The 121320-nt window shown below is 35.5% G+C and overlaps 5 protein-coding genes and 1 long non-coding RNA gene across 10 annotated transcripts; 4 read left to right on the top strand and 2 right to left on the bottom strand.

Moving 5' to 3' along the window:
- Positions 1 to 206: 206 nt before the first annotated feature.
- Positions 207 to 27607, bottom strand: LOC135838228 (uncharacterized). Its single transcript, XM_065353853.1, has 7 exons — positions 27485 to 27607; positions 27160 to 27322; positions 26505 to 26575; positions 26361 to 26399; positions 26127 to 26253; positions 25912 to 25963; positions 207 to 470 (listed from the first exon to the last, which is right to left on the bottom strand). The coding sequence occupies exons 2-7, from the start codon at positions 27311 to 27313 to the stop codon at positions 299 to 301; spliced, it is 615 nt and encodes a 204-aa protein (XP_065209925.1). The 5' UTR covers positions 27314 to 27322; positions 27485 to 27607; the 3' UTR covers positions 207 to 298.
- LOC135834468 (uncharacterized) lies at positions 18177 to 21912 on the bottom strand. 4 transcript variants are annotated; one of them, XR_010556679.1, is made up of 6 exons: positions 20392 to 21912; positions 20122 to 20256; positions 19417 to 20031; positions 19143 to 19343; positions 18871 to 19037; positions 18177 to 18699 (listed from the first exon to the last, which is right to left on the bottom strand). It is a non-coding gene; the product is annotated as an uncharacterized LOC135834468 (long non-coding RNA). The 4 variants fall into 4 exon arrangements; XR_010556680.1 differs by having other exon boundaries at positions 19417 to 19509; positions 19605 to 20031; positions 20122 to 21907; XR_010556678.1 differs by having other exon boundaries at positions 19417 to 19759; positions 19852 to 20031; positions 20122 to 21907.
- Positions 27608 to 49292: 21685 nt separating the features above from the next.
- On the top strand, positions 49293 to 49877 carry LOC135833638 (uncharacterized). Its single transcript, XM_065347408.1, has one exon. The coding sequence runs from the start codon at positions 49293 to 49295 to the stop codon at positions 49875 to 49877; it is 585 nt and encodes a 194-aa protein (XP_065203480.1).
- A 16618-nt stretch (positions 49878 to 66495) lies between these two features.
- Positions 66496 to 88457, top strand: LOC135834465 (farnesyl pyrophosphate synthase-like). Its single transcript, XM_065348346.1, has 9 exons — positions 66496 to 66760; positions 78197 to 78411; positions 78503 to 78680; positions 78846 to 78986; positions 84552 to 84755; positions 87145 to 87312; positions 87405 to 87482; positions 87967 to 88104; positions 88176 to 88457. The coding sequence occupies exons 2-9, from the start codon at positions 78251 to 78253 to the stop codon at positions 88374 to 88376; spliced, it is 1269 nt and encodes a 422-aa protein (XP_065204418.1). The 5' UTR covers positions 66496 to 66760; positions 78197 to 78250; the 3' UTR covers positions 88377 to 88457.
- A 17440-nt stretch (positions 88458 to 105897) lies between these two features.
- On the top strand, positions 105898 to 108880 carry LOC135834464 (chymotrypsinogen B-like). Of its 2 annotated transcripts, none has more exons than XM_065348344.1 (8): positions 105898 to 106240; positions 106554 to 106642; positions 106723 to 106786; positions 106863 to 107032; positions 107132 to 107247; positions 107346 to 107608; positions 107698 to 107867; positions 108596 to 108880. In XM_065348344.1, exons 1-8 carry the CDS (start codon positions 106180 to 106182, stop codon positions 108764 to 108766), a joined length of 1104 nt encoding a protein of 367 aa, XP_065204416.1. In that variant the 5' UTR covers positions 105898 to 106179; the 3' UTR covers positions 108767 to 108880. The 2 variants fall into 2 exon arrangements, with proteins under 2 accessions (XP_065204416.1, XP_065204417.1); XM_065348345.1 differs by having other exon boundaries at positions 105902 to 106240; positions 106878 to 107032.
- A 7092-nt stretch (positions 108881 to 115972) lies between these two features.
- LOC135834461 (serine protease snake-like) lies at positions 115973 to 118831 on the top strand. The gene is made up of 8 exons (XM_065348341.1): positions 115973 to 116275; positions 116652 to 116743; positions 116823 to 116886; positions 116974 to 117128; positions 117224 to 117339; positions 117433 to 117695; positions 117779 to 117945; positions 118550 to 118831. The coding sequence occupies exons 1-8, from the start codon at positions 116215 to 116217 to the stop codon at positions 118718 to 118720; spliced, it is 1089 nt and encodes a 362-aa protein (XP_065204413.1). The 5' UTR covers positions 115973 to 116214; the 3' UTR covers positions 118721 to 118831.
- Positions 118832 to 121320: the final 2489 nt, after the last annotated feature.

Below are 121320 nucleotides of genomic sequence, written 5' to 3'. Positions count from 1 at the left end.
AGAACAAGTTACATTTTATTCCATTGTGCGAAAGCTACTGAGACAATCGCGCTCAAATTTTTACCATAGGTTAAGAACCCTTATGGGAACCTACATACCAAATTTCAGCCATATTGGTTCATTAGTACTAGAGTAAGAGCTGATCAAAGTTGAAATTGTGAAAAAACGTTCCTGACTTCCCCCCAGTGCACCTTACATAAAACACTAGATAGGTACCTACTTCGGTACATAAGTATATGATTCGATTACGATATGATAATATAAAGAATGTCTTCAATGAGCACAGTTTTGAAATTTATTATTTTAAAATTGTAAGATCGAAGAATAACTCAGTATTTGTTAATGCTCTTTTCAGGGACGTCTCTAATTCTTCCGGTTCGCCTTTGCCATCCGAAACTTCGTTCAGAACTCTTTCTATGGCGCCGGCATCTGCGTGAAAATCAGCATCCAAAGTAGACATCATTACAGCACTGAAAAGAATGAAAATAAATATACATAGTTAATTGAATGGTGATGTGAAAAACGCTTGCATCCACCTAGGTATAAATATGTAAGTATATGTAAAAGGGAATATTTTTTGCATGATAAAAAAGGGCATCATCATGTAAAGGGAGGAATTGCGCCATTTTCCGTCGATTAGGTGAGGGAAAATTGTTCTCCTTCTACCTTTCGCTCAATTCTCTTACGTAACCACGCTATCTAGCGGTTTAGTTCGCGTTAGTGAAGTGTTTCACGTTATCCGATCACAACTTCAGTCAACCACGGACTCACTAAGCGAGAGCTTAGTTTCCATTCGATAGATAGGTCGAGGTGCGGAGCCCTATCAGTACGTTCGACGTATGGAGCACGTACTTTCCACCTTATAATTACTGGGATATGAAATATCTTTTACGTAATGGACTATCGGATTGGATCGTGGTTACTCAAGAGATGAACTGCAGCATCTCTAAATTCTCTTCTTAGAGTCATTCATACTGGACCTGCCCTATCCGGCATGAATGCCCTTGTCCCTGGGTGGTGTTTTTAACACGCATTTGCGACTACATGTACTCGCTTCCTTTAAATCAAATCGTAATTCTATTTACGTAATATAATCAGACTATGTACATATAATGCTTAATAACCAATAAAGCTAATGTAACGTTATAGTCGTCCGAGTATTCATTTTATTCATATTATTCTATGTGTATCATCATCTCATATTTATCTCCGAAGAGTAGGTATACGAGGCGGTAAATCGCCAGTGCCTATCTGTGCATAGCACTAGGTATAGGTCTAACTAGGTCGTTAGAGTGAAGTTAGACCATGTAAGGCATTAGCACCGCAGGTGCAAATAAAAAGTAAATACAGTCTTTACATTTGGCGCCCAACGTGGGGCACGAGTGCCATAAATGCCATAAAATTTCCATAGGAATCACGAAGATCCAAGGACCAAATACCATCAACCAAGGTCAACTTCAACACCCACACCTACTTTTCACATGTGTGTGTTTAGTTCATAAGATGTTATTCAATAAGATTCTTGGACCATAAATCACCATAAAGAAGTCATTTACGTAAGGATTTGATCCAGCAGTCAATGGATGGAAATATGGTATCATTTATGGTCCGCATTTATTTCATATGTATTTTTACGTAATGGAAAATGAACCAGTTATTTCATCAGTTCGAGAAAAGTTCATGTTTCGAGAAGATAGGAATGCGAGTTCATTACCTATTTATCAAGCAGTGATATGGCAGTAAAATACAAGTTTCATATTTGCACTTTACTGCACGAACATTTTCGACCTATAAATAGATGGGAATTTTGACATTACATTATTTTAATGTGTTCAACAACGCGAAGTAGGTACCTACCTACGAGTCGGCGATTACATTCGAGCATTCAGCATTGTTACAACGGAATTACGTTCAAACATGTTACCATGATAACGGAGGAACGTGATTTTTGCTGAATTTTATACAATGGAAAATTGTGTTCAAGTTTTTATGGGAAAATACTAATTCTACAGGCATTGTACTCTGGCCTATATTCCCCACCTCCGAGATAATTTATCTCTCACTTTCAACGGAGCTCCGAGCAATCGATACGATATTCGAATCATTATGTCTATTTCTCTCGTATGAAGAAGTTCTCAATATCGTTTCACTTTGCGTAACTTAGCATTTGCTTTCGTTATACTTCCAAACTTACGTTTTTCGTTAGTTTTGTTACAGATACATTGTGTCTCTTGCGTAATTAATTGCGTTCCAGTTCAATTCCAGTTCCAGTCAAACGGTTCAATTATTGAAATGGATTCCAACCAATCTAATAACGTGGGAAATGTCAGCGGACAATCCAATGGTCAAAACCAAGGTAACGTTCCAGTCAATCCAAACCAGTCTGGATACTATGTTCAACCTCAAGTTCTCAATCCAAACGTGACTCAGTGGCCTCATCCTCAATACTTTGCGAGTTCCACTCAGATTATGCCTCCGAATGGTCAACCTCCGATACCATATGGAACTCCCGGTTTCTACTTTCCAAATCAATCTATGGTTTATGGTCCACCTCAACCGATCCAATATATGGCTCCTCCTCAAGGTAATCCTCAGTCGGTCCAGCCAGCTCGAGGCACTGTTCAATCTAATCCTCCAAGCCAAACTCCGAGTCAAGCCAATAATTCGATTCACTCAAATAGCAACCAAACTGGCAATACTACTGTGATTCCGAACCCAGTTGTTTCTCAACCTGGTACCTCAACTCAAAATATACAAACGAGTTCGAGTACTCAGGGGCAGAATACAAGTACCGTCCAAGCCACTCAACCTCAACCAACCCCTCAACGTATAGTGGATGGTCAGGGCCATCGCTTTCATCCTAAATCACGTAACTTTACTAAGTATCGAGAAGATCTGAAAGCCGTCAATCAAACTATAGATCTTCCAGTTACGAAAGCATGTGCGAGGTTTGTATCAGCTCGAGGGTATAAAATAGGAAAAAACGTTTCTAAAGTTCTAAACTTACGTAATAATGAAGAACAATCTCGTACCAGTCGTGCACATAATAGTTTACTAGAAGAGTTACACGAATCTATGAATAGACGCCCACAGAGTCAACCTCCTCAATACCAACCTCCTCAGCAGCAACACACTGCTACACCACCTAATATTTCCGATCAAGAGGAAAGAGAAGAAAGTGCTTTTACACTTGAGCAAACTCTGCAGTGGTGTGATTTTGACAATAGGGCTGCGTGTGAAAACATAGGCAAGGATGTCTCCAACAAAAATTTATCAATAGCTGCTATTTTAGATCCTCCTAGAAGAGAAGGCCAGGCAGTACGTCGAGTTTATAATTTTGATGCTCTTGATCATTCAATGGGATTTGATGGCGTTGAAATAACGGTTCCGACTCCAACCGAGAATACTGAGCTACAAGATCATATCAAATGGTCATTAGAATGCAACGATGATCGTATCAAATCCACTGAGGATATGCAGTTACGGATACGTTCTCTTGAAAAGGAATTGTCAGACACTAGAGAGGATATTAAAGATGTGTATAAGAGACTATCTACCCAAATCGAAAGAGGATTTCTATACTTTCGCGAAGCCATGATCAAAGATACCCGTACAATAAAGAATTTATTTCACGAATCATATAAACAAACACAACACATTAACCATGTATCATTAAGTGGTATGAGATTGGGCCTTGCTGCTACGGACGAAATGGCAGAAATCAGACCTATGTGCGAAGATTTGTTAGATGCTGCAGCTGACACTTATGAGGTCCTACAACCCATGATTAGACGTTTCAATGAGATTAGTCCAGTCCCATTATTTACTTCAAATGGTATACCTAATCCACCGCCGTCCACTCCACAACCTCAAACTACCAATCCCACAATTCCAGCAATCATGTACCCACAACCGCCACCAGTATACAATAATACGATTCCATCAAACGCTACAACATCTAACGTTACGTCAAGTGTTATACCAACTGCTACGAATGTATCAACTCCTAATAACGTTAACACCGTCAACAATGTGGTTGATTTAACTCAAGATCAAACTCCACCAGGTATTGAAATTCTTAAGGAAAGTGGAAGGTTAGCTCAGACCAAGGAAGTTATGGAAAGTATGATTAATAATTCGGGATTAATTTATAAAAAATCGAATGGAGAAGAACAAATTGTGGAATTCCAACTTGGAACGAATCATCTTATGAAGACACCTGATGCTAATCCCAGGCAACGGCAATTAAGTTATAATTTAGACATTGCAGAGAAAAATAATTACAAATTGAAATCAAAGAATATTTTCGACAACAGACATAGGTTGACCAACACCAACTTATTTGAAGTAATTTCCTTCGTCCTCAAATTTGAACAACAAATGTGTAATAAAGGTGCATCCAACTCTCAATATATTGAATTTTTCAACGAACTTTTAATTAGTGAGGCTGCCATCAACTGGAAAGATTCACTCAAAAGATCATTTGCTTTTTATTATAATCATCGTACGTCATTCATTCTAACTATGTGGAATCAACAACAACACGAATGTGCAAAAGCACACTTCCGTACAATCAATTTAGCTACCGATTCAACTAAAAGCTGGGCTCTAGATTTCCTAAAATGGTACACTATCCTGGGAGATACTAATATGACCGATGACGACCTTATTTCCACCTTACACTCAGTTGTACCTAACAATATGCAACATCATTTCGGTCTTGAAATTACATGTAATAGAGTGGCATTTGAAAAACGCATCCGAGATCTAACTATTCGACAGTTACCTACATCGTTACGACAACCCAATTCGTTACTATACCAATCTACCCCAATTCTGCCTGTTAAGAAAAACAAGAAATTCAATAAATTCGGCAAAGGTTTACAATCCAACTCCAAACCTAATCAGAACACCACTGGGGCATCCAATCAGCCAGCGGCAGGAAATTCTGGTGCTCAACCGTTTCGAACACAAGTTAATCACACGGAAATCTCCCAGCCGTCATCCTCTCAAACACAAAATGACGGAGACGATTTTCAACAACACAATGATGAAAGTTCAAAAAACGGGGAAGACTCCGATTCCTCCGACGCAGAGGAGGGGACGGGGAACAACGATCAAGAATAAATAATACATTACGTAAGAAAAAAGAATTCCCATTTTCAGAATACGAGTTTTTCGGGGATTCCTTAGCTCAAAAATTGTCTGAAATAGCCGAATGCGATGTTACGTCTTCTTCAACTTTACGTAATGACATTGCACTTCGCGATTTACTACACCAAATCAAGAACAACAAATATAATAAAAAACACGCCATTATTTCATTTGGTCAACGCGAATTAAATAGCAAATTCGTGGATTTCAGTCAATTTGCTAAACTCTCAGATCAATTAATGGCTACTCTCATCGATAAGAAATTCCAAGATATTATTGTTCTATTTCCATTAGTTTTACCACCAAAGAACAACTTGCATCAAGTACAAACCACACGATGGCATGCATTTCAGAAGTTATTTTCTGCTTTATCAAAGTTACGTAATGTACGGGTCATTTTCGAAACTTCATTAATTTTCACATCTGTTAATCCAGATCCCTACATTGATGGCAATTATATCGTTGATGAAGATATGCATGGTAACGTAAAGCCTGATATCACAAAATTCTTCAAAAACAATGCCGGTATATTCTATCCAATACAGCAACTGAACGAGAAATTGAAAGAAGTTTTCACAGATGTAGCTTCTGATTCCAGTCCGGTGATTATTCGTCCCAAATCCACGAATACCTCTGAAAAAGACAGAACCATCTACAATGAGTTATTTGAAGCCAATAGACTTAAGGAGTACGATTATTCAAAACCTAATAATTACGATCCAACGTTTGATTTACCAGTAAACGCTTTCACTATTGATTTCCGGCCACCTATACCAGAACCCGAGTATGAATCTGATTACATTATCAATGCAACACGTGAACAATTAGCAATTTGGTACCACACGTATAAAACAGCTCATCTTAACGCAAAACGAATCCATAACAAGATCATAAACACTGATGAAGATAATATCGAAAAATTAGTCGACATTGATGATCTGGAAATTGGTATCTACGATAACTCCGACGGTTTCTTCAAACACGTACCATCTTCTAACGTAATCGACCACAAATACAAGCACGACGGGAAACGTTTCATTAAATCGAAAGATCTTGAAGATAACAAACGAGTACCAGCTTCTGAAACATTAATCGTAACGAAAGAGTCAAGAGTTTTAAGTGATTATGACCTGTATCTTAAGTGTAAAAATATCAATATCAACGACTTTGAATTACCTTACACTAAATTAGTTCAAGGAGTAGCAGGTTGTGGCAAAACGACGTACATATTGAGCAAAATACTCCACGATGGATCCGACTTAGTACTATTTCCAACTAAAGAAGCTGCTATCGATTTCCGTAACCGATTAGCTAAGAAATGGGGACTATCAATAGATGATGTCGAACTTTTACGTAATTATCGAACTATTGACTCATATTTAATGCATGGGAATGATTATCAATACAAACGTATCTTCATAGATGAAGCTTTACTAGTTCATTACGGTGCAGTTTTATTCGCTATGATGAAGTCACGAGCTAAACGCGCGGTGTTGATAGGAGATGATCGTCAAATTAAATACATTAACCGTTCACCTTTGAGGAAAACACAGTACCAATTAATACCCAATCAATTAATTGATGAAAAAGAACATCTATCAACATCTTACCGATGTACACTTACTACAGCTAAATTACTCACCGATTTATACGATGGCGGCATGTATTCAACATCTGTGGTTCATTCTGAGATGGAAATCTTCGATTACTACTCAGTAGACACTATTCCACGGGTCTCTGGGGCACAATATCTTGTTTTTACGCAACACGAAAAATCTATATTGGAAAATAGAAAGTTCAAAGTCAATACGATACACGAGTATCAAGGTAAACAAAATGATCACGTTATTATCGTACGCCTCAATAAACAACGCAATCCTGTTTATGAAAGTTTATCCCACGTAATAGTAGCCCTAAGCAGACATCGTAAAAAATTGGATTACCATACCGTTGATTCTAAAGATCTGTTATCATCATTCATTCAACGAACGAGTAACTTTACAATTCACGACTATCGCAGCGTTAGAAAAGGTGATGGAGAAATTCCATGGAAAAATCATAATGAATACACGTTAGATTACCGCAATTCGAACATCAATTATATTCTAAATATTACCCAAAAAGGTGCTCAAAATGATCAATCCGTGTTATCTCAACTGGACCGAACTGAAGTAGAGATCAAAACAACAGTAGTCAGTGTAGGCATTGGGAAAGGTAGTTATCCCGCACAGCTCGACACTGGGGCAACCCCTAACGTAATCTCTGAAGAAACGGCTAAGTATTTGATGGAAAATCACTCCGAAGATATGGATTACATTCCATTATCTGAACCAGTGAGTTGTGTATTAGCCAATGAACAAATCGTAGAAACTGCTCATTACGCATTGGTACCAACCATACGATTTGGCAAACACACCTTGAAAATTCCCTTTTACGTGATGAAAAATTGTAATCAAGTATTCTTAATTGGAATGCAAACGATGATTCAACTCGGGATTGATCCTAGAATACACGAAGGAGTAGCTTACTGCCAGCCTACACCAAAACATGATATTGATTCAATACCTTTTCTAAAACCAGAAGAATACGTTACGAAATTGAAATTAAATCATGTATCAATCCAACAATCTTATCTTCCAGATACTTACATGCTATTGAATCGAGCCAATACGTTACGAAAATATTATAAGCTGCCTGAGGGTGTTACTGATACAGGTCCAGAAATTTATCTCAATCGATTACGAGCTGACTTAGATGAAGCTGTATCTGAGAACCGAATCACTCTTCAACAAGCGGATCATGCGTACAATATTTTAGCTCCATTTAAAGACATTTTCAGCAAATTTCCAGGTCGTTTCAAAGGAAAAAAGGAAAAATTGGAATTTAACATACCCGAAAAAGAAATCATTTATAAATGTGGAAAATACAATCCCTCGAAAAAAATGATGGAAGCTGTTAAACGGGAGATTCAAATTATGCTAGCAATTGACGTAATAGAACCTTCCAACTCGAGATATATTAACCCTATCGTAATCAATATCAAAAAGAACGGTGAAATGAGGATTTGTTTAAATCCGGTGGATCTTAACCCAATTTTAAATGAAAATTACAACGAAGCAGGTCTTTTGGATCGTATTATAACGGAATATGCGGAAGCCAAATTTTTCAGCACATTAGATTTTGTTGCTGGATTTTGGCAAATAGTACTTGAGGAACATTTTCGTAAATACTGCGCATTCCAAATCGATGGTAGAGTATATCAATTCATAAGACTCCCATACGGCCTAAAAATATCTTCTGCATTGTTCGTAAATCTCGTTAATGATATCATTCCAGACAGAAAGGGTATAACCAAGTACGTCGACGATATCTTACTTCGTGCAGATACCTTCGAGGAGATGTTGGAATTAATGGTTGAAGTCTTTGAAATATTACGTAAGAATGGACTCAAACTAAATGCCACCAAATCCAGATTTTTCAGAAGAACAACGGATCATCTAGGATTTGATTTGGAACCAGGCATCATCAAGAAACAATCGAAGAAAATATTGAAATTTTTAGAGTATGTCGAAAAACATACAAACAAAAAAACCGGTAAATTTGAGTTGAAAAATGCCAACGAAGTACTAGAACTAATTGGATTAACAGGACTCTACAGGCGTTTCATTCCTTGCTATCAGCAAATTTTACGTAATCTTTACAAACTAACCGAAAAAGGGGAAGTATTCGTCTGGGGACCTGATCAAGAAGAAGCTTTTGAAAAATTGAGAGCAGAATACATCAAGGACTTTGTTTTAATTTCACCTCGAAAAGGATACGATCTATACCTAGACACTTACACGTCATCTGATGCGATGAATGCAGTATTATACCAAACTGTAGAAGGTCAAGACGAGATCGTTATGTTTACAAGCTTCAGCTTTAAGGAACACCAAAAATCGTATACGTTAATCGAACGTGAGATGTATAATTTAACAAAAACAATTCGCAAACTCCAACTGTGGCTACATGGAAGAACAATCCATGTAAGAAGTGACTTAAAATCAATCGTAGCCAATTTTGAAGTAATGGCCGAAATACACCGAAAAGCGGCCATTTGGATTACACAACTAAACTGTTACAATTTGATTTACGACTTACGTAAGAAACATAAACGCTGGTTTGGAATTCAAGCTCCGGAAATTACGTTAAATTACTGCAACTTTGCCAATTTAGTATCCATCGAACAAAATGTTGGAGATAAAATCAGAGAACGTCTCATATCAAGCTTACGTAAAATTGATCAATTCCAAAAGAAGGACAAAACTTGCAAAGGAATAACGTATCGATTAAAAGTCCCTGATGAGAGATTAAACCAACGTGATTTAGAAGCTAAGAAAAGATTAGCTATGCGATTCTCAATACATACTCAAAACGGCAAAGAAATCTTGATGTTCAATAACAAAGATGAAACAGTAGTTCCAGTTCTCCCTGATGAACTTTTCACTGATACGATGACACATCTACACGAAGTATTTGGACATGTAGGTGCGAATAAACTGGACACTTTATTCCGACGAATGTACTATTCTGCGAACTCAAAACATTACGTACGTTACCTTACTAGTGCATGTTTATACTGTAAAGCAAATAAGAATTACGGTATGAAGAAACCAATTGAATTTGCTTACGTTAACGCATATCGACTAGCAGACGTCTTATCAGTTGATTTATTAGGTCCTATTGCCAACGAGTCAGATGAACCAAAATACGTATTCGTAGCCAAGGATGTTTTCTCTGGAAAAATATGGCTACGATTACTAATTAGTATTAAACAAAAAGCAGTAGCCGATACGATGGAAGAAGTTATTAAAGAAATCATTACGTTAGGACATAAAATACGAAAAGTAAACACTGATAATGCAGTACAGTTCAAGAACAATATCTGGAAGAAGTTACTCAAACGTTATCGTATTCAAAATGGAAAATCAACTCCATACAATCCTCAATCGAATATTGTAGAAAGAACGATGAGATTAATTGGAGAACATCTTCGAGTAAAAATCAACCTTGATAGTGATGGAGCTTACACCCACCATGGTTGGCATCAGCATATCAAAACCATCGAAAATGAAATTAATCATCGTCCAAATGAAGTTGAAATAATCCCAGATGAATTGTGGCAATTACCAGGATTTGAAACCGGCCTACCTGTAAATTATATACCTATCAATGCCAAATTTGAATTAAAAGCTACCAGACGTAAAATTAAGGAAAAGATTTTACCTTCGGTAACCAGTGCTGAGCTTATGGAAACACCATTAGATATGCTAAATGATGTATACATTGCCAGCGATGGATATGTGTGGATTTTTGTAGATGGAGCCTGCGCTGATAACGGAAGCGAAGACGCAGTAGCCGGCATCGGAATCTGCTGGCATCCAGAAGGTACTAAAAACGTATCTGAAAGAATCAATCACGAAAAATACATCAACACGAATAACTTAGCCGAATTAATAGCACTGAAAACTGCTATGGAAATAATGTTACGTAATAAAGTCACCAAATTATTGATATTTTCGGATTCGCAATACCTTACTACTGCAATCAACACAGAATACAATAAATGGAAAGCTAATCAATGGAAAAATTCGTCAAACAAACCTGTGTATCATAAAGAATTATTTGAAGAAATCGTAGCATTAAAGATACAATTTGAACATTTCCAACTCCATCACACGTATGCAAGACAGACCGACTACGGAAATTGCATAGCTGATCAGTTGGCTCGTAAAGCTGTATATACAGATGATTTTGACGATTCAAGGATTGATGAGATGACAGATCATCAAGCACTAATCAATCTAAACGCAGAAAAACGTAAATTAAAACGACAACAAGAAGAACAAAAGTTCAATGATAAACGAGGAGATTTACGATTACACCAACCTGGTGAACTTGTAATGATCACGAATCACAAGCAATCTTCATCGGATAAAGGAACAACTGAAAAGTTATACACGAAACGTTCCGGTCCATACCTTATAGTTGTACGAGCTGGAAAGAATTGTTATGAACTAGTGCATATCAAATTTAGTGAAGATAAAAAACTGATAAGCGTTAGACAAATTATATCATACCTGACATTACACCAACAGGAAATGCTGCGTAAAGAGCCTAAACTCCGTTCGAAGTTCAATAACAGAACGCTGGAGCAAAAAATGCTGGAATTCACGAACCAAAAGGAACTACTAGAGGAATTTGTTGCTAAATCTTCAACCAAACAAGCCAAAGATAACAACGATGAATTCAAAATGATAAAACGAAGCTTACCTAATAATCTGTCGACTGATAAGCAATCTGAATTTGACTCAATCCTGAAAGAAGTTGTCAAAAACGACACAGAACGAAACTTGATCAAGTCCACTGCTAACCAAAGATACAACCTACGAAAACGGAATAAAAAACTAAATTATGATGAGAGTATTGCGCATGTTTCAACCAAACAATACAGAAAGAGGTTTCTAGCTATCAATTATCTCGTTGTTAAAATCCTCTCTGACACTCAACGTACTAACTTCATCAAGTTATATTCGTCTGTGCGAAAACCTGAGTGAATTTTTCAAAATTGATTTTGTTTTGGTGTTCACTTACGTAATACCGATTGAACGTGTTGAATTTCACTTGCGAAAAATTCTTCCAGTTTCCAGTTCGTTATTATTTACGTAAATTGTTCCAGCAATATCAAGGTAACGTAATCTCATATACATATAATTAACATCGTTACAATTACGTTATGGAAGTTTGACCGCATGTGTAAATCCACAGATGGCTGACAACTCGACGAATGATTATTCCATCTCGCTTCCAACATGTGGCATTTGTAAGTTTGCCCTCCTGCCAACTCAAGCACTCGTGAGGACTTCATCATGTTCTCATGTGCTTCATGAACGTTGCCGTAAGGAAATAATCTATGACTTCGGACCTGAATTCCGCATTCCTACGCCTTGTATGGTGCCTATGTGCACTGGGCAGTTGGATGATCGAACCATTTATCCAGTGACTTTTACGGTGCAACGGTTTCCTCTATTGATCGACGAATCGGAGTACCTAGAAAGCATGATAGATCTCGAGCGACAGCTGTCTGAACTACATGTTGAGCATACAAACATCCGCAGAGAGAGAAGTCAACTAATGATAGAGCTTCACGAAGCTAATCATCGAAACTTACTTACTGAACGTAGAGAAGCTAATACGATTAACGAATTGCGACTACAGATTGAGCAATTATCAATAGAAGCACCAAGAACACAACGTAACGAAAACAGACCCTGTGACAATCGGAACGTACTTGCCGAATGCCATCATTTCTTACCAAGGACTTTACGTAATGTAATGGAAGTAATCCGGGAACTAGATTTACATATCTGTACAAAAATACCTCAGACGTTAATGGATTCCAACTCATTCGAACGAGATCACGATTACGCTTACGTTACGAGATACTTAGCAAATTCGCCATCTGGCAGCACTACGACTTACTTCCTAAACGGCGTCATGTGCATGGGCGATGGCCTAGTACACGACTTAGTGGATTTAGCGATTACCAATAATCAAGAAAGAAGAAAAAGATGGAGGACTAACTCATTATCCAGAGCCGGAATCACAAGAAAAACATTAATCGAAAACATCGACAAATATTTGATCAGAATACCGCGATCGATTCTAATTTCTTTCGGCGAAGCGCAAATCGACGATGCGGCAAGAAAGCATGAAACCTACGACGACATCAAGGCGATAATAAAACATCTTATCTACCGCGGCGTTAATCAAATATTCCTAACACCTATACCGAACAGAAGAGTTGGATCAATTAATCACCGTGCAAGAAATTGCTACAGGGCATTTCTACAAAATCAAGCAGATGGTGTTATCGTACACTACCTACGAGGGCTGGAAGAAATCATTGATGAGCAAATTCCAGATTACGTTATCGGGTCCCAATCTCTAGTATTGTCACCAGAAACACATCTACAGATAGCTTTATTCTTAATCGAACGATTTGTTGCACACGCAGACTAAAGAAATCTCTCATCACTTTCACGTAATAAATTTAGTTCAATAATCAATCTAGAAATAGAAATATCATTATTCTTTATGTTATAATTACCAACTGTTTACTCTACGTTTTATTTACTTTGTAAAATGGATGATAAGAAGACAACGGGAAAATATCGATTCACATTACGTAAGATAAACCTGTAATAAGAAGAAATATATCAATTTTAGTTATTAGTTATAATCTATATCAAGAAGAAGAATAAAATTATCATTTTCCTTACCTGTGTCGAATTATTTTGATAACATACGTGTTCAACTTATAACCTGAGTAAAGATGACAAAAGTCGAATATCATTCTCAAATTAAGGAGAAGTAAATTTTAATTCATCACTGCAAATTTCAACAACCACTCGTAAAACAAAAATTACAACATACAAAAACATTCAAAGTAGTTATCAGCTGAGAAACCATTTTTCAAAACACATGAAAGACAGTGGTGGGGATCTTTTCCGTAAACCAATCAGAAATGTCTTCTAACACATTTCAAAAGTAAACAACTAGTTGAATGTGTTTTGTCCGAATTTGAGTAACTGTTGTTTCACCAAAGTAAATTAAAAACTTATTAAAACACTGTGTTAAACCATAACTGGAGTATTCTAACCGGTAACATCGTTTATAGTGGCGATTTTAATATCGTGTCGAAATGAACAGAGACAAAGAAATGGATCGAGAAGGTAAGCTTCAACAATCACTAAGATACCAAAGTAAATGATCAATAAACCAACATTAAACACGTGAAAATGTTCAACAGACGTAAAGCCGAAAGTATACCGCGAATTAATGTCAGCAGCCGAACCAATTCAAAATCTAATGACCGAATATGGTAGAAGAAATATCGAACTAGAAAAATCAATCGCAATGAAGAATGATAAAATCGCGACATTGGAAAAAGACCTAACCCGAATGGAAAAACGGTTCCACCTAAACGATCAAGAGCTACGTAGTACAGAAAAAGGTTACAAGATTTTAGCAGACGATTTCCGAAAAGAAAAAATGTTCCAAGAGAATTACCGTCAACAATTGGAGAAGAAGCTAAAAGACAGAGACGAACGATTACGTTATGAAGAAGGGGAGAAAATCAAACTCGAAAAGCGAATTGCATACCTAGAATCAAAGTTGAAAGAAACCGAACGCGAATGTAATCAATTAAGACAAAAATTCAACGATGAGTATACAGAATCACGTAATACAAATCGAGAAAAGTACTCACAAGAAATCACGTCATCGTCGAAACAGCATCATGAATCCAGTAGGAAAAGAAAGATACATAGCGACGAAGAATCCAGCCGTGAAAACCATAAACGCAAAAGCGAAGAAAATCGAGAAAAGCCACGATTACGTTATATTAACTACAACCCGGTGATGTACTACGAAGGAATACTCTTCCATGGCAGTAAAGTAAAGACGCAGATGCCTATCGAAATCGACGTATTTTCTTTAATGAAAGACTGCAAAAAGCGAGGCTTCCAGTTTAATCAGTCATTATTACGTAACGAAGTAGAAGACTTCCATTTCGAATGTCAATGGGATTACGTATCTACGTATCTACACAAAGGTCCAAAAGGAAACATCATACGTTTATTTTACATCAACAACTACCTCACAATTGGCGACAGTTTTTTGTATGCCACAGTACGTCAAGGTTTACACAAGAACAAAGTTATGCAATCAATTTACGTCGGTAGCGAACTAGGAGGAGGAACTCTGTCTCCAGGACAAATTAAAAGACAATTAGCAGAAAACTTACGTTATATTACAAGCAAAGTGATGATATCATTCGGCCTACACGACATCGACACTGAAATTTACCAAAATGCATTGAATAACACTCGACAAACATTGGATCTAATTATCAAAATGGGAGCGAAACAAATCATTGCATTCCCGCCAATCGAACCATTTCAAGATGAAGAAATGCAGAAAAAAATTACGTGGTTCAAAGACTGGTGGAGAAATATTGGAAAAGAATATCCAGATGTAAAAATTGAATATCTTGAAATAGTAGAAGAACTTAACATCAAATATCCAAGACCGACTTTCATAGACTCTCGCCGAAACGTGTTTATTATGCCGCAGGCGTATTTCGAAGCTGTAAAATACCTCGCACCAAAGATTCATATGTAACTAACGTAATAAAAAGGGTCGAAGTTTACTATACGATGAATATATCCAAATGGCTCGTTAAACCAAAATTCAACATACGACCTGTTAGGTTATCTCTGTACTAATGGGAGAATCAAAATTTACGTTACAAAAATCACTTCATCAAGAAAAATCATTACTCGAAGAAATTCGGATATTCTACTTACAGAAGTCGATTGTAAAATAAATATTTTTTAGCCGAAGAAGAGGCATTTCATGTAATGTTTACTACATATGATTTAGTTGTAAGAATTTGTTACCACATTTGTTCATTTCTTGTCAAACCGAAGATGTATTCTTGTTATTACGTTAGAATTTATTTTGTTTGTGAATCATTTAACCATTTATTTACCAAACATAAAATAATCAAGAAGATCAACAAAATTCAAATTATTTCATCGGCACCACACCCACCAAACATAGGCAAATGAGATATTCGCCACAACATCACCTCTCTAGATGAAATAGATAATAAACAAAACATTGAAACACATTGTGTAATCAACCGTAAAGAAAATAAGTAAGACATAATGTGCTTTGTGATGACATTTAATTAATTCAACGTGAAATTTTAATGATATCTGACAACAATAACAAAGAAGAACGACAGAAGGTGAGCACCACGCCATTACAAGTTTACTAAGTAGAAATTGATTAACTAATTACTGACCACTGTATAATTTCCAATAGTGTGACCGAAGAAAAAGCTGATAATCCAAGAATTTAATTCGATACGAATACGACAAAATTTTCCAATCTACAGAATAAGAATGGCGAGCAAAATGATAGACGATTCGTTAGACCTAACCGAATATGAAGCGAGCGTCAAAATGCCGATATGTGCAATATGCTTACTACTGATACTGGACGATGAATACTCAAAAGGCATAGCAGTCCTCGATCGGTGTCGACACATTGCACATCAACGATGCGTTAACCTGATGACCTGTGTAATCATCAGCTGTGAGGAAAAAGAAAATCCAGGGAGATGCCAGATCCCTAAATGCAAAGAAATCTTCGAAGTGGAGAAAACTCGTGCAATTAGGATAGCAACCGACGATATGGCAAGCGTCATTGCTCGATATGTAAATTACAATCGTAACCTGAAACTCCAACTTAATGAATTAGAACAAACAGTTGAGGACCTACAGCAGACGATTAACACCCAAGGCAATGATTTAGACCAGAGAGATTTTCGGATACGAAACATGGAAGAAGATTTAGAAGGATTTAGAAAGCTTTTGTTCGACAAGGAAATGAAACGCGTTTACGAAGAAATGAAAAAAGAAGACGGAGTCAAGCTAGGAGATGAGTTGAAATTCGAAGAAGATCAATTCGGACACAATCCTCACCTACGAGACGTGATGAAAACCGAAATTATGACTATAACGTTGGAAAACCCTCAACCATCAGCGTCAGGATTAAATAACGTAACGCAATCAACTTCGGAACGCTTGCATCAGTCCATTTTGCACCCAAACAACGTAATAACAATTGAAAACGACATCGAACCCATCTATATCGAACCATATCAACATTGGAAAAACTTAAAGGACAACAACAATTTTTATTACGTAACGTTCAAAGATCCGATTGAAATAAGACCGATGGTGATGCACAACAGAAAAACCTACGACATACCGATCGAATACAACATCAACGAATTACGAAGAGAATACTTCAGGAAAGGATTTTATTTCAACAGTGACGTAACAACACGATATTCTGAACGATTTACCGACAAAATTCAAACCGATTTTATCACCCAATATACGTACAAACACCCTCGCGGATATAACGTTAAATGCTATTTCATGGGAAACTATATGATGGTCGGCGACGGGGCACTCTGCGCCATGGCTTGGGAAGGCCTATACGAAAACAAGCCTCTACGGACAACTATGATGAATTCATTACTACTGACAGGCACGCTATCCCCGAAGAAACTAAAAAACCATCTCATACATGCTATTAGACAATTGCCTCCCATGTTAGCAGTCTCCATCGGAAACCACGACGTCAGAAAAGAAATCTATCGTAACGTAATAAAAAACACGAAGCAACTACTACACCTAATGATCAGCAAAGGTGCCAAGAGGATTCTACTGATACCCATGATCTATTCCTATGCAGCCATGGAGAAATATGCGCTAAAAGCAGAGCAGTTTAATAAATGGTTAAAGGAAGAGGCGGTGAAAATAAAAGGCGCAGATCTTATTTATATGGAGCAGTTCGAAGAATTATACCAGAAGCACCCGATCCCATATTTTATAGATCGTCAAGAAAATATCTTCCCAACATATACGGCGAACTATGAAATGGTTTCTTTAATAGCAACAGATATACACGATGAAAGCGAATTATTCCTGACTCAAGTACCCGAACAACCTGATACGATAACAGAAGAAAGATACAGAGAATACGAAGAACGCATCGGTATCGAGACATTACGTAATGCATAATTAGCGTAATAAAGTATATCCAAAACGAGAATATATCGTGTAAACCTATACGAGAATGTGTATATGCTATAAGACTAACGTAACAGCTAAGCAATTCCAGCAGTCGTGGAATAAGCTATGCGATTTACATTTAAAGGATATCCTGCATGTATACTATTAATATAGTAATTATTAAGATAACGTAACGCATCTAATAATTCCAGCAGTCGTGGAAATTTCAATGATGTTCCTTATTAATGTCTTAAGTATTCGTCGAAGGTTCCTTTATGTTTTTACTCGTTACTTATTTTATAGGAAATAAAATAAAAATTATCATCGTGAGAGCAAATTTCATTTATTTAAAGAGCAATCTCATTCGTTAGCACAACTCTAACAACACACAGCAAAATCGTACAAAGTGTTCGAACAAAATAAAAAAACCAAACATGAAATAACGTGAAAAATAAAACCACAGTTAAAGAAGTTACAGTGAGACATTGAGACAACAAATGGTATTTTATTTCGTAAAGGTACAACAGTTTAGTAAAGTTCAAAAGTTTAATGCTACCAAGAAGTTATTACAAATAACACATCGAAAATAATCCACCAAGACAACAGTTACACGTAAGTACAAAACAATACATCAATAAAATATGTATAAAGTACATTGGATTACAATATAAAACGTCCAACAGACTCTCAGACACGTGTAGCAAATCATCGTGATTGGCCAAAGAAAAACTTTCATCTTACGTAATCCGAATTCGATTATTTCCAAGCGTATCCAGTTCCGTTCAATCCTGGGCTCCAGATTTCATCTTCGTAACGTAATTCATGGAAGAAAAGCCGTATTCTGAACCAACTAGGAAGAAAATGGAAGCAATACGAGTAAACATCATTACTTGTTCAAGCTGCAACAAATCACTTGGGCAAGGCCCAGACCAAGACCGGACAAATACGAAATTAAAGCTAACTTCGTGTAGACATATCTATCACGAAAAATGTCTAACCAATCTGTATATGGCTTATGCACCCGGGACTGAAAAATGCGTATTCTCTAACTGCAATACATCACTGATTCTTGCATCTGACGTCGAGATACAAGCAAATAACATCCAAATTACGACCGTAAAAGATGATTCAACGTCACCGGCGACTTTAGTAGAACAACTATGGAAGTTACGCAAAGAGAACCAAGAGCTGAAAATAGAAAATAACGATTATATGAACGAAGTCGCTAAATTAAACTCTGACGTAGAACATCTAAATGATCGAGTAAAAGCATCAGTAGAAAAAATCATATACCTGAAAAAATGTGAACCAATCGATAACGTAACACCGGAACACAAGTATGACAATCCGATCGATGAATTTATACAACCTTTAAGCGATGAAGAACAGAACCCGGCAGAATCAACATCTAACGAAAAAGAAATCGATGAATCGCAATTCGAACCGAAATACGAAGACACATCGGACGAGGATACGAATTGGAAACATGAACATCTACAAAAAGAAAAAACAGATGAATTCAAAATCCCGCTGGTTAAATCAACTATTACGAAAACAGCAATATTACCTGCTAAATCTTCACCGAAGAAATCATCACCGAAAAAACTATCATCGCCAACCAAAACCAGCAAAACTATGATTCAAATACGCCGCAAGTCTCCTGAAAGAAAACCGATTAATACAAAAAATCTAAAAGTAATACTTAAGCCATCAGGTTCACGATATGTACCAAGAACGCCTTTACGTAATACTCACCGACGAAATGCTATCAATCGATATAGAACGAAATATGAACAGAATAAGTTCGAGTCCATTATAGATAACAACCAAACTCGTAGCCCTCTCAAGCCAGGACATTTTGGAGCGATTCGTGACGTAAAAAATTACCGAAATCGACTAACAATCTCGACCTATGACAAAAAAGAACAAGTAGTTCATTTACCGGTAACCAGAAAGATTTTTCAAGAAGAAATCAGAAGAATGACACTAAAAACATCCATACCTGATGAATTCGGTTCGACGTGTAGAAAGTTTCGATATAACCTATACACAACCGGAGCTACACTTACGTTACGAAATAAAGGAACGGAGACTATTTTCTTTTTGCAGCAGTACTGGATGCTGGGCGATGGCCTGGTACATCAAATGGTCCATTTTGCGATAGCCGGTGATCAAGCTTATACTGAAAAATTAGAATATAACGATTACGTAAATGGTTTTATATCAACAACAGATCTAAATAGATCAATTTCAAAAAACGTAACAAAATTACCTAAAAAGGTGCTGATATCGATAGGTCATAAAGATCTTCATGAAAACGCCAACGAAGAAAAATTGAGAGACGATTTTAATGCGCTGATCAAGACGTTGAGTACTTCAGGCGTAAAGAAAATCTATGTCATACCACCTATAAAACACACGGTACATAGTGATAAAACGAAGAAATTTAGAAATTGGCTAGAAGCTATCAGCATTTCGAAGAAAGATACACATAACACAAACTATATAAAACAGCTTGAAAGCATACTAGATCGAACGTTACCGGAAAAGATAGTCGATAAGTGTCCTTTTCTTGATCACCGTATCATTCTGGAGGCTGTTTTGGGTTTACTACCTCTTCTTGCTGAGTAAACATCTGTAAATACGAAATCACGTTACAAAGTATCGAAAATCTAGAACCTTATCAACCTTACGTAATTCATACTTCCCGGAATGAAACAGACATTGCAACATGAAATCGAACTACAGCTCATCACATGGAACCTGAAACAATAAATAAATTCATGTTAGTCATAGAATAGAATAACGTAATAATGTACGAAATTCATACATACTGTAATAGTCAATAGTTTTCACCACTAATGTATGTCCATTAAGCACTTTTGATTTGCCTTCGGTACTTTGATTCATACGATGCAATGTGACTTTTCTTTATTTTATACAGATATACTGTTTAGACATTATTTCACTTTATTTTACGTTTATAATCTTTAATTTTTCCAGAAGTTGGATACATTTTTTTTTATCTTCTTCTTCTACATTTTTTTTTTATTATTACTGCTTTTTACTGTATCACAGTTGATAAGAAGATGTTTATTTTATTATTTTGTTTATTTTATTTATTTCAATAGCAACATGTAAACACCCGGGGCAAAGGATAGGGCACATAGGACATTCTCCCTTTTTAGTTGTTAGAGTGGTTACATATTCCTATAAGTAATCACTCGGGGCAATGTAAAGGGAGGAATTGCGCCATTTTCCGTCGATTAGGTGAGGGAAAATTGTTCTCCTTCTACCTTTCGCTCAATTCTCTTACGTAACCACGCTATCTAGCGGTTTAGTTCGCGTTAGTGAAGTGTTTCACGTTATCCGATCACAACTTCAGTCAACCACGGACTCACTAAGCGAGAGCTTAGTTTCCATTCGATAGATAGGTCGAGGTGCGGAGCCCTATCAGTACGTTCGACGTATGGAGCACGTACTTTCCACCTTATAATTACTGGGATATGAAATATCTTTTACGTAATGGACTATCGGATTGGATCGTGGTTACTCAAGAGATGAACTGCAGCATCTCTAAATTCTCTTCTTAGAGTCATTCATACTGGACCTGCCCTATCCGGCATGAATGCCCTTGTCCCTGGGTGGTGTTTTTAACACGCATTTGCGACTACATGTACTCGCTTCCTTTAAATCAAATCGTAATTCTATTTACGTAATATAATCAGACTATGTACATATAATGCTTAATAACCAATAAAGCTAATGTAACGTTATAGTCGTCCGAGTATTCATTTTATTCATATTATTCTATGTGTATCATCATCTCATATTTATCTCCGAAGAGTAGGTATACGAGGCGGTAAATCGCCAGTGCCTATCTGTGCATAGCACTAGGTATAGGTCTAACTAGGTCGTTAGAGTGAAGTTAGACCATGTAAGGCATTAGCACCGCAGGTGCAAATAAAAAGTAAATACAGTCTTTACAATCATTACGACAACCGACAAGCATTGTTTCGTTCATAAAAGATGAATGAACGACAAAAAGTGATTAAGTTCCAGGTGCCCAGTTTTTTTTTGAAGAAACTATATCTTTCTCGAACCACATAATGGCTCCTGGAGAAATCCAAAAATTGTGCCAGAGGTTCCGAAATGGCCAGAAATTCTGATTTTGAAAAGTTTTTTCATAACACATAAAAATTTTAAAATTAAACTAGTATCTTGCTTTAATTTAATAAAAAATTACTAGGGAACCTCTTGAGGTGTCCGCCTCCGATTTGAATGGGACCGCGATTTTTGAAAAGAGCATGTTCTAAAACCCCCAAATCCAAATTTTCAGCTGCCCAAGTTCATTTTTCGAGTTTTGGCGAATTTTTGAAAATCCAAAATTGACTACCTACTACTTACGTACTTTAGTGATTTATGCTTTTCTTAAAAAAGTACGTACATGATCAGTAAAAATGTTCAAAATAAATAAGTCCTAAAACTGATATTATCCCCCCAATTCCAAATTTCGCCATTTCCAGCCATTCTGGAGCCTCCAGTGCAATTTTTCAATTTCTCCAGAATTTTCAGTTTGCTCCAGAAGGCTTGAATATGAAGTTGGGCAGCTAAAAATCGAGTTGTGTGTTATACTCGAGCTGTTTAACGAATTTATTCACATTTGAGCCAATTCTGGGGGGGGGACACCTCAAGAGTCAAGAGTGGGTTTTTGACCAACTCTCTTCATAATAAAAATATCCAACAATTAAAGGGAGGCCCAAGAAAGGCTGGAAATGGCGAAATTTGCTCTCGTGTGGTTAATTAATGACAAAATACAGCGATTCACGCAAATTTCAAAAATTTTCTCACAAACGAGGAATTTTTGGTTTTCGGATACCTGTTTTTATTTTGAAAAAATGCTGGTCAAAAAACCACTTTTGAGGTGTCCGCTCCAGAATCGGCTCAAATGTGGATAAATTCGTTAAACAGGTCGAGTATAACATACAACTCGATTTTTAGCTGCCCAACTTCATATCCACGCCTTCTGGAGCATATTGAAAATTCTGGAGAAATTGAAAAATCGCGCTAGAGCCTCCAGAATAGCTGGAAATGGCGAAATTCGCCCTCGTGGGCTTAGTTCACGACAAAATACTGCGATTCGCGTAAATTTCAAAAATTTTCTCGCAAACGGGAAATTTTTGATTTTTGAATATTTTTATTTTGAAAAAAAGCTGGTCAAAAAACCACTCTTGAGGTGTCCGCTCCAGAATCGGCTCAAATGTGGATAAATTCGTTAAACAGTTCGAGTATAACACACAACTCGATTTTTAGCTGCCTAACTTCATATTATTCAAGCCTTCTGGAGCAAATTGAAAATTCTGGAGAAATTGAAAAATCGCACTGGAGGCTCTAGAATGGCTGGAAATTACGAAATTTGGATTTGGGGGATTAATATCAGTTTTAGGACTTATTTTGAACATTTTTACTGATCATGTACGTACTTTTTTTAAAAAAGCATAAATCACCAAAATAGTCAATTTTGGATTTTCAAAAATTCGCCAAAAATCGAAAAATGAACTCGGGCAGCTGAAAATTTGGATTCGGGGGTTTTAGAACATGCTCTTTCCAAAAATCGTGGTCCCGTTCAAATCGGAGGCAGACACCTCAAGAGGTTCCCTGGTAAGTTTTTATTAAATTGAATCAAGATATACGAGTACCTACCTAGTTTAATTTTAAAATTTCTATGTGTTATGAAAAAACTTTTCAAAATCAGAATTTCTGGCCATTTCGGAACCTTTGGCACAATTTTTGGATTTCTCCAGGAGCCATTATGTGGTTTGAGAAAGATATAGTTTCTTCAAAGAAAAAAAACTGTTTTTTTTTTGGCTTTAAAAAATCCATTAATTTGCTTAATAGAGCGGGAAAATAACGTAAAAAAGCGAGGGCGAAAAGGAAAAAATTGGCACATCAATTTTTTCTTCGAGAATGTGTTCAGATGGACCCCCTTAACTATCAAAAAAAAAACCGACCCTCCTACCCCTGGAGCTAATTTTTTTAGGGAGCTAAAACCGGTTGCGATTCACGTTTTTTACGTTTTACTCCGTAAATATTAGGTTTACGATAAAAACTACCATGACAAAAAATGTTCCCCTTCAAATTCTCGATAATTTGATACTACTCTCGATACCCATCCCTCAAGGGGGGAGCCTAAAAAAGGGGTGGAAAGAGTAGGTGTTTCAAAAAAATGTAAGTCCAGTAAATTAATCAAAATTACCACTTAATATTATTCGTTTGCGCTCAATTTTTTTTTACAAAGTCTACACACCCAACTACTAATCAAACCACCATTGATTGGTCTTCAACCCTCCCCGGGGGTTGGTGGGGGGGGGGGGGGTTGCTTGATTTTTCAAGTAACACTCAACTGAATCATGTATTCGAAAAACGAATGTGGACGTGCGATATATCGAAGAGTATGTTTTCGCGGTCGCTGAATACGAATATGAACTTATTTTCTGGGTCTATTCCCTCAAAGCCCCTCTGTGCCGCAAAAAGTGGGTCAAAATTGTGAAAAATCGCGAAAAGTCGAGTGATATATCGAATGGTATGTTTTCGAGGTCGCTGAATACGAATATGAACTTATTTTTTGGGTCCAACCCCTCGAAGCCCCCCTGTGCCCCAAAAAGAGGGTCAACATTTTGAAAAATCGTGATAAGTCGAGTGATATATCGAATTGGTAGCCTACTCACTTGTTCTGTTTTTAAATCAGAAGCTTTGCGGGGTTGGGGGCAAAAAATAATACCATATTCGTACTCAACGACTTTGAAAACATATCATTCGATACATATATCACTCGACTTAATCGCGATTTTTCAAAATGTTGACCCTCTTTTTGGGGCACAGGGGGGCTTCGAGGGGTTGGACCCAAAAAATAAGTTCATATTCGTACTCAGCGACCTCGAAAACATACTCTTCGATATATCGCACGTCCAGATTCGTTTTTCGAATACATGATTCAGTTGTGTGTTACTTGAAAAATCAAGCACCCCCCCCCCCCCACCAACCCCCGGGGAGGGTTGAAGACCAATCAATGGTGGTTTGATTAGTAGTTGGGTGTGTAGACTTTGTAAAAAAAAATTGAGCGCAAACGAATAATATTAAGTGGTAATTTTTATTAATTTACTGGACTTACATTTTTTTGAAACACCTACTCTTTCCACCCCTTTTTTTAGGCACCCCCTTTGAGGGATGGGTATCGAGAGTAGTATCAAATTATTGAGAATTTGAAGGGGAACATTTTTTGTCATGGTAGTTTTTATCGTAAACCTAATATTTACGGAGTAAAAAACGTGAATCGCAACCGGTTTTAGCTCCCTAAAAAAATTAGCTCCAGGGGTAGGAGGGTCGGTTTTTTTTTGGTAGTTCAGGGGGTCCATCTGAACACATTCCCGAAGAAAAAATTGATGTGCCAATTTTTTCCTTTTTAAAACTGCTATTTGCCCGGTCTATACCTAATAAGTATTAAGTATTATTGAAGTAGTATATAGGTATGCATTAATGAAAAGATATCTGCATAAATCAATTAGCAACACAAGCTTGCAAGCAAATGAATCAATTTAATGACCTACAACACATGTGGTACTGGTAGCGATAGGGTTAGGCATAGGGTATTAGAAGCAAAGAGGTCTCAGATTCGAATCCCAAATAGGAGTAGGAATTTTAGTTACGTATCTTAGGCAGGAAAAATCCGAAAAAATGAGCAAACCCCATATCTGAAGAGAAAATGTACAAATGTGCACATCTTCCCCTCTTTTTTGATTTTTAAAATACAAATTTTCAAATGGTAACCGTTATTTAATTCAAATACGTTGGTCGCGTATGAAACAGCGTAATAATAATATGCTAAAGCAGAAAAAAGGGCAGAAATATGTGCGCGAACGCCAGTGTAAGTTGGTCGCGGATGCGACGGCATGAGCAGAAAAGTAAAGGCGGAAAGTGCCGGAATTCTGCTTGCGTTTTTATTGGCGGATTGGCAGATTTTTCCCCACTTGGGTCAAGGTATAAAGTTCATTCAAGTACTCACTCAGAAAATCGAATATATGCTGCTAAAGACTTCTCACATTTTTCATCCATATCTGTAACATAGAATGGATTTCTTTTGTGAAATTATAAATTCATAACTAGGTACAATAATTTATATACTCGTATGTCTAGTAATGTAAATTATGTAATTGTTTCATAACAAATTATTTTTTCAGACTGATTATTTACTTATATAAGTCTGTATAAAACTCTTACTTTTGGTCATTCGGTAAGTTTGGAATAGGTGAATTAAAAGAAATTGCCTGTTAGGTTTAAATTCAGGAAGTTTTTCAAGCAGGAATTCGTAAATTTTGCGAACTTGTATTGTACCGTCAGCATCAAACTAAACACAGAGAAACGAAAATTTTTTCGGCTATCTGAATTTTTCATATAGGTACCTACCTACTTCTGTCTAGACATATTTCAAGACCAATCAAGGAAAATACTCACGAATCCAAGTTTCTCCAGATTACAGTTCAGATTACACCACTAAAATTGATTACATAAATAAATATGATTTTCATTTTCTCGAATATTTAAAAATAATTAGAGTGAATAAATGCAAGTTATAGACTATCTGAGTAAGATACCTACTTCTTTTGCATGGATATCTTCTGGAACGGTTTCTCCTTTGATGGTCATTCTTGCTACTCTTAATCGCGAATCTGAAATAGCATGGTTAATGATCAACCTTTTGTGGAAGTAAGTAATTGTATTTTCTGGTAATTTTCGGAATTTTTCATATCGAAAATACAAAAATAGTCACCTCAGTTTTTTGATTCGTTAATCAGCACAAAAAGTTACACTTGGGGTAATTTTTTCAGAATTTTTGGGCGTGGACGTGCCATGGAGAAATATCATTTTGAAAAATTTTCAGCCAATTTTCGGCGCTCAGAAAAGAAGCAACACTAGATTTTCAACCCAAAAAAAAAACTACTTGAAAATTTCAAACGTGCACCATTTGTAGTTTTCAAGTTAACCCCTCTCAAATCTACAATATCGCCATACATTTTCCTTAAAACTTTGGGTACCCCTGTCTCCCCAGCAAATATTAACATTGAAAATATTTTTTTAAATCACCGATCCCAAGTGCAAAAAGATCGGCGTTTGGACATAGAATGGGCCCATTAATTAGTGACATCACAATATCTTAATTTATTTCTCCATGACTTGATCAACTTTTCAAAAAATTTCCACATCAAGCCATAATATGGACTATTAAAACATAAGTATTTAACAAAGAAATTACCTTCAGAGACTGGATACAGCCTGTTACAATATTCGGCGACTTCTTCTTCTTTCTTTTCTACTTTTTTGTGAATTTCAACCTGTTCTGAATCTAGCTGCCCTAGCACAAATACTAAGGCAGAACTGAACACCGCTGCGAATACGATTGATTTCATGGCGAATTTCTATTCGGAAAAAAAATCGACGATAAGGTTTAATACTTTAGAGCCATTGCCTATGTATTGTAAAAAAAAAAAAAAGGACTAAAGAAATATGTAAACTCATTTTCTAAAAATGAAAAAAAAAAAAAAAAAATATTACATAAAAATCAAACCATGTACATTTACCTTTGCAAAAAATACTCTTTAAAAAATGAACAATTTTTTTAAATTAAATTATTATAACTTTTAAAACAAAAATTAGCACCTATGAATTATTAAAAGATATAACAAGACAAGAGACTTTCACGATGAGTGTTTTCGCAAAGTAGATGGGTTGGCCTTAAATATGAAGTAGTATATCTGAATCTCAACTCTTTCTTCCTCTTCAACTCCCTTTCCTTACCCAACCAGACAAACCTACGACTGCCTTCGTAGGTACACACAGGGCCGTATAGCTAGCGGGGAAAGAGGGCAATGGGAGGCAGCCTCCCCCGCCACAACTCGCTAAAAGTTCAAGTGATGAGTTGGGAGAACGGGAACGCGAGCCTTGAGTTGGAAAATTGCGATTTTTTGTTAAATATTATACTTAAAACTTTTTGATGATCGGTGAATTTTCAATCTCTGTTGGTAAACTACGAAGTATACGAATAAAAACAAGTTGGCAAAGACACTTATTTGCCAACTTTTTAGGAACTAAAATTACATGTGTATTTTTGAAAGCTGTTGCCTATTTCCGGTGTCAGATTGTCGTCACGCACGATGCTTCCTTCTACTGAGAATTTGTCATTTCTTGGACTCAAAATGAGCTAGGAAAAAGTTGTCGAATTTTGCATTCTTAATGACGTTTTCTGACTAATTTCAGGTCGCTGAATCCAAAAATGACGTTCGTTTTGCGATCAGACTGGTACGTATACTGTGAAATAGCGAACAAAAATTGTTCTATACGCTAAATTTCCCATCAGCATGACCAGTCCAGCTTTTCCCAAAATGGTGATTTCACCTTGAAATAAAATTATTCTAAGCCAAATTTCCTATAAGGATGGCCAGTTCAGTTGAAATATAATTTTTTGAAATCAAAATTTTACCAAATTGAGCTGTAAAGCTGAAATTTGGGACATACCTTATTTTCGACCTGCTAAATCGATTGGTAAACAATTTCAAACCGTTTTGAGCAGTTCTGGAGCCTCCAAAACATTTTTGAAACTTGAAATTTCCACAATATTTCATCAAATTGAAGTTGGAATGTGGGAATTCACGCTGCAATCCAATTTAAACACGCTATTAAGTCAACTGCCGATGGGTTTGAGTCATTTTGTGGCCACCAGAGACTTTTTGAAAATTCTTGGAGCCTCCAGTAGATTTTTGAAACTTGAAATTTCTATAAAATTTCATTAACAACAGTTAGAAAGCTAAAATTTATTCTGTAAACTAATTTCAATATGCTAGGGAGTCGACTGCAAGTATATTTCAAGTCGTTTTGGAGACTTCAGCGAGTTTTTATAAATTACGGGAGCCTCTAGTAAATTTTTGAAACGTGTAATTTCTGCAAAACTTCATAAAAAGGAATAGATTTTGTAGCATTTTTTGAAAAACAGAAGTTTCTAAAAATCTGCTGTAGACTCTAAAACGGATTGAAACTGCCTGCGATCCACATCAGAATAATGTCAAAAATAGGTGTCTCTGTTTGGTGAAATTTTATGGAAATTTGAAACATTGAAATATCTGCCGGAGGCTCCGGTAATTTCTAAAAAGTCGCTGGAGGCTTCAAAACATCTTGAAATCTACCGGTAGTCAACTTCATAGCATACTGAAATTAGTTTATGGAGTGAATTTTTGCTTTCCAACTGCCTTTAATGAAATTTTAAGTTTCTAAAATCTGTTGGAGGCTCTAGTAATTTTTAAAAGGTCGCTTGAGGCTCCAAAATGACTTGAACCAACTTGCAGTCGACTTGATAGCGTGTTGAAATTGGAGTACACAGTCAATTTTGGATTTCCAACTCTGTTTGGTAAATTTATATGGAAATTTCGAGCATTGAAATATCTGCTGGGGGCTCCAGTAATTTCCAAAAAGTCGCTGGATGCTCCGAAACGACTTGAAATGTACTTACAGTCGACTACCTAGCGTATTATATTAGTTTACAGAATAAATTTTAGCTTTATAACTGTTGTTAATGAAATTTTATGGAAATTTCAAGTTTCAAGAATCTACTGGAGGCTCCAAGAATTTTCAAAAAGTGCCTGGGGGCCACAAAATGACTCAAACCCACCGGCAGTTGACTTAATAGCGTGTTTAAATTGGATTGCAGCGTGAATTTCCGCATTCCAACTTCAATTTGATGAAATTTTATGGAAATTTCAAGTTTCAAAAATGTTTTGGAGGCTCCAGAACTGCTCAAAACGGTTTGAAATTGTTTACCAATCGATTTGGCAGGTCGAAAATAAGGCATGTCCCAAATTTCAGCATTATAGCCCAATTTGGTAAAATTTTGATTTTTTTTCTCATTTTTGGTCTAAATTTGATTTTTAAAAATTCACGAAAAATAATATATTTCAACTGAACTAGCCATCCTTATAGGAAATTTGACGTAGAATAATTTTAGTTCAATCATTTTTTTTCCCTCCGACCCTTCATTTCCGCGATACAGCCGAAAAACGTAGATTGACAAAGGTTAATGACCTTTTGCGGGGATAGCAGACAAGTTGCAGTTTGCAACTTTGGTCAAAATATTTTTGAGTCTACCGTGAATCGAGTTCACGTTTTAAATTCCCGATTTTCATTTTTTAAAACAATTTTTATAAAATTGACAATTTCATCCCCTCCTCAGTAAGGGTGAAATTACCATTTTGGGAAAAGCTGGAATAGTCATGCTGATGGGAAATTTAGCGTAGAACAATTTTTGTTAGAACATTTTTCCTCTCGGACCCTTCATTTTGGCGATACAGCCGAAAAACCTGTATCGGCAAAGTTTAATGACCTCTCGCGGGGGTAGCCGGCAAGTTGGGGGGGTGCAACTTTTGATGGGTTGTTTTTGAGACCAATCTGAACAAATAATGTGAAATTCAGCTTGCCCCCAATGTTTTCGAGGTTCGACTAAAAATTTTGCTAAAATGACTGGACTAAAAACAGAGTGCAGCCTAATTTTTATATTTCATAATTTTTATCAAATTTTGTGATTTCAAAAAAAAAAAAAAAAAAAAAAAAAATACCTAGATACAATTTGATTTTTTTGCCAGAAATGGACAAATTCAAAATTGCCAGACAACTGGTAAAAAGTGCTCTAAATGTACAGTAGATGCTTTGGATTTTGTAGTTGCACAACATGGAGATGGGTCCTAAAAAGGTGCAATTTTCAAAGTGAATTAGACCCTGAAATTTTCTTACAGGTTAGTACCGGACCTTTCCTATCAACTTTTTCATGAAATACGTCAGAAAGACGTCAAAATAAGACAACTGAATAAATTTTTCAATGTTTGGAATTGAAAATAAAATTTATTCGAATTTCGATTTTTTTGTGATGAGCTTATTTCATCGAGTGAAATGGGATTCTCAACTTTTTCAACGGATACGTAAAAATAGGCGTCAAATGGGTCAACTTCACCAATCAAAACTTTTTTTCATGTTTTAAATTTAAAAAATCGCATTTTTTCGAAAACTTTCAATTTTTTTTAAATCGACTTTACGAAATAAAGCCATCCCAATTTTTTAATATGTTGTTCAGCATGAAAAGTTGTCCATAATATATTTTTTTTTAGAATTTTTGAGAGTAGTAACGATATGAAAACTACGTTTTGAAACTTTTCTAGCAAATTTTTCATACAAAAAAAAGTTGCAACACTGATTTTTATGATACCACCAAAAATCCTTTCGGAACCCTCAACTATTGGAAAAAGTTCCATTTTGGTAGGTACTTATCACGGTTATCGAGTTATCCACTGCTGAAATGGATGATATTTTAAGTTCACTGAAAACTTTGACACCCCCTAGCAGCCTTTAAAAAAGGGCTAGAGGGCTGCGATTTGCACCATTGGTCATCCCTTTGGAAGATCTTTCCACGGGAAATATTTCAAAATTATCGCCGCCCCCCTTACCACTTTTTGGTCGAATTTACGTGGGATGACCCAAGTAATAATGAACTGTTGTAAAATTATTCAAAAGTGATCTTGAAACCTATCAAAGTTTTTTCAGAAATCCAGATAATTCAACAAAACTGTTTTTACAGCATTTTTGAAGAACTTTCAGCTCAAAAATGTATAACGATTCTTGGGATTTTTGAAAATACAGTCATTCGATCTACATATAAAAATGTGTTAAAATTTCGGGAAAAATTTAATATTTCAATCAAAATTCTTTTTTTGAGTACCCACTCTTGCAGAATTTCAAGTTCAAAATTGGATCATGATATTTGGGATACAAAGATTTTGAAAATATGTGCCTAAGTTGATCGCAAAAGTCACAAAGATGGTAAATCTGAGTTTATAACTGATGAAGTTCATTTTCACCCTACTATCGTGTTTTCCCAAAAAACTGGAGAATCCTCGGGAGGTTGAAAATGTAAGGTACAAACCAAATTTCAGCTTTTTACGAGTAACCAGGTATGTCAATTCGATTAATTTTTTTCGTAAGAAATGGAGCCGGTTTGAATTTTTCATTTCGAAAATTCATCAAAAATTGGAAAATTGATTTCATCACATGTAATGGGTTTATGTGTAAATTATACGAATGCGTTTCTTCTTGAAACACCAGATCTGCACTTAAAATTTTCTTCAGTGGACGCATTCAATTTATATGCGACTAAAAATGTGGTTTTCCAGCCTATAAGTCTGAATGCACGTTCAATTTTTTTCTAGTTTATGCCATTTTTGGAGAATTTTTGAAAATTTAACAGCCTTTAAAACTCTTTATTGTCTGTTTGAGACACTGAAATGTTTTTTCAGAGTTACCTCAAAGTTCGCTGGTAGGTACTTTGGTGAATAAAATGTGCAAGATCGATGACTGAAGAGTAGAGAGATACCAGCTTGTTAGATTGTTTTCGTACCATGAAGATCGTAGTTTCTTGGAAAAATTATGATAAGTAATAAAAATAAGAAAATAAAAATTTGAAGAAAAAAATGATAAATTCATCTATTCGGTACAAAAAATAATTGGGTAAAGAGATTCGTAGATACCTATTACATAATTTGGAACTATTTCAATTTATCATCTATAATATGCCCATTGACTTTGATCAATAAGGTACTGTATAAGTACCAATTTCAATTTCTGCGAACATGTAGGTATATTTTTTGAAGATTAAAACAATCAAGCAAATGCTAAACACATGATCTTGCGATTTCCTTGCCGAAATAATACAGATAAGGCACTACACGTAGGTATATATGTAGTTCATATTGAACGCATGTGTTAGATTAAAATCAATACCAGAATTATTTTTCAAAACGACATGTAGGAGATAACATACTCGTACAATGTTTTCTGTTGCAATATTGCACATTCCTGAAATTGGTGATTGGTATGAATACCTATAATTTCTTGCTTAGGTACCATAATACTGATTTGATCATATGGATTCAAGGTCAGACTTAGGCCCAGTGATTGTAAACAGATTAGTTGATTTTACTAATCTGAACTAGGCATCGTTTCCAGAGAGGAATCGTATTAACTGTCGAAACTGTGTCTACATACCTATAACGAAAATTTATCAAGATATTCGAAGTATGTACGAAAATGCTGAGATTCAGCCAAAGTTCCTAAAGAACGTAGAGTATGCAATTTCTTTATCACGAGTCTCCTTCCAATCTATTACATGAAAAATATCACAAGAAGCAGAAATGTTTTGACTGAACAAAATGAATTAAAAAAACAAAATAATTTCTGACCTGTGACCGTTGTTCTTTTTGGTAGTAGTGTAATACTTAACTACCACTTTTTTTTGCAAAAATCCTCATAATTCATCGTATATTATAACCCCCTTGAAGCTTTTTTCGAAATTCCGAGGGCAAGTTGAAAAAAAATGGTAGTTAAGTTCATCCAGAAATACACCTTTTTCTCTATTTTGACGAACTTAACTACCATTTTTTTTCAACTTGCCCTCGGAATTTCGAAAAAAGCTTCGAGTGGGTAATAATATACGATGAGTTATGAGGATTTTTGCAGAAAAAAGTGGTAGTTAAGTTTTAATAAAAATAAAACTTAACTACCATTTTTTTAGCCAAATTTTTGTAAAAAATGATGGCTATTGCGGTAGGCCCAACTTTGGATAAAAAGGTCAGGGATGAAAAATGTTGATAGTTCTCGATGTTTTAAGCTCAAACTAGACGATTCCCGGTGTGTCAGTTTTTATATATATATAGGTATTAGTAACCAGACTTGTCAACTAATGAATGGGTTAATTTTACTATACAAGTGGACTGACCAACTTGTCAACTATAGTTGACAAGTCATGGGTTAATTTTACTATACAAGTCAACTATGAGTTTTCAGAAACTTCCAGCAGAGCGCGCATGGCTTAGAAATCAAGGCGCGAGGACGAACGCAGGGTCTACAGTCGATTTGTAGTGAGTAGAATGTGATGCGCTGGTGGAGATGTATATAAATACATCAAACCTGAGTGTACACGACAACAAATTTGACCTGAAATTTTTCAGTATTTTATTGACCCATGGAAAAATTAAAAACATCAAAAATTTTTATGCTGTTCAAGCTTTCTTATGGTGTCTTAACTTTCTTAAAATTCAAATTATTTCGACTCCATTTTCGGAATTTTTCTTCAAAATTTAGCCTAAAAATCTGATCATTTTTTCCAACACATGGATTTTTTTAATATTAAATTGAATCTGCAAATAAAATTTTGATAGGTGATTTAGAACAGAAATTATGCCAATTTTAAAATTTTGTTCACTTTTCAGCATATATGCCAAGCATAGTTGACATGTCTGGTCGCAAGCAAATATATATATAAATATTCTAGGGGGTAAACTCATAACTTTTTTATAGATTAACCAGCAAACTCATAACGTTTTGGCAAACTCGTAACCTTTTTAGGACGTGACTTTTCGATGAGGTGCCATATGAATCTAGAAGGTGTGGGGAATCTACTGGCAAAGTTTGAGCAGGGACGTGAGATTGCTGTTTATACACTTTCTCTTTTGACTCAATTTTCAAATGAGTGCATAGCCTAATTATTATGTATGTACTAGGACATGAGGAAAAGGTGTTTATTGCCAAGAATGCCAATAATCATTTTTTAAGTTCTGATTGGTGATTCTGGTGGTTGAAGGTCTCATCTTTCACGTCGCGTGGTCAAAAATCACCTAAAATGATTTTTTGACTGCTCAATTTTAATTTAGAGCTGATTATACAGGTCCGAATTTTCGTGTTTTTCAACATTAACATTGATTTTACAGGGAAAGTATGCATCCTAAGAAAAAAATGCACTGAAGGAAATTGTAGAGCATAAAATTTCCTTTCTGCTCAGAGCTGGTTATTTTTTTGTAGGATGCTTTGTTAAAAAGCTATTTGCGAAAAACAGAGACGTATGGGACTTTTAAAAAAAAGCTTTTTGAAAAATTGATGTTTCGGCAATGAGATATCTCTCCACAGGTCACCCAAAAATCAAGTTAATGAATATAACGCGGCCTAACATCGAGTACTATCAGGTCTATGGGGTGACGCGTCGAGCGCATGCACAGCAACGAAGTTACAGGTGGGACGTGAGTTTGTATTTTATACAAAACGTTATGAGTTTACCTGTATGCGGCTATATATATAGGTATAGAAGTTTCACCAAAACTTGATTTTTACATTTTATGACCTGGAACCAGTTCTAATTGATCAAATAAGGTCAAACTTATGAAATAGGGTTCATTTAGGACCTAGAATTGACCCTCGAAGTTTCAAGGGTCAAAGTTGAAAATTACAGAAAGGTCATTTTTTTGGAGGGGCATAAAAAGGCCCCAAATGAACGAAAAGAGTCCAAAATCATACCATAGGTCACTACCTCCATTGTGATCAACATATCCAAATTTCAGCTTCCTAGGTCATCCCCACTCTATTTTAATTGGGAAAAACCACATTTTACCCCTATTTTTGACCCCCTCACCCCTAAAATTGAGCTAGGGGGTCCAAATTCCCAGCATACATTAGGAGGGTGCCCCTTGAATGCTTTTTGCAGGATTCAACCTGCCAACTCTATTTGACCCTTCTCCAGGGTCAAAAAAGTGGATTTTTGCGTGTTTTTTGACGTTTAGTCAGACCTACAGCCCCTTCAAATTGACCTAGAGGGTCCAAATTTTCACAGTACATTGGGAGGGTGTACCCGAAGTGCCTTTTGCAGGTTTCAACCTTCCAACCCCATTTGACCCCTCTCCAGGGTCAAAAAAGTGGATTTTTTCATCAATTTTACGTGTTTTTTTGAAAATTTCGAGATTTAGCCAAGCCTACAGCCCCTCCAAATTGACCTAGAGGGTCCTAATTTTCACAGTACATTGGGACGATGTACCCGAAGTGCCTTTTGCATGTTTCAACCTTCCAACCTCATTTTTACAGAAAGGTAATTTTTTGGAGGGGCATAATATGACCCCAAATGGATGAAAAAGGTCCAAAATCATACCATTGGTCAGTATCCCCATTGTAATCAACATATCCAAATTTCAGCTTCCTAGGTCATTCCCACCTTGATTAAGGTGGGAAAAACCACATTTGACCCCACTTTTTGACCCCCTCACCCCTAAAATTGATCTGGAGGGTCCAAATTTCCAGCATACAATGGGAGGGTGCCTCTCGAGTGCTTTTTGCAGGATTCAACCTTCCAACCCAATTTGACCCCTCTCTAAGGTCAAAAAAGTGGATTTTTGCATAGAAAACCTAATTTAATCTTTTTTTTTTGCTTTTGAACAATGAATAATGAATTTTTGTGCAAACTAATAATTATTAAAAATGATTTCAATTGAAAATGAAAAATGAACTGGTCTCATTCGAATTTTCATGAAATTTTACATAAGAATCAAAAAAAAAAAAAAAAAAATTCACCCAAGTTACCCTGAAAGAAAAATAAAATTTGATCAAAACCCTAAAATTCCATTTTTTTTTTAAATTTATTTTTCGACTTTACTCACTTAAAACGCGTGTATATCGCTCTAAAAGCACTCTACAGGTCTGGGACCGGTCCCATTCGAATTTTGATGAAATTTTATATCAGAATCAAAAAAAAAAAAAAATTTGCCAAAGATACCCTTAGGTCCCTTTTACTAGACGTGGGCACCATACGTACAACTTGCTTCACTGGCGATGCATTTTTCATTACCTTACTACAAGAATTTAGAAAACCCAATAAGTACATCTGCTACAAATCATTGAACACGGTTTCTCACAATTCCTGGTTAATCCCTCTCAGTTTTAAAAATATTTAATGCGTGATTAGAATCTTTTATCATAATAAATATATGTACGCAGATCACCTAATTTTAATAACATCAAAAAGCAGAATAATGACATAATAATTCTTATGTGCCCATTTAGATGCAATGAAAAATTTTTCCAGTGCGACTATGGAGGTTGTATACGTCAAGAATATCTATGCGACGGCTTGAAAAAATGCGTTGATGGATCTGACGAGTCACCACAGATATGCAACGTTACCAGCGACGAAATTAGAAGAAAACGAACAGCAAAGTAAGTTTGTTCAATCAAAATATCAAGAATGTACAAACACAACATTTTTATATCTATACAAGGGAGATATCTAAAAAAAAATGGAAAATTTTTTAAACAGGACAAAACTAAATCAAAACAGTTTTTCGATTCTTGATGGATTTTTGAACATTTTCGGGCCAAAAATGGGAAAAAATCAAAATTTTACAGAATTGCCCCAGAAAGCTGAAATTTGTAGAGTACCTCATTTTCGTACCTCGGAGTCGATTGGAAATAGATTGGAACAATTTTGAACAATTCTAGGCGCATGTTTCGATTTTTGATGAATTTTTGAAAATTTTAGGGCCAAAAATATGAAAAAAAAAATCTAAATTTTACAGAATTGCTCCCAAAAAGTTGAAACTTTATGATTAATAGCCTATTTTTGTCCCTCAGAATAGATTGGAAATGGGTTTTAACCACTTTGAACAGTTCTAACATCATTTTTGGATTTTTAATGCATTGTTGAACATCTTTGAGGCTAAAATTGAAAAAAATCAAAATTTTACAGAACTACCCCAGAAAGCTGAAATTTGATGAGTAGCCTATTTTCGTCCCCTGGAATTAATTAGAAATGGGTTTGAACCACTCTGAACAGATTTAGGTGCGTTTTTCAATTTTTAATAAATTTTTGAAAATTTTTGGGCCAAAAATGGGAAAAATCAAAATTTGACAGAATTGCCCCAAAACGTTGAAATTTGATGAGTAGCCTATTTTCGTCCTCTGGAATTAATTAATAATGAGTTTGAATCACTTTGAACAGATTTAGGTGCATTTTTGATTTTTAACAAGTTTTTGAACATTTTTGGGCCAAAAATGGGAAAAATCAAAATTTGACAGAATTGCCCCAAAAAGCTGAAATTTGATGAGTAGCCTATTTTCGTCCTCTGGAATTAATTAAAAATGGGTTTCAACTACTTTGAACAATTCTGGAGTCTCCAGCACATTTTTGAAAGTTGAAATTTCCGCAAAACTTTATCAAATGAAGTTGTAAAGTTAAAATTCACTTTACACTCCCAATTCTAAAATTCCCAAGTCAATTAAAGTTGGTTCCAGGCAGTTATGGAAACTGTAGCTGTATTTTGGAAATTCCAGAACCTTCAAAAACCAGCCGGAGGCTCCAGAACTGCTCAAAACAGTTCAAAACAATTTCCAATTGATTTGATGGGTCGAAAGTAGGGTACATGCCAAATTACAGCTTTCTGGGACACTTCAGTAAAATTTTGATTTTTTTCCATTTTTGTTCCAAACTTGGTTTTTGAAAAAATTATCAAAAAACGAAAAATTCGCTATTTTTTCATGCTATTTTGAATTAGCTTCTTTCGGCTCAAAAACAGAACCATACAAATTTTTCAAAGTACCTACTATGGTTTCCAATCGGTAAAACCCGATATTTGGACATTTTCTACGGCACGTTTTAGAAATTTGGAATTACCAAAATATGGCTGGAGGCTGCAGACAGGACCGCCGAGGGGAGCAAAGGGGACAGTTTGCTCCAAGGGCCTGTGATAAATGAGAAACAATATTTTTTATTTCTCGAAACACAAATTTAAAAAAAAAGATGGAAATTTCTAAAAAAATCAAGTTTCATCAAAGCTAAAAAATAAACTCCTCGCACCAAAAAAAATCGTTATTATTGTCCCTCTCGAAACACAAAATTTTCAAGAGCTTTCGCCCTCGCTTGAGCCTGTTCTGTTTTCGTTTTCAAAATCAACTTCTTTCAAAAAAGCACCTTTTTTTCTTCAAAATCAACTTCCTAAAAAAACACCATTCAAATTCTAAAATGTTAAAAACCTAGAAATAAACTTCTCGCCTTTAAACAAGAAACTCGTTTTTATTCATTTCGAATTACAAATTTTTGAAAACTCTCGCCTTTGCTTCATCTGTGGCTATTTTATTTTTTTTTGTTTTAGAATAAACGAATTTTACATTTTTCGAGGACTCCAAAAATCCAAAAAATAAAATAAAAAGTTTCAAAAGTCATTTGAATACCTAATAAGAGTTTTCAAAAATTTGTAATTCGAGATGAATAAAAACGAGTTTTTTGTTTAAAGGCGAGAAGTTTATTTCTAGGCTTTTAACATTTTAGAATTTGAATGGTGTTTTTTTAGGAAGTTGATTTTGAAGAAAAAAAAGGTGCTTTTTTGAAAGAAGTTGATTTTGAAAACGAAAACAGAACAGGCTCAAGCGAGGGCGAAAGCTCTTGAAAATTTTGTATTTCGAGAGGGACAATACTAATTTTACAAGAAAAACTGGACATAAGTCCGACAGTTTTGCCTGCTTGTGTGGATTGGGCAGGCTTAAGAACCAACCGATATCCTCCTGAAAACACTCCAGCAATAGTGAGCATTCTTAACGAACTTATTTTACGATTACTCCTGTTCTTTGACTTCACGAGGAGGTCTGATCGGGTCAGATTGAAGTTTCGATTGGATTACATTTGATCTGAATTCACTGGAGAAAACTTAGATTGAATCTGACCAGATCTAAATACATTTGATCAAATCTGGCTTAATCAGATCTAATAATTTTCTTATGGGTCATCACTAAAGAATGCATTTTGTTTGTCACTTTTAGGTAGTAGGATGGGGAAAGAATGAGCACGGAAAATTAAGTGAAAAGCTTATGACAGTCGACCTTCCCTTTATCAGTCGAGAAAGATGTTTGAACAATGTGCCAGATGAATTTAAAGCATTCATAACGTTCGACAAATTCTGCGCAGGATCAGAAGATGGTAAGACTATTAGATAGTAATTTCATAGAAACTGAGATAGTAATCGAATCAGAAAATTTTTCTTCACGCAGAATAGAGTAAAATCGTTATTGCGAATAAGTGCTCAAAAAAATTAATTCGACTCATTTTCGAAAACTCATGATTCGTGATCGATGACTGTGAATTAAAATGATTTTTCAGAAATGAATAGTTTTTAAACATTTTGTTTAAAAAAAATAATGCAAAAAATGCAAAAAAAAACAGAAATAAGAAACGATAACATCTGAAGACAAGCAGAATCAAAATTTCGAAAAAAAAAAAAAACTAAAATTAGCATACAAACCACTAAAATTTGCCAAAAATTGGTGGAATATTAGAAAACAACCAAATGTTTAAAAATTTGGGTGAGATTGTGCAAAAATTGCTAATCGAAAGTTGACTCAGGGTGTCTCACAAAATTTCAAAATGAAAAAGCAGGACATTGGCAGGACTCTTCGCAGGGCAATTTTTCAAACACTTGGGATTTTTTAAGAGGGCCGAAGGGTGAGGCAAAATATAATATTCATATTTTTCGCTTTTCCAGTGTCTTTATAAACATCTCGAGGTTTTTTTCCAAGCAAGCGGATGTCGAAAATATAATTTCATCTTTTCAATTTTTGATTTTATTTTCACCTTTAAGGTTCTTGCTAATGGAATGAAATTGGGCGAATAAAAAACTTTTTTCAACATAACAAATTTTTAAAAATGTAAAAAAAATTGATGGGAAATTTGAACGAGATTTTAAAAAAAAATATACCTACCAATTTTTCGAAATACAGATATGCACTTATGGCGAGTTTTAAAATAAAATAAGTATGTAAGAGATGGAAGAACAATTTTGTCATTTGATTTTGGTATAATTTTCTCCTTCAAATTAAGAATTTTTTAACAACTCAAAAGAGAACAAACTGGTCCTGGCGAAGCGAGGGCAAAAGCTTTCGAGAACCAGTATTTCAAGCAGGATAAAAAACGATGTTTTTTTGTGTGATGAGTTAGTTATAAAAAAATTATTATTTCGCTTCAAAATACGTATCTTACTTTGAAAAAATCCATACAGAAAAACTAAAACAAACAGGTCCGAGCGAAGCGATTGCAAAAATTCTCGAAAATCAGTGTTTCGATAGGCATAAAGACGTTTTTTGTTTGTGATTGGTTAGTTGAAAAAAATTTGTTATTTTGCTTCAAAATTTTGCGATTCGAATGATGATTTTTGAAAAATTCAAAATTGAAAAAGAAAAGGAAACCCCAGTGAAATGAAATCAAAAGCGTTGAAAAATCATGTTTTGAGAAGTAAAAAAAAAGGTTTTCAGGAAGGGAGGGGTGTATTTTGCCCATTCAAACTTTGAGCATTTCTTAAATGTGAACAATCTTTTCTATTTGAAAAAAGAAATTTGATAATTTGATGTCTGATTGGAAAAAAAACAAAAATTTTTGATAAAACGTGAAAAAACGAGACTTTGACAGGACTTGCAGGAACGTTGGACACCTTGATTGTTAAAAAATAATGAAAATATTAATTTCCAAGATGGAATGATAATTTGTTACACATTAAATGAACCAAGTACAATAAAAATTCTTAAATTGACTTACTATAGTTACCTACTTAGTAATTACTGAAAATTAACATAAATTGATAAAAAAAAAAGTCAGCATAATTGAGGAAAGTTTTGAGAGAATCGCTTGAAAATTTGTTAAAATTTAATAAAAACTGATAAAATTGTCTGAAAATTACCTATCGCAAGACATACTAAAGTGAAATAATTATTCGTTGCAGTCTCTGGCAGGCAGCCCTTTGCAGATTGCAACAGGGAACGAAACATGTCCTTGGATACTACTCGGCGTTAAATCATTTGGAGTATCTTGCGGAGTACGAGAGAATGCTCAACCTGATGTATTTACCAAAATATCGCATAATTTGAGCTGGGTTCAGAATTTACTCAGTTGGACTTTCTAACAATGTCTTCAGTCAAGATGAACGTAGCAGTTTAAAAGATTTCAAATCTGATTTGAACGTTGCTCTGCTCTGCGTCTGCGACAAACCATATTTAATTGTGTGAAGGATTTCATTCTCATACTCTCTAAATTTGAAACAGTCAATTTCACTGCTTAGCAGTCACGACATTTTGCCTTTTTAAAGCAGTAGTTTTTTTTTTACTGCAAAACAGTGAAAAATTACTGAATTGGTCAGTAAAAAATCATTTTGACTGACCAATTCAGTAATTTTTCACTGTTTTGCAGTAAAAAAAACTACTGCTTTAAAAAGGCAAAATTTCGTGACTGCTAAGCAGTGAAATTGACTGTTTCAAATTTAGAGAGTATAAAAGAATGAAAATAAATAGGTACATTTTTTTTTCATTGCCATACATAATTTGTTTGGGCATGTCAAAAGACCATTCTTGTTCTTTGAAAGGTGATGTAGTTCACTGACAAAATGTATTTTTTGGGTGATAAACGGCAAATTATGATAAAGCTTTGAAATTTGGTATGGTGAACAAGGACACCAAAAGAAAATTTTTAAGCCTGGAAGGCAGTCGCCAAGTCCCATAGGAGGGAAATGGGGTGATTTGGGGGGAGGGTTCAACCCCCCCCCCCCCATTTTTCCAAATGGGGCTAACGGAGCGATATTGGTGTCAATTCCACATGATTGAACCCCACTGAGTTCGAAAATATGTACCATTACTTTCAAAATCTGAGGAAGAGGCATGCCTCAATGAGCCAAGAATTTGGGCGGACAGATCCCTCAAATAAGTTTAATAATTTAACTTAACCCTGGAGTCTGGAAGATTTGTCAACGCCCAAATTTTTGGCTCATTAGCCGTTTCATAGTTTGTCTCATACCATCTGGTGAAGTGGTAGGTGATTTTTCTTAGGGGCGGATTCCACGTGATATCATAACATTTTCTCACTGAAATTTTTACCTCTTGTTCATGGAGTAAGTTCATTAGGAATCGGGGAGAGGGCGGGGTGTAATTCTTTTTTGAAGAGTTTTTTTTGGAGGATTTGAGATTTTCTGAGTAAAGTTTTTGCATTTTTTTCAAAAATACCCCAAAATTACAGTTTTTCAACCCTAGACGACACGCCGACCTTCCATCGACATTTTTATGGTCATTTTCGGATTCTGCGGGTCAATTACAATTAGAATCGACCATTAATACTTTCGCATACTTCTACCGTGGGTGTACAGAGGGGTCTAAACGGGTTAAAAAATGGCGTTTTTTCGGTATTTTCTTGCAAAAATCTGAGTTTTTGAACTGTGCACCAGATACAATTTGCTGGAGAAGGTTCTAATGTCGATTTTCGAATGCTACGAAGCAAATTCTATCGAATTAGACTCGGAGGCACTTTTTACACCCCTCCTGGGAGGTAGTAGAGGGGGTCAAATTTGACCCTTGTCTTGCTTATGTATGTTGAATCAATTTTAGAAATGTAATCAACGTAAGAGTACATTTTCTTGCTACCGAGATAATTATGTTTGTATCAATGTTTTTCGTACCGTAGAACCCAAATTTTCAATAATTTTTTCGATTCCAAGATGGGGATGGTGAGACCATATGGGAGAGTAGGTCTATTTTTCACAAAATTAGAATTTAAAATGTCAAAATTTTAAAAATTTTAATTTTGAAAATGAAACCCAAACAAACCTGAGTAAAGCGAAACGTTATTCCTAGAAGTAGAAAAAAACAATGTTTTTTTTTCAGGTAAAAAGTCAAAGTGTAATAACTTGTTTGTTTTAAATATTTTTAAAAAATTTGAGTAATGGAATTTTTTTAACGTTCTGTTTGAAAAAAACAAAAACGAAAATTTGTCCTATTTTAAGAAGTGAAAAACAACGTTTTTTTTAATGATTAGTCGTTTTTTGTGACTTCACAATTTATTCTTTGGAATCAAACATGGAAAATAGAATCAAAATTGTCTTAAAAAAATCAACTCAGAAAAAAAAAATTTGGTTCCAGTGGGATTCGAACCCGAGACTACTGCGTGGTAATCCGCAGCTTAAATCATGCAGCCAACTAGGCTGCTTTACAGCTGGCGCATTTCAACTGCATACAAGGCAGGTTGTAATGCCAACACGTGTTGTTTACGTATTCGTAGGTATTCGTAGTATTTTTTGTAGTTTTTTATGTTTGGGTTTTAGTTGGTTAGTTGGTAGGTATTTCCGCTATCCGGTTCTGCAGTGGTGGTATGAGATTTTACTCCCTGCAATCTGATTGGTTGAGGGTGGAAATACGTTTCTATGTATCTAGTTTAGTTTTTATGTACAGTATCGAATGTTTTTGTAAATGTTGTGAAATACAGTCCACTTGTAAATCTGTGTACAGAAAAGTCGTGTTGCTTTTTTCGTCTTCGTTGTTGTCGTAATTTTCGAATCAATGCGTTGAATTTTTCATCTTACGTGTATGAGAACATTTTGGTCCTCCGAGCCGGATACATTATTCCGGCATAGATTCGTGATTTTTTAATGAATTTTTGCGATGTCTTTTTGAATTTTTTATCGATTATTCGTCGTGTGCGCCTAATTTTTGGCGAAGTGCGATGTTTTTTGAAGTATGATGATGTTTTATGTTTGTAAATTTGCGCCTATCTGTTCGTAGTACCTATGTCGCCTATGATGTCTTTGTTTTCGTCTGATTATGCAATGCTTCGTTGTGTGGGAATTATCTCCCATTAAGTTTAATGATTTTCGATTTTCGTTTCGTGAATGATGTTCGTTTTCGATTTTGTATGTTAATAAATTCGTAATGGGTGAAACTTCCGAGCAACGCCTAGCGCGCGAGCAAGAGGCACGCGAGGCGAAGGCAAAGGCTGCGCGTGAAGCGCGTAAGGAAAATTTAAATCGTGATGTACGTACGTTTTCGCGTAATTGCGCTAATGATCAAGCCGCGGTGCAAGTGCTCTTAGAAAAGCATCAATCGGTGGAAAATAATCACCAAATCGCGGCCCATCTTGATTCGTGGAAAGAAGCTCTGAAAGAATTGGCGAAAGCTAATAATGGTTTAATGGACTATATTGATGCGTCGTTGGATGCTGCCATAATTGCCGAGCAGGAAAAGGAAATCACCAAGGATCATGACGCCTCCAAAGCGATGTTCAACCGTTACACTGGTACCTATAAAATGCTTGTTGAAAGTTTGCGTCCTACTGAATCGTCTAAAAGTGGATCTAGAAATGGGCATTCGTTGGTTGATTCGTTTGATGGGCCATTATTAGATCCCTTTGTTCGTTTGAAAGATGTTCCCCTACCCATATTTGATGGCACTTTTAAAAATTTTCCGGATTGGTATAGTGAATTTTGTGGTATGGTGGATAAAAGTGCGAGATACAATACTCACCAAAAGATGTATCTACTAAAAAGAGCTATGGGCAAAGGTGCCGAGCACCTTGTCGAAGATATTGAGGATGATGAAGATGGATGCGCCTATAAACTGACGTTGGAAAGTTTATATGATTCGTTTTTTAATCGCCGTAGAATTATTGTCGAACACTTCATAACAATAGCAGATCTTCCTACAGTGAAGAATACGTCAATCCGTGAGAGTGTCCATAAGGTTAAACGCGCCCTTCGAGGTTTAAAGGTTTCGGGCATAAATGTTGAAGAAATGTCGCCATTCGTGTCGTTTTTGATTTCGAGAAAATTGCCTGATAAATTACGTGGAGATTGGGATGATAGTCATAGGGACAACAGTGTATATCCGTCATTCGAGTCATTGGCTTCGTTTTTGATCAATAAATGCTTCACCTATGAAACTGCATCGATAAAAGGAGCTCCGTCATCTAATGAAAAGTCAAATGCGTCGGCAGCTCCAAATAAAGGCCAAGTAAAGCAGTCCAGGCAAATAATTGAGAAAAAATCACTCGTTGCTGCTACTGATACTCAGAGAACACCGCAATCCTCGTCGTCCTTCCCGCTGTGCTGTGTAGTTTGTCAACAAAGCCACTACCTGGATCAATGCCCAACGTTTCTGTCAAAAACTCCGAAGCAGAGGTTCGATGTGGTAAAAAGTAATCGATTATGTATTAAATGTTTTAAAAATAATCATACCGTTTCAAAATGTACGAATAAGTATAATTGTGCTACTTGTCATGGACCTCATCATAAATTACTTCATATTAATCGTGAAGAGGTTCCCCTTACAAATACGAACAATACTAATGAGCTGCCAGTTTCGCCTGTCTTGCCAGATGTTAAAAATGTCAATTTTGTTAATGATAGTTCGAATGCTAATCGTTTTTGTGCCCTGTCTTCGCATAAAACTGTGTTTTTATCTACGGCAGTGGTTAAGGTACAAGGAACCGCGAATACGGAACTAGGTAGAGTTTTATTTGATCAAGGGTCAGAGAGTACTTTGATTACGCGTGATTTTTGCGAAAGATTAAAGTTGAAAATGTATGAGGCCAATAACCCCACTGTGTTAGTAGGTATTAATGACAAATCAGTGGAATTGAAAAAGTTTGTTCGTTGTGTTTTAAAGTCAAGGTATACTGATTTTCAAATTGCTATTGAGGCTGTTGTTATTGATCGAATTCCTTATCGAGTATGTCGAAATGAGTTGAAAGAAATTGCAACGAATTTCAATTATAATTTGGCCGAATATTTTGATTTACCTTATGATCACGTCGATCTGTTGTTGGGTAATGAATTTGTCGAATTTTGCTTGTTGGAAAAACGTTATTTTCTCGAAGGTATTTGTCTTAGGGATTCGCATTTTGGGTTTGTAATTTCAGGATCGAGAAAATCGCCATATGTAATTCAAACAACCGAATTTTGCGGTTTATCCAATCTTGAATTATCGAATCAATTTCACAAGTTTTATGCTCTCGATGATATACCCGAAAATAAGCTTGAAAAATCATTGCAGCATGAATTAATTGAAGGTCATTTCGAAAGTACTTACCATATTGATGAAAATACTGGTAAATTTGTCATTCGCCTTCCTACAAAGGAGTCAATTTTGTCTTTAAAAGGGTCATTTGAAAAGGCGCGAGCTTTGTTGGTTAATAGTGAACGTCGTAGGTCTGAAAGGAAACATGAATCGTATGTGAGAATTTTTGATGAATATTTAAAGCTTGGCCATATGAGTGAAATTGATTCGACACCTGATCCTTCAGCCTATTATATTCCGCATCACATTGTTTCTAAAGAGACCCCTAGTGGTCCCAGTGATCGGATAGTGTTTAATGCGTCATTTGTAGATAACTCAGGTACCTCCTTAAATGACCATTTGTTAGAAGGTCCTGTTTTGCAGCCAAATTTGGCTCAAAATATCGTAAGATTTCGCCAACATCTCATTGCTTTTGTGGCTGACATTTATCGAATGTATCGTTGCATATTAATTGATAAAAAGGATCGCAAATATCAAAGGATTTTATTTCGATTTATTTTGAATTCCTTGATAAAAATATTTGAGCTCAATACTTTGACCAATGGAGTAGGCCCTGCATCTTATCTGGCTACAAAATGTCTCGAAATAATCGGTAAAGCATTGTTAGTTGATGATCCAGAGGTGGCCAGGGCAATTTTAGAAGATTTCTACATGGATAACTTAATGAGCGGTGCTGCAAATATAGACGCTGCGGTTCGCCTGCAAAAATCAATACACGCAGCACTTGGAAAATATGGATTTCCACTTCTAAAATACCAAAGTAATTCGTTGGAATTTTTGTCGAATATTGAACCCTCGTTGATTGAACCCTTAAATAATCGTTGTTTAGGTGGTAATGAATTCGTCATGTTATTAGGGTTAATTTGGTACCCACAGTCAGACACCTTGAGTGTCAAAATTTGTCTAGATTCGTTGCCAGAAGTAATAACTAAGCGAGTTGTACTTTCTGAAGTTTCAAAAATATTTGATGTCCTCGGAATGTTGGCACCTACTACAGTTATTGCTAAAATTATGCTTCAAGAACTTTGGAAAGAGGGAAGAGGCTGGGACGAACCAGTTTCAAATGAATTATCAACTTCGTTTCAAGAATATCGTAATGATTTAGTTCAATTGTCCTCGTTTTCGATTAAAAGGTGCTATTTTTCCTCGAATAAGATCGCTTCTCGTCAGCTGATTGGTTATTGTGACGCCTCAACGCGTGCATATTGTGCTGTGGTATATTTGCGTTCTGTAGATTGTGATGGTAAAGTGAACGTGTCATTTATTTGTGCAAAAAATCGAATTGCGCCAATCAAAACTGTTCACATTCATAGATTAGAATTGATGTCCGCGGAGTTATTATCGCGCATGATAGCTGAATTACGTAAGGATTTAGGGATAACGGAATATTTTTGCTTTTCAGATTCGATGGTAGGCCTGAGTTGGATCAACCTCGATCCTCTTAAGCTAAAGGTATTCGTTTCAAACAGAGTTACAAATATTTTAGCCTTAACATGTAAAGAAAGGTGGTTTCATATAGATGGTAAAATGAATCCCGCAGACCTCGGTACTAGAGGAATTTCTTCGAATTCTCTTTTAAAATCTGTTTTATGGTTGGCTGGTCCACCCTGGCTGCAGGATAATTTTGTATCTTTTGTTTCCTCCAAGTTTAAACCCTCTATTGATGTACCCGAAATGAAAGAAGAAAGTACCGTTTTGTCTATTTTAGCAGAGACTCGAAAACCTTTCTCAGAAATTGTCTTTCGAAACTCGTCGATTTTTAAAATGGTATCTGTTGCTGCTCTTTGTCTTCGGTTTGTAACCATTTTACGATGGCGAGTCTGGATGCGTCGAGCTATTGCCGAGGGTGAACAAGTGACAATGGAAACATTTCATTCTGTTAAACCTTGTGCAATCGTTTCATCACTGTCCATACAGGAACGTGATTATGCATATTGGTCTTTAATGCGTTTTGTACAGATGGAATTTTTTGAAAAAGAATATCTTTGTTTGTTGAAAGGACATCCGATTCCTAGAAAAAGTCGTCTGTTGTCCTTAAATGTTTTTATTGCTCATGATGGACTGATGCGCGCAGGGGGTCGTCTTGCCGCTTCTAACTTCTCCTACGATACCAAGTTTCCGGTGATAATAGCCGCCAAGTCGTTATACCTAGAAAGGTTCATCGAATACACTCATCGAAAATACTACCATTGTACAAAATCGTTTATTTATAATTTTGTTCGAGCTCGGTTTTTTGTCATTGGTAACTTGGCGGCAATCATTAAGAAAGTCGTCCGTCGATGTATTGTGTGTACACGATTCGATGCGCATTTCGTTGAACAATTGATGGGTGATTTACCCAAAGAGAGAGTGACGATATCGCGGCCTTTTGCCACAGCTGGTGTGGATTTAACAGGCGCAATAAGTATTAAATGCACGAACCATCGAGTAGGTAAAGTTGTAAAGGTCTATGCTTGTTTTTTTGTATGTTTTTTGACTCGTGCGGTTCACATTGAAATTGTAGAGGATCTCACGAGCGAAGCGTTTTTAAATGCGCTTGAAAGGTTTGCAAGTCGGCGCGGATTCCCGAGCCTAATTTATTCTGATAACGGGACTAACTTTGTTGGTGCTCGAAATATATTAATGCAAAGTAGGCTTGATAAATATTTAGTCGAAAATCGAATCGAATGGAAAATGATCGCGCCTCGCAGCCCACATCAAGGTGGCCTATGGGAGTCCGCGGTAAAGGCTGGAAAATCGTTATTAATGAAGTCCATTGGGACTCAAATACTTTCGTTGATGGAATTGTCAACCATCTTATGTAAAATCGAAGCGATACTTAATTCGCGTCCGTTGTCATATAGATTGACTAATGAATTTGTTGAACCTGTAACTCCAGGTCATTTCCTAGTTGGGTCGGCGTTGTTGGAAACGCCAGTGCTGGACAATGGCTCAGTCACCTTAAAGCAACGTTATATGCTGTGGCGAAGGATTGTAGATTCTTTCTGGGTGTCCTGGAGACACGATTATCTAAACCAGCTACAGCAGCGTGGTAAATGGAAAGAGCGTATGGAAAATGTGTCGAAAGGTGACGTTGTGTTGGTGTCTAGTCCGAATGATAGAGTGATGAATTGGCCGATGGGTAGAATCGTTGATGTGTATCCCGATAAAAAGGGTATTGTTCGAAACGTGAGCGTGAGGTTAGGGAATGGTACAGTGCGTCGTACGTCTGTACAAAAATTGGTAGCTTTGCCAGTAGATGTTTCAAAGGATGATTAGTCGTCTATTTTGACACCCTGATTAGCGTTTCGATAATGTAATTAAAATTTCTCGAATTTGTGATGTATAGTTTGTAGAATAATTTACCTAGATTTTATTTTTTGGGTTGTTGATTTTATTCTAGATTATTTGTACATGAATTATCAAAATTTTGCCGTGCTATTGGATGGTGATTGTTTGTTTTATTGAATAGGCCTAGAATGTATGTACTTAAAGTTAATTGATTATGTAATTTTTTATGTATTTTTTCGTCGATCTTCTTTGGAAGGAGGGATTTACCCTCCTTCGGGGGGAGTTTGTTTACGTATTCGTAGGTATTCGTAGTATTTTTTGTAGTTTTTTATGTTTGGGTTTTAGTTGGTTAGTTGGTAGGTATTTCCGCTATCCGGTTCTGCAGTGGTGGTATGAGATTTTACTCCCTGCAATCTGATTGGTTGAGGGTGGAAATACGTTTCTATGTATCTAGTTTAGTTTTTATGTACAGTATCGAATGTTTTTGTAAATGTTGTGAAATACAGTCCACTTGTAAATCTGTGTACAGAAAAGTCGTGTTGCTTTTTTCGTCTTCGTTGTCGTCGTAATTTTCGAATCAATGCGTTGAATTTTTCATCTTACGTGTATGAGAACACGTGTTGTACTTCAAATCTAATGGTCATTTTGATATTGAGCGCAATAAACCAAAGCTCCAATTAGTTTAAAAATATTAAAAGGCACTTCTCCGATGTTCAAAATATATTTGAACAAAAATTTCAGCGTTATACTTATTGGTTCCCTATTCGAAGCTGTAGCTTTGTCTAAAGAATCAAAATGGCGAAAATTAGTATTATAAATTAACTGTTTCTTTAGACAAAGCTACAGCTTCGAATAGGGCACAAATCACGCTGAAATTTTGTTCAAATATACTTTGAACATCGTAGAAGTGCCTTTTGATATACATACATCGATCCTGGCTTTGGTTTGGTTGCGTACTTTGAATAAGTATATTCCTCATTTTTTCAAAATTTGTAATTTTTCAGCATCTTTAGACTCAGCTCAAGCTTGATGTAATTGAGCTACAAAGCTCAATTTTTGCATGGATATCAAGTTTGTGCTGGAGAAGTGCCTTTTGATAGTTTGAGTCAATTTTGAAAATTTTTGGGGCCCAAAAAGGGGGGGTGCAGGGTCAATTTTGAGAAAATTTACAATTTTTTTATCTTAGTCAGTAGTAGTCAACAAATCAAAGCTGTATTCCAAATTTCATCAAAATTGGTTCGGCCAATCCTTCAAACTTTGAGTGAGTGTTGAACAAGAATTTCGCCAAAATGACAAAAACCCTGGTACTTGAAACTTCGCGAATTTTCATCGTACGAAAATGATTCTTATATATTCAGAAAGGTCTTTGAAAAATAAGAAAAAAAGTATTCTTGCGTTTTTTTGAATAAACTCATAGTTTTTGAGAAAATTGTGTTTGAACCTCGGGAAATCGCATTACGAAATAGTTACAGAATATAACTCCGTGCGCGTTTGGAACCATGGGAGGGCGGGGTGGCAACGCTACCGCGTCGCCTGAAATTTGAGGCATGCCTCTTTCTCAGATTTTGAAAGTAATGGTATTTTCAAACTCAGTGGGGTTCAATCATGTGGAATTGACACCGATATCGCTCCGTTAGCCCCATTTAGAAAAATGGGGGGTTGAATCCTCCCCCAAATCACCCCCATTTCCCTCCTATGGGACTTGGCCATGGCGACTGCCTCCCGCCCTAGTGACAATGACTGACAAAATATGAGAGCGTTTCCGCTAGCGACTTTTTAGGACCACTTCGCTATAGCGTTTCCGCTAGCAGATAGCGAAAACGCTCTACAAGGTATGCTATTCACTGTAGGGGGTAATGTGTAGCTGGAACATGTAACCAAACAAAAGAAAAAGATTTCTTTTGTGACAAAACTACAACCACAATTAACAGAAATACGAATGTGTAGGCTAGGCGCCTAGGTAGTATGTTGTAGTTGCACAGAAAAGTCATTATCTCCCCCTTGCACTCCAACTGATGAGTGATGGAACCTGTTTTCTTCTCTACTTTCTCTGGGATGTTTAGTTTGGTTCTTGCTGATCTCCTCCTACCCCGGGTATCTGGTACTGATGTAGGGATGTTTGTCAACTTCATTTACAGGCGTACACCACTGGTGCAGGTTTAGAAATTGGTATTAGATTAAGCATACATGGCAATCGATCCTTGTTCAGGTAGGTAATTTTTTTTGATCAATTTCGAGAAATTTATCCACCCAAACATATGTATGTGTAGCCAATAATTTTTCAAATTTTTTGAGATGTGTTTTGAACAGTATGTGATATGTTTATGATAGTGAAATATTTTTTTAAAAAAGAAATTGATCATTTGTGAAACATTTCCAGCAAAAAGAAAAACATACTGCTTTTCATGGGTTTCTGAAACTGAAAGTGCTTCACACTAAAAAAAAGATATGTACTTACTTAATCGCATACCTAAGCACATATATCCACACAATCATTAAGAGGAAAAGACAAGCGATTTGGGGTACATAGCAGTCAAAATTTTCAGGTGTTTTTGAGTCAAAAACAATCTTCAAATTTTAGTCCCAAACAATTGTAATAAATGGACAACAGTTTCACTTGAATTTAAAGGCACACAAAATCCTCACAAAAAAAGGATAGAGCTTTGAAATTCGCATTATCGGCTAATTCGTAATTCCTTGGATTTTTTAGTCAGAAAACTGTAATTTTATTTTCATCCAAAACTAAAGACTCAATAAATAAAATTTTTCAGGGAGGGAGATGGAAATAAATGAAATTTTTCAACTCTGTTGAATGAAGCATCAAAATAAATATTTTTCAACCTTCTAAATTTAAATCCATTTTAGAATTAATTATTTAATTCAAGTTCCTTTTCGCGAAAAATTCAACAGCAAAACGTCAAAAGATGTTTTCGTAGCTAAACTATTCCAAATGGTAAGGGTAAAGTGCCCTATTGCCGACCAGGTGCCTAAATCCGACCACCAGCATATCTCGTCCAATAATGCCTCGATTATCCGGGAGAAAATGTTTTCTTATGTATTTTTCACAGATAAAACGATTAAAACCAAAATCACAACCCAAAACTCAAAACTCGCGAAATTATTGACAAAAAACGAAATTCAGAAAGTGAAAATTAACTTTTCCGGCAACTTCAATCGCCTGTTGCGTAAATGTGTGATTCTTCCTAAAAAAAGCTCCGATTAATTTTAAAAGTTCATAGTTTTATGAATAAAAGGTGATAATTAATTTTTGGATCAATTAAAGGTAAGTTGCATAAATTTTCCATCAAATTTTTTTTCATAGCGTGCCCTAATCCCGACCACCAATGATTTGGCTACATACTTGAAATTTATAATTTCCTGGATTTTCGAAAAAAACGCCAAAATGTAAAAAATGGTGTGCTGATGCAATGAACAAAGCTGTAAAAGCTGTAAGAAAACGAGAATGTGGGTATCTAATGTTGTCTAAACAATTTCCAAGTGTTTCAAATGGGGACATATAATTTGTGATGAGGGGTCAGAAAAATGTAAAAAAAAATTGAATAGTTGTTCCCCTTTGCTTAAATAATTATTTGCTTTTCTATTTGTGTCATTTCAATTAATAAACAAGGATGTTGACATATTATTTACCTTCTTTTTTCAATTTTTTTGAGGTGGTCGGAATTAGGACACCATTTTTGCAATTTTCGATTTTCTCTGTTTTTGGAAAAAACGGCATAAAAAATTTGTGGGGGGGTTTTAGGTTTAGTGGCTTTATGGCATTAAACTAGAGGTATGTGGCTATCATTTAAGCCATTGTGCGCGCAGCTACGTCAATTACAGGTCTCATAATTCCAAAAATAAACTAGGTGGTCGACAATAGGGCACTTTACCCTTAACATGCATGACAAAAACACCAGCAAAAAAGCGAAATGCTGAAGTAAATTAATACCTGAAATAGCGTTTTCGCTTTTCGCCCACAAAAATGCTCTGTGATAAAAACTGGCAGTAGCGTTTTCGCTATCCGCTGTCATTTCCGCCATGTGAAAAGAACTCCAGATAGCGTTTTTAATGGCGAAAAGCGAAAACGCTAGCGACTTTTTAGGACAAACTAGCTATCCGCCAGCGTTTTCGCTAGCGGATCGCGTTTTTCGTTGTCAATTGGGCGGGCTTGAAAATTTTCTTTTGGTGTCTTTGTTCAATGTTCACCATACTTACCAAATTTCAAAGCTTTATCATAATTTGCCGTTTACTTATGGTTTGCCACTGAACTACATATGAGGAGCTTGGTTACAAAATTAGACAAACGCCACAGGGTTGATTTTGAGAAAATCCATGTTTTTTGTTACAAAAATATACAGCATTGTAATGGCGAGGGATACTTGACAAATTGTAGTGATGATACTGAGTAACAAAAATACAAAAAATATCCTTCCACCATCACCCCCCACTACTAATAAAAAGAACCTGAAAATGCACTTGTCTGATTTTGAAACTAAGATGAAGATAATTTGAAAGTGAAGCTGTCTAGATCAGTTAGGTTTTGATACTTATACGATTTTTAACCATCTTTCCATTTCTGAGGTCCCTTAGTTTCAAAACAGTACATAAAAGGTCAAAAAACGCGATCAAAGTTGCGCCTCAGTTTCAAACACAGACATGTGAACTTTATCTTAGTTTCAAAATGAGACATATCCTATCATCTTAGTTTCAAAAACAGACATATCCTGGATATGTCTGTTTTTGAAACTAAGACGATTTGCACATGTCTGTATTTGAAACTAAGGCAAAACTTTGAGCGCGTTTTTTACCCTTTTACCTACTATATTGAAAATAACAGACCTCGGCAATGAAAAGATCGTTAAAAATCCTATAAGAATCAATATATAACTCGATTTTTTTAGAAGTGGTGTTTGTCTAACTTTGTAACCAACCTCCTCATATTAATGATGGAATTTGTGAATTGAATTTTTTTTCATTAGCAAAAGGATTTTTTGAGAAGATGTTTCTCGAAGATTACATATCCGCAAAAAAATCTTTGAGAAAGAATTCTAACCCCCCCCCCTGTCCTCTCTCTAAGGAAAGTTATTATAATTATGAAAATAGAGGTTGGAATTGAGAAATTATTTTAAAATAAAATTGATAATAACAACAGTATCAAAATTTATTGATATAAATAGAATAATATATCCCCGCCATTCAATACATTACTCAATAATTTAAGTATGAATGTACATTTTGACAATGTGGTTTGGTTCAAAAACAATTGTAAAAATGGTCCATAACTGTTAATGGAGGTAAGAAATAAAAAATTATTGAAAAAAATAATGATAATTAAATTAACAAAATTTAATGATATAGATAGAGTAAATCCCCGCCATTCAAAACATTACTCAACAATTTGAGTAGGAAACCATGATTTTGAAAATTAAGTTTGACAAAAATGAAATATTTTATATAATTTAAATGAGAAATGTATATGATTGAAAATGGTAATGCTTCAAGAAATTTGCAAATTTCGGTAGTCAACCTGATGAAAATTCATCAAAATACGCTTCTGCGGTCATGTTAAGTTCAAGATCTGAGGTGCATTTCCCCAGCCCCCCCACAAGGTGTCCTCATTTTCTTGGGAAGGGGCGAAGCACAAACGACGGGACTTGAAGCACAAACAAGCACTAACGAAGCACAAACGATTGACACCATTTTCAACCCAATTGGCCGTGGTGGGGGGGCTCACGTTTCCCCAGCCCCCCCACAAACTTTTCTCGATATCTCCGAAAGGGTTAAAGCACAAACGACCGGACTTGAAGCACAAACAAGCACTAACGAAGCACAAACGAATGACCTTACTTGGACCCTTTTTGGCGGTGGTGGGGGGCTGGGGAAATGCACCTCAAGATCTGCCTGTGTTTAAAAATGACAAATTATCTCACTTATTTATTAAAACGTGTGGAATGATTTTATTTTATTTTTTCATAGAATAGAACATATACAATTTACGAAGTGGTGTTCTATTTATTCGAATTAATTTGACGTCATCGCCGAGATGTAGGTACGTAAAATGGCGCAGGTGCGAAAAATAAAAAAATAGACTTGAGAAAAAAATCAGCAAAAAAGGGAGAAGGAAAAAAAATAAAAGTAATCCCGAATACCTATTAGTATTTTGAAGGGTATGAAAACGATGTTTTCTTGTACTAAAATATGTATGAAGAAGTTTACTATTTTTGTTTCAAAATTTTAAAATCCAAATGATTATTTAAAAAAAAAAAAATCAAACTTGAAAAATTCAATCATGTTTTGAGAAGTAAAAATGAAAGGTTTCTTTAATATGGAGAGAGGAGTTTATTTTTATGATTCAAACTTCGAACATTTCTTGAATCTGAACAATAAGTTTTCTATGTGAGAAAATGTGATGCAAATAGCCCGAGCAAACCGAGAGTAAAACCTTTCCAAAGTGTGTACGAGGTAATTCAAAATCTAAAAAAGTCGACAAATGAGCCCTTTTCTACAAAAGTCTATAGGTGGATAAGTATGGTGAATTTGCCACGGAAAGCTTCAGGGTTGATATTTGCATGGAAGGTGGGTACACTTGAGCACCTTCCGTCAAAAAAGTTCCAGACCACCGAACCCCCCTCCCCCGTTTTTGAGAAACCCCGCCCATTTTTCTGAAATTACAATAAAACATTTTTTCTCAGGCCCGCAAGAACTGATTTTTTAAATTTTTTGGTATGTTGTAAACATCCATAAGAGATATCCCCACAAAAATTTTCACCCCCCCTCCCACCATATTTTACCCTCGAAATGACTTTTTTTTAGCTTTGTTCACCTGTATTAGCGATGATCATGATTCGGCACAAAAATGGGAATAGCATTTTTAAGTGTATTTTTGACCCTTAAAAAACATATTATTTTCAAAAAAAAAAAAAATGTTGGTGGGTCTTTCCACATGAATCGAACCTCCCGAACACGAATAATTATGACGTCCAATTTTATGCTACTCTCATCCACACAAATTTTTGTCAAAGTTATTTAATTTTGTCGAAAAATACATTTTCTTCTGAATATTTTTTGTAAAAATGAACAAAAAAACCTGTTTGTTGGCCAAAATTTCAAAAATACCAATTTTTTGCCAAACTTTTCCAAAAATCTCGACTTTTTGTCACAATGGTTAGCAAAATATTGTTGTTAGTCAAAATACATGTACATTGAAAGTACAGCGTTTGAAACAATTTTCAAGTAGTCCTAACGTTTGTCAGAATTTGTCTCAAATGTGCTGATTTTTCCATTTTTAAAATCAATCATCTGACCAATTCAGTAGATTTTCTACTGTTCAACGAAAAAAACACTAATATGTAATTTGAAAAAAAAACCTCGGAAAAATTGGAAAATCTACATTCTCAAATTAGATGGGTATTTGCGTATCTAATAAATTCGAACTTGAAAAAAGAGGGAAAAATATAATGAGAAAATCACTTTAGTTTTCGAAGTATGGCGACTATGTAAGAGAAAAAAACGTAAAAATCACCTAAAAAACGTAAAAATCACCTAACTACCTACTTCAAAAATAAAATAAAATAAAATGCTTTGTAAAAACCACTTTCAGTTTTGAAGTAGGTAAGTTTCTACACAATTTATTTAGGAGGGGAAAAACATAAAAATCATGACGTAGACGAGTATATTTTCTCAAGGATTCCTACATAATAATTTTGGAATCTCAAACTGCTGACGTCAATTTTTATTCTAATCAAGATAACGAGTTGTGGTTTGCGCTATCGTCTTCGTCGTGAATTTCTGTATCGAAAACGTCTGAGAAAAAAATTTTCGTTAGTTGGTTTAGACCTATTAAAACAGCTCGTAAAACCAATGAAAAAAATCATAAATTAATTTCTTGGAATTTTCTCTAGCTTTTTTTTCAAATCTTGTAACTGCTCTCAATTTTCGAGCGTTGACCTATCTTCGACGTTCCAAATAGGTAAAACTCCAATTTCAACTATGCCGGAGCCTCCAGCAATTTTTTTTTATTCATTGAGAAATTTAAAATTCCATATAAGGGGCTGTATATACCTAACGACTTTTGCACAATTCATTTTTGCTCATTAATAATGCATGTGGAAAAATTTTTGAGTGAGTAAAAATCATGGACAACTTGAAATGGTTAAAGGCAACCCACATAGGCCCTAAATAAAGTTATTTGTGCTAAAGTTGATTTTTAATAGCCATTCTACATGCAATTTCAAGTTTCAGGAGAAACGATAAAAAATCGCTGGAGGCTCCAGAACGGTCGAAATGGGGGTTTTACTTATTCGGAACGTCGAAAATAGGTCGTAGTTCGATTTCGGATAGGTAGCATCGCAATACGTGGAATATATGTACTATATACATATAAAAGGCTATAGGTGGATAAGTATGGCGAATTTGCCCCCGAGAGCTTCAGGGTTGATATTTGCATGGAAGGTGGGTGCCCTTGAGCACTTTCCGTCACGGAAGTTTCAGACCCCCAGACCCCCCCTGTTTTTGAGAAACCCCCTCTTTTCTGAAATTACAATAGAAATTTTTTTCTCAGCCCTGTGTGAACAGATTTTTTCAATTTTTTGGTATATTGTAAACATCCATAAGAGGTATCCCCACAAAAATTTTCACCCCCCCTCCCCCATATTTCTCTCCCAAAATGACGTTTTTTAGCTTTGTTTGCCCGTTTTACCAATGATCATGATTCTGAACAAAAATGAGAATACCATTTTTAAATGTGTTTTCGACCCCCAAAAAACATATATTTTTTTCAAAAAAAAATTTTTGGTGGGTCGTGGTCAAAAATTGAAAACACTAACCCCGGGTAAAAATGAATTCTGGTGTAAATTATTGTTTTTGGTAAACGAGGTGTCGTTTCCATATGAATCGAACCCCCCGAACACGAATATGACGTGCAATTTAATGATACCCTCAACCACACCCCTCCGTTTCTCTGCCCCCACCTCAATTTTTACTATTATATTAAAAATTGAGCTATATAATAATATTGGTGTCGTTCTCATTCACACCCATACAGTGCCTCTGTCCCCACCTAAATAATAATTTTTTTAGCTAACTCCGATCAATCCTCGACCAATAATTACTTCAAATCAAATCAATTACTATTAAAGGTATGTTTCGCGAAGGTTGAAAACCCAACGACACCGCAAGGGTCAAACTTTAACATTCTCGTGGAGCTGGCTGTAGCCTGGAAGGGAATAGATGCGGGTAGACCTAAATTGGACTTGATATTCATGTTAGGGGTGTTTGATAGAGGCACTGGAGGAGTGTGGTTATGGGTAGCATTATAAATAGGACGTCATATTCGTGTTCGGGGTATTCGAGTCATATGAAAATGACACCAACATTATGAAATTAGCTCAACCTTTAATACAGTAAAAATTGAGGTGGGGCAGAGGCACCGGAGGGGTGTGGATGAAGGTAGCATAAAATTTGACTTCATATTCGTGTTCGGAGGATTAGATTCAAATGGAAACGACACTAATATTATGAAAATAGCTCAACTTTTAATACAGTATTCGACGTCATATTCGTGTTCGGGGGGATTCGATTCATATGGAAACGACACCTCGTTTACTAAAAACAATAATTTTACGCCAGAATTCCTTTTTACCCCCTCTGTTAGTTTTTTAAATTTTTGACCACGACCCACCAAAAAAATTTTTTTGAAAAAATGTATGTTTTTCGGGAGTTGAAAACACATTTAAAAATGGCATTCTCATTTTTGTTCAGAATCATGATCATTGCTAAAACGGGCAAACAAAGCTAAAAAACGTGGGGTAGGGGGATGAAAATTTTTGTGGGGATACCTCTCATGGATGTTTACAACATACCAAAATATTGAAAAGATCGGTTCACATGGGGCTGAGAAAAAAATTTCTATTGTAATTTCAGAAAAGGGGGGGTTCTCAAAAACGGGGGGGGGGTCTGGGGGTCTGAAACTTTCGTGATGGAAAGTGCTCATGGGTACCCACCTTCCATGCAAATATCAATCCTGAATTTCTCGGGGGCAAATTCGCCATACTTAAATTTCATCATTTCCAGCCATTCTGGAGCCTCCAGCGCGATTTTTCAATTTCTCCAGAATTTTGAATTTGCTCCAGAAGGCGTGAATATGAAGTTATGCAGCTAAAAATCGAGTTGTGTGTTATACTCAATCTGTTTACCAAGTTAATCCACGTTTGAGTCGGTTTTGGGAGGGACACCTCAAGAGTGGTTTTTTGACCACTTTTTTTTTCAAATAAAAATCAAAAAAAATCAAAAGTTTCCTGTTTGCGAAGAAATTTTCGAAATTTTCGCTAATCGCTGTATTTCGTCCACAACTAACCTTACGAGACCAAATTCCGTCATTTCCAACCGATCTGAAGCCTCCAGCGCGATTTTTACATTTCTCCAGCATTTTAAATTTGCTCCAGAAGGCGTGAATATGAAGTTGGACAGCTAAAAATCTAGTTGTGTGTTATACTCAATCTGATTAACGAGTTTGTCCACATTTGAGTAGGAGAAATTTAAAAATCGCGCTGGAGGCTTCGGAAGGGTGGGAAATGGCGTAACTCGGCCTCAGGTGGTTTGTTGTGTTCAAAATACAGCGATTCGCGCAAATTTCAAAAATTTCCTCACAAACGGTAAAATTTTGATTTTTTTTGATTTCTTATTATGAAAAAAGCTGGTCAAAAAACCACACTTGAGGTGTCCCTTCCGAAACCGACTCAAACGTGGATACACTCGTTATATCCAGTCAAATTAGCTCATATGAGAACTCAACCTGGAATAAATTGGGGGAAAATTTTTTTTGTGCCAAAATGCTCAGGATGGTGTCCTAAATGACATACTAAAACCCACCCTAAATCCGCCTGGAGCTTCTCCCCCCAGACCCACATTTGTGCCCCCAGCACAGTTTTTTGAGATTTTCTCGCGAGCAGTTGATTTTACGTCGAAAATAATTTTATTTTTGTGTTCTACGTCAAATTTCCGATCTAGTGATGTATCAACTGCCCTTCTACTCCCAAGGGGGGGCGGGGCTGGAACCATTCAAAAAACGGGGGTTTCCTGAAAAATACATAAAGGCTATAGGCGCCTAAGAGGGGTGAAATGGTCCCCGAAAGTGTTCGAGTTGATATCAGCATGGAAGGTGGGTACGATGGAGAAACTTGCGCGTGGAAAATTTCAGACCCACATCCCCTCCCCTTTTTGGTGACCCCCCCCCCTTTTTTTGAAATTTCAATAACACTTTTCTCAGCCCCATTTTACCCGATTTTGAAAATTTTTCTGGGAGTTATGTATATCCTTAGTAGGTACCCCCACAAAAATTTTCAACCCCCACCCCTCATACTTACCCCTTTAAACGGTGTTTTTTTCATTTTTTTATGCCTATTAACAATCCCAAACATCATGTAGTTCTTTAAAAAATTTTGCTTTAGTGCGTCGTGCTGAAAAGTTGAAAAAATGTGTCTTAGGGGGAGTGGGGGTGATTTTGAAATTTTGAGAAACATGAATATCAATGAGTAGGGTGTCGTTTTCTTATGATTCAATACCACTGAGCACGAATATGACCTCAGATTTTCTGCTACACTCACCTACCCCTCTCCAGAGCCCCTCAGCCCCCTCAATTATGACGATTCCCTCATAGAAAATCACTACTAGTGACTTCAAAAAATTACTAGCGTTTCTGAAAAAGTTACTAGTGATACCGAAAACGTTACTAGCGCTTGTACTGACGCTACTCGCGACCAACTTGACACTACTAGCGACCAACTCGTCACTACTAGCGACCAGCTCAACACTACTAGCGACCAGCTCGACGCTACTAACGACTGACTTGACGCTACTAGCGATCAGCTCAACGCTACTAGCGATCAGTTTGGCGATACTAGCGACTGTCTCAACGTTACTAGTGAATGATTTAACGCTACTAATGACCGAGCCGACACTAGTAACGAGTGAAAATTAAAGAATTGCCAAAAACCATAATTTTGAAAATTTTCCGCTTGGGCCAGATCATTTTCCTTTTTCTTTCTCCGACCAAAATTAGATAGTAGCAAAATTGACTTCTCACATCACAAATAATGCGATGTTTTTACTTGGATTTTTTTAAAAAAAAGATCCTCCGCTGCATTTCAGTCAAACTACCAGAAATCCTCAATCTAAAACTCCCTTTTTTTCGCCGAATATCTGGAATAGTATATTACACCATAAGGGGCGAAAGTGAGCGTTTTAACGACGAGTATTGTTCACTGAGCGAGCCGAAGGCAAGCGAAGTGGACGAGTTTACTGAACGAACCGAAGGTGAGGGAAGTAAATGCTACCGAACGAGCGAAGCGAGTGAGGTAGCTAAGTTTGCTGAATGAGCCGAAGGCGAGTGAAGCAAAATTCACTCGTCGTGAAAAGCTCACTCTCACTCCTTATAATGTAAGATATTTTACATTACGAATTATAAGAAAGTACACGCATTCGTCGCTGCTATGTGGGGACCTTACCTAGTGGTATTCAGTTGAATCTCTGCAGATTCAAAGTAATTTATGCAAATTATTAATTTTAATTAAGTACATTGGTATAGATAATGAAATACGCAAGATAAATTGTTATTCAAACAAAATTCGAACAAACACAATAAGAACAAACCCAGTATATTAGCACAGGACGAACGAACTGACCATAACACACACTTCTGACTTCACAACAAAATAATTCAATGCTTGAGATGATAGCGAAATCCAGAAAAATCTCATAACAATGCATTACTCATGCATTCGTTATCTGTTCGATAGGTTTCGGCTTGTGTTTGGTTAGTGCGGGTGGAAAACTTGATGTACATGTTTAGTTGACGCGGGTCGAAAGTGCCGGGATGAAAAGACTGGTTTTCGCCCCGCATAGTAGGGGCGAAAGTGTGTACTTTCTTATCATGAGTAATGTAAATAATCATTTAACATTTCAATTTTTTGCCAAATTGGTTATTTGTGAAAATATAGAAATTATATCCTGAAAAAAATGAAGAATTGTCAATTGTCAAGAACTTTTGTTGTGGCTTGCTCAGTTGCTCGGGCCCCATTTATATTTTTAATATTCAGAGGGGGAGGGGAGGGGAGAGGAACGGAAAAAAATTCATGAATTTTGCGAATAAAGCCTAAATTCCAGTCGAAAAATTTAAAAAAATCGAGGTATCAGTCCCCTCGGGGGGCGAGAGGAGGGGAGAGGAATGGAACAAAGTCCATTTTTGCGAATAAAGCCGAAATTGCGGTCGAAAAATGAAAAAAAAAATTTCGAGGTACCAGCCCCCTCGGAGGGGGGAACGTGGGGAAGGGGATAAGGAAGGGTCCACTTTCGCAAAGAAATATCGAATACAAGTGTATGATACCCATTTAATTTTTATCTAGAAATATTAACACACCAAAAACTCAGTTTTAATTTTGTAAAAAATCATCAAACTTGAAATTTTTTAAAGTCCAGAGTGCTAAAAAGTGCATATTAATGTTTCAAACACCTTAACTTCCAACTTCCTCAGTGGCCTAGTTGGTTAGGCAGGTGACTAGAGAGTGAGGGATTGCAGGTTCGAACCCCACCCCAGGCATAACATTTTTTTTGATTTTCAAAATTTTTTTGGAAAGAATTCGTTGTTCTAGGAGGGTCTACGAGTAAATAGCTGCCATTAACATGTTTTTTGCAATGATTTTCAGTGCAAAATGCGCAAATTTGCGCGTGTCACTACTATTGACAAACGTTACTAGTCATTAGTAACGTCTGTCAGTAGTAGTGACGCTACTTGCCGAAAAAGTTACTAGTGTTTTTTTTTAGTAATGACGCTAGTAGTGATTTTCTATGAGGGTTTTCGAAATAGACGGTATTTCGATGACATTGGTGTCGTTTTCATATGATTCGATACCGCTGAGCACGAATATGACGTCAGATTTTGTTTTACATCCACACAGCCCCTCCGGACCCCTCAGTCTCCCCCTCAATTTTTAAGATTCTTAAAATAAACTTACTTTGATGATTTTCGTGTCGTTTTCTTACGATTCGATACTGCTGAGCACGAATATTACCTCAGATTTTCTGCCACACTCGCACATTCAACTGCCTCCGTTGGATGCTAGGGCTGGCCAATTAACCCCCCCCCCGCCCAAGAAAAATAAATTGGAAAAAAATCGTGCTCAGCAGGATCGAATCGTAAGAAAACGACACGAAAATCATCAAAGTAAGTTTATTTTGAAAATCTTAAAAATTGAGGGGTCCGGAGGGGCTGTGTGGGTGTAAAACAAAATCAAACGTCATGTTCGTGCTCAGCAGTATCGAATCGTAAGAAAACGACACGAAAATCATCAAAGTAAGTTTATTTTAAAAATCTTAAAAATTGAGGGGTGAGCCTGAGGGGTCCGGAGAGGCTGTGTGGGTGTAAAACAAAATCTGACATCATATTCGTGCTCAGCGGTATCGAATCATATGGAAACGACACCAATGTCATCGAAATACCTCTATTTCGAAAATCGTCATAATTGAGGGGGCTGAGGGGCTCTGGAGAGAGGTAGGTGAGTGTAGCAGAAAATCTGAGGTCACATTCGTGCTCAGTGGTATTGAATCATAAGAAAACGACACCCTACTCATTGATATTCATGTTTCTCAAAATTTCAAAATCACCCCCAACCCCCTAAGACACATTTTTTCAACTTTTCAGCACGGCGCACCAAAGCAAAAATTTTGAAAGAACTACATGATGTTTGGTGGTCAAAAATACATCCAAAAAACGTGTTTATAAAATTGTACCTCGCAATCTTGATTGTTAATAGGCATAAAAAATGAAAAAAACGCCGTTTAGAGGGGTAAGTATGAGGGGAGGGGGTTGAAAATTTTTGTGGGGGTACCTACTAAGGATATACATAACTCCCAGAAAAATTTTCAAAATCGGGTAAAATGGGGCTGAGAAAAGTGTTATTGAAATTTCAGAAAAGGGGGGGGGGTCACCAAAACGGGGAGGGGATGTGGATCTGAAATTTTCCACGCGCAAGTTTCTCCATCGTACCCACCTTCCATGCCGATATCAACTCGAACACTTTCGGGAACCATTTAACCCCTCTTGGGCGCCTATAGCCTTTATGTATTTTTCAGGAAACCCCCCTTTTTTGAATGATTCCAGCCCCGCCCCCCTTGGCGGTAGAAGGACAGTTGATATATCACTAGATCGGAAATTTGACGTAGAACACAAAAATAAAATTATTTTCGACGTAAAATCAACTGCTCGCGAGAAAATCGCAAAAAACGGTGCTGGGGGGCACAAATGTGGGTCTGGGGGGGGGGAGAAGCTCCAGGCGGATTAAGGGTGGGTTTTAGTATGTCATTTAGGACACCATCCTGAGCATTTTGGCGCAAAAAAAATTTTCCCCCAATTTATTCCAGGCGAAATCCCTATTTGACTGTATTATTAAACAGATCGAGTATAACACACAACTCGATTTTTAGCTGCATAACTTCATATTCACGCCTTCTGGAGCAAATTCAAAATTCTGGAGGAATTGAAAAATCGCGCTGGAGGCTCCAGAATGGCTGGAAATGGTGAAATTTGGATTTGAGTGATTATTGTTAGTTTTCGCACTTATTTTTGCCATTTTCAATGATCAAGTACGTACTTACTTCTTTTTTTTTTTAATTGCCAAAAACAGTCAATTTTGAATTTTCAAAAATTCGCCAAAATTCGAAAAATGAACTTGGGCAGCTGATAATTTGTATTCGGGGTTTTAGAACATGCTCTTTCCAAAAATCGCGATCCCGTTCAAATCGGAGGCGGACACATCTAGAGGTTCCCTTGTTAGTTGTATAGGTACCTGATCATACGCGAAAACATAATAAAAGAGATGTCTTAAGAATCATTTACGATTTCAACATAATTATATTTTCAAATGTATTTTCATAAAAATTCGAAATCTAAGGGCTTCGTTTGGGTCTTATCGAATAAATGAATCGATTTTCAAAATCGGCATGGTTGAAACCCCCATGAACGATGTATCGTTCATTCCATTTACTATCAAATAGAATTTCAGAATCATGTTTCCGATTTACGTAAATATAAACCTAATTTAAGGATTTTATGCACGAAAAATAACCCCATTTTTGGATTTAGTGTTGTAGAAAACATTACAATCGACATGTCACACTCGCATATTTTCATTTTTCAAAATACCCCAAATTTGAAGGCTTTACTGAACACCCGTCGTCAATAAAAAAAAATCGTACGTATTAATTCACACGACACGAGAAACGTTTCCCCCTCTCAATCAAACCTCCACTTTCAGTTTCAGCCTGCAAGCCTCAATCTACTACATTTACGTATATGCAACGTAAATCGTAAACGCGACACTAGCGCTTACCTAGTGTCGATTTTAAAAACTAATCCTTACAATGTACAGGGTGCCCAGAAATATCGAGTACCCCTAAAAAAGTTTTTCATTAAAAATATAGGTTGGCAACGTGAAATAGATCCATATGATGGAAGAAAACTTTTTTAGGGGTACTCGATATTTCTGGGCACCCTGTAAATACAAAGTATAACTAAGTACTTAGTACCTACTTACAAAGTTGAATCTGACGTGTTTTCAGTTACATATTTGAATCCATAAACGATAGTGTGCAGTGGTATGTAGACAAGAGGTACTTCAGGTAGGTAATAAACTTCAAGCTAGACGTTTTCGCCATAAAATAACTAATTGAGTACCTATCGAGTGATTAAAAACTTTAAGGTTTTGTGAGTCTTTCCGCGTAATTATAGCATTCACGGACCTACAAATCAAAAGTTTTTCCTAACTACGAAGAAGGAAGTTCCGAGGTTAGACCGGCGACGATTCTTACTCTCTGACTAAGTAAGACCCCCGTGAATATATTTATTAATTTGTGTTTTAATATACTCGTAGGTTTGAAATGTAAGGCCTAGCTTGACTTTTCGGACAATTTTAGCTTTAGTTTAAGTGTAAAAAGGTTTTACCTAGGTACATAATTTTACGTTTTATTTTCGGTTAAAAATGTAATTCGAGCTAGGTATTAAAATTCGAATCCTTTAAAGAGAAAATTTTTTGGGACTACAGTAGGCGCCGGTAAATGTGATCAGGTTGGGACCGAGTGGTCGCTATTCTATTAACCGAATTATTTCAATAAACGGAAAATTAAAAAAGATGATTTTTATTGGCAAAAAATCATACTTTTCAGCAATTTCGGGAAAATAAGCGAGGCTTTTGATAATTTGTGAAAATTTTTTTAAAAAGCAAAAATGTGGCAATTTTGGGAATTATTGGCAAAGTACATATAATGACACTTTTTCGCAATTTTTTTTCGAAACGTGAGAATTTTTTTGCATTTTTTAGGTAAAACAACGATATTTTTTTCAATTTTTGGCTACCTATGTACTTTCAAATTAAAAAAAAAAAAAACTAAAAAGATGGATTTTTTTAATAATTTTTGGCAAAATGCTAGATCCTTGAACAATTTTTGGAAAAAAGTGGGCTTTGTTGGAACTTTTTACAAAAAGCCGAAAATTTTGACAATCTTAGCAAAAAACAAGATTTTTTTTTGCAATAATTGGCAGGAAATTAGTTACTTTTTTGCAATCTTCGTTGAAAATGAGAGATTTTTTCCAATTTTTCGATTAAAAAACGAGACTTTTTGGTTTTTTTTTCGACATCTTAGTCCAGGAAAAATAGCATTCCATTGGGAAAAGTGAGGTAGAAAGCTGAATTTTGGTATACTGGTCCATTTTTTTGTGCTGAACACGAATCTGATGAGTCCCCGGTGGTCAATGGTGAGCGTTCTCCCCTATTGTGGATCTAAGCCCCCCAAAACCAGTTTTTTGCAATTTTCTCCCCCGCATTGCATTTGTAGCGAAAAATGAGGTTAGATACAAGAATCTACGTCAAATTTCCGATCTAGTGATATATCAACTTTCCTTCTACCCCCAAGGGGGGTGGAACCACAACCATTCAAAAACGGGGGGTTCCCTGAAAAATACATAAAGGCTATAGGCGCCTAAGAGGGGTGAAATGGTCCCCGAAAGCATTCGAGTTGATATTAGCATGAAAGGTGGGTACCATAGAGAAACCTTCGCGCAAAAAATTTCAGATTCACACCCCTCCCCTTTTTGCGGAACCCCCCTTTTTTGAAATTTCGGTAACACTTTTCTCAGCCCCATTTCAACCGATTTTGAAAATTTTTCTGGAAGTTATGTACATCCTTGATAGGTATCCCCACAAAAATTTTCAACCCCCTCCCCTCATATTTACCCCTCAAAATGGCGTTTTTTTTTTCATTTTTTTATGCCTATTAACAATCAAGATTGCGAGGTACAATTTTGTAAACACGTTTTTTGGATGTATTTGTGGCCCCCAAACATCATATACTATTATTAGAAATTTTTGCTTTGGTGCGCCGTGGTGAAAACTTGGAATAATGTATCGTAGGGGGGTGGGGGGTGAAATGGGAATTTTGAAAAAAATAACTATCAATGAGTAGGGTATCGTTTTCATATGATTCGATACCGCTGAGCACGAATATGACCTCAGATTTTCTGTCACACTCACCTACCCCTCTCCAGAGCCCCTCAGCCCCCCTCAATTTTCACGATTTTCGAAATATAGTTATTTTGATGACATTGGTGTCGTTTTCATATGATTCGATACCGCTGAGCATGAATACGACCTCCGATTTTCTGCTACACTCACCGACCCCTCTCCAGAAGAGGGTAGTTGGTGGAGGGAAAGAACTAGCCAAAGGACGAAGTGCACTACTACCAGGGGCGAAGCGAAGGGGGGATGGGGGGTGCAGCCTGGCCCCCAGTGTTCCGCGAAAGTTGGGAAAAGTTGGGAAATTGTGAGAAATACAAGAAAGTTGGGAAATGGTCATTCAAAATGCTCCTTTAAGAAATTTTAAGAATATGAAAACTAAACAGAAAAATTCCAGAAGTACTCAAAATATTCCAAGCTTATAAAAAAATTCAAAATTTTTCATTTCTTTGAGAACAGAACCACTAGCTTTTCAAAATTTTTTAATACCAGACTATTCAGAACGTTGAAATTTTGATTATAGTCGGCAAAGTTACATTTTCTGGCTACAAAATGTCGTGATACAATCCCCTCACTACTTGTAATTTAAATACCTCTTTTTTCTTCCAACATGGGAATTTTCAGTCGAATAAGTTGGGAATTTTCAGTCAAATTAGTTGGGGATCTTAGGATCTTTGCCCCCCCCCAGGAAAACCACTTCGTTATGTCCCTTACTACTGCAAACCAGTTTCGATTGCAGTGAATCGATGAATATATTCTTTGTTAACAAAAGGGTCCTGTGTCGTGTCAAATATTACAATGTTCCTGTATCCATTCCAACACGTTCTGTGAAATAAATACGCCACATATACTCCGCATACCTATACAGTCCAGTACACATACAGATTTGTTACGTTTTCTGGGTGGAAAAAAATTGAAGGGTCCACCCCCCTCGGGGTGGAGCCATGCGCTGTAGCTTATTCTACGAGAAATTTTATGTACAATAACAATGAACTTATGTAATTTTTCCATAGCAATTAAACCAACATCATCAAAATAACTTACTATATCTCGAAAGTCGTAAAAATTGAGGGGGGCTCAGGGGCTCTGGAGAGAACTAGGTGATTGTAGCAGAAAATCTGAGGTTATATTCGTGCTCAGCGGTATCGAATCGTGTGAAAACGACACCAATGTCATCAAAATAACTTTATTTCGAAAATTCAAAAAAATTTAGGGGGGGCTGAGGGGCTCCGGAGAGGGGTCGGTGAGTGTAGCAGAAAATCTGAGGTCGTATTCGTGCTCAGCGGTATCGAATCATATGATAACGACACCAACATCATCAAAATAACTATATCTCGAAAATCGTGAAAATTGAGGGGGGCTGAGGGGCTCTGGAGAGGGGTAGGTGAGTGTGACAGAAAATCTGAGGTCATATTCGTGCTCAGCGGTATCGAATCATATGAAAACGATACCCTACTCATTGATAGTTATTTTTTTCAAAATTCCCATCTCACCCCGCACACCCCTACGATACATTATTCCAAGTTTTCACCACGGCGCACCAAAGCAAAAATTTCTAATAATAGTATATGATGTTTGGGGGCCACAAATACATCCAAAAAACGTGTTTACAAAATTGTACCTCGCAATCTTGATTGTTAATATAGGCATAAAAAAATGAAAAAAAAAACGCCATTTTGAGGGGTAAATATGAGGGGAGGGGGTTGAAAATTTTTGTGGGGATACCTATCAAGGATGTACATAACTTCCAGAAAAATTTTCCAAATCTGTTGAAATGGGGCTGAGAAAATTTCAAAAAAGGGGGGTTCCGCAAAAAGGGGAGGGGGTGTGAATCTGAAATTTTTTGCGCGAAGATTTCTCTATGGTACCCACCTTTCATGCTAATATCAACTCGAATGCTTTCGGGGACCATTTCACCCCTCTTAGGCGCCTATAGCCTTTATGTATTTTTCAGGGAACCCCCCGTTTTTGAATGGTTGTGGTTCCACCCCCCTTGGGGGTAGAAGGAAAGTTGATATATCACTAGATCGGAAATTTGACGTAGATTCTTGTATCTAACCTCATTTTTCGCTACAAATGCAATGCGGGGGAGAAAATTGCAAAAAACTGGTTTTGGGGGGCTTAGATCCACAATAGGGGAGAACGCTCACCAGTGACGACCGGGGACTCATCGGATTCGTGTTCAGCACAAAAAAATGGACCAGTATACCAAAATTCAGCTTTCTACCTCACTTTTCCCACTGACCCTTTTTTTCATCTAATTTTCCTGGACTATCTTTACTGATTTTTGTTGCTTTTTGAAAAATTTCCAATTCTATTAACCGACTTCATTCACCTTTGTATACCACATTAAGCGAAATTCTTTCAATGCAAAAAGGTACAACCGTTCCGTCCCAACAACTTTCCATTCTATTAAGCGAATTATTCTAATAACCGCCATGATAATAACCGGCACCCACTGTATTTGCAGTGTTCTACGTGTTTGGATTGTAAAAATTTCGAGCAGTCTTGAGCAAATTGTTCATACGGCGTATGCATTGTGACGTTTTCATGTTGCATCTCTCTCTATTACAAAGACAATTGAACGTGTCACTTGAAAAATACTTATGTCAATATCGCGTTTGAAGTACCTATTCAGCGCAATTTTTTTCATATTTACGTTGGAAATTCAGCCGAAAACGTTCTGTATTCTAAGAATTTCATCTTTTCACTACAAGAAAACATCTCGCCCATCAAACAGGGGTGCTGTGATCTCCCTGAACATTTGATGAGCACCCCCCCCCCATATTCTTAGTAAAACTTTACCCCCTATCCTTCCACAAACATTTTTCCAACTAATTCGCCAGAGATTGTTCGAACCATTTTTTAAAAACGGAACTTGGAAACAAAAATATTGAACAGGTACCTAATTATTTATGTGTAATAGAAATTTTTCATTAATGGAGCAGATACGAAAGTTTTTAAATTATCTTTGGTTCCTTTTTCCATTCTAAGAAAAAATCGACCCGAGCGAAGCGCGGGCAAAAGCTGTGAAAAATTGATAATTCAAAATGTAAGGTGCGCCGGGGAAGTCAGAACGGTTTTCCGCTATTTCAACTTTGATCAGCTGTTACTCTCGTACTAATGAACCAGTATGGTTTAAATTTGTTATGTAGGTTCCCATAAGGGTTCTTTACCTATGGTAAAAATTTGAGCGCGATTGTCACAGTAGCTTTCACATAATGGAATAAAATGTAACATTTGCAAGACAGTGTCCCCTTTTTAGTCGTAAGTACTCGTATCCGCGTGTGATTATTTTCTAAGGTTATTTAGTTCAGTGGCAAACTGTAAGTAAGCGGCAAATCATGATAAAGCTATGAAATTTGGTATGATGAACAAGGACACCAAAAGGAAATTTTTGAGCCCGGGAGCCCATCGCCAAGTCCCATAGGAAGGGAAGGAGGGTGATTTGGGGGGGGGGGTCGAACCTCAATTTTTCAAAATGGGGCTATCGGCGCGATATTGGTATCAATTCCATATGATTGAACCCCGCTGAGTTCGAAAATACCATTACTTTCAAAATCTGAGGAAGAGGCATGCCTCAAATTTGAGATTTTCTGAGTAAAGTTTTTGCATTTTTCTCAGAAATACCCCAAAATTACAGATTTTCAACCATAGACGACACGCTGACCTTCCATCGGCGTTTTTATGGTCATTTTCGGATTCTACAGGTCAATTACAATGCGAATCGATCATCAATACTTTCGCATACCTCTACCGCGAGTGCACAGAGGGGTCAAAAGGGGTTAAAAATTGACAGTTTTTCGGCATTTTCTTGCAAAAATTACGGTTTTTGAACTGTGCACCGGATACAATTGGCGGAAGAAGGTTCTAATGGTGATTTTCGAATTCTACAGATCAAATACTATCGAATAAGGCTCAGAGGCACTTTTTACACCCCTCCTGGACGATAGTAGAGGGGGTCAAATTTGACTCTCATCTTGCTAATGTTGAATTAATTTTAGAAATAGTATACATTATTGCTTACCATCGTGATAATAATGTTTGTATCGATGTTTTTCGTACCGCCGAACCCAAATTTTCAATTGTTTTTTCGATTCCAGCCACGGAAGGGGGGGCACCATATGAGGGGTGGGTCCATTTTTAACGAAAAATCGACATGTATATCAAAATGTAGGTTTTTGAGGGCGCTGATTTCAAAAATGCTATCGATTTTTCATTTTGGTGCAATCCAAGGGGATGATACTGCGTTCAAGGGGTGGGGATGAAATTTTTCACAAAAAATCGACTTGTATATCAAAATGTAAGTTTTGGAGGACGCTGATTTCAAAAATACTATCGATTTTTCATTTGGGTTCAAGCCAAGGGGATGATACTGCGTTCAAGGGGTGGGGGATGAAATTTTTCACAAAAAGTCGACTTGTATATCAAAATGTAGGTTTTCGAGAACGAACATATTAAAAAATTGGGATGGCATTATGTTGTAAGTCGATTTAAAAAAATTGAAAGTTTGTGAAAAATGCGATTTTTTGATCTGAAACATAAAAAAAAGTCTTGACTGGTGAAGTTGACCTATTTGACCTTTATTTCTACGTATTCCGTGAATAAGTTGATAAAAATCACACTCATAGCAAAAAATTAAAATTCGTTTATTTTTTCAATTCACTCGAAGAATTTTGATTTTTTTGGGATGAGTTTATTTCATGGAGTGAAGAGGGGGTTTCAACTTTTTCAACGGATATGTAAAAATAGTGGTCAAATGGGTCAACTTCACCAGTCAAAACTTTTATTCATGGCTAGATCTTTATAGTAAGTTTTTGAAGGTGGTTGTTCAGAATCTTCCTTGGCTCTCGGAACCAATAAAAAATCAATAGCATTCTTGAAATCAGCGCCTTCGAAAACCTACATTTTGATATACAAGTCGATTTTTTGTGAAAAATTTCATCCCCCACCCCTTGAACGCAGTATCATCCCCTTGGTTTGGACCCAAATGAAAAATCGATAGAATTTTTGAAATCAGCATCCTCGAAAACTTACATTTTGATATACAAGTCGATTTTTTGTGAAAAATTTCATCCCCCACCCCTTGAACGCAGTATCATCCCCTTGGTTTGGACCCAAATGAAAAATCGATAGAATTTTTGAAATCAGCATCCTCGAAAACTTACATTTTGATATACAAGTCGATTTTTTGTGAAAAATTTCATCCCCCACCCCTTGAACGCAGTATCATCCCCTTGGTTTGGACCCAAATAAAAAATCGATAGCATTTTTGAAATCAGCGCCCTCAAAAACCTACATTTTGATATACATGTCGATTTTTCGTTAAAAATGGACCCACCCCTCATATGGTGCCCCCCCTTCCGTGGCTGGAATCGAAAAAACAATTGAAAATTTGGGTTCGGCGGTACGAAAAACATCGATACAAACATTATTATCACGATGGTAAGCAAATGTATACTTATATTAATTACATTATTTCTAAAATTAATTCAACATTAGCAAGATGAGAGTCAAATTTGATTTGACCCCCTCTACTATCGTCCAGGAGGGGTGTAAAAAGTGCCTCTGAGCCTTATTCGATAGTATTTGATCTGTAGAATTCGAAAATCACCATTAGAACCTTCTTCCGCCAATTGTATCCGGTGCACAGTTCAAAAACCGTAATTTTTGTAAGAAAATGCCGAAAAACTGTCAATTTTTAACCCCTTTTGACCCTTCTGTGCACTCGCGGTAGAGGTATGCTGATGGAACCTCATACACGGCCCCCAGCACCTCCCCAAAGGGGAGTAAAAGTACAAAAAAGTGTTTTGTTCGTACGACACATGGAATAATATGTTTTTGGTGATGCTGAACACGAATATTACGCCACATTTCTGATTGGACCTCATCCACGGCCCCCAACAATTTTTTTGGACTTTCACCTATTGGGAGACGTTCTGGGGGCCATGGGTGAGGTCGATTTAAAAAACTATGGCTATATTCGTGTTTAGCGATATCGAAAACATACTATTTCATGTGTCACACGAATGTTACCATTTTTTGGTGGGTCACCCCCTTTGGGGAGGTGTAGGGGGCCGTGGACGGGTCCAATCAAAAATCTGGACATTCGGGACACAGCTGAAAAGTGATAAGTTAATCGTAAAGAATTGAAGCATTTTCAGTCAAAAAACATTGGTATTTGTAGAATTTTTTTTTTTTAATACAAAAAATCACAAAAATTACTTTTTCAGCCAAAAATCATTGGTAGATGATCTTCCGCTCACGGATGAGCAAATCCATAAGTATATAAAAAATGCTAAAATGTTCCCTATAAATATTTCCAAAAAAACGTGAAATATGTTAAAATATTCCCTAAAAACCCGAAATATGCAAAAAAATTCCCTTACAATATGGGTATCATTTGAAAGAGAATTTCATTCCCTCTTTCATTTTGTTGATATTATGTGATATTTTAGATAAATGAATAAGAAATTATATCATTTCCATCAAAATTAACATAATTTTTGATTTTTTAGAAAACAAATTTTTCATTTTTCAAATTTCAATTTTTTGATTAAAAAATTTTTTTGCGTTTTTTTTTTTTTGAGTTTTAAAATTTTGCCTGCTTTGTGAGGTTTTCTTAAAATATTCTCCAAAAACAGTGAAAATTGCTGAATATTGCCAAATATTCAAATATTCTCTAACAAATGGGGCTCAATCGACTCGAAATTTTATGAAACGTAAAACTATGTTGGATATACCTTATCAAGTATACTACAAAAAAATACGATATAAAATATTTTTCTCAGCCCTACTAATAACGTTCAATCAGGTACTGTAAAATTGTGAATACGTTTATATTATTACACTACTTCGATTCCATAACTAATGCATTTTTACTGTTATCATTGATACTTTGCTGAGTATACATCAATTTAAAGGAAATTTTATCACGGATTCAGTAATCACATGTTCAATTACAAAAAATTTTGAAATGAATAAAATTTTTTGGTACAAAGATGAAAAACGATAAGTTGTTAGTTGTCAAAAAAGGGAATATTGTTAGTTGTCAATGAGATAGTTTACCAAAATATGCATCAAAGTGGGAAAATATTTTTAGAAAATTATCTATGGTAAAGTGGGGTAATTCCGATGGCAAAATTCAAAATTTTAGCAATTTCTCATTTTTTGGATTTCCTGTACATTTTGGGGCAAAAATGATGTAACAACTTTATTCCTGCGTCCTTCAGCTACACATTGACTATATTGAAGAGTGATTTGTGTGAAGGCTTCATACATACATATAATTGAAAAAACATTTTGGAAGGTTGAGTTATCAGAATTACCCAAAAAATGGGGTAATTCCGATAATGAGTTTTGTAAGGAAAGGAATTCTCCCAGGGTAATTCTGAGCCAGTAATGTTGAAATATACCATTTATTGCATATTTAGGTTTTTATTTCATGTAAATTGAATCATTAGAACAAAAATTTAATTTTTTTTACAAATATATGCATTTTTGAGGCATAATTTTTGAAAACTAGACCAACTAGAGAAAAATGCCCCGTTTTGAGGATTTTCTTTGATAATTTCGACCCCCTAAAACTATAATACATCAAAACAGAGAAAAAAACATTGCAGGACAATTTTGCTGGGGCTATCGGAATTACCCCACAGCATGAAAAATGATCGACATGTTTAATAATTCAATGCCACCAAACAAATAATTATAAAAGCAAAATCAAAAGAGGTACTGACACTTTAACACGTAAGTATTCATCAAATATCAGCTTCTAAACAGAATTTTTCAACAAGTTTTGAACGATAAAAACGAGTTTCAAAAGTGCACTGTTTTTTGCGACAAAGGATTTGGGCATTCAGATTTTGAACACTGCACAGACTTGACAAAACAGAGCAGATGAACCATCTGATCATTAATGGGTGTAGGTTAGCACTAAAACTACCTACTTTCTTCATAATTTGTGCCAAAATGTTTTTTGCAACAAAGCTAGGGCTTGCTATCGGAATTACCCGACTTTACCTTATTGCATTATTGAATCATTTTTTGTCTGCCTTTTATTCTATAAAACGAATGAAAAGTTGAATTGATCGATTTACCTACGTAAAAAAATTCAAAGAATGACCAGTCAATTTTTGAGTCGTTTATGGATATTTTTTCAGGTTTTTGGGTTTATCTAAAAGTTTAGTCCTTCTCACGTGTTATCTTTTTGAAAATTTTCGAAAATTGAATTGTAAGTTTTTTTTTTATCAATAGTGAATGCGTGTTTGACAACTTACACAATAGGGGTGGTTGTTAGTTGTCACAAAAAAGTATCTCACTAAATCCACCATTAAGTTAACTATTCATCACATGAACCAAAATTCAATTTTAAAAAAAAGAAAACACGCGCAAAGAATCAAGCTTTCAAATGAGCTCCAAACCGCAAAAAAATATTCATAAATGGCTTCAGAAACTTCAAAAAACATTTTTTTTTTTTTTGACAACTAACCACCCGTGACCCTATCCGATAATATCGATGCGACCACCTATCAAAATGATATAAAATTTCGTGCTGAACTCTAAAATCGCAGACATTTTTCATTTCCACCCCCGCATGGTGGCGTTTTGCCTCCCCAAACTGAATCCAACTATGATATTGAACACGTTTTGCACATTTCGCGTTGATGGTGAGGATTTATGTGTACGCAATCAGAATGAATTTCATATTATTCGTTTTTTGGGAATATTTTTGTTTCAAAATTTTTCATTCAAACCCTACCCCCTACCCTCCCCTTTCTAGACTATGATGAGTCAATTTTTTTACCCTCCAACTTTGGCCAGAGAAAAGAAAGGGAGAATGATCTCGAGGGACAAAATTTTTTCAATATTACACGCATTTACAAATTTTTGCATGCTAAAGTACATATGTGAGGGCGCATACGGATAGGGTCCTTGTGACCAAAAAATGAAAAAAAAATTTCCCCCTGAAATTGTTGTAGGAACTCTTAAAGAATCGAATGGAACCTTCCATAGGTCCCAATTTTTATCATTTCATCGAATTTTCTTACTTTTAAGCGAAGCACGCATAAATTTATTACTCACAAAAGTTGAAAAATGACGCAAAGAATTTGAAAAAAGACGTAAAAACGTGTAAAAAATGAAAATGTTACAAAAACTTAAATAATGCTGTTTTACTTTTCAGGAATTGTGAATTTTTAAAAGCTTTTTCTCTCGTTTCACTCAGGCTTTTACTTATATTTTAAAAAATAATAGATACCTATATTATAATGTACATAATTTTTGAACATTTTGAAGCTATAAGCAATGAAAATCAACTTTTTGAATGAAAAATTTGAATTATCAATTTTTCAAAGCTTTTGCCCTCGCTTCACTCGGGCCGATTTTTTCCTAAAATGGAAAAAGGAACCCAAGAAAATTTAAAAACACTCGTATCTACTCCATTAATGAAAAATTTCTATTACACATAAATAATTAGGTACCTATTCAATATTTTTGTTTCCAACTTCCGTTTTTAAAAAATGGTTCGAACAATCTCTGGCCAATTAGTTGGGAAAATGTTTATGGAAGGATGGGGGGGGGGGGGTAAAATTTTACTAAGAATAGGGGGATCACAGCACCCCTGCCTGTTAGTCAAGTGACTTCACTGTGACGTATCATAGAAAAGTCAATAGGCCTACGAATCAAATCAGAAATTAGAAATTCTTCAGAATTAGATGTGTGTTAATAATTTTGTACACTAATTAGGAAGCTGTAAAAATTTCGTGATTTTCGCATCGTGTTTGCAAATACTTCGACCCTATGCGTCCATTATTCAATTACATGTTGCTAAAAAATTCGAGCTTTGGATTACCGATCTGTTCCAATTTATTGATGAATTACAAACGGACAGCATCTTTTGCTATTTTACCATTTCAATCTAAAACGAAGCTTTCATCAAATTCAATCGACACATTGAAATGGTAAGTAAATACCTAATTTATGTTCATTATGAAAAGAGCTATAAAAATTCACCTTCCGTCGTGTTTAATTTATTTCTTGATTTTCCTGCAGGAATTCTGCTAATATTTATACTCGTACTGCACCTATTGCACCAGTTGCTTCAACTGGCACAGAAGTTGCGAAGGATGAAAGCAAAGAGTTTATGGATGTATTTCCGGACATCGTACGTGATTTAACTAGTGCTGGAAGACATCCAGATATTCCTGATGCCAACAACTGGTATGCTAAGGTAGAGAATTTTTTCCAGCATTTTTTGAACATGATTTAAACTTATAGGATGTCAAAATAATTTTTACTCTAAATTAAATCGCTTTATTAAGGCCTTGCACTTTTATTTTAAAATTTTCGCGTTTATCGTCCGGTAATTAACGCTAATGTCGTAATATAAATTTAGGTATTGGAGTACACCGTTCCCGGAGGAAAGAAAAATCGTGGATTAACTGTAGTCACCGCCTACCGTGTCTTCTGTCCTCCAGCTGAATTGACACCTGCCAATATACGACTGGCTCATGTACTCGGATGGTGTGTTGAGATGGTAGGTGCAAAAAGTACATAGTTACAGACTGTTTACCTATTTGCTTCTGTTAATTCGCTCGGCTGTTTAGTATTATGCAATATTGGATGTACGTCTAGGTACATAGGTACATACCTAATAGTACAGTCATTTTAGCAAAATTTTTAGTCGAACGTCGGAAAAATTGGGGGAAAGCTGAATTTCACATTATTTGTTCAGATTGGTCTCTAAAACAACCCATCAAAAGTTGCACCCTGCAACATGACCGCTACCACCGCAAGAGGTCATTAACCTTTGCAGATACAGGTTTTTCGGCTGTATCGCCAAAATGAAGGGTTCGAGAGGAAAAATTTTCGAACAAAAATTGTTCTACGCAAAATTTCCTATCAGACTCAGCTTTTCTCAAAATGGCGATTTCACCCTTACTAAGGAGTCTCCTAACGGTCACATTGGGGAGAGGGGTTCCCCAGAAATTAGATTTTTTGTGAAAAATGCTTCGTTATAGCGCTATTTACGCCATGCATCTTCTTAATCGAGGTTTCCGTGGATTACAAGTACTTTTCAAGTACCTACATATAGTATCTAACTCAAAACTATCAGAAACGTTCATTTTCGCTGTCAATCATTAAATTTTTATGCGAGTTCCCAAGTACATTGGAAACATAATAAGTAAACCTACCTTTGTAGTACCTAAATGATATAGTGGGGTAAGGAAAAATCACTGAAGGGGGAATGTGAATAGAGTTACTTTGTAACCATTTCAGATAATAATTACTCCTTAGGCGAGGAATAATTATGCGATGCCTAGCTAGCTCAGAAGGTTGTATTTTTCCCAACTGCACTATGCACATTTAATTACGAGATGCATAATGAATAACACTTGGCTTACTTATTATGTATATTTGTACAATTTACAAGCATCATTAGCATACACCATTTTGCATATTTCTCAATATAGCATGAAAATGAATAAATTCAGACAAGTAAAAAATGATCCACTTATTTGCAGATAGGTAGATAAAAAAAATCAGATGCATATAATAAGAATAATTTGAAGATAATAAGTCTAAAAGCTAAATTAATAATCATCCATTATGACACCTTGGTCAAATAACAATGATTAACATGTAATAGATAGGTAGCAAATGTATCTCACCATTTACTGGAACACTGTAAGCTTTTTCCTGTCTCTTTCAGGGGAGTTCTCTAATACTAAAGGCATCAACAGGACTTAACTAAAAGAAACACACGTAATACTTTGCATAATTTGTTGATGTCCGGATACATCCCAAATTACCAAAAAAGTCCTATTTATCGATCATCTGATCAATTAAATTTTAAGAACAAATTACTTTAACCACACGCGAGGTGGGTCAGCTTAAAGACTAGGCTAAAGACTCCTATAATGATTCTCTATTCCTGTAATTACATCAACATGCTACAAGGAACCAGCTAGGTAACGCATATTTTTTACCCAGACCAAGTGAAGATTTAGCCCCAAAATAGATGGCTATAAATAGGCATAGATCTTCTTCTTCTTGATCATGTGATATTTTTGGCGCAATTACCAAGTATATGTACTTACTGGAAGATTTATGACCACATTTCCAATCTAAAAATTAAAATCGTGAATGTCATAATGGTGTAGTCATTGTACCCTTTGATCTTACGAGCTGCAAACCCTTTCTACATACATATACCTGGCTAAGAAGAAGGGTACAGCCTTGCACAGCATATATGTAGTGTACGTACACTACGTCATAAGCATGATTCTATTTATAGATATGCATTTTACCAAATATTTTCAATACAGGGAGTATGTATTAAAAGCACTACCTTTGGCAGTGGGGTCAATCTGTCTTATGTCAAATGCCCCTCTGTGGGTTTACTCAGAGGAGAGTAGATCATCAAAGTGAAGCATGGATCATGAATACAAATAGAGCAGATTGAGTCCCATGCATGTAGTACCCCTCATTCCCCCTGCCATATAGGCATGCCACTGCCCCTCTGTACTTCACTGTGCTGATCCGAAGTCTAATTCAGTACCCCCTCCCATTTTCCAACAAAAAATTGGGTTCCAATCAAGTTCACACTTATTGGGGGATGGGAGGGGGGGGGGGTTTGGATAACTTTCAATAGTTTCCATCTGACATAAATAGTCATCCAAATTTTTGAGCTTTTCTTTTTCCTTTTTCATCTACTTATTTAACTTTATTCAGTTCTAAAATTTCAATTTCTTTGATTGTTCTTTTTCAAGTCATTTCAACCACTAATTTTTCTTCTTTTTTACGTTTTAATTCATCTATAAATACAGTCAAATAGGGATTTCGCCTGGAATAAATTGGGGGGAAATTTTTTTTTGCGCCAAAATGCTCAGGATGGTGTCCTAAATGACATACTAAAACCCACCCTAAATCCGCCTGGAGCTTCTCCCCTCAGACCCACATTTGTGCCCCCCAGCACCGTTTTTCGCGATTTTCTCGCGAGCAGTTGATTTTACGTCGAAAATAATTTTAGTTTTGTGTTCTACGTCAAATTTCCGATCTAGTGATGTATCAACTGTCCTTCTACCGCCAAGGGGGGCGGGTCTGGAATCATTCAAAAAAGGGGGGTTTCCTGAAAAATACATAAAGGCTATAGGCGCCTAAGAGGGGTTTAATGGTTCCCGAAAGTGTTCGAGTTGATATCGGCATGGAAGGTGGGTACGATGGAGAAGCTTGCGCGTGGAAAATTTCAGATCCACATCCCCTCCCCGTTTTGGTGACCCCCCTTTTCTGAAATTTCAATAACACTTTTCTCAGCCCCATCTCAACCGATTTTGAAAATTTTTCTGGGAGTTATGTATATCCTTAGTAGGTACCCCCACAAAAATTTTCAACCCCCTCCCCTCATATTTACCCCTCAAAACGGCGTTTTTTTCATTTTTTATGCCTATTTAACAATCAAGATTGCGAGGTACAATTTTATAAACACGTTTTTTGGATGTATTTTTGACCATCAAATATCATGTAGTTCTTTCAAAATTTTTGCTTTGGTGCGCCGTGCTGAAAAGTTGAAAAAAGGTGTCTTAGGGGGGTGGGGTGATTTTGAAATTTTGAAAAACATGAATATCAATGAGTAGGGTGTCGTTTTCTTATGATTCGATACCGCTGAGCACGAATATGACCTCAGATTTTCTGCCACACTCACCTTCCCCTCTCCAGAGCCCCTCAGCCCCCCCCCAATTATCACGATTTTCGAAATAAAGTTATTTCGATGACATTGGTGTCGTTTTCATAATTGATTCGATACCGCTGAGCACGAATATGACGTCAGATTTTGTTTTACACCCACACAGCTCCTCCGGACCCCTCAGTCTCACCCCTCAATTTTTAAGATTTTTAAAATAAACTTACTTTGATGATTTTCGTGTCGTTTTCTTACGATTCGATACTGCTGAGCACGAATATTACCTCAGATTTTCTGCTACACTCGCACATTCAACTGCCTCCATTGGAGGCAAGGGCTTACGAATCCCCCCTCCCCCCGCCCCCCCTGAAAAATAAATTGGAAAAAAAACTTCTGCAAAATTTTCTTATAAGGTAAACATTCTGCGTATCATGTAAGTTAATATCGGATAAGGTCTAATCGGATAACACCCCCTCTCCCCCAACAAAACAGTTGAAATTTTTTCCGCAAAATCTTATCATGCAAGTTTATTTTCATTGATCTGTTATTTCGAGGTCATCTTCTTCTTCTGAAACTTCTTCCTCAATACAAGTCATATTCGTGCTCAGCAGTATCGAATCGTAAGAAAATGACACGAAAATCATCAAAGTAAGTTTATTTTAAAAATCTTAAAAATTGAGGGGTGAGACTGAGGGGTCCGGAGGAGCTGTGTGGGTGTAAAACAAAATCTGACGTCATATTCGTGCTCAGCGGTATCGAATCAATTATGAAAACGACACCAATGTCATCGAAATAGCTTTATTTCGAAAATCGTGATAATTGGGGGGGCTGAGGGGCTCTGGAGAGGGGAAGGTGAGTGTGGCAGAAAATCTGAGGTCATATTCGTGCTCAGCGGTATCGAATCATAAGAAAACGACACCCTACTCATTGATATTCATGTTTTTCAAAATTTCAAAATCACCCCACCCCCCTAAGACACCTTTTTTCAACTTTTCAGCACGGCGCACCAAAGCAAAAATTTTGAAAGAACTACATGATGTTTGGTGGTCAAAAATACATCCAAAAAACGTGTTTATAAAATTGTACCTCGCAATCTTGATTGTTAATAGGCATAAAAAATGAAAAAAACGCCGTTTTGAGGGGTAAATATGAGGGGAGGGGGTTGAAAATTTTTGTGGGGGTACCTACTAAGGATATACATAACTCCCAGAAAAATTTTCAAAATCGGTTGAAATGGGGCTGAGAAAAGTGTTATTGAAATTTCAGAAAAGGGGGGGGGGGGTCACCAAAACGGGGAGGGGATGTGGATCTGAAATTTTCCACGCGCAAGTTTCTCCATCGTACCCACCTTCCATGCCGATATCAACTCGAACACTTTCGGGAACCATTTAACCCCTCTTAGGCGCCTATAGCCTTTATGTATTTTTCAGGAAACCCCCCCTTTTTTGAATGATTCCAGCCCCGCCCCCCTTGGCGGTAGAAGGACAGTTGATACATCACTAGATCGGAAATTAAAAAAAATTTTCCCCCAATTTATTCCAGGTTGAGTTCTCATATGAGCTAATTTGACTGGACTATATGGGCTTTTTTAGATGCGAACCTGAATAGAATACTTCTTAAACGAGAAATTGTTTTTCAGGCTTAAAATGTTCATAAACATGAAAAGATTGAGTAAAAAAATCGCTATTGCAGGTGGGTAGTAATATTTGACATCAGAAACAATAATCTTCAATTTTAGGTATAAAGGTTTTGGGATTACACAAAATTTCAGCTTTTTTCCGAATAAAAAAACTTTGAAGGCGATTTTCTCAAAAGTTGAGCTTTTCAAATTTTCAATTATGGATATTTTTGGAGTTTTTTTGCACTTTTTGGGCTTCTATCCAGCTCATATGATTGCTCCGGAGGTCTACTTCACCCACCCCCCACCCACAACTCAATATCTACCAAATGGGCCCATTACCTGCGGAATGACACATATTCGTTTACAGAATAAATTTATCTCAATTACTCGCTGATGCAGAAATTTTCCCCTGAAAAACGCGTTTTTCGGCCCCCTGGCTGTGGGGGGTGGGGAGGGGGGTGGGCTATGGGCCCAAAATTATTTTTTGAGGGTACTAAACATATCCTGGGAGTCTCATCAAAATCCGAGGTTAAGGGCATTTTGCCTATCTTATTGGGGGGGGGAGGAGGGGGTACCCTTCAACTTTTATACGAGTAGGTAGTGGACATTTTTTAAATAAATGGTAGCGTACCTATTTGTTACAAATTTTATGACTGGTAAACATCGTGATAATATTGAAGTCTGTTTCAACAACCTGATTGATATTTTTAATCTATGTATAATTTATATCGCATAATTATATTCTGCTTTTGAGAAACAAATCTTATTGAAATGAATTTTTATTTTTGGATTTTCAGCTTCAAGCATTTCTTTTAATATTGGACGATATTATTGATGGAGCTGAAATGAGAAGAGGTTACCCCTGCTGGTATCAGCTCCATGAAAACAAAAATATCGCCATCAACGATGGTGTTCTAGTAGAAAACGGCATTTATGTGATTTTAAAAAAGTATTTCAGAGATAAACCGTACTATTTGGACATTTTGGAGGCTTGTCAAGACGTAAGGATAGAAATCATTAGAAAGTACATATTTCATTTATGATCATTGAATTTACCTGTTACCTGATGGTTGGTCACCGTGCTGTGTACAGCTACAAGGCTAGAGGCACGGGTCGTTTTATGCTGTTGCATTAATGGAAGGAGGTTGGATTTTTGGAGAAAGGAGAGTAAGACTGCAGGGTTATGAGCTATTTCAGGTAGAATTTTAGGGAGGCTGAGTGAGTTTCTTAAATTGGAATGAACTTGACAGGTGAGTAAGATGTGGGAGATAGTGAGTTGGATTTCACATGTAGAGCATATTGGAGGGGGTTCTTTTTTGAACAGATGAGAGTGGGTGAGGAGGATGTGGCCTGTACGTATGTGTGGCTTTGGCTGGGAATTAACCATGAACATACGGCTTCCATCACATCACATACTGGAACATGGAACAGGTATTTCTGGTACAGCTGAAATTCTTAGTGACTGCTTTGCTGCTAAGTCTGCTGTTTCATTTCCCAAAATTCCTGAGTGGGCTGGAATCCAGGCTATGGTAACATCCATGTCACATTGGAGAGATGAGATTTCTGAGGCAATTGGATGTTATGTACTTAGATTTAGATCTTTGTTGGGTCTGCTCTCAATTGCCATGTTTAAAGATGTAAGGACAGCATATAGTTCACATGAAAGAATACTGAATAAGCACGGATGTGGAAATCGCGAAACCTCACAATCATGAACGACCAAACAACCACAACAATCCATGGATTTTGACCCATCAGTGTAAAACAAAATGAAATCATTATACTGAGCAATAAGAGTTATTGATGATTTGAGTGTTTAGTTGAGTATGTTCAAGGAATGATGTATCAAATGAGAGACTATTATTCTTAGTTTTTATAGGATTTTCTGGATAGAATGGTGGAAGAAGATATATCTGAATGGAGTTAAAATGGAAGAGGCTTTATGGAGATATGAGTCATAAGCATATGGAAGATTGGGATAAATTTTTGAGTCTATGGTGAGAGGGAGACTGTCAACAGTTTTAAGGTGAATGAAAAATTTTGAAAGGGTGAGTTTTGATCGTATAGAAGGGAGGATTTCAGATGCTTCCTGATATAATAAGTGTATAGGAGTAGTTCTGAGGGCTCCAGTTGCTAGCCCAAGAACTGTGTTGTGAATAGTGTTTAGTGATTTGAGTGTTGACTGTTTAGCTGATGAGTAAGTTGGCAACCCATAATCACATTTTGAGCGAATTAGAGCTCTATAAATTCTGAGAAGAGATTGAGTGTCTGCTCCACATGTTGTACTAGATAGTTTTCTCAATAGGTTTATTCTATCGTTACATGCTTGTTTTACTATCTATCATATGACTATTTTAATTCATACTTCCGCAATCTGAATAACAAACAAAAAGAGGAGTCTGAACCGAGGGGCGAGTGCACGTGGTATAGAATTTCGCACTTTATTTCAAATTGTAGTACTTGAGAGGATAATCAAAGAATTATGTCAAAATCAGTGTGGCCACTTTTGAAAACCTAAAAAAAAATCTATTTAAAAACTTATTATTTAAATATAAACACGATGTCCGCAGCTAAAAATTCTGAAAAAATTCTCAGTTATAGTCTTTTTCATGTAGAATAACATAATCAAAAAATTGGATTGCTATTTTTTTTCTAAACATTAGGAACCTAAAAAATGAAAATTTTCCATTTTTGAGATATTTTACCAATGTGTGAACGAATATAATGAAAAAAATCCCCCTCCTCCCCCCACTTTGTCAACAAATTGGCCACCAATGCCATTTTTTGTGCATAATTTTAAGAGTGAAACATATTGAAAAAATTTCGCCGCCGTTTTAAATAAAATCAGGAACCTAAAAAATATTCCTATGTTTGATAATATTATAATTTTCTGAAAACTATAGTTGAAATGTTTAAATGTTGAGGCTATAAAAATCAACTTTTTGCATCAGGGCAGATTTGAATTGTACAACAGAATTTTTCAAATTTTCAATAATGAAAAATTAACTTCAAAAATGCAAGAAACAACCCAAATCAATAGCTACATGATTCGCATCGGACATATCGGTACAAAAAAGTGCAAAATAACGAAAAAATGTGCAAAATTTCATTCAAAAATACTAACAAGAATAAAATTTTGGCGTTGAAACTTCTAATATTGAAAATTATTTTTTTATACCTTTGAAATATAGAAATTATTCTTCTGCAACTTTCGCTCTATGTTCTGTTCTCTTTTTAAATTTGATTATCAAAGGCCAACAAATAAAAAAAAACACACACAAAAAATTTTGCGAATTTTGATTTTGGATTTCAGTACCAACCTTGCAATAGAACAACAATTCAAATTTTTTACCATTCAAGCACTTATAAAAGCGTCTTTTTTATTTACAGGCGATTTTTAAAACTTCAATGGGACAATTGTCGGAAATACTGATGTGTCGTACTTTCCAGGAAACTAGAAAATTTGATACATTCACAATAGATCGTTATAATACCATCACAAAATATAAGACGTCCTATTACTCCTTTCATCTGCCAGTAGCATTGTCTATGTATATGGTAAAACTAATACAAGTTGTTGAAATTTAATTACAACTAAGTATTACTCAAGTAATTATCGAAATATTTAATAATTTGTAATGTAATTCAAGGCCGGTATAAACGACCCGGAGGTACACAGACAAGTGAAGTATATACTTCTCGAAATGGGACATTATTATCAAATTCAGGTAAAAATCTATTATTTTGCATGTTAATTATCAACTTAACCCTTTGGAGGTCCTCTAGGTTCCCATGTTGGGGGAACAAATTTCTTTAAAGAGTATAATAGGGTACCCTGACTTCGACCGAATCACAAAAAAATTGAGCTTACAAAGAAAAATCAGAAAAATCTCAATTTTTGAAAAATCAATTAGTAGATAATAATAAAAATACTACATATTTTAAATTTTAAGCACGAGATGTAGTATGGAACTTTCCTTCATTTTGAAAAAAAAAAAACATTTTACCACTTAATCAGATGTTTTCGAGCTTTTTCAAAACTTTCATTTTCCAAAATGATTTTTCTTCGAAAGCTCAATTTTTTAACGATTGGGTCAATTAGACGGAGTACTCTATAACACTCTTCAAAGCAATTCATGTTTCCCCAACATTGGAACCTGGGGAACCACCAAAGGGTTAAATTTGAGTAAACTGAAAACAAAACGGTTTCAGGACGATTATTTGGACTGTTTTGGAGATGCGGATGAAATCGGTAAACTTGGTTTTAATGATATCAAAGAAGGTAAATGCTCTTGGCCAATAGTAGTAGCTTTACAAAGAGCAACTGCTCAACAAAAGCAAACGTTGGAGGTACGAACGTCACATGATTTTGGTTTTGTGTGCAGTGTTTATTGCAAATTGTACTTAGCTTATTTTTGTAGAAATGTTACCAAAGCGCAGATCCAGAAAACATGCAAACTGTGAAAAAAATCCATCAAGAAATCGGTCTTCCATCTATTTTTGCTACCTATGAAGAACAAGTTCATAAATCGATTGTGGATCACATTCAGCAATTACCTAGAGGCATTCCTGAAGAAATATTTTTCAAAATGCTCGACAAAATTCATGCACGGAGTATTTAATTACAACATCTATATGCATTTTTGTGGAACATTTACCACTCGTATGTACATCTTATTACAATAAAATCCACTTCCGATCTCTATAGTAAATTTTACACTATGAGTATGGGGTTTATTATCGAATAAAAAATTTTGGCCAGCATCAAATTTTGGCACTCGAATTTTGATAAGCTCAATATTTTATTGAAAATTTCATTAGGCAAATATAGGATACCACCACCAATTCTTATCTCACTGCAGGGCGAATTCTTATCGAAACGCATCGAAAACTAATGAAATGAGCTCGGTTTTTTTCGAAAAAATGAGTTTGGGTGAATTTTCATAAATACATGAATTGAAGCTATTAAAATTTCCTATCGATTGGTTAAAAAGTTTTGTATATTTCGCATAATAATGGAGATTTTATTTAACTATGCATTTCTGGATTAATGAACACCTCACAAAAAAATTAAATTCGAAAAGATTCAAAAAATGAACGAATTTTTATTAGCCAAATTTTTGTAAAAAATTATGGCTATTGTGGTAGGCCCAACTTTGGATAAAAAGGTCGGGGTCAAAAATTTTGATAGTTGTCGACGTTTTGAGCTCATACTAGACGATTCCCGGTGTGTCAGTTTTTATATATAGGCATCGCGGCAGGCTTATGAACCAATTTTAAAAAATTTTTAATCATTTTGAAAATCATTTTCAATTTTTGTTCTAATTAACTAATCACAATTCTAATTGCGCAATCATTGAAATATATAATTTATCTCTATCAAGGAAAAGAATAAACATTTTTTGGAGAAAATTTTGTCAAAAAAATTTAAAAATTTTTTGAATCAAACTGCAATTTGTGAAAACTGTTTTATTGCAAAAGTAATTTCTCTCAAAAAGCACTGCAAAAATTACTATAATTTATAGAAAGAATTGTCAAATTTTCACAGTCCATCCAAAATCTTATGATTTATAGTAAAAAGTGCAATACATTTTTCTCTGTGTAAAGTTATAACTACATCTAGCGAACATCTCTGAGAAACAGTTACTGAGCGTAGCTAACATTGACAAAACTGGTTTGAAACGGGTGGCTCACTTGTTATGTAACTTTAGCTTTTACAAAGTGAGCCAGGCTGGTAAACCTACTGGTTCACTTCTTATGCAAGATTAACCCACACATGGGTTTACAAGTGTGCTGTTGTGAACTTATATATGTTGTGTACCAAGTCCGAAATTGTACAATTCGGGGTTGGTACAGCCAATTTTGTACCATCTCCGAAGTGTCCGGACCAAGCGTGAATATTATTTTTTCATTGGACTTGGTTTGTACCATGCCCGGAGGGTCCGGACAAAGTGTTTGACTTGGTACAATTTGTGTTGTGCAAAGTCCGAAATATAGTTTAATAATGAATGTATTCGAATTTTACATCCCTTTATTCCATAAATGTTGAACCAAATAAAAGGAAATTCAAAGATGACTCTAAAATACACCACCAGCAAAATTTTCAGGTACTGAAATTCATTTTTGTTGATTTTTGGGGAATTTTTAACGATTCAAATATTGCTATATGCTCACTTTTAAAGAAAGAAAAAAAATTAAAAGATCAAATTGACGTACCAACTGAAATGCTGAAATTTAGTTTTTACTCTCTATTTTCATTTTCTCGAGTCGTGAAATTTTCGTACCTTACTCATTTGAAAACTATGCACTAAAACTTTGATTCCAAATTCATTTTTTTATGGATTTTTCAAAGTCAAAATTTTACCAAATTGTCGTGAAAGGCTGAAATTTGGTTTGTACCATATTATCAATTTTCTGAGTTAATATAGTTGATTTCTCCAGTAATTTTTTAAAAAATTAAAAAAATTTTGGATTTGAACTGATGCAAATGAGTTTGAAAAAATCGATCGAAAAGGTCATAGAGATCGATGGCTAATCCGGGTTTATGCTAAATTTTAATTTTACTCTAAATACTTAAGTTATGCACAATTTACAAGTATTAGGTGTAAAAAAAATCGCAAAAATCGAGATGAAAACGCTTCAAAATTTGCTGCCCTAGGCAGCTGTGTTGCCTGTGCGTAACAACAGCCCTGTTCAAAACCACCACCAAACGACTCGAGAAGTTGAAAATAGATACTTAGTAAAAACCTAGTTTCAGCATTTTAGTTATGCAATACCTCAATTTGATCTTTTCATTTTTTTTTTCTTGAGAAGTAAGCATAAGTCAGCAATATTTGAATCTTTAAAGATTTCCCAAGAATCAACAAATAAACTTCAGCACCTGAAAATGTTGCTGGTGGTGTATTTTAGAGTCATCTTTGAATTTCCTTTTATTTGGTTCAACATTTATGGAATAAAGGGATGTAAAATTCGAATTCATTTATTATTAAACTATATTTCGGACTTTGCACAACACAAATTGTACCAAGTCGAACACTTTGTCCGGACCCTCCGGGCATGGTACAAACCAAGTCCGATGAAAAAGTAATACTCACGCTTGGTCCGGACACTTCAAAGATGGTACAAAATTGGCTGTACCAACCCCGAATTGTACAATTTCGGACTTGGTACACAACATATACAATAAATTTATTTATTTATTTATTTATTTATAAGTTTCAGCACGCTAAAGATTTTTAAATTTTAAGATCTGGAACCTGCTTTAATTGATCATATCAACTCAAACATAGAGAATAGGGTTTTTTTAGGACCTAAAATTGACCCCCACAGTTTGAACTAGGGGGCTATGCCCCCTGAGCCGCTTTGCGGCTCCAACCCTCGGCTCACGCCCTCGCTTCACTCGGGCTTTTCGCATGACCCCCGCTTTGCTCAGCCCTAGTGACAAAATATGAGGGCGTTTTCGCTAGCAACTTTTTAGGACCACTTCATCGCTATAGCGTTTTTGCTGGCAAATAGCGAATCCGATCTACAAGGTATGCTATTCGCTGTAGGGGGTAATGTGTAGCTGGAACAAGTGACCAAACAAAAGAAAAAGATTCCTTTTATGACAAAACTACAACTACAATTAACAGAAATATGAATGTGTAGGGTAGGCGCCTAGGTGGTACATATGTTGTAGTTGCACAGAAAAGTAATTATCTCCCCCTTACACTCCAACTGAAGAGTGTATGAGTGATGGAACCTGTTTTCTTCTCTACTTTCTCTGGGATGTCTTTGGTTCTTGCTGATCTCCTCCTACCCCGAGTATCTGGTACTGATGTAAGGGATGTTTGTCAACTTCATTTACAGGAGTACACCACTGGTGCAGGTTTAGAAATTGTTATTAAATCGAGCATATATGGCAATAGATCCTCGTTCAGGGAGGTAATTTTTTTTGATCAATTTTGAGAAATTTATCCACCCAAACATATGTATCTGTAGCCAATAATTTTTCAAATTTTTTGAGATGTGTTTGAACAATATGTGATATGTTTATGACAGTGAAATACTCTTTAAAAAAAGAAATTGGTCATTTGTGAAACATTTCCAGCAAAAAGAAAAACATGCTGCTATTCATGGGTTTCTGAAACTGAAAGTGCTTCACACTAAAAAAAAGATATGTACTTAATTGCATACCTAAGCACATATATCCACACAATTATTAAGAGGAAAAGACAAGCAATTCGGGGTGGGTTTTTGAGTCAAAAACAATCTTCAAATTTTAGTCCCAAAAAAATGTAATAAATGGGTAACAGTTTCACTTGAAAATTAAAGGCACACACAATCCTCACAAAAAAAAGGATAGAGCTTTGAAATTCGCATTATCAGCTAATTCCTTGGATTTTTTGAGTCAGAAAACTGTATTTTATTTTTATCCCGAATAGTGTTGTATCAAATGTGATTATTTAAAATAATCGCAAAAAAATTAATCGACAAAAAATAATTGCTGTCTGAATTAATCGTTCAAAGACAATTGATTATAATCGAATTTGGAATAAATCATGCAAAAATACAATGTTTTTTCGTATTTTGGACCCATTTTTCCACAAAATTTTTGATTTTACTTTCATTTTCATAAAATAACAAAATATTTTTCAAAAAGTACCTCTCATTTTGATTTTTCATGCCTAAAAATCCAACTCTTTGCAGAAAACTTTTCAAATTATTGAAAATTTTGCCAAAAAAACTGAACATGCGATTATTGGATGTGTGATTTTTTGTCAAAATAATCGATTAATTCATCCTCGATTATCAGAAAAAAAATAATACCTAGCATTTACATTACATTTCACTTTGATTAATCGATTATTTTCATAATCAATTATAATCGGATACAACACTAATCCCATACTAAAGACTCAATCTTCAGGGAGGGAGATGGAGAAAAAATGAAATTTTTCAGGGAGGGAGATGAAAAAAAAATGAAATTTTTCAACTTTGTCGAATGAAGCATAAAAATAAATGTTTTTCAACCTTCTAAATTGAAATCCACTTTAGAATTAATTATTTAATTCAAGTTCCTTTTTGTGAAAAATTCAACAGCAAAACGTTAAAAGATGTTTTTGTAGCTAAACTATTCCAAATGGTAACATGCATCACAAAAATGCCAGCGAAAAAGCGAAATGCTGAAGTAAATTAATACCTGAAATAGTGTTTTCGCTTTTCGCTCTCAAAAATGCCAGCGGTTTTGCTTTTCACCCACAAAAATGCTCTGTGATAAAAACTGTCGATAGCGGTTTCGCTATCAGCTGTCATTTCCGCCATGTGAAAAGAACTCCAGATAGCGTTTTTAATGGCGAAAAGCGAATTCGCCAGCGACTTTTTAGGAGTTTCTAGCTATGCGCCAGCATTTTCGCTAGCGGATCGCATTTTTCGTTGTCAATTGGGTATGGCAATAGATCCTCGTTCAGGGAGGTAATTTTTTTTGATCAATTTTGAGAAATTTATCCACCCAAACATATGTATCTGTAGCCAATAATTTTTCAAATTTTTTGAGATGTGTTTGAACAGTATGTGATATGTTTATGACAGTGAAATACTCTTTAAAAAAAGAAATTGGTCATTTGTGAAACATTTCCAGCAAAAAGAAAAACATGCTGCTATTCATGGGTTTCTGAAACTGAAAGTGCTTCACACTAAAAAAAAAGATATTTACTTAATTGCATACCTAAGCACATATATCCACACTAAGAGAAAAAGCGATTTGGGGTACATAACAGTCAAATTTTCAGGGGTTTTGAGTCAAAAACAAATCTTCAAATTTTAGTCCCAAAAAAGTGTAATAAATGGGCAACAGTTTCACTTGAAAATTAAAGGCACACACAATCCTCACAAAAAAAGGATAGAGCTTGGAAATTCGCATTATCAGCTAATTCCTTGGATTTTTTGGGTCAGAAAACTGTAATTTTATTTTTATTCCAAACTTAACCCGTACAGAAAAATACTATGGTTAACTATAGTATTTTTCCATACGGGAATGCTCAATCTTTAGGGAGGGAGATGAGAAAAAATATAATTTTTCAGGGAGGGAGATGGGAAAAAAATGAAATTTTTCAACTTTGTTGAATGAAGTATATTCACTCAGTGATGGGATATCAAAATTGTATTTTTCCCTTTATCTTTGATTTTAGAAGCGCGAGATTCTCCACTTTTTCCGACAAAAAAATCATGATTCATTATTTCCCTTGGTTTTCCCATTTTTTTTTTTAAAATTAAAATTACGAAAAAAGTACCTACTTATAAAAAAACAAAAAAACAAAAAAGTGAGGAAAAAATAAAAATCACAACTGCTAATTTTAAAACTTTGGTATAAAAAATGGTCCGATATTATTATCAGTTTTTTAAAAGATTAAAGCCACTCAAATCTCAAAATCTCTTCACTTTCTCACTTTTTTGGTCGAAATCAAAAGCATGTAGTTTTATGTACATACAAACTTTTGCCCTCGCTTCACTCGGGTCTATTTGCTACCTACCTAATATATTTGAGAAAGGTAGGATAATAGATAATCACACGTGTTGAATACACTACCAATCAAATTAGTAATACGACGAAAGATCGCGAATTAAACGAATGAAACACATTAAACGAATGTAAAAACTCTTTTAATCGGAAATAATTAGCATGTTTTAGCCGAAATTACCACATTTGCCGAATATCACTACGTTTAACTGAGCCATGTAGGCTTAACCACAGTACTTGAAGGAAAGATAATGTTACGATGCATTATACACTACGTGCATAATACATAGGCCGAGGGGAAAAGGGGAGTTAAACCAGCAGTGTGGCCATATCCCTGCCCATTACATATGCCCCTCTGTCCTTATCCCCAGAACTCCGAAGAGAACTGGAGACAAGTACAGAAAAGACACATGACCGGACAAACACATGGACACACTGCCCTAACCACCTGCCCCTCTGTTCTTGGGCTTTAGTTCTAAGGCTCTTTCATTTTCAGAGATACAATTTATGGACGATTACCTAGTTTTCGGAAATTTTATCAATTTTTGCCCCACTTCGTTTGATTTTTCACCATCTGCGGAAACTCTGAATAATAAGACAACTCACCCAGTAAGCTAGTGTTTGAACAATTTGAAAATTGAACAATCACCAACCACCGAATAATATCTCATCAGAAGTTGACCACAAACCGAGAAAAACAACATGACATCAAAATTTTTCAAGCCCTACAAAATCTCCCAAGGTTGAAATTTTGGTCTTTTGAGGAAATTTTATAAACAGTCAAAAAGTCACGAGACTATCACTCATTCTTTTAGGGCACTTTAAACTTAGATTCATTGGCAAATGTACTAATTTTTTGGCGTAAAGTTTTTTGACATTTACAAATTCACATAATTATAAGATAATAACAATACAAGTTATGCATTATATAGAAAGATTAACAATCATCAAAAAATTCACATAGAAAAAGAATACATATAAATATAAATGGGAACATCATACAAATAGAAAAAGCTACATAATCTTTCCTTATGTCTTTACTTTACATAAGGTTGTAGAAAAGCATTTCACAATAATAAGAATTTTACAAAATATACAAGTCAAATCCGAATTTTTTGTTTTTTTACAATATTTGTCGAAATTTTGTCACCGTTGATTCAACCATTTACTGTCGTCGCAAACCATTTATCGCCGTCGTAGTAACCATTTATCGTCGTCGTGACCCATTTATCGTCGTCATAATAACCATTTATCGTCGTCGAATCGCCGCTTAATCATCATTTTTGGACTACGTCGACTTTTTACGTTTTCGTTGTTCGAGAAAAAAATTTTACAATTGCCTTATGGGCACATGGCATGATTTAAAAATGATGATTATTCATTATGCATGATGGATGCAAAAAATAAAATACACACACATAGTAATATGGAATGAGATTGACACCTATGGTATGATTTGTTGTTGTTTTTTAGGCTGATTAGTTAAGTGCCAAATTGAAGAATTTGATCAAAATTTTCTTCATTTTGTTACTGATTTTAGAAAAAAGATCCCTCGAATAATCAAAGTTCTATTAGACAGCAATTTATAGTGAACACTGTTCCCTATCTTTGGCAGATTTTTAAGCCTCTTTTATCGTAAGAATACCTATCTAATGCTGACGATCATGTATATGAGACAAAAAGATGATGATGATTAAATGAATAAATTAATTACTTGACATTTGTCAATAAAAATGAAAATGATGATAAAAATTCGACCTAGCAACGATTATTACGACAAAAAAAATGTAAGAAAAAATATGGACACAAGTAAATGAATGCATAATAAAGACCGATATAGCACATAAGTTAATAATTCTCACATGGTGATAGATAAATAATCGATCGTTTTATCGAATAATTCTTGATGAATGAAAAAAAAAAACACTATCCTGGGTAAATGATGATAAATAAATAAATCAATAATAATCGAATAATCAATTTTCTAGTCCCTACGTCAGCTTGTTTGAGTGATTTGCAATCGATTTTTCAATTTTGGGTTCACTTTGATCTTTTACCTAACTTTTCCCTATTCTACAGCAGTTTTTTCGAATGAAAAAGTAGCAAAGTTTTTGATCTTGAATTCTTTGCTTTATTGTTACGATTATTTTTTTAAAATAAAAAGTCAACGAAATTTGACATGATTTCACTTTTGTGCTTGAACTCACTTTTTGATGATAAATTTTTTCGAAATATTTTTTCATCGCCCTGTTTGGCTATTTTTGAAACATTCTTCAGAATGTCTGCCTTTTTTACGATTTTTGAAATTTGTAGATAAGACGATGAGAGAAATTTTGGTATTTTCGAATCATTTTATTTTTGATTTATTTCTTCTTTTTTATGATTCGTAAAAAAAAAATATTTTGATGATGATTGTGAGTCAAGCTAGTGATATTTGCTGTGAATGAAGGAATATTAGATACATGATATAAAACAATCAAACAATGAAATCGAAAAATGACAGAGACAAAACTCGAGTATTCGACTTTGAGTCTCAAATTGGGCATAAGTGCCCTAGCTTGGCAGACTGAACTAGAATGGCATCTAGATGCCCCTCGTGAATGAAATATGATGGTTCCAAGTCAGTAAGAATTGAATTGGTTCAAAAATCTTCCGCTTCTTCATCATCTGCCCGAATGATCCCGAGGGAGGAAGCTCCACCTTGTTGTGTCGCCCCTTCGTCCAATGCGTCACGTCGTCGACTAGATGATGTAGGCAAAGAAGAAAATGAAAGTTCCAAACTGACGATGGATGCATGAGAACATTACAAAGATTTCATTCACAATGTCTGAAGCACTCTGAATATAGACCAACTACAATTTGTACTTAGATGTGAGGTAATTTAGCTTGACTTTTTCCAAATGCCCCATGACACTCTCAAGAATTCCAACAGAAACAAACTGACCAAACAACCAAACAAATGCAAAATGACGATCATCAGCTCAAATATGAGCAACTCGAACCTATTTATCTGAATAGTGCGTTGTGTAAGTGAACCAATACTTGATGGAGAATTCTGCACAAATCGAAACAAATGAAAGTATTTGTCCATCAGAACAAAGATTTGAAACTAATAAAATCCAACTTCAGATTGCTGGTCAGAAGAACAGAACTTCTGGAATGAGTTGTCGTTTTCTGAATCATCACTGATGCATTGTCTGTAATTGTAGACAGCATCATAAATGTCGGAATCGTAGTCTGATGGGATATTGTCATCAGATTCATCAGAAACGTGTTTGTCTGATGAAGTATGATCAGGAGGACGAACAGGCTCATAATTACCAAAAATAGGATTTACTCTGTGCCTCTTTTCCTCCTTTAAATGGTCAAGATTCGAATTTTCCCTATTTTTTAGTGTTTCATCAGAGGTTTGATATTCATCTGACTCATCATTGGATTGATTACCAAGTGAAAAGTCATTCAAAGCTTCGTCGAACAATCGTGTATCAGAATCGGAATCGTAACTAGAAATATGATTCCCAAATGAAGATTCTAGCGAAGGATTTTTAATCAACTCTTGATTAGACCACTCAGACTCAGAATCAGCATCAGAAGAATCAATATCAGCAGAGCTGATTGGTTGATATTTCAACCTTTTTCTTTTCTTTTTAGAAAAAGGTTCATTATCTGATTGAGGCAAGTTGGTACGTGCAATATTTTGCCCCTGTTGCTCCTGAGACTGTTGAGATTCAATTTTCACAGTTGTTTTTGAGTTTTCAACTTTATTGGTAGTCTGAGCTGCAGAAATTTCGAGATCAAGATGATTAATAGACTTTTCTCTATTGTCAGTCAATTTCGTTTGGTGTGTTCCCAGCTCACCTCGCTTGGCTACTCTAAATTTAACTGTATCATCCTGAATTGGCTCTTTTTTCAAAGTATTTTCGACAGATTCAGACTTTGTTTCTGTGTTGAGACTAGGATTAGGATCACTAGGTTTGGAAGGATTTGAGTTAGTCCTCCAAGAAAAAAGTCTCTCTGATTTTTTATCTTTACTATTAGTCTGATTTTTTAATAAGTTGGCTGATCTAGCAGATTGCAATGCAATAAATTCAACGAAAGCTTTCAAGTCAGAGCTCAAAGTATCAACGACCTCGTGATAAGTTTTTAAACCAGGAAAAAATTTATTACAATAAATTGAATAATGAAATTTCTCCTTAAGAGGAATGATGTTTCGATCATCACCTACCTTTGGTCTTTCGTATTTGTTGCCAAACAGATCAACGACTTTTTCAGTTTCACAAAATAAGAAGGCAGGAGAATTCCAAACTACAACCTTTTTATTGATAGTCAAATTGATGAACATTCGTCTATATCTCATATACCTGCTAAGACTTACTGGTTGTTCACCCACAGCTCTAGGTTTAACAATTGGAAACAGAACAATAATTGAAGAGCTCTATTCCAAAGTGGGTTAAGTCAAATTTTTTCATTTTTCATAAAACGCATTTGAAATTTTTGATGTAGAATTTGTTCTGTTCCTGAAGTGGCACCAATTGTAGAAGGTTGATACATCCTTCCTCTCTTTGGACAAAAAAAATCGATCGTAGAAAAAGTTATTTTTTCGACCATTTTGCACCACTGAAGTTGAAAAATCAATGACTTAACCCACTTTGGAAATAAGAATCGCCGTAAGAATGGAATCTGCCGTTTTGAACCGTACAAACTGCACATTTCGTGTTTTTTTCTTCTGAAATTGGTTAAGTCTTCCTTTCCCAACTTTGGACTGTCCAATATGAAGTTGAAACATCAATGACAATGACTTAACCCACTTTGGAAATAAGAATCGCCGTAAGAATGAAATCCGCCGTTTTGAACCCTACAAACTGCACATTTCGTGTTTTTTTCTTCTGAAATTGGTCAAGTCTTCTTTTCACAACTTTGGACTGTCAAATATGAAGTTGAAACATCAATGACTCAACCCACTTTGGAAATGAGAATCGCCGCACAGTGGGCCACAGACCCCCAAAAACGGCGATAATTCGGTTTCAACCCTCATTGATGTGCAATACGTCGAATAATACATTTTCGAGGTCGTAGAATTCGAATCTGCACTTATTTTTTTTGTAGGGGTGGGGGTGAGGCGTGGGGAGCGGGAAAATTTGAAATGTTGCTCATATTATCATGTAATATATCGATTAATATGTTTTCGAGGTCGTAGAGTTCGAATATGGAGTTATTTTTTTGGTAAGGGTGGGGGGTGAGGCGCGGGGAGGGAGGAATTTCAATTTTGCTTATATTATTGTGTAATATGTCGATTGATATGTTTTCGAAGTCGTAGAACTTGAATCTGCACTTATTTTGTTTGTAGGGGTGGGGGGGTGAGGCGTGGGGGAGTGAAAAATTCCAAATTTACTTTTTGATGTTTTCTTATACCACTGATTTTTAAAGTTTGTAGTTTTTTACACAAAATCAGAACACATTTTGGAACAAAACTCATATAATCGCGCAATATCGTGTGTTCTCTTCTGCATAGTGATGTGTATTTAGGAGTAGTGTATATTATGTTTTAGCGATTTTTTGCCCGAAATTGCCCCATTGCTTACAATGAGCAAAATTTGGAATTTTTCACCTCTCCACGCCTCACTTTTAATCCCTACCAAAAAATAACTCCATATTCGAACGCTACGACCTCGAAAACATATTAATCGATATATTACACAATAATATAAGCAAAATTTGAAATTTTCTTGCTCCCCACGCCTCACCCCCTACCCCTACAAAAAAAGTAAGTGCAGATTCGAATTCTACGACCTCGAAAACATATCAATCGACATATTACACAATAATATAAGCAAAATTTGAAATTCCTTCCTCCCCGCGCCTCACCCCCCACCCCTACCAAAAAAATAACTCCATATTCGAACTCTACGACCTCGAAAACATATTAATCGATATATTACACGATAATATAAGCAACATTTCAAATTTCCCCGCTCCCCACGCCTCACCCCCCCACCCCTACAAAAAAAATAAGTGCAGATTCGAATTCTACGACCTCGAAAATGTATTATTCGACGTATTGCACATCAATGAGGGTTGAATCCGAATTGTCTGATTCTCACGCAGTGTTGACTTAACCCATTTTGGAAACCAAAAGTAATTTGACTTAACCCACTTTGGAAAAATGTGAATTTTTAAAGTGCTGGCAACACTGATATGAGTTAGGTATGAAAGTTCTGATACCTATGTTTTGTAAGTACCTCTCTGAACTATTAGATGGCGGTGCTAACTCAATTTTTTTAAAATTTGACTTAACCCACTTTGGAATAGAGCTCTTCCGACGTATTGCACATCAATGAGGGTTGAATCCGAATTGTCTGATTCTCACGCAGTGTTGACTTAACCCATTTTGGAAACCAAAAGTAATTTGACTTAACCCACTTTGGAAAAATGTGAATTTTTAAAGTGCTGGCAACACTGATATGAGTTAGGTATGAAAGTTCTGATACCTATGTTTTGTAAGTACATACCTCTCTGAACTATTAGATGGCGGTGCTAACTCAATTTTTTTAAAATTTGACTTAACCCACTTTGGAATAGAGCTCTTCAATTTCAGTTGCCCCTTTTTTGCATAAAAGTTTAATCACATTCACTAAATCTTCCTCAATCACCCTATTAGGCTTTTTAGAATGATTCAATTCGAGTTGTCCTAAACCTACTACAAATTTTGTTTTCGAAAAAATGACCTTTTCAATTTTTTTATACAAAGTAGGTAAACTAATCTGATCACGCAAGTAATCAGGTAATTTTACATGATGACCTCCCTCACATCGTTTGACAAAATGAGCAATACCATCGCCTATGAATTCATAATCAGCAAATGCTTTCAAGTTGGAAGCAGAGAGAGACTGAGACTTCGAGGAATCCTGCTTATCATTGTTTACCTGTGCAATTGGTAGCCAGTAATCGATTCGTTTTTTATCAGAATGGGAGCTGGAGATATTTTGAACGCGATTAATTCGGTCAATATCGCGGTTGTCTTGAATGCGATTAATTCGGTTAATATCGCGGTTGATTTGAACGCGATTAATTCGATTGAGCTCGCGGTTGTCGAATGATTTTGGTTCAGAATCTTCAATGATGACACGAGCGACCTCAGGATCCCTACAATTTTTTGCCATTTTCTGGATTTCGAAACATAATTCTTCCAAAGTTGATGCTTTGATCGTCATTCCTAGAGGCAGAACATTCTCTGGGATTTTGGAGACAATAGTTGTAATAATTTGGCTTTCAGTAACAATTTCCATTGTTGATAACGTATCAATCCACTTCATGAAAACCATAGACATGTCTCTCACAGAAGTAGAATGTTCAAGATCAAATTTGAAAAAATCTAAGGCTGCCTTTTGTTCTACAAACGACCAATACTCCTCGAAGAATTCGATTTTCAACTGTTTGTAATCCGTTACGTTTGCTACTAATTTAATCCAATGGTCTGAACCAGATACTCGAATACAATTGCGAAATAAAAAGCATTTTTGAGACTCTAACATTCGAATTGATCCCAAATAACTTTCAAAAAGCTTTACAAAGTGGTGGGGGTGATAAAAACCTTTGTCGTTGAAAACTACACCACTAGCGATCATATCGGATGAATGTATTGGAAGAAGCTTCAATTTATCAATAGGCGATTCACCATATCTGGTCTGAAGGCTATTTCGCAATTTTTTACGTACATTGTATAAGATGTCTTCAGTACCAGCAACTGTTCCAATTAGATGATGGCCAAATTCAATTTTTTCCATATCAGTGTAATCATCCATTTTAGAGTTGCATGCTTGGAAACATTTCGCGACATAGTTATACCACTGTTGTGAAATATCAAGGTATTTGTTGAATAATACCCGCGAGAATCCATCTTCGGGGGGGAGGGAGGGATTATTTTGTACCTCCGACATCATGAATTAACATGTGAGACAAAATCGGTGAGAATAGGTTGACAAAAAAATTTCAAGCTAGGTTTTTAAAGTGGCACTTTTCTACCTAAAAACCCCTATATTTTTGCTGAATGCAACCTATGCTGCATGGACCTATATCAGTTCTTTCTCTCTCCACTAGCTATGAACACTTACAAGAAACTTGAATAAAATTTTCAAAATTGAAATCAGAATGGCAAGTGGAAAAAAAATTTTTTTGAGAGAAAAAAAATGCACAAATTTGATGGAGAAAAAAAAATTTTCAAATTTCAATACCGAAAAAAAATCGATCAAATTCGTTATAAAAAGTTCAACATATAAGAAAGAATTTTGTAAAAAAAAAAATTTCAGATAAATTCGCAAATAAATCAATAAATAAATTCAAAGATATATGTCAGATGACAATTTGACTAGATTTGCAAATTTTCTGTGAAGAACAACTAAAATTTGAAAAGAATTCGCGATCTTTTTTGAGGAAAAAAAGTCTAGAAAAAATTCCTGGGGGCAATTCCAAGTGCAATCGCGAATATTTTTTACACTATCAGTGAAATAGAAAAATTTTGGTGAAAAATCTGCTCAATTTTTGAAAAAATTCAGTAAACAATTCAACAAGAAACTTCCGATGACAAATTTCCAATAAATTGAGAATTTCAGAGGAAAAATCCGAGATCAAATTTTAACTCCAAGAAACAGACAAATTCGTGACAATTTTCAGTACAAAAAAGAAAGGTTCTGGAAAAAAATTCCCTGTGAAATTTTCAAACACAACTTCAAATTTGTATCACACAGTTTACATCAGAGAGAAGAATTTTAAACACAATTCGCGACCTACTTGTTGAGAAAAATTTTCAGAATAAATTCCTATTTAATTTTCAAACACAATCGCGAATTTCAAAGCACAATGGGTGCATGGATGAATTTAGTTAGAATTTTTATTCAGATTCGTAAGTAATTAGCCAGAGAATCAACACTGTGCAAAACTTTGCCATGAAACTTCAAGTTTCAATCAAACAGTGCCGGCTGTAGAGAGAGAGAAATATCAAGGTTATTTTATGCATTATAGAGAGAAGCACATCTACGTGAATATTTTTACACAGAGCTGATAAGAGATAAGAGGCTACGTTGGATGCGTTTGGAAATACCAACGAGATACTAGGTGATGCTTGTGAACAATAAAACAACCACGTTTAGCAAAAACCTGCAAGATGATTTTTTCTACAAGTAGGTATCTCAAAATTGACCTATCAAAGTTAAATTTTCGCGGAAGATGTTAGATCTTATAGGCCAAAAATTGATTTTACGATATTCGAATATATATATACACACGGTTGACCAAAAATTTTGACTAATAAGGTAATGAGTAGCAGACTCCAATACCTATGATAGGCGTAAGAAAAACTTGAACTTATCACTGCTATACAGCTGCAATTTTTCTATACATATTTAACATTACATATAACATACGTTTTTTAATAATACAAATGCACTAATGTGCTCACACCATACCATATTTACACTCACAGATCTGGTTCATACTCACAAATGTACATCAAATTGGTCAAATTATTTTGTTCGAGCGCCAAATGAGAAAGTTAGGATAATAGATAATCACACGTGTTGAATACACTACCAATCAAATTAGTAATACGACGAAAGATCGCGAATTAAACGAATGAAACACATTAAACGAATGTAAAAACTCTTTTAATCGGAAATAATTAGCATGTTTTAGCCGAAATTACCACATTTGCCGAATATCACTACGTTTAACTGAGCCATGTAGGCTTAACCACGGTACTTGAAGGAAAGATAATGTTACGATGCATTATACACTACGTGCATAATACATAGGCCGAGGGGAAAAGGGGAGTTAAACCAGCAGTGTGGCCATATCCCTGCCCATTACATATTCAATCCATTCCTTTTTTGCATGTTAATTATCAGCTTGACCCTTTAGAGGTCTTCTAGGTTCCTATGTTGGGGGAACAAATTGCTTTAAAGAGTATAATGGGGTACCCTGACTAATTGACCGAATCACAAAAAAATTGAGCTTTCAAAGAAAAATCATTTTGGAAAATGACATGTTGGAAAAATCTCAAATCCTCAATTTCCAACAAAACAAATGAATATACCTAAATTGAACTTTTTTTTTTTTTTCAAAAATAATTCAACAACACGAGTAAAAAACTTTAATCAAACCCTCTTTTTGAAAATATTTTCAAAAAATCATTAAGAAAGAAAAATTGTAAATAACCATATAAAAAAGCAATTTATGTTTCCCCAACATTGGAACCTAGAGAACCACCAAATAGTTAAATCTGTGAATCGATAACAAAACGGTTTCAGGACGATTATTTGGACTGTTTTGGAGATGCAGATGAAATAGGTAAACTTGGTTTTAATGACATCAAAGATGGTAAATGCTCTTGGCTAATAGTAGTAGCTTTACGAAGAGCAACTATTCAACAAAAGCAAACGTTGGAGGTATGAACGTCACATGATTTTTGTTTTGTGTACTGTGTTTATTGCAAATTGTACTTGGCTTATTTTTGTAGAAATGTTACCAAAGCACAGATCCAGAAAACATGAAAACTGTGAAAAATATCTATCAAGAAATCGGCCTTCCATCTATTTTTGCTACCTATGAAGAACAAGTTCATAAATCGATTGTAGATCACATTCAGCAATTACCTAGAGGCATTCCTGAAGAAATATTTTTCAAAATGCTCGACAAAATTCATGCACGGAGTACTTGATCAAACTATGTATGCAGTTTTGTGGGAAATTTACCACTCGTATATGTATGTACATAATGTTGATCTCCATTGTGAAATTCCATTTAAAATTTTTATACTTGAAGATTTTTGTGGTTAAGGTTTTATTTACTGATACCTAACGCAGTAAAACGATGTTTTTTAATGTGAAAATACTTCAGAAGTTTTTCTTTTGATTTTCAGAATACATTTTAGAATTTGAAAGATTTTTTTTAAAGATGTTAATCCTGAAAATGAAAAGGGAATAAGTCCAAATGAGGGTGAAAGATCTTGAAATTGTGTTTTGAGACTTGAGAGGCATGAAAACATTACTTTTATGCGAGACGTTCATTTTTTCACTTTATAACATTAAAAGTTGAAGAATATTTTTTCTAGAAATTTAATTTTTGAAAAAGAAAAGAAAACAAGCCCGAGCGAAGCAAGAGCAAAAACTTTCAACAATTTGGTTTTGAGAAGTAAAAAAGTAAGGGTTTCTTTCATAACAGACCCTTCTTTTTCCGGGATCTCCAAAAAGCGCGAGCTCAGAGCAGGCTGTCTCCTGCCCCCCCCCCTTCAACGGTTCTGACTGCGACATCAAAAAATTGTGAAAAGCTACCATTTTTATAAATTTTCAAATCACGATGTACACAGCTAACAATTTTCTTTTTTCAAAGCCTCCTTTCTTCCTAAAACCCATCCCAATACTCCTTCGGTTCATTTTAGACGGTTATCGCGGAGTTTAACAAAATAATACAAAAGTCCAAGACTCGTCGTTCAAATTTCGGTTAATTAGGTATGGAAAAACCCCCTAGAAAAATAACGTCTTATTTTCGTAAAGAGTTGATCGAATATGCTCGCTGCATTTAATTAATTTAAGGCAGTTTACCGATATGATCTTGAAAAAACAAGTTATTCAAAATAAAATTGATGGTCATGGTTAGAAAAAAGACGCGTTTTTAAACATGTAAACATCTAGTCTTTCGTGCAAAGGAATTCAGTTTATTCGATATTCCTTCATGCAAACAAATGTACCGAAATAATTTCAGTTGATATTTTCTTGTTTTTACAAATATTTTTAAATACTCGTAGATAAGTTTTACTAGAACACTTCGCATCGTGAATTTTAAAAACTGTTGTCCGATTTTTATTTATATTTTCGAAATAATTTGCCAAAGCTGAGATATTTAAATTTGATAGCTGTGTTAATTGCGTTGAAATCATGATCCAAATGAAATCTGTTATCTGGACGTGTATTCACATATTCGTATTGAGCATCGTAGGTGAGTTAACTCAATTATTAATTTTTAATTTGGGGGTATCCTTAATTGTTTGCATCTTGGATGCAGGAAGCGTTGGCAAAAAAAAGGATCAAGCTAACAATAAAAACAAACAAAACTTCGATTTTTTCCTCATGAAAAATGCAACCACCTTAAAATAAAATAACCAATTTTTTTATTCATTTTTATTTTTTTTTGGGGGGGGGGGGAATTTCTAAATATTTCAAAACTTCCTTCAAATTTTTAAAAATTGGTTCCAACAATGGAATGTATACTCAATTACTCACGAATTAATCATATTATTTTCTCGATACAGTCTCGAGTAAAGCAGAAGGAGAACTGAGTAAAACCTTAAATCAGCCAACCACAAATACCAGCGGAGACATCAAAACAAAAATTAATCAGGCAAGTACACTTGTTTTTCAAGAAAATTTCGTGAAATAATTATAAATTTCAACTAACCTGAGCATTTATTCGAACTATAGAACTCTGCAAACAATCCAACAGCGCCGAGCAGCTCCAAAGATGCTGTATCTGTAGCCCTGCAAAGTAAGTAAATACAAATAATCAATTTTAGAAATAAAATTCCAAGTAAATAAAGTTGAAAAAAATTTTATTACACTAGCAATATCATTTACAGAATGTGAAGAATACGCTAATTATCGATACGTCAAAAAATTGCAACCGCCAATGGCTGGAAATCCAGCACAATCATTCAACACAATAGACTGCGCGAATGTAGAACCTCTAATCGTCGGAGGAATACAAGCGAAACCTAAAGAATACCCACACATGGTACCTTAAATCAAAATTTCACAACTTTACATCAATTTTAGCTTCAATAACATTGATTTGAATTCAAATTAATCCAGTACCTATTTTTGATAAGCACAGGCTCTGATCGGTTCTGGAAGCAGTTTCGAAAACGTTTCATGGAATTGTGGCGGCTCATTGATAAGTGAAAAATTCGTTCTGAGTTCAGCACAATGCGGCCAAAATATTCCTTCACTGTTGGTTCAGCTATATGTATTTGAATTCAACGAAGCATTTACTCCCACACTTGGTAATATAAAAAATTTCTAAAAGTATTTTTTTTTTAAATTTTCAGTGGACAAGCACAATGGATTTTATTAGGAGATCTGGACAGAAATTCGAAAACAGACGACGCCAAGCCAGCTGTTTATAAAATAAAAAAAGTCCACCAACATCCAAATTTTACATCAAAGTCAATGTTATACGATATTGCTCTTTTCGAATTGAATACCACTGTTGAAATGAGTCCATATGTGAGACCAGCTTGTCTATATACATCCACCTCTGTTCCGGTAAATACTACAGGAAAGATTACTGGATGGGGAAGAACAGGTGTAGGTAAATGAATGTCCACTTGTATAAGTAAGCTTCTTGGTCCTTACTATATTCGCAGATACTCGTACAATGTTTTGTTTTTCGTTTCACAGTCGACAGAAAAAGCAGCGATCATTTGTTAAAAGCCAGCATTTCGTTCCTGGATGATAAAAAATGCGTTGAAAAGTATCCAAATGATAGTCCAAGAAATCAACGAGTTGCTTACGACCCTAATTCTATGATATGTGCTGGAGAGTTTGTCCATGGCGCGGATACATGCGCGGTAAGTAAAACATCGAGCATAAATTTCGCTCGAAGAAGAAATTTTTTTCTTTAAAAAAATTTTCCATCTTGAAAAATGAAGAAATGTTCAAAGTCCAGTATTTCTAGATAATTTTACACCACTTGAAAATATGTCTGTTGGAGAAATTTGAAAACTCGCTGGAGACTTTTAGGAATTCAAAAATTGGTCAAACCTAAAACGATTGAAAGGTTGTCCAATAAACATCGACCAACGCTATTTCTAACCTTAACGATAACAAACATTTTCATAGGATTTTTCAATACCTAGTTATTTCATTTAAAAATTCTGAAAAATATTCAATATTTTGAAGCTTTGACCATTTGAGAAGGGGAGGATGTCGACCAAAAATTTCAAATTATCATTTATTTTCTTTGAAATTAATTTCGTGACTATTTTCGCAACAGTGCGACTCGATTTAAAGACCTCACAAAATTCCACTTGCTAGAAAAGTAACTTTTCACCTCAACTTCGAAATAGTACCTCAAGTACCTATATTTCACGATGAGGGCGAAGAAGTATAAATTACCCTCAATACAGTTTTTTTTTTGAGTTTTTTTAAATTTTCAAAAATCCAAAAATGAACTTCAAGATTTGAAATTTTGGTCACGAATCTTGGTTTTGTTCAAACCGTAAAATTCCAGTTCAAAAATTCTCTTAACTAGGGCGGTACATTTCAGCAACTTTCACTAATCAAATTTCATGCACAGGGTGACTCCGGAGGTCCACTACAAAAACCGGTGGATAAGCAAGTATGCATGTGGAATATATTAGGAATCACATCTTTTGGATCGTCATTTTGTGGAGATAAGAAAACACCAGCAGTCTATACCAAAGTTGCATTTTACCTCGAATGGATTAAAAATATCGTGTGGACCTGAAAGATGCTACAATCTTATCTTATTATTAATACTACAAAAAATTATCTTTAAGAAATTCGAAATACATTCGACCTTGTATTATCACTGTATAATAAAGCATACATTTTTATCGTACGTGGTTCGTTTATCAGCTGATGGAGATTGTGTGAAAAATGACCTACATTTTTTTTTAGATCGAAATGAAAAAAAACTAATAATATTCTTGAAAACGTTATTTTTATTTATTTAAGTATTTATTTTACAATTTGGGTCTCTTCAACAGCCAGAAGCCAATTACAGGAGAGACTGATTATAACTAAGGGAGGATAAAAAACTAAATATCGTTTTATAAGCTGAAAAGAAAAAGAAAAAAAAATATAAAAATACAAAAAATATGGAGGTAAAGCAAGAAATAACCAGAAAACAAAAGATAAGTAAAACAATAATAAGAGGTGATTCCAAAAGAGCAGCAAAACAAAAGAGAAAAAAAACACAAAACAAATAAGAAAGAAAAAATAGAACCAATCAAAAAAAAAGTAATACAGTGGCGTCGCGATAAGTGAAAATTCAAGGGAAGCAAATTTTTATTTCACTTATCGAGTTTTTCACATACAAAGGTTTCAGTTAGACAGGTTTTTTTTTGGTTAATTTTCACTTATCGAAGTTTAGATAAAAAAAAATGAAAAACATGAATTGAACAATAGAATTTTCCTATTTTCATTGATCATTTTCAAATTTAGTTTGATCAGTCAGTCTTGAAACAGCTCACAGGTCATCTATGCCTTCTTGTTCGACACATAATCCATTGGAAACAATTTGACTTTAGCAAAACATCGAGGCTCTCTTTCACTTATAGAGGCTGAACGAGTCAGTACTTTTCAGTTAAAGAGGTATTTTCACTTATAGAGGTAAAACGCAGACAACATTTCACATGTAGAGGTAAACACGAAAATTTTGGGATAAATCCTAGTTTCAGTTAAAAACGAGGTAGCCCTTTTTCACTTATTGAGGTTGATTTACACGTAAAATTGGTCCAAGGTGAAGGGAAGGAGGTTTTTATTTCACTTATTGAGTTTTTTCACATATCGAGGTTTCACTTATCGCAACACTACTGTAACAAGATGGCTCACAAGTAAGTCCCAATGCACCCATGCCCCTACTCCCATGCTCCCCTCACCACACGCCTGAAAGCCGACCTGGCCATACTAAAAATGTCAGTATCTGCACATCTACAAAGAAAAGCATCTGAGATGCCCATGACGTTGTTCATAGGAGACACCTTTGTCCTTAATCCTAGATGTATGGTAATTGCTCAAGGAGAATGTTTTTTTCTGTCTAGAATGAATTTTTGGGGCCCAGAAATTAATTTTTCCCAAAAGGTTACCATAATTTATATTACCATGGATAACATCATACAGGAACATCAGTGCGGTTATTTCTCTTCTTTTTATTAATGAGCTGATTTCAAATCCGCCTAAAAGTTCTTTTTGAGTCAATTCATGAGGATAATATTCAAAAGTCTTCAAATAAATAGGTATTTTAGAAATCTGTTTTGAATTTTTTCAAGTTCTTTTATAAATTTTTTGGTATGAGGAAACCAGAGTAGTATTCCAAACTCAAGGATTGACCTTATGTATGAGAAATATAAAATTGTAAACGTACTCATCCTCCTGAAGTGGGCAGAATTTCTGACCACAAAATAAGCCATCCTTCCCTATGGGCATTTAGTAGCTCGTTTTTTTAAAACGCCCGTAAACGGTCGACTATCTGGCAGTAGAAAATTGTGGACTGACAGCCGCAAAACTTTGACGCTAATCTGGCCGCTTTGGCATCAAAATTTTGCGGCCATCAGTCCGCAGTTTTCTACTGTCAGATAGTCGTCCATTTACGGGCATTTGCTGTAAACGCGCAGTCTGTCGTTCACTTTCAATATGCTTGACCGTTGAAATTTGAATTTTTCGAAGTGTGATGAGTTTAGTGATAGAGCTCAGTGAATTTGATTTTCATCTTCTCAGTATTTGAAATTTACTGGTTGAAGGCGAAAATTAACTTCACCACTAGTTTTCTTATCACACAACACACATCACATCTCAAATAATTCAATTTCACTGGACATAACGAGTTAAAAGTGAGACCAAACAATAGGAAATTTTGGGTGAACTGCAATAGTTTTGTCTAAAATGTAATGAGAGCAAACTGCACACTTCACACAGTGTGTAATTTGAGCAACTTACCTATGCAGGTCACCCAAAATCACCCAAAATCAGTAGAAGAACACTTAAATAAACAAGCACTACACAGAAACACATTACATCCGAACTAAAAAGAACAACAATACATTACGCCAAATTGCCAAATGAATCTCAGAACCCAAGCACAACACAGCCGTACTTATACTCTGCACTTTGAATTTGCGAATTATGCAATTTTTGAACTAAAAACACCAAAAGATTACGCTAAACAACTCTCTGATTCTGAACACAACATGTGACAATCAACAAAAAAAGTGTTCATAAAAATTGAATTTAAATTGTGAATCGATTTATTTTTCACTACACATAAGACATTATAAAAAATCTACTCGTAGCAGTTTAGTAGTAAAAAAAACATCACCATGAAACAAAGGAAGGAAACGAACTGATCAAAAAAAACAGTTGACGAAAACTTAATCATGTAAACCAGACGCAAATATCCACATTAAGAGTGTGCTCTATCAGTAGATAACTACTGACAAGCTTCATTCCTGGAAATCACGTGGTATACATGCAGATTGTTATATTGATAAGTCTTGAACAGCCGCATGGCCGTAGAAGAGTTTCCAAGAAATTTGCCACTATAGACGTCTTTATCAGAAACGCCAACTAATGTTCAGCATTGCGACGGATAATTGCAAAGACGGCAGTTTTTTTGAAAAATGGTTGTAGGAGCGCAACATTATGAGCCCACTTTTTCAATTGAACTGCCGCGTTGACGTTTTTGTCCATGATGCGGCATAATTTGTTGGCGCTTCTGAAATAACGGCCTTATATCCAACTTATTTTGCCCATAGGGTTCTTGCCTTGACTAACGCAGTATTAACATGATACTTGAAGGTTAGCACCACATCAAGAATTACACCCAGGTCCCTAACTGTTGTTAAGCGAGAAACAACTTCTTCCTCATTGACTGTGTATGCGCATTGCGCATCCTATAAAAAAAAATTTTCAAGTAAATGTAATTGTTGCAGATTTGGAAACATTCAGGGGAAGTTTGATTTCATTACTCCATACAACAAACCTATCCAAATCTGTCTGAAGTTCTTGGCTATCCTTTACAGTTTGAATTTTCTTATATATTTTTCCATCATCAGCAATGAACAGGATCTCTGAGTTTTCCAGCACAGATGGGAGGTCATTTACAAATAATAGAAAGAATAGGGGACCCAAGTTTGAACCCTGAGGGACACTAGATGAGCAGGGGTACATCATGGATATTTTGTTTTTATAAGACACATATAGCACCCTTCCATTCAGATAAGACCAGAACAAACTACACAAATTGTGAGAGAAACCAAGTTTACCAAGTTTTTGTATTAGAATTCTACGTATGGTTAACACTATCACATGTTTTTTTTTTAAATCGGTATATATTGCATCCACTTGACCACCGCCATCAAGGGAGCTCAGACAAAACTCAACAAAGTTGATAAGATTTGTGTTGACTGACCTACCCTCAACAAAACCATGCTGGTTTGAAGAAATGAGATTTTTAATTTTAGGATATAGCTGACCATATATTATCATTTCAAATAGTTTTGCAGGGATTGGAATTAATGATATTGGTCTGTACTTAGAGACTTTTTGTATGTAGTATGCTTTTTTTTGGAACAGGGATGGCTTTAGATCATTTCCATCCAGTTGGAAATATATTCTTGTAAATTATAAGATTAAATATAAAGGTAAGGGGTTTAAACAAGAATTCTCCCACACCCTTGTAAATATAAGAGGGTACATTGTCCAGCCCTAGTGTGCGCTTAGCTTTCAGCTTTGAGATCGCTAACTTGACCTCATTTTCACTAACCTGTCCAATGGATATTGTGGAACATGCACCTAAGAGGGATGAAACACCCACTGAGTTATCACTATTGGTTTGATCATCGTTTACAACATAACGTCACCCTAATACGTAAAGTATCTGATTCCATTTTTTTTTCTCAAAAATGAGTTATGAACACCATCTGAATGGTGCCGACCTTAAAAACTACTTTAGGCGAATTCATTGGTGTACAATTCGCATTCGAAGTCAGGAAAATTATCTAACTCCACCAAAGGATAACGCACTGTTTATTTAGCTATGTGAAACTGTTTCATTTTTATGTTACATGAAAATGAGTTATGAACCCCATTTGAAAGGTGAACACTTCGTATGGAACTTCTGATGTTGAAAATTACTTCAGGTGAATTCATTGGGGTACCATCCACATTTGAATTTGAGAAAACTATCTAACTCCACTCAAAGTGGCTTAAAAGGTGTCAAGTGAAAAATTTTCAACTACAGTGGAAATCGCTTACAACGAGATTGAAGGGACCAGACATTTTGCTCGTTGTATCCGGTCTCTCGTACTAAAAGGTATTGCATTTATAACGAGTATTTTATAATAACTAGATGTAAAGAGCTTCTCGTTATAAATGATACTCGTATAACACGTGTACGAAAAAATTGTCAATTTTACTACTATTTTCGACTTGTCAAATCGATTGGTAACAATTTCAAATCATTTATTGAGCAGTTCTAGAGCCTCCAGCAGCTTTTTAGAAAGTTTTGTTTTTCTAAAAATGCCACAAAATCTGTCTGAATTTCAAAATTTCATCAAATTAACTTACAAAACTTAAATTTGGGATTTATTAGCTGTTTTTCGCATTTCCTGAACAATTTACAAAAATGGAGTTAGATATTTTACATATTAGGGTGATGATCAGGGCTCGGATTTTTATGCTGGAGCATATTTTTTGTATGCATAGAGGATAGGGAATTCTTCAATTATCTCCATGATTCATGAAATTTCAAGTAAAATGAGCCTAATTCGTTGAAGCATATTTTGGCATTTTTAAGGGAATATTTTGCGTTTTTAGCGGTTTTCAGGAAATAATTTGCTCAATTAAAAAAATTTGCATCAAATTAGTATTTGGTTATTTTTCATTTTTTCCCCGCAAAAGTGAAACTGGCAACAGCTCTTTTATATCTACTCATTTTTTTGTTCATTTTTTTTTTTTGTTTTTTATTCCATTAATGATGGTATAAGAATCACCTTTTTGTGATTTTAAAACGTTATCTTTTTCATTTTTGCTAGTGAAATTCTTGGTATTACACAACAACATTAGTAAAATCATATAGGAATTGCATTTTTCCTGTAAAACAATGCCCATATCGTTAGGGAATATTTTTACTTTTTAGAGCATATTCTGGCATTTTTTAGGGAATATTTAAGCGCATATTTTGGGTTTTTTTAGGGAAAGAATATCCGAGCCCTGGTGATGATAAACTGATTGGAAGAACTCTGCAAATGAGTCAGCAATTTCATCCCCTTGTCTCTCTGTTCCATGCATATCATACATTTTATCACAAGGGTTGTTTTTAGCTGATCTCTTTAAATTCATTTCTCTCCAAAAATTCTGTAGATTAGTGGTATGATTTTGTTCCAGTCCAGAGTTGTATACAGAGTGACTTCAGAGGTACACACAAACCAGTAGCGTTTTACCAGGAATGGATTTAATGCGTAAAGGGGCGTAGAAAATGCAAACTGAATTAAGTATAGGCAGGGTCCCCCCTAAAAAAGTTCAAAAATATCGAAAAATTGCCATAAAAACTAAAAAGATGAAAAAATAAATAAATTTTGGTAACTTTTTCAAAAAATTTTGAATTATGTAGGTATCAGAATAGTATAGTGCGAAAGCAAGATCAGAATTACGATGAAAATTTGATAAAAATTTGGAAATTGCTCTAAATCTAAAATTTATCATTCAAGTTTGTATACCTTAGTCCATAGTACTTCGCTTGTATTTAAATTAAAATGAAAGTTACTTTTTTATAGATAAGTACCTACTTTCCAAAAATATTTGTTTAACAATAAAAAAATAATTTAGGTATGTACTTCAATTTTTTTTCTCAAAATACAGTGATGGGGGGGGGGGGACTTGCAATTTAAATTTAGCGTCCCCCTTGGAAAAGAAATACAAAAAAAGGCCTGTGTATAGGTATCAACAACATAAAAACATGTCAAAAATTTGAAGAAATCTATTGAACACATTCGATTTATATCATCTGGATACGAAATACCACACAACACAGCCAAGCTACATTTTTTTAAAATTGGAATTTTTTTAATGTGACGGTTACTAAGTACACCTAATTTCTTTCCCTGGGCTCTTCCAAGGTACATATTACATAGGTACCAGACTATACTGCCGGTATCACGATTCCATGAAGACTCCACGATCCATTGTATCTCGTAAATACCGGTTATCTGATTAATTGTAGGCTCCCACTAGTTCTTAAATTATTGTACTTTTTTTGGTGGAAAAAAAAACCAATCATGTAAAAATACTTAAGAAGTTTCTTTTCTGGTTTTTAAAATAAATTTTAGAATTTGAAAGATTTTTTTTAAATGTGTTAATCCTGAAAAAGAAAAGGGAATAAGTCCAAATCAGGGCGAAAGATCTTGAAATTGTGTTATGAGACTTGAGAGGCATGAAAACATTACTTTTATGCGAGACGTTCATTTTTTCACTTTATAACATTAAAAGTTGAAGAATATTTTTTCTAGAAATTTAATTTTTGAAAAAGAAAAGAAAACAGGCCCGAGCGAAGCAAGAGCAAAAACTTACAACAATTTTGTTCTAAGAAGTAAAAAATTAGGGGTTTCTTTCATAACAGCGCGGGTTCAGAGCAGACTGCATCCTTTGCCCCCCTCTCGACGATTCTGACCCATCCTAACACTCCTTCGATTCATTTTAGACGATTATCGTCGAATTTAACAAAATAATAAAAAAATCGAAGGCTCATCGTGCAAATTTTGGTTGATTAGGTATGGAAAACCCCCTAGAAAAATAACGTCTTATTTTCGTTAAGAGTTGATCGAATATGCTCGCTGCATTTAATTAATTTAAGGCAGTTTGCTGATATGATCTTGAAAAAACAAGTTATTTAAAACAAAATTGGTGGCCATAGTTGGAAAAAAGACGCGTTTTTAAACATGTAAACATCTAGTCTTTCGTGTAAGGGAATTCAGTTTATTCGTTTTTCCTTCACGCAAACAAATGTAACGAAATAATTTCAGTTGATATTTTTTTTGTTTTTACAAATATTTTTAGATACTCGTAGATAAGTGTTTTACTACATAGAACACTCCGCATCGTGAATTTTAAAAACTGTTGCCAACTCTTTTTTTTTGATATAATTTGCCAGAAGCAGAGATTAATTGCGTTAACATCATGATTCAAATGAAATCTGTTATCTGGACGTGCATTCACATATTCGTATTGAGCATCATAGGTGAGTTCATTCAATTACTCTAATTTTTAATTTGAGGTATCGTTAATTATTTGACTCCCGGATTGCAGGAAGCGTTGGCAAAAATAAGGATCGAGCTAACAATAAAAATTCAATAAAACTTCTATTTTTATTTCATGAAAAATGCAAGCACCTTAAAATAGAATTACTGATTTTTTTTAAGGGAGTAGGAGGGGGGTTCCAAAAATTTAAAAACTTCTTCCAATTTCACAATTTTTAAAGAATGAGTGTAAATTTTTGAATAGAGACGCAACTAGCTATCCCATCTGATGGGAGTTAAGTATCTCAACCAATCTCTTTCAACAATAGAATTATAAATACTTACTCATGAATTAATCATGTTATTTTCTCGATACAGTCTCGAGTAAAGCAGAAGGAGAACTGAGCAAAACCTCAAATCAGCCAACCACAAATACCAGCGGAGACATCAAAACAAATAAAATTGGCCAGGCAAGTAAACTTGTTCGTCGAGAAAATTTCGTGAAATAATATAAATTTCAACTAACCTGAGCATTTATTCAAACGATAGGACTCCACAAACAACCCAACAGCGACGACAAACTCCAAAGATGCAGTATCTGTAGCCCTGCAAAGTAAATACAAATAATCAATGTTAGAAATAAAATTCCAAGCAAATAAAGTAGAAAAAAATTTCATTACACTAGCAATATCATTTACAGAATGTGAAGAATACGCTAATTATCGATACGTCAAGAAATTGCAACCGCCTATGGCTGGAAAACCAGGACAATCGTTCAACACAATAGACTGCGCGAATGTAGAATCTCTAATTGCCGGAGGAATACAAGCGAAACCTAAAGAATACCCTCATATGGTACCTCAAACAGAAATTTCACACTTTTATATTATATTTAGCTTCGATAACATTGATTTGAATTAAAATTAATACAGTACTTTTGATAAGCACAGGCTCTGATCGGTTCCGGAAACAGTTTCGAAGACGTTTCATGGAATTGTGGTGGCTCATTGATAAGTGAAAAATTCGTTTTGGGTTCAGCACTATGCGGCCAAGATTTCCCTTCATAGTTGGTTCAGCTATATTTGAATTCAACGAAGCATTTACTCCTACACCTTGTATATAAAAAATTTCTAATGGTATTTTTTTTTTAAACTTTCAGTGGATCAACACAATGGATATTATTAGGAGACCTGAACATCAATTCGAAAACAGACGACGCCAAGCCAGCTGTCTATAAAATAAAAAAAGTCCACCAACATCCAAATTTTACAGCATATTCAGCACCACATAATATTGCTCTTTTCGAATTGAATACTACTGTTGAAATAAGTCCATATGTGAGACCAGCCTGTCTATATACATCCACCTCTGTTCCAGTAAACACCACAGGAAAGATTACTGGATGGGGAAGAACAGGCATAAGTAGATAAATGAATTTCAACTTGTATAAGTATGCTCCTTATATTCGCAGGTACTCGTATAATGTTTTGTTTTTCGTTTCACAGTCGACAGAACTAGCGATAATTTATTAAAAGCCAGTGTTTCGTTCCTGGATGATGAAAAATGCATTGAAAAGCTTCCAAACGATAGTTCAGGCAATCAACGAGTTGCTTACGACCCTAATTCAATGATATGTGCTGGAGATTTCGTCCATGGTGCGGATACATGCGCGGTAAGTAAAACATCGAGCATAAATTCTGCTCGAAGAAAAAATTTTCATCGTTAAAAAAAATTTCCATCTTGAAAAATGACGAAATGTTCGAAGTCCAGTCGTAAGACAATTTTTCACAACTTTAAATGTCTATTGGAAACATTTGAAAACTCGTTGGAGACTTTTTGGAATTCAAAAATTGGTCATCCCTAAAACGATTGAAAGGTTGTCTTGGGGGGATCCAGAATCGCTCAAGACGGGAAGTTGTTGAAATGTGGGGGATAAATTTGAAGAAATCATTCGAATTGATTCATTTTATTACACGAAAAAATTTGCATTTCATGAAGAAGTAAAAATTACTCTCGATACCTACAGGTTTTTTTAAGATTTTTTTTTTTTTTCAATTTTCAAAACTCTAAAAACGAACTTAAAGATTTGAAATTTTGGTTACGAAGCTTGGTTTTGTTCAAATCGTAAAATTCCAGTTCAAAAATTCTCTTATTAGGACGATACGTATTTCTTGCATTCAAAAAAAAACCTCCCCTGTTGGAATTTTTTCTAGGGTACTGATTTTTTTATTCACTATAAAAATCAGCAACTTTTACTAATCAAATTTCATGCACAGGGTGACTCCGGAGGTCCATTACAAAAACCGGTGGATAATCAAGTATGCATGTGGAATATATTGGGAATCACATCTTATGGAGAGGCATTTTGTGGAGATAAGGAAACACCAGCAGTCTATACCAAAGTTGCATTTTACCTCGAATGGATTAAAGATATTGTGTGGCCTTGAAAGATGCTCCAATCTTATTATTAATAAATAATGCTACGATAAATTGTCTTTAAGAAATTCGGAATACATTCGATCTTGTATTATCACTGTATAATAAATCATAGGTACCTACGTTTTTTTATCGTACATACCTACATGGTTTGTGCATCAGCTGATGGAGATTGTGTAAAAAATGACCTAAACATTTTTTTGTGTCAAAAAAACATTTTTTTAAGGTCAAAATGAAAAAAAAATATATATTTTTGGCAACGTTATTTTATACAGGGTGACTTCGGAGGTGCACAAAAACCAGTGGCGTTTTATCTGGAATGGATTTGAAACGTAAAGATGCCTGAAAAATGTCAACTCAAATGGGTAGGTATCATGAACACTATAGAAAATGTCGAAAATTTAAAAAAACCTAATCAACATATTTGATTTATTATCATCTCCATGCGAAATACCACACAACCCAGCCAAGGTACATTTTTATTCATTTCTTTATTTCTTTTTAGCCCTTTTTCTCAATCCACTGCTGGATGAAGGTCTTCCCAACTTCTTTCCACGAGCTGCGGTCTTGGGCTGTACTTCACCATTTTCCATCACATGTCCATATCTCATTTTCTCATCTCCATTTTGGTCTCCCCAGTGCACATTTTCTGTCTGGTCTCTACTGAGTAGTCTTTACCACCCATCTCCGCTTCTGGCAACATGACCAGACCAGTGCCACTTACTCCGCTTAGCTGTCTCCATAATGTCCGTCATCCCTGTGGTCTCCCAAATTTTCTCTACTGTACATTTGTCTCGCAGTGTTATCCCCAGCATTGATCGCTCTATTTTCCTCTGCATCTTGGCAATTCTATCTCCGAGCTTCTTTGTCAATGCCCATGTCTCACTATAGCGTATGTGACCTGCTCTGACAAAATCGACCATTTCAACAAAATTTCAAAAAATGATTTTTTTCTTAAAAATCTGATATTTGAACCCTTAAAATTTATTTTAAACATCATTATTTCTAAAAAAAATTTCCATCAAAATGGTTGGTTTTGTCAGAGTGGGTCACATATGAGGCCACTGGGATGATGCATTGATTGGCTATCTTCCTTCTCAGACATGAATTGGTATTGCGACTTCTCTCTAATTATTCCTTGCAGCCTCGAGTATTCTGCCCAAGTGCCCATGATGCCTTTATTCTCCTGGATATCTCTCTGTTGAAATCATCATTCATTGGCATATCTTAGCCCAGGTACACAAACCCATCATCAATTTCATCACCCTTTTCATCAGTTACAAATCCATTACACATAGTCTTGATCTTCCCTTTATCAATTTTCAGTCCTACTTCTAGACATGCATCTCTCACCTTGTCTAGCATTCCCTGAAGTTTGTCTATATCTTGTGCTATCAGCACCACATTGCCAGCATATGGGTCAATTTTTCTCCAGAGATCTCCAGTCCCCCCATAATATATCTCTGATGCTGTTATAAGAGTGTGGCTGTGAACAATTTAGGTGAAAGGGCATCTCCTTATCTTATTCTCTTTTTGAGCCTTATTTTTGTTGTTTCTTCATTGACTGTAATAGAAGCTGTGGCATTTCTGTAGATATACTCAATCACATGTAGGTAAGCAGGATCAATTCCAATCTTTTCAAGAGTTGCCATCATAGACACGATTTTGAGAGAGTCAAATGCTTTTTCAAAATCAATGAATGCCAAACATGAGGGCATTCTCGTAAATTCATTGGTTTCTTCAATGATCTGGCACATAACATGAATTTGGTCAATTGTGCTTCTTCCCTTACAGAATCCTGCTTGTTCATCTGGTTGGGCTTTATCAAGCTTTTCTGTCAGCCTTGTGTAATTATCCTTGTGAATAGTTGTACATATTAGAAAGTAGGCTTATTGGATGATAGTTTTTTATATCAGCTTTATCTCTTTTTTTTTTATGAATCAAAACCACTTCAGCATCATTTTAATCTGATGATTACGCCTAATTTTTTCCCCTAGGCTCTTCCTAGTACAGTACGCTCTCGATTACTCGAAATCCAAGGGGATTGGTCATTCATTCGGCTTATAGAGGTTTTTGAGGTAATCAGTTTCGAGTTATTCAGGTTAGATTTTGAGAGTGTTCGAGTTATAGAGGTCTTGCGAAATGAATGAATTGAGAGATATGTAAGTGCATAAAAGATAGAAGTATGAGTTGAAATATATTCCAGTTATAGAGGTAAACACCTGACAATGTACAACTTATAGAGGCTTCCTTGCTATTTTTGGCAAAAATTTAACTTTGAGTTAAAACTGGGACATGTAAGAGCATAAAAGATAGAAGTATGAATTGAAATTTTCGAGTTATAGAGGTAAACGCCCGACAACGTACAACTTATAGAGGCTTTCTAGCTATTTTTGGCAAAGTTTAGCTTCGAGTTGTACCGGGAGATTTTAAGGGATGATCTATCGTAATTACGAGTAATTTCGAGATTTCGGAAAATACCAAAAATCATAGATTTATGGTTTTCGAAATAAAGATCTGTGAAAATATGGAAACGTAGAATAGACTAATCCATATTAACTTTGTTGTCTGGATATCTTTTTAAGCACTGGGTTGGTCAAATATAGATGTG

The sequence above is a fragment of the Planococcus citri genome, chromosome 2 (genome assembly GCF_950023065.1).
Source record: "Planococcus citri chromosome 2, ihPlaCitr1.1, whole genome shotgun sequence".
Classification (NCBI taxonomy): domain Eukaryota; kingdom Metazoa; phylum Arthropoda; class Insecta; order Hemiptera; family Pseudococcidae; genus Planococcus; species Planococcus citri.
Note: the sequence above shows the minus strand (reverse complement) of the source record. Positions and strands in the feature narration are given on the sequence as shown.

Excerpts from the sequence above, each read along its gene's own strand:
- LOC135833638 (XM_065347408.1), top strand. The coding sequence starts at position 49,293 with ATGATCGCGCCTCGCAGCCCACATCAAGGTGGCCTATGGGAGTCCGCG.
- LOC135834464 (XM_065348344.1), top strand. The coding sequence starts at position 106,180 with ATGATCCAAATGAAATCTGTTATCTGGACGTGTATTCACATATTCGTA. Across the intron at positions 106,241-106,553 it reads ATTCGTATTGAGCATCGTAG|TCTCGAGTAAAGCAGAAGGA; the intron begins GTGAGTTAACTC and ends TTCTCGATACAG. Across the intron at positions 106,643-106,722 it reads TCAAAACAAAAATTAATCAG|AACTCTGCAAACAATCCAAC; the intron begins GCAAGTACACTT and ends TTCGAACTATAG.
- LOC135834465 (XM_065348346.1), top strand. The coding sequence starts at position 78,251 with ATGCGTCCATTATTCAATTACATGTTGCTAAAAAATTCGAGCTTTGGA. Across the intron at positions 84,756-87,144 it reads TTTTGGAGGCTTGTCAAGAC|GCGATTTTTAAAACTTCAAT; the intron begins GTAAGGATAGAA and ends TTTTATTTACAG. Across the intron at positions 88,105-88,175 it reads AACAAAAGCAAACGTTGGAG|AAATGTTACCAAAGCGCAGA; the intron begins GTACGAACGTCA and ends TTATTTTTGTAG.
- LOC135834461 (XM_065348341.1), top strand. The coding sequence starts at position 116,215 with ATGATTCAAATGAAATCTGTTATCTGGACGTGCATTCACATATTCGTA. Across the intron at positions 116,276-116,651 it reads ATTCGTATTGAGCATCATAG|TCTCGAGTAAAGCAGAAGGA; the intron begins GTGAGTTCATTC and ends TTCTCGATACAG. Across the intron at positions 116,887-116,973 it reads AGTATCTGTAGCCCTGCAAA|AATGTGAAGAATACGCTAAT; the intron begins GTAAATACAAAT and ends TATCATTTACAG.
- LOC135838228 (XM_065353853.1), bottom strand. The coding sequence starts at position 27,313 with ATGAAATCAATCGTATTCGCAGCGGTGTTCAGTTCTGCCTTAGTATTT. Across the intron at positions 26,576-27,159 it reads GCTGTATCCAGTCTCTGAAG|ATTCGCGATTAAGAGTAGCA; the intron begins GTAATTTCTTTG and ends ATGCTATTTCAG. Across the intron at positions 26,254-26,360 it reads ATCTGGAGAAACTTGGATTC|TTTGATGCTGACGGTACAAT; the intron begins GTGAGTATTTTC and ends CTCTGTGTTTAG.